The 122376-nt window shown below is 37.9% G+C and overlaps 10 protein-coding genes and 3 pseudogenes across 22 annotated transcripts in view; 4 read left to right on the forward strand and 9 right to left on the reverse strand.

The window, feature by feature from the left end:
* gria4b (glutamate receptor, ionotropic, AMPA 4b) overlaps window positions 1–10127 on the reverse strand; it is an 82552-nt gene extending 72425 nt beyond the window's left edge. The window contains exons 1-2 of one of the 4 annotated variants that reach the window (XM_057359737.1): window positions 9604–10122; window positions 8625–8783 (exon numbers count right to left, since the gene is read on the reverse strand). In XM_057359737.1, the coding sequence (XP_057215720.1) occupies window positions 8625–8783; window positions 9604–9691 (247 nt within the window). In that variant the 5' untranslated portion in view covers window positions 9692–10122. Of the gene's footprint in view, window positions 1–8624; window positions 8784–9603 lie in introns of all 4 variants that reach the window. The other 3 variants (XM_057359736.1, XM_057359739.1, XM_057359738.1) reach the window with 3 other exon arrangements.
* Window positions 10128–47126: 36999 nt separating this feature from the next.
* On the forward strand, window positions 47127–50579 carry wdr73 (WD repeat domain 73). Its single transcript, XM_057360447.1, has 8 exons — window positions 47127–47313; window positions 47460–47527; window positions 47631–47716; window positions 47797–47885; window positions 48057–48124; window positions 48569–48730; window positions 48825–49193; window positions 49270–50579. The coding sequence occupies exons 1-8, from the start codon at window positions 47261–47263 to the stop codon at window positions 49506–49508; spliced, it is 1134 nt and encodes a 377-aa protein (XP_057216430.1). The 5' UTR covers window positions 47127–47260; the 3' UTR covers window positions 49509–50579.
* Window positions 50580–52894: 2315 nt separating this feature from the next.
* neu3.2 (sialidase 3 (membrane sialidase), tandem duplicate 2) lies at window positions 52895–54583 on the reverse strand. Of its 3 annotated transcripts, XM_057360762.1 has the most exons (4): window positions 54531–54579; window positions 54244–54303; window positions 54046–54125; window positions 52895–53965 (listed from the first exon to the last, which is right to left on the reverse strand). In XM_057360762.1, exons 3-4 carry the CDS (start codon window positions 54079–54081, stop codon window positions 53042–53044), a joined length of 960 nt encoding a protein of 319 aa, XP_057216745.1. In that variant the 5' UTR covers window positions 54082–54125; window positions 54244–54303; window positions 54531–54579; the 3' UTR covers window positions 52895–53041. The 3 variants fall into 3 exon arrangements, with proteins under 3 accessions (XP_057216745.1, XP_057216743.1, XP_057216744.1); XM_057360760.1 differs by having other exon boundaries at window positions 54046–54303; window positions 54531–54583; XM_057360761.1 differs by lacking the exon at window positions 54531–54579 and having other exon boundaries at window positions 54190–54297.
* Window positions 54584–56967: 2384 nt separating this feature from the next.
* neu3.1 (sialidase 3 (membrane sialidase), tandem duplicate 1) lies at window positions 56968–60760 on the reverse strand. Of its 4 annotated transcripts, none has more exons than XM_057360163.1 (3): window positions 60656–60760; window positions 59352–59607; window positions 56968–59140 (listed from the first exon to the last, which is right to left on the reverse strand). In XM_057360163.1, exons 2-3 carry the CDS (start codon window positions 59574–59576, stop codon window positions 58166–58168), a joined length of 1200 nt encoding a protein of 399 aa, XP_057216146.1. In that variant the 5' UTR covers window positions 59577–59607; window positions 60656–60760; the 3' UTR covers window positions 56968–58165. The 4 variants fall into 4 exon arrangements, with proteins under 4 accessions (XP_057216146.1, XP_057216145.1, XP_057216147.1 ...); XM_057360162.1 differs by having other exon boundaries at window positions 59352–59853; window positions 60656–60756; XM_057360164.1 differs by having other exon boundaries at window positions 60528–60747.
* Window positions 60761–60806: 46 nt separating this feature from the next.
* xrra1 (X-ray radiation resistance associated 1) lies at window positions 60807–66055 on the forward strand. Of its 5 annotated transcripts, none has more exons than XM_057360584.1 (18): window positions 60807–60819; window positions 61359–61473; window positions 61563–61717; window positions 61840–61911; window positions 61994–62066; window positions 62154–62251; window positions 62329–62477; window positions 62573–62677; window positions 62958–63112; window positions 63217–63266; window positions 63366–63443; window positions 63542–63635; window positions 63747–63865; window positions 63948–64214; window positions 64287–64437; window positions 64521–64636; window positions 64724–64829; window positions 65436–66055. In XM_057360584.1, exons 2-18 carry the CDS (start codon window positions 61380–61382, stop codon window positions 65570–65572), a joined length of 2019 nt encoding a protein of 672 aa, XP_057216567.1. In that variant the 5' UTR covers window positions 60807–60819; window positions 61359–61379; the 3' UTR covers window positions 65573–66055. The 5 variants fall into 5 exon arrangements, 4 of the variants coding, with proteins under 4 accessions (XP_057216567.1, XP_057216566.1, XP_057216568.1 ...); XM_057360583.1 differs by lacking the exon at window positions 60807–60819 and adding an exon at window positions 60987–61085; XM_057360585.1 differs by lacking the exon at window positions 60807–60819 and adding an exon at window positions 60987–61085 and having other exon boundaries at window positions 64065–64214.
* Window positions 66056–66218: 163 nt separating this feature from the next.
* On the forward strand, window positions 66219–71414 carry chrdl2 (chordin-like 2). Its single transcript, XM_057360510.1, has 11 exons — window positions 66219–66381; window positions 66607–66719; window positions 66987–67080; window positions 67226–67371; window positions 67789–67882; window positions 68050–68114; window positions 68271–68442; window positions 68555–68743; window positions 69168–69344; window positions 69898–69990; window positions 70488–71414. Exons 1-11 carry the CDS (start codon window positions 66285–66287, stop codon window positions 70619–70621), a joined length of 1374 nt encoding a protein of 457 aa, XP_057216493.1. The 5' UTR covers window positions 66219–66284; the 3' UTR covers window positions 70622–71414.
* A 5422-nt stretch (window positions 71415–76836) lies between these two features.
* On the reverse strand, window positions 76837–83643 carry pold3 (polymerase (DNA-directed), delta 3, accessory subunit). Its single transcript, XM_057360355.1, has 12 exons — window positions 83472–83643; window positions 83135–83190; window positions 82948–83050; window positions 82695–82734; window positions 82366–82498; window positions 82040–82292; window positions 81887–81959; window positions 81618–81792; window positions 81285–81394; window positions 79307–79392; window positions 79054–79132; window positions 76837–77887 (listed from the first exon to the last, which is right to left on the reverse strand). The coding sequence occupies exons 1-12, from the start codon at window positions 83526–83528 to the stop codon at window positions 77682–77684; spliced, it is 1371 nt and encodes a 456-aa protein (XP_057216338.1). The 5' UTR covers window positions 83529–83643; the 3' UTR covers window positions 76837–77681.
* A 6154-nt stretch (window positions 83644–89797) lies between these two features.
* LOC130569840 (olfactory receptor 2K2-like) lies at window positions 89798–90726 on the reverse strand (annotated as a pseudogene).
* Window positions 90727–91440: 714 nt separating this feature from the next.
* On the forward strand, window positions 91441–93954 carry LOC130569841 (uncharacterized; annotated as a pseudogene).
* A 2656-nt stretch (window positions 93955–96610) lies between these two features.
* Window positions 96611–97567, reverse strand: LOC130569842 (olfactory receptor 49-like). The gene has a single exon (XM_057359741.1). The coding sequence runs from the start codon at window positions 97565–97567 to the stop codon at window positions 96611–96613; it is 957 nt and encodes a 318-aa protein (XP_057215724.1).
* A 1751-nt stretch (window positions 97568–99318) lies between these two features.
* On the reverse strand, window positions 99319–100269 carry LOC130569843 (olfactory receptor 1509-like). The gene has a single exon (XM_057359742.1). It carries the CDS (start codon window positions 100267–100269, stop codon window positions 99319–99321), a length of 951 nt encoding a protein of 316 aa, XP_057215725.1.
* Window positions 100270–110601: 10332 nt separating this feature from the next.
* LOC130569844 (olfactory receptor 52J3-like) lies at window positions 110602–111549 on the reverse strand. Its single transcript, XM_057359743.1, has one exon. The coding sequence runs from the start codon at window positions 111547–111549 to the stop codon at window positions 110602–110604; it is 948 nt and encodes a 315-aa protein (XP_057215726.1).
* A 1102-nt stretch (window positions 111550–112651) lies between these two features.
* LOC130569845 (olfactory receptor 52E8-like) lies at window positions 112652–113156 on the reverse strand (annotated as a pseudogene).
* Window positions 113157–122376: the final 9220 nt, after the last annotated feature.

Genomic DNA, 122376 nt, shown 5'->3' on the forward strand with positions numbered 1-122376 from the left:
TTCAGAAGAAAGTGATTAACACCTGGAGTTCTGTGGATTACTTTTATGATAGATACACTTTTAAAAATTACGATGCCATAGAAGAACCTTTTTCGTCTAAATGGTTCCATAAAGAACCTTTAACATCCGAAGAACTAAAGGCAAAAAAGGGTCTTTTAGATTAAAGAACCATCTCTTTCTTACTTTTTTATAATGAACCTTTGACTGAAAGGTTCTTTGTGGAACCAAAAATGGTTCTTCCATGTTATCGCTGTGAAGAACCTTTTAAGCACCTTTATTTTTAAGAGTCAATGGCGTAGCATCTGGGTGTGCAGGGTATGCAGGTGCATATGGGCCCGGGGGATTGGGGGTCCACATCCAAGTTTTATTCATGGCCGTACAATACTGTAGAAAATAACTAGATTACTGATCTCAGATCTGGTCTACCTATTGACATATGTGAGTGGGTCCTACACTTGTGTTTTATGATGATTCCACTGCGGCTCTCTCAGCCTCTTAACTGTTCAAATCCCAGACCTTGTTTTCGTTTCGTTTTTTTTTGCTCTAGTTTTAGACAGATTTAATTTTAATTATGGATTAAAATTCTCTTTTAGATTAACCAATTCTTTTACCATCAACCGATAGTAAGAATTAATCAATTACTACTAACAGTAAAAAAAGTAATTTAATAAAGTATTTAAAATAAACGCTCTCGTGTCAATACTACTGTTGTTAAAAAAATATGCTGTGTGTCGCTTATAATGTTCCACATCTTTAGCAGGAGAAAAGCAGCACACACGCACACACACAAAGCTTAAATTAAGCACCTTTGGCACTATGTGAAACTGTTAGAGGATAAATTGCAGAGAGATCATAACCATAAATGTCCTTCTAGAGTAAAAATGTCCTCCCCTCTGCTGGCAAATATAGAAATATGGCTCACGGCTTGTCACAAAACTTTAACAAAAAATAATCCAATACATTCAATAAGCAGTATGCCAACATGGGACAGAAAACTGAATCATCAAAAATCATCAAGAAATTTGTTGGCAAAGCAAAAAACTGAAACACCGTAACCAGAAAATTTAATATGCAACTTATTTTACATTTTTATTGTAACAAAAATGACGTGCTGAAAATCACATTTTCTTTCCTGTCCTTCGCATTTTTGACTACTTTGACTAGCATCTGAGAAATTGTAAATTTGTTAGATTAGAAAGCATGTACATCTTATTACCAGAGACAGAAAATATCTGCCTATTAGATTATAACTCCTCTCATTCTCCAGCAAGGTTATGGAAATCCAAATTCACCACCACACCAAAAATACTATGAGACACACATAAAGTAAAGCCAAAAGATAAATGGACACTTGAGTCTGGCTGATTTAAGTGTATAAGACAAAGTTTTACAAGTACGAGAACCACTGATCAACATTTCAATCTCAATACAAAACCCTTGAATATATTAGATTCTTTAAAACGTGCATTGTAGCACCTGCTTGACTGTTTGTCGGCATTACCACAGAGGCAAGTTTAAAGTGAAAATATTAGAATTCCATACAGATAACAGGGATATATAGGAACAATATACGACCAATGCCTGAAACAATAAACCTGCCTAGTCCTGTAGTCTAGGCCATTCCTCACCATCAGGCATTTATTCACATTTTTTCATGTCAGCTCTTTGTTGCATTACCCATCCTTCCAAACAAAAGCTTTCATTCGGCTTTCTACACCCCTCCATCAGTCTTGATCTCGTGCAGAGATAGATGACTGGCTGCTTTCAAGATTGGGGCATACAGTGCTGATACAGTATAAGGTTTGCGCTATGGGCCAAGATAGATCAAGCGACATCAGATTTATTTTTTTATTTAGTGATAAATAAAACAACAACAAAAAAATGTCATGCTGTTACTTTAAATGCACTTGCCGTGCTTGTATCTCATTAGCTTCTTTATCAAGGAAGGTGATTTAAACAATTACAAAGACTCTGCATAAATCTTATTTATCATTTGCTTCTAGAAGCAAGAGCAAATCACGACAATAACTGAGAATATCAACACAAACACTGCAAATATGCCAGAATAGGTCACGCTTTGAAGAGTTTATTTGGGTCAGATTCAGTAAACAGTTTCACCTAAAAAAACAAACATATCAGATCAGATCATGTGTATTTAAAGCGTGGTAATTCTTGTTAGTGCAAACACGGCTTCTTTCTATGTAAATGAGACTCATTATAGATGTGCTCCCTTCTCAAAACTCAAGGCTATTTTCCTGTCGCAATTAACGTTGTGCTAACGTTATGTATTCGTTTGTGTACATTTTCCATTGAGCACGTTGGTAGCAGTTCATCAAATGACAATTAAAAGATGGAGAAGAACGATAAAACCGTGCACCTTCAGCATTTTAAAGTGCCGATTCAGGTGTCTGGTTCAAAGAAATGGAGTGATGCTGTGAAGTCCCAGCAGAGCAGTCTGCTTCATTCACCAAAACTTAACACCCAGAAAAAAACACTTTAGCAATTGAATTTAGAAATTAAGCAGACTTGGTTACCTGATTTCCAAAATTATTTTAGTAAATCACATGCTAAGATGTAAACATCACATGCAAATGCACAATTCATTCTCAGTGTTTTGAATTCTATTTGCTTTTCTTTACTACCTTTGTTGTTGCCTTTAATGCCGTCATTGTCATCCATTGCAAAACATGCTTAATCACTACAACATTCTCGATTGCGTTGTGGACAATCCAGAGACCTCATCCGACATGACTCTACCAATTTAAATGTATCTAATTTAATTCACCTAAGCTTTCTAGCATACAGCAATCTAATTGTAAATGCCTTTCCTCCCATCCAGTTTATCCCCAACACACAACTGCATGCAAGGGGACCTTGTGTCCGCGTTCCCCCTGTAGCGGCAGTCTGATCCGCTGTCATAAATGATGAAAGCAGACTGACAAAGCACTGGACCTGCCAGAGGACAGCTGACGGGCAGCCACCGTCCCCTACATCAACCCCTCCCGCCTGTCTGTTGCCCTTGTGCATGGGTCTAAGGTGATCCATCATTTCAGTCCTGCCATGTTTCTGAAGCACAGCTTGAAGGACGGAGGAAGATGCCATAGGTAAGAATCCCATGGGGAGAGAAAGGGACTTTGAAAAAGGTTCAGAGGGTTTCGAATCTATCGGATCTACCTGGCCCCAGCGGAGACAGCCAACGCTTTGAGGCTAGTACAATGACTCTAATCTGTGGAGATACTTGGGTTGGTACAAACACAGACGCAGTAGAGACCGCTGAAAAGAATTTATGGAAAATATTTGGCCTCGACAAACACACCGGCTAAAAAGATGTCTCAAGAATGCTTTGGGGACACGCAAGCATTTTTTAATCATGGGGGAAAATTGAGTTTTGTTAAAAGCAACTGCTCTGTGAGGACAGACTGCCGGGGAAATGGACCACTGGTATAACATGTGAAGACATCAATTTATGAGTATGAGCGTCTTGGTATTTTTTCATATCTGTACGCAGAAGCATCATGGAGTAAAGTGGATTTTTAATGGATTTTGAAATTGAAAATGTATTTTATATTTTATAATTAGGTTACATGGTTATCGTAAAAATAAAAAAATGTCTAAAATGCCACGGCAGAAATAACCATTTCCATTTGGTCAGACCAATCTGCAGTTCATTTGCTTTGACAACTGAAAATTAATTTACCTAGCCTCATGTCATTCGAAACATTTACACCTACATAACACAAAAACTAGATGAAAATGTCAAAGCTGCTCATTATCATAAAAAGAAAATACATTTAGTTGCAGTTTGCAATTTTGCTTGGTTTATTAAAAATACACTATTACATCTAGGTCTAAATGCAGCTCCCCTGCAAAAACTGTTCCATCTATAACATTTTTTACACAGTGATGTAGTTAAAATGTTTTTTTTTCATCTGTCATATGATATTTTCCCTAACGTACAATCTTGGCCAGGGCTGCCGCTGATGCCCACTCAAAAATGTGAACAAAGCCCCTGTCTGCCTCCTCTGTGGGTTTGAGGCTGCTTTCCACCTTACTCCATGCCCCCAAATTTGGACACTCTTGTGTGTTCTCTGCATTGTCTGGCCATATTAATCTCATGTTAGAAGAAACTTTCCTCTGGTATACACACACACACACACACACACACACACACCATCCTCTCCAACTTTCCCAATAGCCCAGATAGCCTCCTCCCGGCCTTCATCATCCGCAGACCCTCTCCGCAACCCATTTTAATGGATGACAGAGCCCACCAAAGTAAGGGGAATCAAACCAAACCCAAAAATCATCCCAGGATCCTCAGAGAGCCCGCCGCTCGAGATGCTCAATCAGGAGGTGAATCCCGACCACTTAAAGGGAGTTCAGAGCCGTGCCTCCAGGGGAGAGGAGAGGGAAATAGCTCAGCGTAGTGCAAAAAGAGCTAGCAAAACACAAGCACGTTTATTAAGGGTACTTTAAACAGTAGAGATTTTGGTGTACACCCTAATCAACATGACGTCAGGGTTTGGTTAGGCTGGTGTGAATGTGGTTTTGTCAATCCGAGTGCGCATCAGCAAACCACACCCGAGTGTGTTTGAGAAGGTACTGTATGTATTTTTAAAGGGTAGAACGCTCAACTGTGCACAAGACATAACAGTAGGTGAACAAAGTGGTTGCTAGTATTTTAGGTTATATGTTTACCACACAGCCATTTTGCGGTTTGGATCCAAAATTACAATGTGGAAGAAAGACCTAGAGGGGCAGGGGTGGATCTGAACCTGAGTTGAGACCAAGCAATTTACCAAACAGCCAAAAAGAAATGTGTATGTTCACTCGCACACCATCATTTAGATAAAGACAGACAAAGCTCTGAATACACTCCAAAAGATATTTTCAATCAACGCCACAGACAAATATGTGCTAAGTCTACCTCACGACGCAGGTTTCAATTATAGACAAATTGTTGTCAATACAGATATCAGTCTGTCAATAAACAGAGAATTGGAGCTGATATGAAAGCGCAGCTCACCGTCAGCCATTTTCACAGCTCTCCATCAAACAACTTGAGATCACTAGAGGCTTTCACCCCCCTTTCCACTCACACTGCAGATGGCTGCAGGAAACAACTATTGATTCGGGAATTACAGCGAGACTTATGCAAACATGAGACCCACGCATTAATCAGCAAGTTGGAGGAAAGACAGACAGAGTTACCATGTTAAAACTGTTCATGAGAAAGATACAAGATACCGAGAGAAGAGAGACAGAGGATGGATTTTGTCCTCACAGAGGGATGCAATCTGCAAAAACAGTCCCCATAAGCCCCCGGCCATTTACGTAATTTCTTGGCTTCATGCTCCGTTTTCTTTTTTTTAAGGGTAGCCAAACCCCATGCAAGAGAAACCTTTCTCATGATAGAGACACATCAACATCTATGTGGCACGTAATCTTCTCTGTGGCACAACAGACGAAGCACAAAGACTGTCCCAGACTCATATGGGCCTTATTGAAAGGTTCATACATTTTAAAAACAGATGGAGTGGAACAAAGGCGCTGCAGAAGAAATGATTTTACACACTGCTTCCACACAGCTCCTCCCATAATGCTCTCTAACAATCTGCTATACAGCACTCCGTCTGTAATCTTTGTTATATTACAATAAATAAGCGTGTCCAGAGGAATTTAAAAATGACGTGTTCGTCTTCCATTGTTTGGGTCAAACAGTCCTGCAATGTTATTTGGTGCTGAAATGGCACACTTCAATATCAAAAAGCCCAAATGTCACGTCACCCAGATGCAGCACTTGCGATGTTCACTCATGTGGTGCTGCGAGTAAATAGGTTGAGCATAGCTCAGTGGGGAGGGGCATATGCCCATGTGGCGATGGTATCATGCACACTGATATGACAGTAGGAACCGAACTCGTCTCGCCTATGACTGAATTACACAAAAAACAGGCTTGTATCACCGCCACGCCGCTGAGCTGACATACGCACCACTGAGAAGCTGAAATCGTGCCCGACAAGGAGAGAATCCCCTTGCCCCGTTGTCCTAGAGGTCACACAAATCCCTACCACGCAGAATTACCCCCACCCTTCCCAAAACACACGCACGCATTCATCATTCTCCGCTTAGTTTAACCATCGACTGTTAGAAATAACACTGCAGAGCTGGAAGGGAAGAAGGCAGAGGGATCATTGGAAGAGAATATTCTGTCCTCCACTCATCCCCCCGTGGCAAGAAAAGGCTCCCCAGTGAGAAATAAAAAGCCCTCGTGAGCAGCAAACTGCAGTCGGAGCCGCACACAGAGGAAGGAGGGACAGACTGAGCTGATGCTGAGTATGTGGCACACCGCATCAGTCTGACTACTACACAAGCAGTCATCCGGGGGCTGCCGCTCCTCAGCTGTGATTTACGGCGCTCTCAAAATGGCGAGTGACGGACCGGGCGATTAATCTGTTTAACCGAAACCGATTGTTCATACACAGTAATAGCAGAACTTATCAGGCTGGCTCAAATTACCACGATGACACTGCGTGCATCTAATCTGACGAGAAGGTTAAATGGGCTATAAAAATTTCAAACCAATTCATTATTATCGTTCAAGGGGCCGTCTGCGTCTTTGAGTGTTGAGGACACGAGATGTTGTGACACAGGATGAGGACTAAGAACGTGTGAAGGGATACGGTAGTGTGACAAGGCTGGGATGAAGCATGGCGTGTGTGAAAACAGACATGTCATAATAATTAAATATGCAGAATAATGTAACTTTAATAACGTGAGCACTAGGTGTGACTTAAACAAGACATCTTAATGGTTCATATTTGCTTTCTTAACTGGTCTGATTTCTTTATATTACCTTTCACATCCTCTTAAACATTCACATTACTGTTTTGGCAGGCTAATGAAAACTCTTAACCAACAGCCAAATAGCAATTTGTGTTACCTCTTATTTATTTTGGTACGTAAAAATTACACCACATTACCGTAGTGTACAAATGCCTATACAAAGAACACTGCTTGGATTGCTTCTCTTCATCACAAAGCAGATAAGAAGCAAACACAATACAGCAGGAGGGGGAAGCAGAGACATCCAGGCAAAAATGTGGATCAGAGGAGAGTGTGAGTGTGCACCTGACCCTATGGCAAAAAAGCAGAGCATGATGGGAAATTAAACAAAAATGTTGGAAAAGTATGGTGGCCTTAATATGACATCATCACAGCTTCAAGCATATGGACCTGCTTCCTTAAACTGCCTCCACCAAACACTACCCTACCCAGTGCCGTATTCTGGCCCACAACTCTAAACATTGCCCACACCTATAATACCAGAAAATGTATTAAACAAACTTCGACAGACCTAGTCTTTAAAATCCAAATGCAAACACGCAAATACAAATTATGCAATGTCAGCACAATTTGTATGTCAGCACATGAAACATTCACACACAGGGAAAATATCTGGTTGTGGGCACTGGGGGAGGGTAACATACACACAAATAGGATACAATGTCAAAGGGTCCACTATGTGCACCTAGCCTGCCTGTATACCCATCCCTCAAACATTGATGTTGGTTGGATAGGGACCAGGCAGTCCTTGTCACAATGTAGAAGACGCTCTTTATTGCTTCTTGTTCATGTAGCAAGCGCTCATATTAGCTTCAGTTAATAGAAATACACAAAATGATAAAAAAAGAATAGACAAATGAGCTGTAAATCGATCATAAAGGCATATTCATAATGCACCAAATGTAAATTTACTCACCCTCATCATGCCATCCCATGTGTGAAGGCCTATTTGACTCTGTACTATGTTAACAGGACCCGAAATGATCCAAAAAGCAAATGCATCCTTTATAAGAGTAATCCACATATGGCTCTATAAGAAATCAATGAATGTGTGTCTGAAGCGAAACGAAGGGTTTGTGTATGAAACATGTTTAAACTTGACTATAAACATTCGCTTCAGGAGACGTGCATCTTTGGTTTCACAGGGGGCGCACGGGTCGTCGGCATTTAAATGGTCCATTCGTGGCAGAAAACGCTGTGTTGGTATGAGTTTGTGCCTCCCTCAATCTCCTGTGTACTCCAGTTCAAATAGATAAGGGTGGAAAAAACCTCAATCTCCTTTCAATTTAAGAATGGTTTTTGACTGTTCTCGTTTGTAACCGGCGTTTTTGTGTGCATTTCTCTGCGCTTCCGTCAGTTCGATTGCGCTTTACAATATGCTAATATTTACGTCATGCGAGACGCAGCGTGAGTTTGAATTTACGCTTGACCGGAAGCGAATGTAAATAGTTTTTAAAAACTTTGAAATGTGAATATTTTTCTTACACAAACCCAATCGTTTCGACTCAAAATACATTCTTTACCCCATTGGAGATTGCATTCATGGTGGATGTATGTGCTTTATGGGGGTTCAACATTCTGACTGTCATTCCTTAAACTAAAGAAAGCGTGAACATCTGGGATGCGATGAGGTGAGTAGGCCTATTTTATGAATTTTCGTTTTTGGATGAACTACTCGTATTGGCATCTGAAATGGTGCCTCAATAAAAGCTCAATACAGAAACAAACCCCGTCAACAAAAGCTCTATCCCCTACTAATGTCCGGTAGCTCAACTCACAAGCATTGGTCACGGCGAAGCTGTTGGCCGTCTCAATGTTGTCCACATGGGGTACCAGGTTGAAGGGGGCCTCAGATGCATTGGGGCTAGTGTTGTGAAGAAAAATAGCCAAGCGAAAGGCAGTGTACTCCTGATCTGTGTTCCTGATGAACAGCCCGCCTGCAGGAAAGTGAGACAGAGAAGAAGGATAGAAATAACGTTTTGCACCAAAGACGCCTAATAGAAAAACAGCTTGGTTAAGCAGACTGATTTAATACAATTAAATATGTGGGTACAGAATAAATGCATGGAAGATATATTTAAATACAAGATGAGATGAGTAAAGTGAACACTTCTGAAATTTCACAGGAGAATAACTCCATTGCGTACATGTATACAATTTCTCTGAATTGTTGTGATTAAGGCGTTTTATTAAACAACCGTTATACTGTAAACTTAACCTATTTTCGGTCATGGAAGTGGATAAAATGAATCTCACGGCTACTGATAAGCGCTTGATGCAGTATTGGAATAAATTAAGCCACTTTCCTTTTACCCATAAAGCGCAAACGGATGAATTGACATTAAAGTCGCTTTGTGACTATACGACTGCAAGATTTCGATGGTACGAGACATCAATTGGTCAAAAACAAACTTTAATCGCATTTGTGTCCTTTTTTCGAAATAAGACATCTAAGAACAACATTCCGTTCCGTGAAAGGCACTGCAGTGGTGCCGTTACACTACCAGAGCGCGGCACATTGATATGGGTGACTACTAAAAACAACCAAAAAAAGTATCTAACAAACTATTTCACCAAAAAATGTCGTTTGTATGCATTAAATAAAATCTACTTCCAGCCGCATTATTTGCGCACCGATATTTCGTAGTTGACCCCTATGCAGACAGTCACATTTTGTCATTCATTTGACACTGGGGGGAAACCGTTTTAGCTATTTAACGTGAAGCTTGCGTCTTTGTGAAGCATCGCCGTACTTACCGATTTGAACGCTGCTCGGAAAAGCACCCATAGTGAGTCCCCAAACGCAAGAAAATAGCAGTAAAAGCTGATTACAAGAAATCCTCATTTTGTTAGTTAAAAATTGTGAGAGACATTGAGGATGACGCCAGTTGGGTAAAGGGCAGAAAGGAGAAACGATGTTAGAAATCCATTCTTGCCGGGGTTTTTTCCCTGCAGTGGCACGAACCCTGGTGCGACTCCGTCCGGCGGTAGATGGTCCACATGCAAGATGGGGGGAGCGCGACAGCGGTGGGCTGTGTCTACAAATACACACTTATCACACATGCGCCTTTTCTCTACCCTTGCGCGCACTCATCCTGGCTGTATTTCGTATGTGTTCTTTCTCTTTGAATGCCTCATTCCAAGCAAGTGCACCTCATCAGCCGAGTGAAACCAAAAGGAGACCACACTTTCGTTTGGACTATCTCATTTGCAACAAAAGATAAGAACGCTAAGCTTTTGAAATTAGAGACTTGGTGCCTTTTACGCGTGTGGTGCAGGCAGTGGAATAATACGTGGCGTTTTAACGCCAGATGTCCAGTGGTGATATAAGGGGCATTCATGTTTAGGCAATCGGTGTCCTTCATTTTTCTCAAGTTCAAATGAGCGTGCACAAACGACATTAATAATAATGGTTTTATTAATCATAATAATTTATATACGCGACGGCAGACTTTGATCCAGCACGATACCAGAGACGTTTAACATTTTTATATTTTATGAATTACCTGTGACTTTTCATTTTTTGATCTTTAACTCAGATTTATTCAGTCCCATAAATCACAATTCATAAATTACATTGTTCATAAATCACATTTTCTATCTCAACTCTTCCATCTCCCTGAATCGTTAGTGAACATATCTAATCTTTAAGATTTAAGGAAAACCTTCTGTAAAACGTAGTGGGTTAGTGAGATCTCGTTTTGTACACAACACACTGTATCGATCTTACTGTTGTCAATAAGCTGTTAATACAAAAGGCTTTATTTTATGTCTATACTGGCTTCCCTCTCTTAAATAGTCTACCATGGCTTTAAATGAGTAAATACCCACAAAAGTGACTTTTAATGGTCGCTAGCACACTTTTGTTCTCCCTCGGATATTTGAATGACCAAATCATTTAGACAGATTTAACCATGGCATTTTTGCGCGTGAACATACGCTGTGTTTGCGCGTGCTCGCAGTCAACTGCAGTGTCTCTGTCCAAGGTCCTGAATCTGCGCAACCCATTCAAATAGAGTTTGTGAAGGAAACAAGCTCTGTGTTTTTGTAATAAGGGAATATAATACACGTGTATATTTCCGAAAGGATTTTCTTGCTTGGTTTGAAATAAAAAACTATCTCTATATGCTCCGAATGACATTTAAGCGTTTAATGAGCAATTATGATTCCACATTGTTGAAAAGGACTTAACTGGAATGCAGCTAAGCAGGCTGCTTCACTAAAGGGCACACCATACCAAACCTCCTTATTTAACTTATCTACTATTTATATAAACACGAAAACATTAACACATTAACAGCAGACCTTCAACACAATAAGTATTGTGGACTTTAGTGGGGGTTTTTTAGTCAAACGTCCTCATGCTTTGTAATGCATGTTTTCTGTAGCATTGTTTTTAATGTGGGTTTCAAAAACCCTTGTTAATAAATACTTCATGTAAAAGAACAAATTATCAATCCATCTTAAATAAGGGTAAAAACATTAAAACTTTAGTTACTTTTGTTAAACCATAGTTCATTTTCATAAGAAGAAAGGCACGTCTCACCTTTCTAATGAAGGGCTGTTTTAATTGAAAAGATAACAGTTTTTTAAATGTCAAATCAGAGTATGTTTTCACACATTCTTAAGGCAAATTGTCACATGTTTTCTATATGTTGTAGTTAATAATCCTATGAATAGCCTACTGAATGCAGGTTCCATGTGACAGCCTGCCCCTGGGCCATCACAACATTTTTTATAACACCTTGTATTATACTTGTTCTTATTTAAAGATCATGAACGCATTCTTTTTCTACCACACTGGCCGTAAATTAGGTGTCTAAAATCATTAGTCCTTCTGTCATTTACAAATACTCAGATGATGATGTCTCAGTGACTCTCTAGAAGTGTATTGCAATGCTTGTTTGATTGAAGTGCTAAATTAAATTGGTTCGACTGGGTCATGAGATTGGGTCAATGCAACGTCATGGAGGCTGTTGGAGGTTTATATTGTACAGTTTTGTTGACTGACTAGCGTAAAATATCGAATAGGCTTCTTTGCACATGAATTTAATGAATTTTAAATTGATGGGTCTGCTCTAGAATCAGCCTGATATTGTCTTTATAGACAGGCGCTCTGTAACAGCATTGCTTTTGCGTTTGATTAACTTGTTTCTCTGCGCTAATTTATGCACAAAATGTGTGCGACACGGAGACAAGAAACAAAACAATTGATCAATTTTGAATGACTGTTTTTAAGAACACATTTAGAGATTTACACAACATAGAGAAGACCGTAAAAGAGAACCTAACCACCCAGACTCTCTTGCGCATCCACATATTCATAATATAGCCTGCGGACAAATGCAGAACTGAAACTCAATCAGTCAGTTTGCACTGAGAAAGACTGATCGATGATTAATTGAATTGTCCTGCCTGTTTAAGGAGTGTCATGAAAAATTCACGGGTAATTCTATTGACTGCACCCCTTCATGAATGCATGATAGTTTAGGAGCTTGTTATGGTCGTATGCGCAATGTCAAGCATGCTTTGGTCTGGCACAAGGACTTCTGGTGCTGGTGGGAAATTGGAAAAGCTCTCCTTCCGTCTCAGCACCCTGCATACACCGCTCTGCCTGCTCGATCTTAAATAAATCCTATTGCTGCAGAAAGTATTGATGCAGAAACAGTAACAGTACAACAGAAAGCCAAGGGATAATATTTGCAAAGCCCCGAAATGAAAAAAAAAATGTTTTTTTTGTTTTTTTGCTTTCCTATAAATTGATATCCACGGATAGTGATTTAAATTACAAGCACTAAGGTATAGATCAATGATTGATGTGAGCCTCGTGAGGTTTTTCTGTGTGCAGATGACTTGAATGAGAAGTGCTGTTGTAGGCCTATAGTGCAGGCCCTCGGGGCCCAACGGGGGAGCGAGATGATGTTTGATCACCATTCACTTCTCAGAGGTCTTCTCTGGGCACGGGTTGCTCAATCTAGGAAAAAGGGCATAAACTGTAATTTCACACATTGATCCGCTCTGCATCTCTGTCCTCCATCCAGCTGTCCTCCCTCATTGATGATTTACCAAATTACAGTCTCAGATTCGCAAGCAATGTCCACCAGCCAATGAGAAAAAAAAATTGTTGCATGCATTTTCTTAAAAAATATATCTTTTTACTGTATACATAAATTTATTTTTGCTTGTATATTTGCAAAAAAAAGATTGTTTTTAGGCAGTGAGAACAACACCTGATTTCCATTTGTCTAAAATGTGCGTAAAAGCATGTAGGAGCCTAGGTGTGTTCACACATTCTGTTCCACCTGCTTCCTATGCAAATACACTTTGTCTTTTACAAACAATAACATATTCTTTCTGTTTGTAAAGCCAGGCAAGCCCGGCAGCATTCAAAAAACATGACATTTTCCCAGGGAATGTACATTTGTGCCCATGTCTTCACTCTTCCTTTGCCTTGCCTTATTTTGCTGGTTACTCCAATGGGCGAGCTGAGTCAGATGAGGTGAGGGGAGGGTGTGAGGGGGGATGGGGTATTTTCAGATGGCATTTACCATTTACCCACTACCCCCCGCCCTCGGGGATCAGCACCTGGGAAGAAATAACAACAGTAATGTATAGAAAGGAGGAGCGATAATCAGTCAAATAAACAAAGAAAGGTATAATGTGCAGGGACAATAAAGGACTGTAGAATAACACCATGAATAATTGAGTGGTCAGGGAGATGCAGAGGAAAATTAAAGACCTTATTGAACAGTTATAGTGTTCAATAATTTCAGAACGATAATTTATTACATTATCTTGGAAAAAGACATAAGGACATATTGAATCTGCTAAGTTCTAGTGATGTCGTTAAGCCTATACACTTGGGTTTCTAGAAAACATTTACATAAAAAGTTGATTATGTTAATGCTTATAGACGGTTTCATTGGACGGACGCACCTGGCCCGAAGTTAACTTCTGGTCTGTGTTTGGTTATAACCATAGACTGTAAAAAGGTGGACGACGCGACCTCATTCACTTCCATTGTACAAAAATGAAGCCAAAACGTACGAGTTATGGCCGCTGAGTCTGACATATTGCGCTGTTGACGTCATTTGGAGCCAGAGTCTGCGCAGTAGTGAGCGCGATGTGGACCCGCCCATATTCCCCAATGACTCAATCGTAAATGAAGAAATCATGTTACCGCGCCCATTTTTATAACATCTTATAACTAACTAAAACCAAACTTATTAGAAAAATGAACACTTGAATACACACCAGAGTGATAAGAACGAACTAAAATGACAGAAACCATTCATTTACATGGAGAGGGCAGGGTTTATGACCTATACTGCAGCCAGCCACCAGGGGGCGATCAAAGAGCCAGCAGCTTCACTTTTCAGGACGTGTGAGGCACACCAGGTTATAACAATTTATTTTATATTTAATTCATATTAATATTCATTTGTATTAATATTTTATTGTATATTAATTGTATTAAGTTAAATTAAAACTACTCAACAGTTGTAGATTCTTTACGGAGGTCTACCGGAAGTTAAGTTTGGGCCACATAACCTTTGTTTATGTTGTTGCCACTGAAAATGTCAACAGAGAGAGTGTGTATAAATGCATGAATGTGCTCTGACACAACAATCAGAGAAATGTGAAACAAGTTGGTTATATAGTTTTCCATTTTTAATATATTTTAATATAAATATATTTTAATATTATTATTTTTAACTTAATCATTATCATAACACATATATCACAAGTTATTGCACATCGCATATTTTTTCAAAATCATGCAGCCCTTTATTTTGGCATGTCCACCAGAACGTATGTCTCCTCACACATGACATCACAGAGCTAAGCATTTTTTGCCAATATGATGTAAAAACATCTTATTCATCTTCATTGTACTCATGTCTAACCCTTCTCATCTCTGGGTCTCTGAGTGAGTGTATGAGGATAGTTAACACAGCACTTGCCTGGCACACGTAAGGATTTATTGACGGACTGATTGATTGTCTCACTCTCACATACACCCACAGGCTAACACCTGCTACACTGCCAGTGTACTTCTGTCAAGCGGAACATTTTAATTGAAGTGTTAGTGTGTCTCTTAGACCTTCTCACACTTTTCTCTCGCTCTCACTGTTTTACAGGAAGTTACCACTGCTGTCCATCAACTCTGCAGTAAGCAACCGAACTCCTCACGCCTATTTCCATTTCCACACGATTATGTGGCCTTGTTTTTCACAATGAAAGGAAATAAGGCCTTACCTTTGCTGCCTGTCAGGAAGGCTTACTAGCTTTGGCATCTCTGAAGACAGGAGATAATGTATGAGAGAAAATGAGGCAGCCGTGTGTCAGGACGCAGCAGGGGCGCATTAACCTCTGGAAGTCACAGGCTCAGCACAGGCAAGCCTCTCTCTCTCTCTCTCTCTCTCTCTCTCTCTCTCTCTCTCTCTCTCTCTCTCTCTCTCTCTCTCTCTCTCTCTCTCTCTCTGTCCCTGTCCTCTGCACTTTTATTTGCCACATTCTCAGGAAAATACATGGTCTGAAACTCTTAAAAAATTAATTTGTGTTTTAATAAATGGTCAGGGAAAGGAATTGCCTAACCTTTAGAAAAGGTTGATTGTCAACCTCAAGAGGATAACTAAATATTTTATGAGTATTATAGAAAATTTACTATAGTAGGTACTTGAGGAACAAATGTTGGTTTGTATTTAAAGGACCAGGGTGTAATTTTTTGGAGGATCTATTGACAGAAATGCAATATAATATGCATACCGTAACTACAGTGCCCTTCACTTTTATTGGCACCCTTGGTAAATATGAGCAAAGAAGGCTGTAAAAATAAATCTGCATTGTTTCTCGTTTTGATCGTTTATTTAAAAAATCTACAAAATTCCAACATTTCATTGAAGGAAAACAATTTGAAGTAGGGGGAATATCACATTGTAGAAAAAAAAATCTTTGTCTCACAATTATTGGCACCCTTGTATTTAATACACTCCGCAACCTCAATTTATAAGAAAATCAGCTCTGAGTGTTTTCTTTTCAGTCTGATGAGGTTTGAGAATTCATTGAGAGTCATCCGAGTCCATTCCTACATAAAAAAATTCCAGATCCTTCAAATGTTGGTGCTCCCTCTTCTTCAGTTCATCCCACTCATTTTCTATAGGCTTCAGGTCACGGAACTGGGATGGCTATGGCAGGATCTTCATTTTGTGTTCAGTGACCCATTTTTTGTTGACTTGGATGTTTGTTTTGAACCAATTTCCTGAAGGAAGATCTAACCACGACCCATTATAATATTTCTATAAGAGCAACTCAGGTTTTGATTTTATATCTGTTGGTATTTGATATAATACATGATGCCATGTATCTGATCAAGATGTCCAGAACCTCTGGTGTAAAAGTAGGTCCACAACAATGAAGATCTGGTGGTATATTTAACTGTGGACATGGGGCACTTTTTTATCCCTGTGTGCACCAAACCTGTCTTGTGTTATTGCTCCCAAAAAAAACTATTTTTCATTTCATATGGCCATAGACCCCAGTCCTGTTTGAAGTTCCAGTATGGCAGATTAATATTGTGGAGTTTATTTTTGCATGAGAGCAGAAGATTTGTTTCTTGAACAGTGTCTCAAACAACTTGTGGTGATGGAGGTGCAGTTTTCCTTTATTTTTATATAATTTTTTCTGACACTAAAATTCAACTAATTTCTGCAATTCTCCATCTGTGATCTTTGAAAAGTCTTTGGCCACTCAAAATACTCTCTTTGCTGTGCATTAAAGGGATAGTTCACCCAAAAATCAACTTTGTGTGATTTTTTTACTCACCCACATGACGTTAAACATGTTTAGAGAACTTCCGGCGTCTTCAGTGCACAATTAAAGATATTTAGGTGATATCCGAGAGCTTTCCAGGCCTCCTCATTGAAACCATGGTGTCAGTTTTTGCCAAGGTCCAGAAAAGTACTAAAGAGATTGTTAAATTGGTCCATCCGCGCATAGTGGCTCAGTTGAATTTTTTTGAAGCGACAAGAATGCTTTATGTGAGAAAAACAAACCAAAATACCGACTTTAATCGATATATTCTCCTCTGTCTTGTCAGTCTATGGTGCGCGTTGTGAACAAGTTGTTTGAGACACTGTTCAAGAAACAAATCTTCTGCTCTATATATTCCTCCCACTTCAAATTGTTTTACTTGAATGAAATGTTGGAATTTTTTAGATTTTTTAAATAAAAGATCAAAACGAGAAACAATGCAGATTTATTTTTACAGCCTTCGTTGCTCATATTTATCAAGGGTGCCAATAATAGTGGAGGGCACTGTATGTGTTCAGAGGTATATAAAGACCTTAAATAATGAAGCGTTATGTTTTTCTTACCTAAGAATGAGATATTTCAGACAATCAAAGAGGCACGTATTACGCCGCTGCTGAAGAAACCCACTCTAGATAACTACAGACCGGTATCTCTCCTCTCTTAATTGCCAAAACTCTTGAGCGTGTTGTATTTAACCAGCTCTCCTCCTTTCTCATGCAAAAAACCCTCCTGGACAGCAACCAGTCTGGTTTCAAGATCGGTCATTCCACCGAGACTGCACTGCTCTCGGTCATTGAAGCCCTGAGACTGGTAAGAGCGGCCTCTAAATCATCTGTACTCATCCTACTGGATCTATCTCCTGCCTTTGACACAGTTAACCACCACATCCTCCTGTCGACCCTCAAGGCTATGGGTTTCTCTGGAATGGTGCTACAATGGTTCAAGTCTTACCTCTCAGGTAGGTCATTTAGAGTATCCTGGAGAGGTGAAGTCTCTGAGTCCCAACATCTCAATACAGGGCTCAGTGCTTTGACCGTTGCTCTTTTCCATATACATAACATCCCTAGGTTCTGTCATTCGGAAACATGGCTTTTCCTATCACTGCTATGCAGATGATACACAACTCCACCTGTCAGTTCAGCCTGATGATTCGATTGTTTCTACACGCATTTTAGCATGTCTGAGTGACATTTCGCTCTGGATGAAGGACCGTTACCTGCAGCTGAACCTTGCAAAAACAGAACTGCTTGTAATCCCGGCCAACCCAAAGATTCTTCACAACCTCTCCATTCAACTAGGCTCATCAACCATCACACATTCCAGAACGGCCAGAAACCTGGGGGTGGTAATCAGCTAAACTTCACGGATCATGTTGCCGGCACCACCCTGTCCTGTAGATTCATCCTCTACAACATTAGGAAAATTAGACCTTTTCTGTCCGAGCATACTACACAAGTCCTAGTCCAGGCTCTTGTCCTGTCCAGACTGGACTATTGCAATGCGTTACTGGCTGGACTTCCAGCTTGCACAACCAAACCTCTACAGATGATCCAGAATGTAGCGGCAAGAGTGGTCTTCAATGATCCGAAGAGACCACACGTCACTCCTCTCTTCATTAAGTTACATTGGTTCCCTATAGTCGCTCGCATCAAATTCAAAGCTCTGCTCTTGGCCTACAAGACCACCACTGTTCGGCACCCCCATATCTTCACCCGCTAATACAGATTTATGTACATGCCAGATCCCTACGCTCTGCAAACAAACAACTTCTTGCGGTGCTATCCCAAAAAGGGAAAAAATCACTCTCACGTACCTTCTCTGGATCTGTTCCATATTTGTGGAATGATCTGCCCGCTGCTAAGATCAGCCATCTTTAAGAATTGGCTGAAAACACATATCTTCCGTCAGCACCTGACCGATAAGTTCTGACTTCTATTTCTTAAAAAAAAAAAAAAAAACTTGGCTTTGTATACTGTGGTAAACTATATGAGACCAGACTGCACTTACGCTTTTTGTTGTCCTTATGTTGTTCCAATGCTTCTATTGTTTACTTCATTTGTAAGTCACTTTGGATAAATTACTAAATGCAAATGTAATATTTCTGTCTACATACATTGCGGGTCCCCTTACATGAGCTGTGTCCGAATTCAAATGCTGACTTAAAAATGAGGTCTCGGTCTTCAAAGCACGCAGCCCCCGGAGTCCACGAAGCGAACCGAAATGAGACGGTCTAGCCTTATGCAAGATTTCCAAGTTACGTCACCTGCTGCTCCTGTCACGTGGTGACAGTAGCAGAACACAGCAGAGACATTTCTGACTTTTTTAAACAGGCACTGAACCTTAAAATGTTTATTTTATTTTAGAGAATATGCCCGCGGAAACAAGGTCGCATTTTGAGGCTGCCTTTGAAGCAGCCTTCGAAATGGGATTGCCTTACCAGCCTTCAGTCGCGCTGCTGTGACGCAATCGGTCTTGAAATGCAGCCTTCGAAGCACGCTGCCCCCGAATTGGGACACAGCTATGAATGTTGTTGCCATTTCACCATGTTGTTTCTACAGTAGCCCTAAATGGACAAACTGCTCTACAGAACGCGTTTCGTAAATATGTTATCACCTTCGACAAAAAAGCGAAAACGTGACGACATCTTAATCCTCTCTCAGCCTCTGTAGTGCTTTGAAAGGGAGGGGTGGAGTGAGCAGTTGGTTGCAGTTCGCAACCTCACCACTAGACATCGCTAAACTTACACAATGGTCCTTTAAAATGACATTGAAAGTGGGTAACTGGGTAAAATGGTTGAACTTGGCAAATGCGTTCTACATGTTTTTATAAAAACTATCTTCATGACAAACTTAATTGTTTTAAAGGCCCACTGAAGTGCAGCATTATTTGATGTGTTGACATACTTTTAACTAAAACAGAAAATTTCTGGGTATGTAGAATAGCTCCTCCCCTTTTTTAAAATGAACCAGTCGCGTTTTATTTACGTAACAGCCTGGCAAAGCTGCATTTGACAGGTACTGACAGCAACACTTGCATAAAAAATTAAGCCTAATAGAGTCTCAATTTAAATATGAAGCTGTTGCTACAGAAAAACAAAATAAATGTTTCATGGGGAACAAAGCTTATTTCTTCTCAGTGCGAATTTTGTCATTGTTGTAAAGTCTAGTTAAGACTAAAACACTCATGTCATGGGAACTTTAAACTAGCCACTCTTTCATTAACATATAACTAATAATAATATATAGCCACTAAAATATAATACTTACGTGTTAAATATTTTGCACAACAAGCAACATGGATTTTAAAACTGTAATATTTAAAAAAAGTAATGGAGCATAAAATTGTATTCAAACTCTATCTGTGGAAAGTGCTGCTTCCTCTCTGCTCTCTCTCTCTCTCTCTCTCTCTCTCTCTCTCTCTCTCTCTCTACCTCTCTCTCTCTCTACCCCTCTCTCTACCTCTCTCTCTCTCTCTACCTCTCTCTCTCTCTCTCTCTCTCTCTCTCTCTCTCTCTCTCTCTCTCATAACAGACCAACACATCCTGTGAGAATAAAATACAGTCTCTATGCATTGTAGTACTGTATTATTTCAAAATGACCTTTAAGGCATAAGAAAACATTGGCAGCAAAGCACGTTACTCGTCCTTGAAACCTCTTTTCTGTTCTCTTATCAACAGGACTGTCAGACACAAAACAGAATAATCACAACAACATCTGGTACTTAATTTCCACAAATCCACTCTGTGAGGTTTACTTATCGGCCTTTGTGATCTGACTGATCGTCATTCACCCTCACTTAATATTCTGCACTGGAACATGCTTGCAGAGACATTTTCTTTTTTTGATGGAGATGTACAGGTATAGGCTACATTCTATATATACATGGGGTGAAATGCAGTTAAAATGAGGTGGATTTGCTGTGCTCATTTTAAATTCAAAGGAATTTTGCTGATTCAGTCAATCTCTGTAGAGGCGGCAAGCTCGGTTTTAGCCTTCCAAGTCCTCTAGACCTTTAACGGAATAACAAAATGTTAGAGGAAAAACTGACAACGAGCATACAGACAACCTATCCTAAAAAAGATTAGATAGCAGTTTTGGACGGTTTTCAAACTCTACTGAAGAACCATACTGTAGGAACTATCTAAAAAGTGGGGAGAGCACAAACATGCTTATGAATATTAAACAGATGATGTCACATTTGTAATTAGGCACTGACCATATTCAGTGCCACCCAAACCCTGGTGCGCACTAAACAAGCGGCCCGAGACCGCTGAAAAGATGGGAACTCTGGCGCGGTTCGATTGAAATATGAATGCAACAAGGGCCAAAGGCATCGAACTGAAACCAAAAACAGGAAGTGATAACAATATACGACCCGAAAATCAATTGATTTGGTAATATAAAATCAGTGTTTATTAGATCTGTGCTTGCGCACGTAACGGAGGAATTCCTGGCGCCGTTTTGACTGCTTTAAACACTTCATGAGGTCTTTGTAAGTTACCGGCTTGCTAAAAATACCCTCATATGTGCAGGCATACACTGAGTATAACCCAGCACACAGCATTGTTTAAAATATAGTGTAAAATTTAAATCGTAAAAGTTGTCCAATCACATTGCGACTTTACACGTAAGCTGTTATCTATGTCTTAAGGTTCGCTGTTAAAATGCCAGTCTGAATGCTAAGCGAACCAGGACTAAATACTGTATATATATACAGTATATTTTTGGTCCGGACCAAAATAACCAAAAGAACCGAACTACAAATATGAAAGTGCTTTCACACCCGACTCATTTAGTATGGTTGAATCGCACTGGAGTTCGTTTTTCGCTTTCAAACGAACTCTGGAGCATTTCGTTTGTGGTGAGAACATGATCCGACCTCGAACAGACCCAAATGCAAAAAGTACTGCACTTTTTTGGACTAAACCAGCTGCCGTAGTCAGCTGCGCTGTGCATTATGGAATGAGGACAAGTGGAGTCAAGTGCGGAGCGGCACTCACTTAATCCTTGGTGTTTCGAGTCAGATCCGTGGGCGTGGCTTGTTGGTTTTGACTAAATCTTTGGTGTTTCAAGTCTTACGAAACCTTTACCCTAACCCTAACCTTACTCTAACCATCTAAACTACCTATGATTGTTAAAATTGACGAAAAAACACGTTTGGGTGATCACGTCTGACTCGAAACACCAAGGATTTAGTGAGTGCGGAGCCTCATAGAAATTTGGTCTGATGACCATATTGCATCCCAACTTTCAAAAACTCAATAGGGTGTTTAATAGATCTGTTGAACAGTGCCGGGTTAAGGTAAAGAAACTCCGCCTGCAGTACATCCAAGTGCAGGATGTACAAGTTCCCCTGGTACAATGACCTCGAAAATATACTTGGGAGAAAACTGGATGTTGATCCGGTGGATGTTGTTGAGATCGCCATCTCCACTAACAATAATGCGACTGATGGCCGCACAGTTGATTGGGCTAACGTTACCACATCTGACACGCGATGTTGATGGTGAGTTTATTTCGTTAGATAAAGCAGTTTAGGAAATACGTTCCTCCCAACGAGTGATGTGGATGTTGTCACGTGACTGTATTTTGGTTCGTTTCCACTGGTTCGGACCAAAGCAATCAGTGTGGTGTGAAAAAGAACCAACACCGCTGAAAAATGCTACAATGTATAATTTTTTGAAATTGGTCCAGACCATATGAACCAAACTAAAGGTGAGAAAGCGCCCTAAAATTCTGTCCACCGACTGTTCCAGTCCTTCTAAAAAAAGTGCTAAGCCCTGACCTAACAATTGTGAGTGACTATGATATAATTTAACTTGGGCTGGAATACGTTATAAAAAACTGCCTCAGAAGTGTAAATTCAGCCATGTGAGTTGAAACGAGGTCCTCGTCATAGCAAACCAAAAGAAAATATTTTATTCCCCTTACATCCCCTGCACACTCCCTACACAGTGGGTGGTCCTCCTTAAAGGAAATTCAGCCCTGTGGCCACTCTACCTTTTCTGTTTCTCTTTTTTCCAACCAAAGATGGGAAACATGAGCTCCAGATAGGTAAATAAAAGACAAGCTTACTCTGCCGGCTTCTCAACCACCCCTATACATTAATATTCAGACCCATATTTTCCTTCTTGAGTGAATAATTGTGGGTAGTTTCAAAAGAAAACCTAAATGCTTTTCCTTTTCTAACTGTAGGAGACTGCTGGACTGTGTCAGTGCCGGGCTAATCTGGAAAGTCACCTTGAATCAGTCTTTCGGTTTTTGCAGCCTTTCCCGGTAAGAAGCTAATACAATAAAATGCTTTCTTACGACTAGGGTTGGGAATCGTTTGAATTTTATCGATTCCAATTCCAAGTCTGCTTATCGATTTCTATTCTTATCGATTCCCAGTTTCGATTCCACAGTTGAAGTAAAACATTTAGATATCAACCTGTATGGTTATTTAGCCTGCGTTTTGACTTGTTTGCAAACCGTATATATATTTATGAGCACTGTTTTGTGTATATAAAAGAACCATGATTTTTCTGATTTATTACAATCTGTACTACCATAGCTGAACTACATCATGGTTAAACTGTAGTAATGAAACTAGGTTAATTTGGTTCCTGTGCTTTTTAATGCAAATACTAGAGTTAAACTATGCTTACAATAGTAAAAATATTGTTAATTTTCATAAGGGCTTTAATTGAGATATCAGCAGATCACGCAACGCGTGTAGTTTTCTGAAAATATGCACACAGGAATTGATAAGAGGAATTCAAATTTTAACCTCAAGTATCCGATTCCTATTCCTTTTGTTTCCAAACCGATTCCTAGCCTTTCGGTTCCGATTCCAAATTGGAATTGATTTTCGATTCCCAACCCTACTTGCGACATAACTTTATCATAACTTAATCTGATTACAGTCTCTTCATATCTCGTCTTAAGACAAGTTAAAAAATAAGATTCTAATATAGGCTTAATTGGACAATGACTGCTGTATACGATGGGTCAATTTGTGTGTCTACAAATAGACCGCATGCAATATTTTTGCTGTTTATGCCGGTGATTTCCAACCAGGAATACTTAAGCAGGTTCTAGGGGGCACTTTTAAACATCCTTATTTTGGATTGTTAGTCATAACTTCTCATTAAAATGTGCATGCAAAACTCATATCCACTCGTGGGTGATATTTGTTGGGGTTCTATGGTAGTAAAAATGTTGTTCAGCTTTTGTTAAACGTCCCACCTGGAGTTTTATAGATAAACTTGCTGTTTGGTTTTTAGCAGAGAAAGTTTGCTCTGTGAATGGGCCCTTAACTGTCAAAACTACATCCAGGGGCGGATTTAGTGATTTGGGGGCCCTAGGCAAATCCATGTATGGGGGCACCAACTATGCGCCATTTTACTTAACTGCAACCCTTATTTTTCTTCTTTATGCACACAACTTTTCACCCCCAGTCAAAGTGACAGGGGAAAACTAAGCTTAATAAACGCAGACACTCACTAATTAAAAAAATAATAATAATGATTTCTCAAATGAAAAACATGGGGAAAAAATACATCTGCAGGGTTTTTCCTGGCTCAAAATGAGGCGGAGGTGGTGCAACGCTTGTGTAGGCCTACCGTCCCTTTAAGTGTCTTAACAAAACAGTTATATTAAAGTTCTAAAAAAATGTGATGAAATGAAAACTAATAAGTTATATAAAGCATTACATTTATTCAATCAAACAGAAAAGTAGAAATTTTTAATATAAGCCTTTTTTATAAGACTTTTAGCTCATAAGTAACCAGTCTAACTAAATGAGCAATGCTCATTCACACCCTACGTTCTCTTGTAGTTCACTGAGCTTTGAACGATTCATTGATCTCTTACATTCTGTGTAAACGAATTGGTTCAAAGGAGTCATTTGTTTGCGAGTCGTTCTAATCGCAATGTGCGTTCATACTGGCGAACTCGCTGTGTACAGAATAACGCTGATTCAACGAGCCAACGTCACAGCTAAAAACATTATAATGATGAACAGCAAGTTAATTTAGGAAATCTTTTCAAGAAATTCAAGAAAATGTAAACACCTGAACAGCCGTGAAACACAGCTAATACAGCTCCTAATATAGCTCTTTTACTGAACTCTTCAGCGTCTCACTGCTGGTAACGAAACAGCGCCTCCATTGTTTCGTAACTGCAGTTACAAATGACAATCTGTTTAATAATGCACGCAGTGTTTTTTGTGAAGACACTTGACATATTTTTGACGAGAGTCTAAGGCGGCACGAGATTTGACTGAGGCGGCCGCCTCCAATTTCTTTATGCAGGAAAAACCCTGATCTGGGATTACTATATACAAAGTGTGCCCTCTCTCCGTGTTTTTTGTGGTTAACGACCTTTCATGCATGTAAATGTGACCAAATGTCTGTACTAGTGCGTACAGTACGAATTGTTAGCACTGTACTGACGTTATTATATTATGTCTTTATGTGCCCATCGGTCTGCGCAGCGGAGTCAAACAACCTTTCTACCTTTGAACTGGCCCTCTCCTACCAAGCTCACAGCGCTCTTTGTTTGACAGATTTGTTTTGGTCGTCAGTCATTATAACTGTGTTGTCGGTGTTCATGGAGAAATACTCACTGGCACATTATCATTGCTCGTGGCCGGGAGAGTGCTGTGTCTGGCGGGAGAGAGATGCGCTACTGCTGTAGGAAAAGCAGAGACTTTGGCAACAATCTTTTGTAAATCGTCTTTTTCTTCTCTGCTGATGTAGCTGTGTTTCTTTGTTGTTTTATTTCCCTGTGACTTTTACTTCGTTTTGCAGCTAATGTACCACACAATGACACTCTCGCTGTGGGCAGTTCTACTAATTCAGCCGCTGCGTTAACTTTCTCTAGCTGGTATCGAACTCATCTCGCGCATATACGGTGCTAATGGAATGGTCCACTCTAATCTATAATGGGGGGAGTGCCTTCGTACAGATGTAATAACGTAAAACGTTAACAGGGATATGCCGACAATTTTGATGATTACTTGGGGCTCTATGTGGCTGCTGACATGGCTTATTGGTTAAATCCACCCCTTCCTTTTGGGGGCCCCATGGTAGCTCGGGGCCCCAGGCGATTGCCTACCTTTGCCTAATGGTAAGTCCGCCCCTGACTACATCCACACGAATTTACTGGCGAGTCTTTTTCTTTTCCACTGTATCAATTGTTTGAAATACAAATCATTACTTAAATGTCTTGTTTATGATATCTGTAGTTATTTTGATTAATTTACAGTTTAAAGGAGCTGAAATGAACTGTATTCAAGGTTGGTGTCATTGAAGGGCCGATTTGTCATTTGTCTTTGATTTAAGATATTATGTTCTATCCACACTTAATTGAATGATTAAAAGTACATTTTTAGAGAGATTAATTGATGTGGGCCATGTCGGCTCACCTTGGCTACAAAATATGAGAACTGTAAGAAATTGCAGACGTGTATTTGTGTTGAGGATGGTGCTTAGGGGACAAAGTTAAGTCTTGCTGATGTATACAGCCCTATAAGAACAGACATACGTAACCTTCCATTTCAGCTAACTTTTCCTTAGTGCTGCCAAAGAACATCACCTTCAGCTTGTTTTTATGCTTTTTATTATATTTCTCTCCTTTCTGTATTAAAATACCTATTTCGTCTTGATGATAACATTTGCTTTTGAAGATATTCAGACATCCCTAGACATTTGTTAGACACAGTGTTGCTAAGGCACAGTGTCCTTTTGTAATTTTTTGACAAACCCATCTTTAAGAGCTTCAATTTGCATTGAAATAGAATTGTTGACTGTTAATGCATTCTAAGAGCAAGACGATAAATATGTATGACATGGATTGGCAGGATTGACAGTCTTTGTGAGTCCTAACATGGCATTTTTTTCTTTCAGGTATTTAAGTATCATGTTTGTGTAGAAAACAGAAGTACCTGTATTGAATACAGATTTCAAATTCACATATATAAGAGGACTTCAATGATAATGGCGAATCTATTCTAATACTACTTATAAGGCATTTATTCTTTTGTTACATTTATATTCAAAACCTCCAAAATTGTGGATTCCTATTTAAATTAGGATGTGTTATAGTATCCACTGGCCTGTGGTATTCTAACTAATAAACATGCCTCTTGTGCTTTTGTTTTTATGTATCAGTGTTGCCTTGCCCAAAATTCTGTGATAAAATCTTTAACTTTTATGTGAAAGTTTGGTTTGCAAAATTAACTACACTGAGTAAATGATGGATGGAACCTACGAGGCAGACATGGGCCAAAACAAACAACAGAGAGAAAAACCAATAGAGAACTGTCTATGACAGGAATATTACTTCCAAAGCTTCCAAATTTTCTGAAATGAAAGAAGGGCACGGAGCAATTTAGGCTGTATCAAGATCTGTTGGATCGAGGTTGATTTTATAATATATTATAATAATAATAATATACAGTATATATTTACCATGGTTGAAGATACCACACTAAAGGTCATGTTCTTGAACTCTACTTTTATACAACAACAAAAACAACACACACACATTTTTCCTATTTTTGCAGCATTGTTTATCTCATGAGTTTAAATGTGCAACTTTTAGAAAAGAAAATAGTCTTAATTCTTGTCAAAGATGGCTAAGTACACCAATTGGTGCCTTTTACTATTCTTTATAACATGGCTGGTGGCAATTAAGACTGTGTTGTTAAGAACCCTGGGAACTCTCTTAATTAAGTGGACAGATATTATTAAAGTGGGGAATCTACAGTAAATGTGCTTTGTTTAATATTTCATCATCACTTAAATTGCTTTCTACTCGCAACATATTCCCCTCTCGCGGCTAAAATGCAGCACTTTACACCCAATGTATTACATCATTTCTTGCCTTAAAAGAGCCTAAACTTGTGGTAAATGATGGATGGTTAAAACCCCTAAGCCATGCCCTTAGAAAGAATAAAAGCAAAAAGAGACAGAAAACCCATGTTATACTTTAAAATAAGAAGAAAATAGGAAATGTTGGTATAGTTTATCTCCATGAATACACGGTTAAACACTAGCACGCAGCGTTATATTCCCATGCTTTTCAGTGGCTTCAGAAGAGGTGCATCAGTAAATCCACAGCACACTGGGATTCAAGATACCTGTCTGCTTCTTTAAAGCTCAAGGTACAATCATGCAGATGTGCATTATTGCTCAGAATCGATGCGCTATTAGAGCAGGCGATAACGTGATTTATTTTTGTGTTTTTATATCTGCTGTGTTTTTGTAATTGTTCTTGTAGGGAATGGAGATCGGTTTTCTTTCATCCTCTGGGGAAGGTGAAATGATGAGAGCAATGCCTCATTAAATGAAAGAAACTGTTTTCTGTTGCCTCAAACAGCTGTCCCAAAAGACCTTATTGATCGTAATAAATATGATTGTTTATAAAAAGAGCGCAATAGTTTCATAAGGTTAGCTACCCTCTCACAAATTAAAGGAACAGGGTCTCGTTCGCCTTAAGGATAAATGTTTTGCTGGATGTTTGCTTGATGTGAGGACAAATTGCTACATTGCTTCTGAATACTGGTTGTTCATTAAATGATTTCTGCAGTATATTGGCACATGTAAGTTATTATTTATGAAGTCTCCTTCTTCTTGTAAGTGTCAGCCTAAGGGATAATATACAGTATTATTGATCCGATACTTACCTGTATTTCTGTTCGTGTTATAATATGGTTATCTTTATTGCCCAGTATTGGAATTGTGCTTTGGATTTTTGTATTAATGAGGTTGAATATTCTGAGTGTACCTTTTAAGTAACATCCTTATAGATGATTTAGATGGCTATGAAGATCTGTTACTGTAATGTACTGCAAACTCTGTAAAAGCAAGGGTAATATACAATCCATTTGGTCTGACTGTAAACTTCCAACAACTTCCTGCAAAATCAACAATTTATAGAGACTTTTCGATGTGTAACATCAGTTGTGCACTGCATCTGATGACACTCAGTGAAACATTCACAAGTCAACAGAACCAGATTCTGATTTAATGTTGTCGTTGTAAATCTGAATCAGAATCTTTTCTATATTTTCTGGTGAGTGTCTGAGCATGTCGAATAATGCCTGTTTATTGCTTGCATCACATAAATTATGGAAATCATAAACTAGAATTTTTCTCCCCTCAGGATTTGAGCTATTGAGCTAAAGGCAAAACTTTGGCTGACTGGGTTACACCCCTTACAAAAGTCATGGCTTCTCAATGGTGCCATCACCTGCTTGAGGGGAGGTGTTTAAAAATGACACAGTCTAATGCTTTCTTCTCTTACAGTTGGGTTATCTTCTAACAGAGTCAAATAAGCCAATAAACTGAAGGCTTTGGCAATAGCTCTCAGAGCCATTGAGAGAGAGTTGCGTCAACTCCGTTGACTCCAGTGGAATAGTTTTTTCACAGCAATGGCGGTTAATGGAGGCTCTCAATAGTTCCCGGAAGTAAGTAACGCATGGAGCTGCTGCTAAACAGACCGATTGTGATGAACTTTTAACCCATTTAAAGAAATAAGTTATTTAATGAAAAAAAAGAAAGAAATGAAGCATTTAAAGAGAAAACATAACTTCCTGGAATTATCTGAAGGCTCCATGAATCACGTGAAACGTGAAAATTTTAAAATTCCGTAGTCGCGACTCTCTCATGGCTCTGCTAGCTCTGTGGCTAGTGTGGGTTTCACCAACCCATTCTGAGCCATTTCAGCTCCCAGGTCTCATGGAAACATCATGTAAATATGTTTAAGAGATATGTTTCATCTGGTACATTGGTACATATGGTACATTCAATCTCAACTAAGTGGTGCTATTAGCAGTATGACCTTTTCATCACTATTGAGGTAAGTAAAGATTGCAGAAAAAGGTTATTTGTAAATAATGCCTTAAAGTGGGTCTGTTCCTCACATAAAAAAACTGAAAAATATTAAATGAGCAGCCCGAGGGTGCGTAGGAAGCATTAAGTTGTATTTTAAGGTTTTCCTGTGGCGCTGTTGGAGGACAATGACATCACCAATGCCAAGGTCGTGCTGTGAATTATTTTGGGATATAAAATGTAAGTCAACATCCTGGTGAGATTAAGCCCTGGGTTAATAGAATGCAGTTTGATTGTTTGTGTTGGTTCATTTAACAGTCAACAGGACAATTTTCGCAGATAGGCCTAAGCAATGTGTTTTCAAAGAAGAAAATCAAAAAATTCTGTCATTATTTACACGCCCTCTTGCCATTTCAAACCTGTATGACTTTCTATCTTCTGCAGAACACAAAAGAATATATTTTTTTAAATGTTGGTAAAACTGTTGGTCCCCATTGACCATTGACTGGTTTTGTCTCCATACAGTCAATGGGGACCAACGGTTTTTGGTTATCAACAGTTTTTAAAATATCTATTGTGTTTTGCAGAAGAAAATCACACAGGTTTAAAATGACAACAGGGTGAGTAAGTAAAGAAGGTGAACTATTCCTTTAATGCCATGCATGCATTTCACCTTGTTCCTATGGGAACGTGTTTTTGGTGTTCCGAAATTGTATGCATAATCAAGTTTTTGTTGTCAAAGGATTTCAGTGCCTAGCATTCGCCCTCTCGTTCATCCTTTAACTCTTGCATGTTGTGCCAGAACAACAACAGGATTTAAACATGCAGCTACTTTTCTGTTTAGTTCCTATAAAGCCCTGAAAGACACATAGACACAACGTTCCACATAAGAGTTTGTTTTTTAGCACTGTACAAGAGCCCTCCTTTAGTCTTCATTTATACAGCACATCCTCTCATGGGTCTATTGTTATCATCCCCTGAGACAGAAGCCATTTAAGCCATTCATTTCACAGTTCAAGCCGCCAGACAGATTCTTCCCACGGATCTTAAGAGCTGCATCGCCATCGGTTTCTGAGCTTAGAAAGATTGATTATCACTTCCACTGGATATGTTGCCACTGTTCAATGCTACTGTAACATTCAGGAATACTGTGCAGTAGTAAAAGGAATGGTGGAATTCAACTCTTTCAAGATTATGTCAACATGTAGATTGATGAGCTTTAGGTGCAGCAGATAAGAAGATGGAAAGGTGTGGAGGTGTGATAAAAGATGTGGGTATTGGTGATTCTCATTCAATCAATATGCACATCCTCACCTTGTATTGCAAAAACACACTCTGCCGTGAGTCTCTCTGCCTGCCACTAGCCTTTTTTCACATGTGCACTGCATACAATAAAACCTACTGTTCACTGTCATGAGGGTTAAAGTGATTGTTCGCCCTAAAATTAAAATTCTGTCAACATTTACTCACCCTGTTATCATTTTAATCCTGTGTGATTTTCTTTCTTCTGCAAAACACAGAAGATGATATTTTAAAGAATGTTGGTCCCCGAAAACTATTGGTCCCCATTGACGTCTGACACAAAACCAATGCAAGTAAATGGGGACCAATAGTTTTTGGTTACCAACAGTTTTCAGAATATCTTCTTTTGTATTCTGCAGAAGAAAGAAAGTCATACAGGTTTGAAATTACAAGAGGGCGTGCAAATAATGACAGAATTTTCATTTTGAAGGTGAACTATGTTGGTAACCGAACAGCGGCGGTACCCATTGACTATTGTATAAACACAAAACCAATGCAAGTGAAAGGGGACCGCAAGTGAATGTTGTTCATCAACATTCTTCAAACCATCTTCTTTTGTGTTCTGCAGAACAAAGAAAATCATACAGGTTTAGAATGGCATAAGGGTGAGTAAATGATGAAAGAATTAACATTTTTGTGTAAACTATCCCAAAATGTATTAATGATTATTAATGATTGTTAATTCTTTGTTTCTCTGAGAAAGACATGGAAGACATGGGCAATAGCATATTTAAATAATATGTTCCACTTTTATGGATTCGGGCTCCTATTTACAGTTTTAGACACTTTTTAATGTCTATTTACATTCTAAAAAGTGTGCTTCCAACATTACGATAACAAAACGTCCTTTTGTCCTACGCAGAAAACAGCAGAACATAAGGCTATGTAAATTATTACAAAATGTATATTTTAATACATTACTTAAGGTGTCTCTTCAGGTCTGTAGCCCTTGGCTTATAGCAGAATTTTCCATTATATTGTAGCTCATTTTTGTTACTGAGAGGTTGTGTGCCATCTTTTGAGCTCCCTTTATTAAAATTGTACATTCACATGATGAGTCATATAACACTAACCATGTCACGCAGTAATTTCTTGTGAGAGCATCATTTTTTTCAAGAGCATAAATCAATAGTCGCTGCCAGGGCACTGTGCCGTCTCTTTAAATAGAGCTGCGGTGGATTGGTTCAGGGTAATCATAGCTGAGAGAGCCGTTCAAACCAGACAGAAATCGGTTAACATGGGTGCTGGATTCATGCTACTGTAAACTATGTGATTTCATAGCACTGGGTTCAAGACTCATATTTGATTAATTTGAGCTTTGCTGAAAGGTTATTTAACTTTCATCTTCCAATAAATCTGTCTTAAGAAATATTACATCCAGTTACTGTGTGATTACATAGAGATTAACTTAAATCACTTAACAAAAATCACTCCTGCTTATGCAGCTATAGAGAATTCATCCTAAAATAAGAAATGCATTAGTTTAAGAACAGCAGGCTGACTGAAGTTATACAACCTACACGATTTGTGGTAATGAAACACTTTGTAAAACTGCTGCATAAAAATCTAAATCAAACAAAAATGAAGTTCTATTTCTTGTCTGCATGCTAATCACACTTCATTCATTCCTTGTGTGACTGGAACAACAGCGAGCAGATGTAGCAGTGTGTTGAACATGCACACAGAGGTCTGTGGAGGGGACTGAGACCTGTGTCTGCTACCGTGATGCTCTCGTAGGCTCTCGTCTATGGAACAAGATGCACCCGAACAGATGGATGTTTCATAGAGGCAACAGTGATGAGGGAGGCAAACAGTGTAGATCTGAAACTTCATTGTTACGTTAAATGATGACAGTAACAGTCAGCTGTCAAACTAGTGTCATGTCGCTTTCAGAAGTCACAGTGCTTGTGGAGAAAACGTGTGACGTTGACAGCAAAGATCTTGACAGTGTGACTGATAGCATTTATGAGGGTGCAAGAACACAGACCTAGGAAATGGAACATTTATATTATTTAAATCTTGAAGTTTAAATTAAAGGGATAGTTCACCCCAAAAAAAGTAAATTTTGTTATCATTTACTCGCCCTTGTGTCATTTCAAACCTTTATGACGATTTTCCTCTGCAGAACACAAAATAACATATTTTGATGAATGTTGGTAACCGAACAACGGCGGTACCCATTGTTTTGCATTGGTTTTGTGTCCATACAATGGAAGTGAATGGGTACTGCCGTTGTTTTATATTGTTTTATGGCGATATACTGTAGATGCAGTTACGGATGCATTTTTAATATCATTTATTGGTTTCATTTTTAAAATAGAAACAATAATGGATGTGATTGTCTGGATAGTGAAAGAAAAGCGGCCATCAAGTGAATATATGGTACCTAATTTAAATACTTTTTCAAAATCATATAAATAATATGATATATTTAGTCTTATAATATATTTAGTCTTCATTTACTAAATTTCTTTGTTCTGATATATATTTGGAACAATGCTTATTACCAAACAGTTCTTGGACCCCATTGACTACCATAGTAGGAAAAATTACTTTATGTTTTTTGTTCTGTTGAACACAAAAGAAGATATTTTGAAGATTGAAGGACAGCAAACAGTTCCTCAGGCACTACCTTTGTCATTTGTCCTACTATGGTAGTGAATCGGGTCCAAGACCTGTTTGGTTAACAACTAGAGAGTGAGACGGAATGTTATTTTTTGGGTGAACTATTCCTTTTAACTCTCTTAACTTTTCCAAATACTTTCAGACAAACAGGCCCATCTGAGCGGTAGGGAAAAACTAACTTACAGCCTCCTACCAGGTGATGCAATACCTCAAATGCACAGAGCAGATGGACCAATTACACACCAGCGGCGCTCACAAAGGGGGAAGCGACAGATCAGGTAAGCCATCAACTTTAAGCTTCGAATTAAATCTCTACAGGGAGGTGTGAACTGTCCCACTGCAAGATCAGTAACCGTTAAAAATGTCTCTCTCTCTGTCTCGGGGGGCGTCAGACCCACCGTGTAAGGCAGACCTCGATTACTGTGAGCTTAGCTGCACTCGCTGCTTTGCTCATGTTGCTGAGATAAAACAGCTGTGCCTTGGAGTCTCCAGAGACAACAAAACTGTTGGAAAGGTTTACACTGCCTCAAGGGGGTGTACACTTTTGAGAAAATGACAATCCCAGCCTCGTTAAAACCTTGGCAGTATGGGTAATGATTGAGTAACTGTAGCCTAGAGAAAGAAACACTTGCAGTCTGCAGTCACACACACAGGTTCAGCTGAACTCACTGCATGCACAGATGTGATCGGAGTTCATTGAAAAACGTTTTGAAGTTTGATTTGTTTGGGTAATGCCAAAAACCACACTTTACTCTACTTTACTGATGTTTGAACCATTGTAAGCAATGCATTTAGAATAAGTGCCAAAGTCAAGTTGGTGTTAACAAATTCTACCAAACATGGTTTATTAAGACGGGTGACATAGTTCTTCAAAGTTTAGTTGCATTTAGTAAATAGTCTAATGCCATGAGGTCCTACCAACCAACCCTTATCATTATTTTGTTAAGCCATTTGCATTTGACATACAAAAACCAACACTTATGCATCTTATGCCAGTTTGTAACTCTTTTGCGAGGTGCTAATTTATATGAATTTGCGAGATCTCATTTGTACGTTTTGCAATTGGCTTTCTCCCAAAAGACAGTTGGGTTTAGGGGTGGAGCTTCATTTTTTCTCATAATCGTACATTTGTGACCTATAGGAAAAAGTCATTTTTTGTGATTTTCTGTTTTCTACAAAAATCATTCTACTGTATATAATGTAACCTTTAATATTGACTAAGTCCATGTCAAAGATCATAGTGAAATTAATGGTTGAAATCAAACTTTGATGGTTGTTATCTCATAATTAGATTTTGAGACTTTAGCCTGGTTTTCACAGACTGGGTCACATGAGTCATGCAAAATTATGTTTTCTAGTGAGATCAGGTTGTAAAAACAAAAGTTGGTGTATGTAAACCCCTAAAAAGCCAGCATTTTACAATCCATGGCGTATAAAAGATACACATTCTCAACTCAACTTTATTTATATAGAGCTTTTTACAATTTTCATTGTTACAATGCGGCTGTACATGAGACATATTGACTATAAGCAAAATAATTAAAGTTATACCTGTAAAAACAAGAAAAAGATGAAAACACAGAAGACAGACATACCCACATGCAAAACACCCCACACACACAATATGCACATGTACTAACACACATAGACATAGGCACACACACGGACACACACACAGACACACACACACAGACAAGAACACACACACACACGCACGCACGCACAGACAAGCACGCATGCACAGTGAAAGCACACATTTAAGATAAAGGAGAGAGAAACACAGGTCAAATATTAAACAGACTATAAATTCCCATATGCAATATTAATTAAGTAAAACTTGAAAATTCTAAAGCAGCCCCCCCGGCCAGGCAAATAGTGCTAAACAGTATGCAAATGGTGGCGAGAACCTGACGTCAGGAGAACCCAGGCCCAACCAGGGGATTCCAGTTCCCCTCTGCTAAAAGCTGCTGCCTCTGCACAAGCTCGACAGTGCTTGCACAACAAGGCTAAATAAAAATAAATAAACATACTAATAAGGTAAATGATAGATTTAAGATTATCATTACTAATCTAATAGCATTTTAAATTTTGGAGTGAAGACGTGTCAAGTCGCCACGTCCTTCTTTATCCAGCTCTATCATCTCAGCTCTTGTCAGGTCGCCGCTTCCCATTTCACTATACCTTCAGGTCTGAGCATGAACTGCAAGTACATCAGTTGTGTTCCTGGTTCCGGTTGATCTAACCAATGCAGCCTAAACCCTCAGAGGATTTATATTATGGAAGTGTAGTGTATGCAAGATTAAAAAGATGCATCTTTAGTCTAGATTTAAACTGACAGATTGTGTCTGCCTCCCGGACAGTGCAGGGAAGACTATTCCAAAGTTTAGGCGCTAGATAGGAAAAGGATCTACCCCCTGCACTTGATTTTGAAATTCTAGGTATTACCAACTGACAGGACGCCTGAGAGCGTAATGCCCGTGAAGGACTGTAATACAAAAGGAGTTCATTCAAGTACTGAGGAGCTAAACCATGTAGGGCTTTATAGGTAATAAGCAAGATTTTAAAGTTAATGCGATGCTTTATAGGTAACCAGTGCAAGGTTGACAGAACCGGGCTAATAAGTTCATTCTTTTTTGTTTTTAAGAACTCGAGCTGCCACGTTTTGGACCAGTTGGAGTTTTTGTAATAAGCCTGAAGGGCAACCACCTAACAGTGCATTACAGTAATCTAGTCATGATGTCATGAATGCATGAATTAACTTCTCTGCATCTGACATTGACAGCATATGACGTAGTTTAGATATATTCTTAAAATGGAAAACGCAATTTTACAGGTGTTGGCGACATGGCTCTCAAATGACAGATTACTATTGAATAGAACGCCAAGATTCTTAGCTGACGACGAGGGTTTTATGGAACATCCGTCATAAGTTAAGCAGTATTCTTGGTTGTTACGTATGGCGGTTTTCGGTCCAATAAGTAACACTTCTGTTTTGTCCGAGTTCAGTAATAAAAAGTTGTTACTCATCCAGTTTTTTATATCGACTATGCATTCCATTATTCGATGGCTTCGAGGAAATATAAAGTTGAGTATCATCAGCATAACAGTGAAAGCTAACTCCGTGTGACTTTATTATATCTCCTAGAGGAAGCATGTATAATGCGAAGAGCAGAGGCCCTAAGACTGAGCCCTGTGGTACACCGTACTGGACTTGCGATTTGCGTGACACCTCATTGTTTATTGCTACAAATCGAAAACGGTCGGATAAATAAGATTTAAACCATTTCAAAACTATTCCTTTTGTTACGTTCCTGCCAGTCCAGGGTTGGCAAGGCTGTAACAAAGTTTAGATTTAAGAATAAAAAATAAAAAAATAGTGAGTGACCGTACCCCTTCTCTCCTGTCCCAGCTCAAATAACACAGCAGGCACGAATGCAAACAATTATAAAGGTTTATTATTTTTACAAAAATGATATGAATCAGTGAAGCACAAATCTTTGGAAGGGGACTTCAGCCAAAATAACAAACAAAAAGGAATCTGAGTTTTAGGGAGAGTTAAATGCCCTGACAAAAAAAAGAATGTGAAAAGAAAATATAGGCGTCTTTCCTACCTCCCTGACTAAACAACCCAGGAGAAACAGAGGTTACAAATAAAAAGGCAATCCCCAACCTACGGCCTCAAAACAAAGGCAAGCTTTAACAAAGAGCATTCTTCGTTTAAGGTACACACATGGGTAACAACAGTGTTTAAACCGGAGACTTTAGGACTCTGAAGCACAAGACAACAAAGGACAGTTTAACTTACTCACACTCACAAATGACAACTCCACATTTTCAATGTACGTGGTCGATAATTTACAACATTAGGTGATGAATAGAAACAATTGTCTGGGACAGGGGACAGGGGTCGAACAAGCACCCCAACCGCGGCGGAGCTTCACGACGCACACTTTACAGAAGCTCTCTTTGCACTGCTTGGCCATCCAATTTTCAAACGTTCCTGCTGGTCACGTCACCCTCCGCAGCTGATCCCAATCAGACGCTATGAGAGAGAGAGGGAGAGAAACTGTGCACAATACAACACAGGCACAATCAACACATAAACTTACGTCCAAGGGACATAACACCCCCACCACTAGTTACAAAACTTGATTTGTAATAAACAATGCTTTACTTCTAATTCACGTTATAATTTGATAAGAAGACACGATTACTTGTCGTCAATAAAATTTCTTGACAACGCATCGGCTACGACGTTTCCCACCCCTTTTTTGTAGCGTATGTCCAAATCATATTCCTGTAGGATCAGTGCCCACCTCATTAAACGTTGGTTGGAGTTCAACATACGAGATGGGAATACTAGAGGGTTATGATCTGTATGGACGACAATTCGATTTCCAGAACTTAGGTAAACCTCAAAGTGTTGGAGGGCTAGAAGCAACACCATTTCTTCTTTTTTGATGGTGCTGTAGTTCTGTTGACATTTGGTAAACTTTTTTGAAAAGTAACTAATAGGATGTTCAATGTCAGCGTCATCAGCTTGCATTAGCACCGCACCCGCACCACGAGCCGACGTAATTTTCGAGTCTATGTAGGAGTGTGCTGTGGTCAATGGTGTCGAATGCAGCACTAGGTCTAGCAGCACCAATAACGAGATACAACCTCGGTCAGACGCCAATAGCAGATCATTTGTAACTCTGATCAAAGCAGTCTCTGTACTGTGACATGCTCTAAATCTAGACTGGAATTCTTCATTGATGTAATTCAGTTGAAACTACATTCCTAGATATTAAATGTTTCAAGTATTGTATGCTGCATATTTATTAAAACTGTATGGAGTCTGTGCAGCATCATCTAAATGTCTGCAATGCTTCCAAATGGAAGTGGGGGGTGTACTGTTGGCACCAGTTACTGTATCCAGCTCAAATGGACTGATTTCTGGTGTATTGGCCAGATGTTATAATGCCAAGTCAGATCCCCCAATAAGCCAGTGGTTGGAGGGATTATCTCATTATAATAAGAGAGCATGGAAATAATTTGGAAGGAACATATTGTATAATTTGTCTAAATCAGCTATTATGACAGCATCTGCATGATTTCAATCCAAATAATTTAATGAGTATTATGCAGTTTTTAAGTGTGACCGAAGCATTAAATGAGTCATTGGACTAGCAAGGTTTATAACAAATATTAAATGTAACCTTTGGATACGTTTAAAATTGTAAAATTTTATTCAAGCCAACAACACTGATTACCCAATAATTTGCTTGCTATTATCAGTTTTCTTTTTTGTGTGTGTGTGGTCTTATCAGTTTTCCAAACCAGGTTCAGCAGTGTCACTATCCACTGTGGCTGGCAGAACGCTTACTCCTGCTCGATTTATCCTGGTTTCAAAGCTTGTTCGCCACCGCAACCGAAGAGATTTCATGGTAGCACACGTTTTAAATTAAACATGGCTACTTCTAATTTGCTGCAGGCTTGCCGCTTTATCTCTTCCTTTTCTCCCAACTCTCTTAGTACATTTATGGATTCACTTAAACATTCATCATGACTGAACTGAGGGGATTCTGCCTGTCACTTAATTTGCATGAGATAAGATCCATTTTTCAGGAGCTGATTCAATAATCATTTTACGGAAAGGAGGGAAACCAGAACTCGTGGAAACTGCAGTCAGGCAGTGAAGGTTTTTGTCAGATTTTTATCTCACATCACTCGACAGCAGTCTTTCATTGTTTTCCTTTTCTTTGCTGTCTGTTGGTAAGGAACGAATAGTAGGGGAGGCTGGGGCTAGTTGTCACACTTTGTACTCAAGTGAATATTTCTCAGATGTGACTAAATTTGCCGGTTGACAGTTATGAGAAAAAATACACTTGTCCTTAAATCACCTTTCTTACAGAATGTTGTAAGTGTTTGAAACCAGCATGAAAACCCCCTTTGTTGGATTATTAGGCTACACTTGAATCTATTGCACCTATGGTAGCTTCTCTAGCCCCAGTATGATCTTGCTGGAATTCGTAACTATTTTTAAGGTGGCTATTTTATATAAATTCGTATGAAGTGAATCATACAAAAACGTTATTAAAACGTTATTACAAAAAAATCTATAATGAAGCCCCGCCTGAATCTTAACTGTAACTGGCGCTAAAGCAGATACCAATATCAATGAAATCGTACAAATTTATCCACCTTGTAATATACATTTCTGGATAAGATTATTAAAGCCAAAGTTGTAAAAACACTTAAAAAATATCTTGCACTACACAATGTGTAATAACATTTTCTGCATTGTTTTATGTATCCGAGAATATTAAAAAATGATATTACGGTGCAGAGCTGGCAGCAGGACAGTAAAATGGTCTATGAGGGCAAACACATAACAGCGTCTCTCCTATGTTTCTATGCTCTCCTCTCATAATGATCTCCCATGAGGCAAAGAATAAAAAACAAAAGTTGAAGGAAGGGCGAATCAGTATGCAGACTAATCTGCTATTCTTGTGTGTCTGTGATTCAGCAAAGAGCTTGTCAACAAAAGCTGGCTTGCACCACTGAAGAGAAATCAGAATTGTGATGAGGTGAAAACGTGCCAAAATAACAGATATTACCATAAAGGAAATATTTCATGTTTCATTCGAGGTATAACAAAGTGCTATATTAAATTGTGCATAATGTTGTAAAATCACTTCTGTTTTTGTGCTCTTACATCATAGTTTTTACAGATGATATGATGTTATTATGTGCTATAGGAAACGCAAGACTCACCATGACTCATCAAGACTCATCATCTGGCAATGTCAACAGAAGTTGTTCACCGCCTAGAGTATAGGTGAACCTCAGAAAGTTTTCTTCTCCATGGTACAATTAAATAATCCCTGCATTCTTTAAGGAGGTTGACCATTGAAATTCAAATGAGAAACAAAGAGGCTGTTAAATTTGATGAGCTATCAAACATCATCAGTTTCTTCCGGAAGTGGCACACAAGGCTTTGAAGACGAAAGCGTCAGTGGTGTTTTCACAGCACGGCCGGTGGAAATGCACAGTTTGCCCTTTTGAAGATGCTGACATAGTCCCTGAGAGGTCTGGGGTTGTTTCCACCAACCTGTCATGCTTCTTCTGGATGATCTCCTGATTAAAGGAGGGAAGTAAATAAAAAAGACAGCACGTCAGCACATACAGTCATAAGCTGTTTCGCCTAGATGGATCCCTTAAGTCTCACATATACAGTTTCTCATGAAATTACACGTTGTAAATAATTGATGGTCAGAATGATGCTACTGTATAGGAAAGAAAACTAGTTAGTGACTTTATGTACTTTATGCGAGGCTAAAACTGAATGTTCGGAAATAAGGTTTAAAATGTTTATAGCTTAAAAACAAAGTTTAAAAGGTTTACAGAAATGTTTTGCAATACAATGGATGAGATTTTTTTGAGATTCTGTGTTAGGTGACTAACCAAATAAACAAAATTGTGGCATTGACCTCTGTAAAAAGGTAAAGAAATTGGATAAAAAATGGACGAATCCAACCCAATTAATTGTAAATTAATCTGTGCCGGGTTGTTTTAACCAATTGTTGAGTCAAATATAAACATTTCCTGGGTTAATTTAACCCAGAGGTTGGGTTTGTCCCTTTTTGACCCAATGCTGGGTTGAAAATAACCCAGCATTTTTATAGAGCTAACAAAAAATGCTTTAAAAATCTTAACATTGAACTTCATGGTAAAGTAATAAATGACTATACTAATAAATTGTAATATATTTTTTCCATTAAACTTCACTAAAACTTTAATGCGAATAATACCATTTGTAATGGTAAAAGATGTCGCAGTAACTTAGAAAGGAACGCAAAATGTTGTACTGTACTGTATGTGCTGCAGCCTCTGTGTTAAATAACAAGCTTCTGATTTTAAACGCTCCCCGAGAACCGAAACTGCGTCCTTTGAAACATAATCTTTTGCCTTTATTTTGCTGAGACATCCAGAGGACAGATGAGGTTTAGCGCGTCACTGAAAGACTCAGATCCTGCTGAGAGTTCACCATTAAAGCACATCAGTATAAACTCGCATGCAGCTGAACTGATGAATGGGGAATGCCCAGTGACTGGCAGCCCCCATGGAGGTTTGTAAAATAGGAGAGAATTACATGAATAAAAAAAGATTGTGGGGGGCATGAGGGGGAGTAGCACGTAAGCAAGTGTGTATGTGAGAGAGAAAGAGTAGTAATAATCATGCAGCAAGCATGCTGGGCCCAAAGGATACAATTAGCAATCAGGACATGGTACCATAGTCCTGATTTCAAATGCAAACCATGTCTCTGTACAAATCCAGGAGTTATCAAACACCAGGCTGCTACTGGTGCAGCCGGAGATGAGCTATGCCCTTTGCATTGCACACGCTACACACCACATTCAATTTGACAAAAAGGACAAACAAAGATGTGGTTTGTCAAATCTAGAGACGCTATGTTGGCATTTTTGGTTAAGGAAGGTTAAGCATGTAATGCACACTGCTATTGTTGAAATATTTGAATGCACCTTGAAATTTTCCTCCAGTCTATTGAATATAAATACTGCCCCTGGTTGACACCATTGATGCTATAATTTAAAAATCATATAATAGCATACCCAGTGCTCTACTCTGATGTCCAATATATCACATTTCTCTACTAACTGTAATTGCAACTTTCCATAAGTACCTTATGGCTGAGTTTCTGAGCCCAGCTTAATTCTTTTAGTGGTTCACATTTGAAGAACCTCTCGCTCTCTCTCTGTCTCTTAAAGAACCAGCATTCCTCTAATGCCCCTTGACACCTTGAACTCCATATTATGCGTTACAAATTCCCTCCTCAATTTGTGAGAGAGGAAAGAGAAAGATGGCTCACTAAGAGACATCAAAGCTCTCCTCTGGCCTCTGAGAACCAGAAACTCATTTTTCCATACTTAAACTGCTTAAAGCCTAAATAGTCTGAACGCTTATATCAAATTAGCTGTAAATTGAAGTTTGTCGAGCATTCCTGGGACTCGACGGGAGTGGTTTAGACAGAGCAGTAGATTACAAAGGTGAAAGTTGTTTCATTTGGACTGGCCGTCAATTGCAGTTGCCCTGCCGCATGGGCATAGTGCTGATTAAAGGTGTCTTAATAGCTCGAATGCAATGCATACATAACATTGGAAGGATGTTTGGCTTTTAGAGAAAAAGAAAAAAGGCACCAGCTCTGTTAGGAAGACCGTAATAGGGGACACAGATGCATAGGATATACATTCTTATATTGATTAAAATAAGTATTTCAAAGTATTGCATTATTCTACTTCATACTCATCGTGACAAAAATCAATGTTTAGTTCAATATTTCATAAATATTTCTGGTAGATTTTTGGAAGAAGGGCATTAACAGTAAATCTGTAGAAATGAAAAATGCTTTAGGTCAGACACACTCAATTTTTCCTCAAAGACCAGAACGAGTTAAGAATTTAATTCCACAATACACTGGAGTCTAATGCATATTTACAATTACACATTTGGCAGACGCAAAGTGACTTTACAAAGTATACATTTTACAAGTGTGTGTGTCCCTGGGGATCGAACAAATGACTCTTGTGCTGTTACATGTAATGTTGTACCGATTGAGCAACAATAAGATCTGTTGGGCAACAAGTCAGCAGTATAAATTTGACGTGTGATCTTTTTCTTATTGAGCACAGGGGGAACAGTATCTGACAGTAACAATCTGAGGTGTTGAAAGTGTTTCCCCTGTTTTGATTGAAAAAATTGTGTTAGGAAGTTTAAATTCACAGAAAAGAAAAATCTAATGGCTGGATGGATGGATGGATGGATGGATATATAGACAGATAGACGACTATGATAATGATAAATATCATGATGGTATATGATAGGAAATTTAAAAAGTCCTGCTAATAGACATCTCTATGATGGGATGCAGTTGTCAGATTATGTAAATCATGCACAAAAGCTCTTGGCTCCCTTGAATACTTCAAAGTCGCAGGGTTAGAGAGGGAATTAGTTTGCTGGCTAATCTCAGCGGATGAAGGAATGTTACTTTCACTTTGTTAATATACCCGCATTCCTAATAGGAGTGAGTGAGAGAGAGAGAGAGGGAGAGAGAGAGAGAGAGAGACATCAAAGTGGGGTAATATTAATTTCCTTCATAGACCCTCCCTTTGATTTGCACATGGACAATTCCGTTTTAGCGGCACACTTTAGCTGTTATTTATTCCGCTACTCATAAATCTAGGAGAATTTACATCTTTAATGATTTTTATTCACAGATTTTGTTAATAATTTCACAAATTAATTTAGCAAAGAACTGGGGAGTAGCCAACTAATTTTGCAACAGTGCTCTAAATTTTCCTACTACAAAAGCATTTAGTGTGGATCCTAGCATGGGCCGAGCAAGAAGGAGGCCACAAATTGGGTTAAGTAATGCCTGTTGGGTGATAATCCTTCCTGGTTCCTTTATTTGACAGTCGTGGCGGTTTTGTTGGGTTGTAATTTTAACTGTTACAAATTTCCCATCACACTATAGCCTATTTTCCAGAGCAAGCATTGGACTCATGATAACTGGCTTTCAGGCATAACCTTTTGCTTCATTGTTATCTGCATATGCAGTCAGTATGTTTTGCATAGACAAATGACTATAATGAAGATTGAAGAATGAAGATTTTTGGAAAAAATCCAATTACAACTGTTCACAAATAAAATTGTTTACCAAAAATGTGTTAAGAATGCTGATGTTTCAATAGCAGTCTTCAGTTGTCAACTTCATCTTCATCATTAAATCCTTAATGCAGTATTTATTCACTATTAAAATGTATTCAGTCCGAAATTAATCAGTGCCTCACCTCAGACAGAGATCTTATGTCTTACCTGTTTTTTTTACTTCTTTCAAACAAAAATGATCCTGTTTCTGTTTTCGGTCCCTTTGGACAGTGCTGGGAAAATCTTGTGCTTGTTGGGCAAATATCAGCTTCAAAGCCTAATTTGACATTATTTTGCTCTGAGATAAAAGGTATTCCTGATTTACTGTGTAAATTACAAAGAAACTAACAAAAAAATATGTCCATTATGAATAGAGGGACTGTCATGTTTTAGGGTTTTGTCTCTTTGTCTCTTGCATTCATGTTATCTCTCATACTTATTATATTGCAAATTGTGGTATATATTCATTTCTATACAACATTTGGTGTATGTACAGTGTACCGTTATATTGTGTAAAAGCAATGGAAAATAATAGAAAAATACAAGCCTTTTATAAAGTGTTAGATTTTTCCTGTATAATGCTGTGAGTGTGCATATCTTTGTCCCATGGAGACACTTGATGAACACTTGACATTTTATTCTATGAAGATCATTTTCAGTATTCAGATAATCATGTGACCAGATTTAATAGGTTTGACCCTCAAGTTCTAGTTCCTCTAAATTAGATTTACGGTAAGGACAGGGTACAGCTGTGCCTCGGTTATGAAACATGAAAAGTGTCCAGCCTGAATAATGTTTCAAAAATGATCTTGAAACTACATTTTAGAAAGATTGCGTCAGCAACCATTCAACATGCAAATTTCAGCACTGCATAATCAAATTGAAGAAATAAGTCCCAGTCAAGAAGAGTCTATTGAAGGTTATGGTGTCTTCTCTGACTTTCTAAACTAATAAAATATTTACATATATATTTTTAAATAACATATCGCATGCAGTAAGTTGGAGAGTGTTTCTTTCTGCAGTTTTTTCTTCATCAAGAAATTCCTAAAATACATTTAAGCCACTCCTGTTTTTTAATTCCCACACCTCTTTCCTTAAACATTTGTACAAACTGCAAATACAGCAGTTATATAAAGTCTTTATCCCATATCTGGCTTTGTTATCACTTCATCTGAACGCACCAAATTCCTTAATGCCGGATGTATATATGTGGGTACATTCCTGTGCCATATAAATTTTGGAACAATATATTTTACTTAGTCTTGGAGGTTCTATTTAAGGTTTTTTCCTTAAATATAGTGAAATGTGTCAAATTTAACACTTTTCTCAAAGGGAGTAGAATTAGGGGATAGAAAATACCTCAACTCATGTAAATTGGAAGTGTGTGTCTCCACAAATCCAGCCACGATGTTAAACACGCACATACTGTAACAATTTTACTAAACAGGATCCTTCTGACATTCAGACAAAAGCACTCTATCATCTCTGCATTTGGGTTTTTATGAATCACTGTCATTTTAAATGTCCTCATTTGCTTGAGACAGTCTACCCACGGATTTAAGGGGAACTTGAAAGAAAGGCCAGATCAGGTGCTCTTGTCCTCACAAGACACTCCAACCTTCACCGTGGTATATCAGAGAGTCATCATTCCATTTTTGTTTCTTTTATGTTGGACGCTATATAGATTCAGTCACCATGGTTTCTGCCTTCTGAAATCAAGGTAATATAAAACAGGGAAATGTGGCCATTCATACATAGACAGCTTAAAAGCCCGTCACATAATTGTCTAGATTATGTGTAATTTTCCACAGCAGTATGACAAAGTCAAAAACCAAGTGTGCAACTCAGAAGTTTTGCAATGTGATTCTGGGTTTCAGTCCTTGACCCAAACACCGCAGACACAGTGAGATTCATTTCAGATCTGGCTAATGTTCTTCTTTGTGTCCACAGGGGGAATGTTTTGTATTTGGCCCTTTATAATGGCCTCGTGATGCATCGGATGACGCACATTAGGAAAAAGGCTAATAAAGCCGTGACCCATTTTCACACGTTTTACCAATTCAACTCCCTTTGTAAAATTCCCCTTAAACAGCACTGCGCTTTTACCATAATCATTGATCAGTGTGTGAACCATGAATAATTTGCTTTAATAACAGATGAAGTTGCTTGATTGCTGTCATGAACACTAATTAAAATGGGAAAATATATATATATTTCAAAAATTAATAAGGGAAGCATGCCAAGTTCATGTCTGATTCAAAAATGCACATGTAGCTTTATTGAAAAACAGTATTTAATTCCATAATAACATGTAGTCCTTTGAATGAAAGATTTGGGTATGTTAGCTTTTAATGCTGCAGTGACATCTACTGGTCACACCTAAATCAGATTTTTGTGACCTAAAAAGAGTTAACTGGTGCATTTCACATTTTAAATCTGACCTTCTTGGTACAGTATGTCGAGGTTGCTGGCGACAAAGGCTGTTCATACATTATTACTCAAAAAGTATAACTATGTGTTTTTATTGTTGCTATATGAAGCATATCGGTTTTTAAGATTCATCATCCAAAGACATAAACTAGTGCAGCTGAGCCGCAGAGCAAGGATATGATCTCTAAAAATGTTACACCTGAACATTTAGAAAAGACTATAATGTTGTGATTCCATTTTGGCAGAATGATATACAATCTTATACGAACTGATGGACAAAATCAGAATGACTGCAACTTTAAAAATACTAAATAATAAGCTTCTTTTTGTTTAACCATATACCTTTCAGTTTTTTAAACCAGAATGATAAGCAAATGAAATAATGTTCGGGAAAAGACAAAAAAGAAAGTTGTAAAAGAATAATATTTAGTGTAGCCTACTACTTGAGCCACCATAAAATAGACAGAATTGTGGCGACTTTAACTTTAAGAGAGACAGAAAATAAAAGTATAAAGTTATTTTAGTCTACCTGCTTTTACAAAGGTGACGCCGATAGGTGGCGATATGCAACCGTCGGCTTTCAACAACTCGTGCTGAAGAATATGTCCCGGAAGTATAATACGTTTTTAAATATCTGCAGTGAAATAAATCATTTCTATTCTATGTAAGAATAAAAAATAAGTTCTTAAACACATTTTGAATGAACCATTATTCAGCATGGATACATCCTCTGATGAAGCCGATGACTGGTTTATTGATTCTCTAAACACGTGAGTTTACAGTAACGTTAGTAGTTTATAAAAATACAACAACTTTGTATAGCGACAGTGTCTCAAAGCCTAATGTGTGCTCCCTACCTAGACATCAGTTTTTCTACACTATAGGAGCGTCTAAATATCAGATGTTTTGATTTCAGGTACAAAGACCTGCATGTTTTTCAACTCGAGCATCCCACAAAAGTGATAGAGTGGACTGGTGACAAACGTAAGATGACTCTTGAGTCCTTGAAACATTATTAATAATAGAAATATTAATTAAATAAGTAAAATTAACGGTGCGTTATAACAAAGATTGCTTTCTCTTCCAGGTATTTGTGTGGCAGGATACACTGGAGCAAGAAGTGAAATCTTGGAGTTACTTCTGCCTCTGAAATTATATGCAGGAGACAACCAGGTGAATATAGAGGAATGTTATACAAGATACATGCCTGAACACAAACTGGTTTTAATTGTCTATTGTTCACCATTCCTAAGGGTCTTTGTGCAGAACGAGACTTCAAAGTACAGCATGGAGGATTTTCAGAAGAACCTGTTGAGTGTTTGATACATATCCCTGAAACAAGGTAACAACTAGATGTGTACATGTTCATTATTTACTCTCATAGTGAAATGACTGTGATCAGAAAATTGTGTTAGCCCAGTATCATCGAGTAAGTGTGAAGTATTTTATTGGTTATATTGTAGAGGAAAACAGAATACATCATTTTTGCTCATGTAACATCAGCTTTTTACAGGTTTGTGGTGACAAGTGGAGGTTCAAGTCCAGCATTGCAGATTTGGGATATTGGAGGAGATGATAGTGGTAAGATATTTTGTCTGTGTGGGTAAATGCAAACGCAGTTAAAGGTATAGGTCTCCCAAAAATGAAAATTCTGTCATCATTTACTCACCCTCAAGTTGTTCCAAATCTGTATACATTTTCCTTGTTCTGTTGGACACAAAATAATTTTGAGATATTTTGAAGAAACCAAACAGTTCTGGAGCACAATTGACCATCAGTTTTTCGCTAGTCAGTGGTGCTAAATGCATAAATCTAATCCTGTGATGTTGCGATCAGAATTACACATTTTTAATAATTTTTCTAATAAAATACATGCGAGTAATACAACAAATACAATGCAAGTTTTGAAGTGTGCAAAGAAATGCATGTTGTCCTGCACCCGTTTCGAATATTGTTTTCTTAAAGCAAAATTCTTAAAGCATTTTGCAAATGTCATTTGTTTTCTAACCTGTTATTTCAACACAGATGTTATAAAAAGGACTGGAGTCATAAACCCCAAAAGCACATCAGCAAAATGCGGTAAAATAGCATCTGGTTTGACTGAGAATCCCACAGTCCTTCATGGTTCTTATACTAGTGACGTTCAACTGACAGAGTTAGCAACAGGAAGAGTTTTGTATACAGTAGGTAATGTCAAAACCCAACATTGTTAGTTTGTGTTTGAAGTACTGTCAAATAAACCAGAACAGCTAATTTTATCTTGTTGATTTTTCTTTGACAGGAAACGAGTCCTCGGATTTAGTGAGCGGCTTGCAGTTTGTTAACGCTTGTGTGTTTCTCATTTGTACAAGCAATGGTGCCCTGCTTATGGGAGACATAAGAGACCCTCTGACCTGTCATTATCCTCTAAAGGAAAGTATGAGCGGACTACACTGGTGTTTTGGATTGAGAACGAGCAGTTCTCAATCAGATCCGTCCCTCTGTACTATAGCAAGACTTTCTTCATCTGGTCACATGGTTCTGTCTGATCTGAGAGATTTACAGAATCCGTTTTGTCAAACTCAACTAAATGTCCAACACAGCTCAGCGAAGAATGAATTTCTGATCGTGTCTTGGGCTTCTGTTCTTGACAGCTGTCTTTCTGTGTCTGGTAAGTAGAGATCCTTTCTTTTATAATGTTAACAATATAAGTACACCCCAATAACCTGACAATCTTTATTTTGAAGGGTTTGATGGAACAGTACAGGTCTATAACACACGGAATTGGAGTACAGAGGCACAGACCCCTCAGCCTGTTTTTTCACACCGAGGTCATGATATGTCATATGAAGCTAAATGCAGTGGTTCCAGACCTGTGGTTACTACCCACGCTTGGCATCCATCGCGACCAAACACTCTTCTCTCGGCAGCTACTGATGGATCTGTACATGTATGGGACTGGGTGGACAAAACCACTGACACATGAGAATCTGTTGGGGTTCATTAGATTAAAACTATTGTGTGTGTAGTGGTAAGCACACATCCCCTTGATTCTGTTTTAAAAGTCAGATATGTTAAAATGTTAAACAGATTTCCATAACATCACGTTTCCACTGAGAGTTTGCAATTCTGTTGTAAGTTCTTGTAATAGTGTAGTGCTTTGAATGTAATAGTAAACAATTGAAAGTCTTGGAGGTTTTCTCTGATACTTCCAAAACAGACACCAAGAATCAGTTATTAGAGCTCTGTTTCAAACAACGTAAGCTTAGTAGGGCCTGTGAATCTCTTGGGCCCTGTCCACACTAACATGGCTATTTTCAAATCCACAGCTTTTTTATGCAGTTTGGCCGTGTGTACTGTGGGAAATATTATTCAGAATATGAGTATGAAGTAATTACTATATAATCAATAAGTGAATTTCATTAATAATCATTGCATTGTGTTTGTTTAAATGTGTTTGCTGTGTTGCTCAGTGAAAATTTCTGTCGATTAGACTGTTTGTAACAGAAAAACAGGAAACTAGCTTAACCGCAGAAGAGGAACTAACTGTGTGTACGTGCAGAATCATCACAGCTCGTTTTGACGAGTCTAACCAACTAACACACACAGAGTTATGAATTAATCCATTGCATATGTTTTAAGTATAATCATGAGTTTTGATGTGTTTTATTGAACCATAGGATTAAGAAGCAACGCTGCATAATCAAAGTATTAGATGATTGAGTGTTTTTTACTGAAAGTATTTTGACATGTTGTCTTGCGATATGAAACTGTCTCGAGGGGGCACTTCCTCAAATTAGCGAAGAGAAGTGTTGCAAAAACATGTTTTGCAGAAACTGGCGAAGGAGGAATGGAGTCAGATACACGTGGTACACGGTGGTCGGTGGAAAGAGAGCAACACCCCTTAAAAGGCAAAACGGGTCAGAAGATAGAACGACGTCACATACTGTATAAATATGCATGTCAGGAAATGATCTGGGTTGTTGGCTTTTTGGAGAGAGAGTGGTGATTTACTGGCAACCCAAAGCTTTGTTACTCCTTTTTACATCTGATAATAAACTTCTAATTGATTTTGAAGAACGTCTCTGTACAAATTTTTGAACATGCAGGACTGCCTCAAAAGTCCAACAGTACACACGCAAACGAAGTTTTTGTGTAACCAAACCAAACAAACCAAACATTTTTGAAAACTCCTGCCAAGGTGAAGATTTTCAGAAACTCTGGTTGTAGCGTGATCGTTTTTAGCCTACCGGAATCGGTTGTCACCTTTTTTCAGGCTTCTGTTTGGTAAACATGGCTTTACAGTTTAAGTTATAGCGGCACCTGCTGGTTTGGCGGGTTCTTGACAACACTTTATTGTTTGTTTTTGCGTTTTCATGTGGACAGATTTTTTTGAAAACGAAGGAAGAAAAACGTTTATAAAAATACCCGTGTGTGTGTGGACTAGGCCTTGAGTGCAATGAAAAATACAACAAAGTAGTTTAAGGGGTGGAGTCACAAAAGCGGACTCTTCCTGGCTTCTCCAAACTTGTAGACGGGCTTGTTAGATGACTTATTGTGCAATAGATTGTCGTCTTTGAATCCATAGAAAGTATAGAAAAAAATCACTATTCATCTCTATTTCATATTCAATGTTGCCTAAGCATTTATTTAGATCTTTGTAAATGATTAGAGATGTTTATACAGAAAGCTTTCAAGTAAACTGCACATTTCTGCAAATATCTCCCAGGTATTTTGTGCATACAAAAAAGAGCTAGAAACCATAGCAGACCCAAGAGAACTAAATTATACATTGAACATTCAACTAGCCCAAAACAGCCAATGGAGATTTTATAAGTAGGCCTACAAAGTGCAGTGGGCTGCTGCATTATTGGGCTCCACCCAGGCAATTCATTACAGACTGATTATAGAATAATGACTTGCACTGGGACCATTTTAAGTGTTTGCAGAGGCGTTGGGGAGGAGTCATAAAATATTTTGGTAAGTGGACTGTTGCTGACACAAGCAACATCTCCCTTCCTAAAAAATAAGTGCAGCAACAAAGTGCTCATAAGATGACTCATTTTATATTTCAATGGACAGAAATATTTTTGGTTGGTCCAGTTCATACCGAGACCTCAAAAAAACATTTCAGAAAATGTACGTATAAAGGAACAATACGGTCCTAACGCGTCTCTGCTGGAAAGTCTTTATAATATCAACACAGGTCCTGCCTGACTTTTATCCTTCTTTTTAAACTTAAAATCCACAAACCTTTATTTTATGTAATACATAAGACATAGCTCTTTCTACAGTCTTTCTAATGCCCGCAAAATCTCTTCCCTGCGTCAACATGAGAACGACATCTTTTTGTACTGTGGTGGCCACTGTCGTGTTTGGACTGAGCGATTCGTGGCAAATCTATAATACAATGCTAGTGGCCGCTGTTAATCAAAAACTGCACCTTTAAGGTTGTTTTTGTAAACATTAGTTAATGCGTTAGCCAACATGAACAAAACTGCATTTTTTATCTTTGTTTATTTCAGCATTTACTAACATATATAAAAAACAAAAGCTGTGTTTTACATTACTTTAAGCACAGTAACTTGAACAGTCCTACTGGCATTAAAGGGGCCATATGGCGCGAACACATGTTTTTCTGTGTCTTTGGTGTGTTATAAGTTGCCCATGCATGTATTAGACACATAAAATTGCACAAATTAAAGTGTCGGAACAAAAGATGCATTCTATCAAAAAGCAAATGCTCAACCAGACCTGCCTGAAACGCCTCGTGTAACCACACCCCCACAAATCTACGTCAGTTCGTGGTATGATTTGAGTAAGACCGCCCAAATGTACGCAAGTAAGGTGGTTTATGTACAATTGCCTTGTACATAAGGCATGTGCCTTGTACTTTGCCTTGTGCAAAGTACCTGTCAGTACAATTGCTTTGGAACCTGATGTTCCAAATATGGTGAGAGGCGTTACATTTCCGTCACACGCTTGCAGTATACGACCAATCACTACGCACTGGTGAACTGGCCAATCATAGCACACCTCGCTTTTCAGAGCGATGTGCTTTGTAAGAAATCTGCGTGTTTCAGAGAGGCGGTTCAAACAGGAGATACAAACATGCACGGTATGTGGAAAATACAGCGTTTGTGAACCTTAAATCGTGTATACACATTGCATTACATCTAAAACAAACTAAAATATTTGTTTTAGCCGTGTCATATGACCCCTTTAACCAAGACGAATAAAGTCTGGAAACTATAGGCCTATTGTTTGTTGTTAGCTAAAATTAGCTAATTCTTTTACAAATGTTAAAAAATACAAGCTTATTATAAAGTGTAAGTCTTTAATTAATTTAAGATCCCTTGAAAGTCTTCAAGGTCAACCAACCAAATCAAATAAATGCTGACTCTGAGATTTCCCCTGGCGTTTTATTAAATGAATAGCAAGTATCGATAATAATAAAAGGCACTAGTCATTTCATCTTTAATTACCTAAAATAACATTTTTAGAATGCTTTTTTCAACATTATTCAGCATTCTTGGCCTGAATGACATCAGACAGTTTAAAAATGACCAAGCCCACTTCTTCATCCTCCCTGCTCTCTCCACACTCCATGAGACAAGCAAAATATCCTCCATCTCCACACTGAGCCAGATCCGAGTATCCACTGGGACCATGATGGAGTATAATTTTAAGTTCCTCCCACCCTGAAGCATCCCATGGTGTTTTATTCAAATAGATACCAAGGGACCTTCTCTGGTGTGGATTGGTTGGATGACAGTACATCAGCCAGGTGTTTTCAGATCTTTTATCAGGGGCAAAACTTAACACGCTACCTTGGCAACCGTATCCGGTCTCGGACAGCTTACGTGCAGATGAAGGGTTGTCAAAGACTTCTCCAGTGCTCTTGCTCAGAGCCTCAACTCTGTGACCGGATCGACTACGAGCATTGCAGTATAGATGGTGTTTACCCACATGGTCTATGATCTCGGCCATCTCACACTCGCAAGACTCATCAGACATATGTTCTCCAACATGCCAAGAGCTTCCATGGTCATCACTGTAAAGTGCAAATGAATATGGTGTGGGCTTATGAGTGGGATGGCAATGATATGCATAGGCCGGGATAATCAATCTCCCACTCTGCGTTTGGATACCATGCCCTGGCCCGACAGCAAAGGTGGCCCAGTGTTTTATCTGGTCGCGGATCACATCTGTCGTCAAATCCATGATATGGCTCCAGGTGTTGCCAGTGTCCTTGCTGGTTACATAACAAAGTCGAGCCTGATTTTTATTTTCCTTTATTTGGGCTTGTTCAGAAACTCCAACTGGAACCGTGATGAAAAACAAAAACAGGATCTTGTTTTTTTTCTCGTAGACCGGACATGGGTTCATGCTGCGGTGGTTTGGTAGACAAGCCGAAAAAAGCACTTTGTGATTATTATCCCACTGAAATTAAAGATGCAGATGCCATGAAGACCTATAGATATATTGGCTAAATAAATAAATAAACAAGTAGCAAGCTTTACCTCAACCTGTCCATCATTCCACATTCCTCTTCTCATCACTAGGACATCTGCATCAGTGTCATCCGGTGTTTTCCGTTTCTCTGCAAAGGCAATGTATGTTTGATTTTCATTGATATATATGAGAGCTGGAATTCTATAAGTCACCTGGTTTGGTCCACATTCTGGACACTTCTCTTCTTGTTTGAATATTGTAGTTACCAGTAACTGTTTTGATGTGATTCCTGAATGTGTTTCACTGTACATTGTTAAATGTTTGTCCTAGAAATAAAACAAGTGCATTTATATTAATTCAAGTTTATACCACAAGCTGCATAAATATTTGTGGTTAAATACCTCTTGAAGATATATAAAAAACAACTTGGACAACCTTATGTGCTGTGCAAAAGCTTGAAGTAAATTCTTATATTCCGCACACTTTAATAATAAGAGAAAAATCTGTTTACCAGCAGGAAACTATAATCCCAAGTAAAAAATCAGAAATGTACCTTACTGCAACAAAACCAATATGAATCTGTGCCTCCAAGCTGCCGCACCACGACCTGACTGATAAAAATCTAACCCACGTAGACTGTATGCTTTTTTATTTATAGTATGTAACTGGATATTAAGCTCAGCAACAGGGCGGGTGGGGTATCGGCTGGGTAAGCCCCTTGTCTTGTCAAAAGTTCACCTTAAGAAGTTACTATAGACACGTTCAGTCAGGCAGTGATCAATCTTTCCTGTAATTTTAATATCACCAGTGTAGAGCAAGCAGTGAAAAAATAAAAACAACAATTGTCCAGATTTCCTGAGGACTATGTTTGGCTTGAAAAATTACAACCATGTCAAAACAAAGTATTTACCATAGACTGTATAAAACATTGACGTAGTGTCTGTGACGTCACCCGTAGGTTTCTGAGGAGCTTTTTTGAAGCCTAAAGTGGGCAGAGCCGCCAAGTGGCACGTCAATCCTGGATCATCGAAATTGGGCAAAGAGGCAGGATGTGGTTGGAGCTGAGGTGCCTTGTTGCTGAAACCACCTGTCACTAAAGTGGCCACACCCTTAATTATGCAGAATTGTAAGCCTTATAATTTAAATGGATTAGTTTCAGCAAGGGGCTCAATGAGATGAATTAAAGTTTAAGTCACTTCCATGTTGGTTTCGAGAGAGAGAACAGAAGGTTGCCTCTTGGTATTTACAATAACATACTGTAAACAGGGCTGGTGATATAACAACTGTTGGGTAGTCATTAGTGAAGCCAGCCCTGGATTGTAAATATCTTCATACAAAATAATGTTCCCAATAAACAGGATGTGCAGTGAAACACTGGAAATTAAGTCTATTGTTGCATTTGGACCAATGCAATGATTGACCTTCCACATACTATATAAAATGACCTTAAGACCACTTTACTTAGTGATTGCTATCAAGAGACTTTCAACCAGCATAATAAAAATGTTTCTGGACAGGACTGCCCACCCTGACTTTAATATATACAGCCGTGGAAAACTTAAGAGAGAATTTCAAAGCCCATTTTCAGTTTTTCTGGACTATTTATAGGTATGTTTTTAGGTAAAATGATCAAAAAAATTATTATGTGAACTACTAACAATATTTCTCCCAATTTTAAAATAAAAATATTGTTTCAATTTTCATTTATTTGCAGAAAATGAAAACTGGAGAAACAGGTCAAAACAACATAAAAGATGCTCTGTAATTTTTCAGACCTCAAATATTGCAAAGAAAACAAGTTAATATCGGCCTTGATAGATTTGATAGATTCTACTTTCTTGTTATTGATCCAAAATGATACCGTAGTGTTGTTCCATCTTGTTCATATGCCAAAACTGATAGATCTAACTATCCTGCAGACTTGGATGTCAGAGGGGAGGAACAGCAGGCAGGAGACGAAGTGATGTTATAATAAAATAAAACATTAGATTGAAAGTCGTGCTGGGTGACACGAAAAAAAGTTGTGCTGACTGACACGAAAAAAGGGGGAAATTCGTGGCAGTAAACACAAATTAATAGATTACAATTCGTGACAATGACACAAATTCCTTTGAGACGGTGTTGAGATTGCTTACACAGACATACTTTTTCAGTATATCTGTGTGCGCATTGTAAGAATATTACTTGTTAATGTATACAATTACAGAACTCAGAAAAAATAACTAAGTGACAAGAGCCACTACTAATATTTTAAGAATATTAGTAAATAATTGTTATTAAATAATCCAAATATTTCACAGTATATGTTTTTCAAAGCAGAATGTATCGAGGCTTGCAGAATATCATCCGTCAACTCACACTTCTCTGAAATCCCAGTAATTTGTTAAACTGAATAAAAGCATTTTATTGAAACATTTTTCTTTTTTATTTGGGCTTGTTCAGAAACTCCTAATGGAATGTGATGAAAACAAGATCTAGGATCTTCTCTCATAAACCGGACACAGGTTCATGATGAAGTTGTTTGGTAGACAAGCTGATATGAGCACTTATTATCTTACTGAAAAAAAAATCAATGTCAGTAGTTGAATTCTGTGTACAACATTGTTCTCAAAATGTAAAGTTTTTCTTAAGCATCGGTGTGGCCAAGATGAATTTTCAAGTCATTATTCAGTTTTAAACTTGTGCATATGTTACATTAAAACCTGCTTTGCAACAGCCTCAAGTAAATGTTTATGTACCACACACCTTAATAATCAGAGTAAAATTACCCAGGAAACTATATAATCCACAGGTCAGAAATGCTGCAGCGTCAGTCTTTACCAGATAATACATCTCACCAATGTACAATTATCTGGTCCATAGTCCATGGGTTATTTTAGCAATTCTCATTAGTTTTTAATGAACAAAGAAAATGTTTAATTCAATGGAATTTTTGACCTTGTATAGACACCTGTAAAGTACAATTGATTATAGACACAACCAGGCACTGATTAATCTTTACTGAAATTTTATTGTCACCAATTTAGACAAAATGTATGGCATTCTTTTGCTGGATAACACATACTAAATCAGTCCACATTCCCCAATAGCTAAACCAGTTTTTTTTAAACTATGCACATTTGGCACATGCCTTTATCCACAGCTATATAGTGCATTCAACTTATACATTTTTGCAGACACAATCATTGAGAGAGTTGCGCCAACGGAAGTTCAACATTTTCGCGTGTCTTGTGATTCATGGAGCCTTCAGATTGTTCCAGGAAGTTATGTTTTCTCTTTAAATGCTTTATTTCTTTCATTTTTTGATTTATTAAATGACTTACATCTATAAATGGGTTAAACGTTTACCTCAGTTGGTCTGTTTAGCCGCAGCTCCATGCATTACTAGTAACTTCTGGGAACTATTCAGAGCCTCCATGAACTGCCATTGCTGTGAAAAAAAAACGGTTCTATTGGAGTCAACGGAGTTGACGCAACTCTCTCTCTCTCAATGGCTCTGCATGTTTGGTAAGTGTGATCAAACCCATAAATGGTTCTTAAAGGGATAGTTCACCCAAAAATGAAATACATTCTCTAGTTGTTACAACCTTGTATAAATGTATTTGATTGGTTAAACACAGAGAAAGATATTTGGACGAATGCTTGGAACCAAAAAGTTGAATGAATGAAGCATTTATATAGCGCTTAATTGTGTATTGCTGTACACCCAAAGCGCTTTACAATCATATGAGGGGGGTCTCTCCTCAACTACCAGTTGGACCCCGTTGACTACCATAGTAGGAAAAATTACAAAGGTAGTCAAAAGTGCCCCAGAACTGTTTGCTTTCATACAATCTTTAAAATATCTTCTTTTGTGTTCAACAGAACAAAAAATGTATAAAGTATTTTTTTTCTGTAATGGTAGTTAATGGGGTCCAAGAACTGTTCGGTTATATGCATTCTTCCAAATATCTTTCTCTGTGTTCTTCAGAACAAAGAAATGTATACAGATTTGGAACTCGAAGGTGAGTAAATGATGACAGAATTTTTAATTTTGGGTGAACTGTCCCTTTAATAATTGTTTTCCTTCAATAAATAACTACAGGTTACAGCTTAGGCTCTATCAGTATCAACATAGGTGAGACTTTTCACTTGTTTGACATTAAAAAACATGCCCAAAACAACTCTAAATAAAACTAGTTTGCTTCATCACACATCACAAGCGTGCATGACATCACCGAGTTTAAATTCAACAAAGGCTATCTCCTCAAGCTCACTCTTCTCTCCACACTCCATGAGGCAAGCAAAGTTCTGCTCGTACTGAGTCAAGTCTGAGTATCCGCTGGGACCCCTGTTGATGATCCAGGGCCGACTCCATCCAGAAGCATTTAAAGGTGATTTATTCAAATAAACTCCAAGATCCTTCCTCTTCTTTTTATTAGTTGGATGGGAATAGAGTAACCATGTCTTTGGGTCTAATTGTGCTGAGGGATCGTTTTGTTTCTCGTCCTCGTCGTCTGATGGCTTTGGCACAGGGAAGCTCAACACGCTACCTTGGCAACCGTGTCCGGGCTCCACAAGTTTCTGTGCAAAATGCGGTTTGTCGAAAGCTGCCCCATCGCTCTTGCTTAAAGCCTCTACTCTGTGGCCCTGTGTACTACGGGCATTACAGTACAAATGTCTCTTTTCATCATGGTCTATGATCTCCGCCATCTCACACTCACAAGACTTCATCAGGATTTCCCCCCCTATATTCCAGGTGGTACCACAGTCATCACTGTAGAATGATAAAGCATGAGGCCTTACAGAAAGTGGAAAACGGAATGGGAAACATCTGCGATGAAAATAATAAACATAAGCAGGGATGATTAATTTTCCAGTTTTCATCTGAATGCCATGTCCTGGTCCAACTGCAAAAGTAGCCCAATGGCTGATCTTATCTCCGATCACACTGTCTGTTAAATCTTTCGTCTCGCTCCAGTTCTGGCCATAGTCCATACTAGTGACATAACACAGACGGGCTCGATTCTTACCTGTAGCAATCTGGCTGTGCTCGGTAGTATGACCCAATATGCAGATAAAGAAGAGAAAAATTGTTTTGGATTTTTTCTCATAGACTGGGCAAGGATTCATAGTGCGATGGTCCGGTAAACAGGCCGAAGACAGTGTTTGAGCAGGAGACCACTGAAAAGCATAACAATTCATTAAATTGTGTGGCAGTAGAAGAGTTTGAATGGCTAACATTCTGCAAGAAATAAAGTGATACAGATTTGGAAACAGATGAGGCTAAGTAAATCCCAGTTTTGGGATTGTTTAAATAATAAATGGAAAATGTATATAACTAAATAAAGAATTTGAAAATCTATCTGTATCATCTGGTAAAGAAATGCATTACCTGGATGGATCCATTATGAAGTGATCCCCTCCTCATGACCAACAATTTTGCATCACTGTCACGTGGTGTGCTGCGCTCTTCAGCAAAGGCGAGAAACGTGTGAGCATCACTTATGTAGATGAGAGCTGGAATTCTGAATGTGGTACCATCCTTCTGTTGTTTAAATAATGATGTTTTAGTAGGTTGGGATTCTGGGGAGTTTTGAGACGCCATGCTGTCAATCATTCCTGGAAACTGTTGGACTTTAGAGGCTGTCCTGCATGTTCAAAATTCGAAGAGAAACTTTTAAGTTCAAAACTGAAGTTTATTAATCAGATTTCAAAGAGTAACAAAGCTTTGGGTTGTCAGTTGCTCTCCACACTCTCTCCAACAGCCAACAACAACCCAAAATATTCAAAACACCCATATTTATAAAGTATGTGACGTCGCTCGTATCTTCTGACTCCTCCTCTGCTTTTTGCTCCCTTTCCACCAATCACCGTGAAGTCCTTTTTCTTAGTTCCTGTAAAATAACATTTCAAAACGTATATCCTGTGGTCAATCGCCAGTCCTGAGGAATGTTCTCCAGGACAGTTTCTTTTTGGGGAGCGGTCTCCTAAAAACAGTTCCCTGTGGCCGGACAACATACCAACATTCTTAACATTCTTTTAGTAAAAAGAAAACACTCAATCATCTAATGTTTTTAATTATATAGCGTTGTTTCTTAATCCTATGATTCATTAAAACACATCACAACTCATGATTATACTTAGAACATATGCAGTGGATTGATTCATAACATTTATTTTTCTTTGTGACTCTTTATATGTGTGTGTGTTAATCTAGATAATTTATGACTCCAACCCCCAACTTTCTCTGTTTTCTTTGTTTGCCACAGTAACTTTCCACTGAGTGAAATAGAAAGCACATGACAAAAACACACAGCTTAATGAAACAAATGAAAGAAAACACTTATTGATTATATTGATATTTAAATCATACTTTTATCTAAAAAATATTCCCACAAAACACACGTGTTGTATGACAAGCTGTAATAATGCAGTGACCTTTGAACGTGAATCGACTGAAAAATCAGCCGTGAAGTCATGAAAATACCAAATATTTTAATAAATGATTGTAAACCACAAATCTAAAGGACACATTCTGTCATAGGAACACTGCAGTAATTTTACTCACAGGGCGGTGCTGAAGAAAGTGACTACTGAAATGTGTCGATAAACGACTGTATTAATATGTTACAGTAACGTTAGACAAAAAAATCGAAATTATATTCATGCTTATCTCTCACATGCCTCTGAACTTACGTTATCGCGTTTAGGAGATTAATTTAAAGACCCGTTTGCTCAAAACATAGCCCTTAACAGCAGCTGCAGACAGAACAGCAGACTGCTGTTCAAGCTGGAAGCGGAAAAACATTCGCGAGCGGTGCATTGTGGGACTAGTAGTTCCGAGACAACAATACTGCAAGGTCCGTTTTTGCTAGGAGCTTGTTTCATAAATGCAGTTTTTTATATTCTTTATCTTTATATATTTTTATATTCATATTTTTGTATAGCTTTATCGTTAAGTCTTTAATGTCAACAGACCAGTAAAGTAGCTTAATTAACGTTGTGAAAATACTACATTTCCCAAAGTCCGTCCTATAGTTGCTAGGATACCATGCGTCTTTGCTTCTGGTTTAGTTTGTGAACATTTTCCAAACATAAGTCGAGAAGGGTTTCATTTGGGTCAATTGTAAGTTATTTTTGTACAGTCACGAAAGTACTTTATTTGAACAATTTAATAATAATAATAATTTTAGATACGTTATGTGATGACGTAGCTAGTGTAAATAAACCTGGCTGTTGTATTTGTCTGATCAGGCCTGGAACTCTGATAACGATTAACATCTAAGTTAGGCCTTTAATAAGTCTACAAATTTTCAATAATGCTAGGGTTTTCATTGGCTTAATAGTTTTTGTATTTTGTTATGGTGGCTTTATTGGACATGTTTTGTTTTATGTTTAGGTAAACTGCTTCTTGACAGAGATGACAGGACTGGGTGTTTACAAACTGGACAATGGGGAAAGTTACCCTTCAAATTGCTTCCCAATAAGATCATTTTATCATCCAAGTAAAGAAGGTTGTGGCACACATGCATCAGATTTCTTAAAATGTAAAATAAGAAAGTTGTTTTTTAACTTTGGCTTTTAATTTGAATTATTTTCAAAGGAGCAGGACACTGGCTTGTAGCACACAGAAATGCATCGGAAGAGAGAATATTCAAAAAGAAAAGAGTCACAAGATCACATATTAAAGTTCATTCTGGGAAACGTGAACAGGGAATACTCGAGAGTGCTAGCACAGTTTTAGATGCACAGCTTCTGGTGAGAATGCTTTAACATAAAATAGAGTGATTTCTGTGTAATGAGACATTCAATTTATGCATTTGTTTCACATGTTTCAAATCAGTATCTCTCATTAAACAAACACTTTGACTCTATTTCAGGTTAAATTGCATTGTGTGGATAAGCCCTCTGACCTCTGTTGTGTTAACATGAGTGATCAGGGTTTGCAGACAGTAAGTTTGATCAATTCCGATCTATTTTATCCATTTATTTTTGTTATTACAGTTATTACATGACTGACATTTTCATTTGTAGGTCAGACTTGAGGGGTTGGAAGAATTTAATAATGTTGCTTACATAAATGCTTCTGAAAACCATTTAACTTTGGGTAATTAAGTATTTTAGTTCTAAAACATTTGTGATAATTCTACTGTAATGTTAACACATAATTATAAGGATCAACATTTGTTTCTAGAACCTTTCAGCAGGTTTCCTGCATTAAGGGAATTAGAGCTGGCACTGAACGGTCTTCATACCTTGAAGTTTTGTGCTGAGGACTTTCAGAGATTAAAGGTAGGTTGACTTGTGTGTTTGGGTATTCTCTTGGATATGTGATGTAAATGTCACTGAACATGTTTCATTTGTTTCAGGTGTTGGATTTATCCTTTAATAGCATTACAGGTGAAAGTATATTGAATCTAGGCCTGTTACCCCATCTAAAGATGCTACATCTAACTGGAAACCAATTGCAGATGCTTCCACCTAATATGGCTGGGCCTTGTACCTGTCATAAAGAAACGTAAATGTTTACTAGTTATCTAAGTGCACATTATTAAAAAAGCAAAACTACAGAGTGAATATTTAAAGTTACAGTAACACAATCTTTGTTAACAGCACACACCAGTGTGACTTCTTGTTTCAAATGCTGGAGGTATTGATGCTCGATGACAACAGATTAACTTCTCTTGGGGTGTTTGAAAGCCTTGCCAACTTGAAGAGGTTAGTAAACAGTCTTGTGTTAGAGGCGTTTGTATTTCTGTCTTCCTTGTGTAGACTGCCCCCATGAGGCTAAATCACGAAATTCTCTTCAGGATCAATGTTATAGCCCTAGGAAAATACCAGTGTTGTAAACATTAGTGTCTGTGTGCCAGAGCCCTGGCTTGTTTGCAAATGTTTTAACTTGAATAAGTTTGGAAAATGCAACAAGGCTCACATTTGACATTCATTGTTTAGGACGTGTGTAAGCGATCCTCTCATTTTTAATTTGACTCTGGTTTAGGCTTCAACATCTAAACCTACAAGGGAATTTCATCTCAGGAGTCCCATTTTTAGAACAGATGGCACCATTACAAGATGCTCAGACAAGCTTTATACCAAACAGCCTGAAGCAGGGATCTGGAAGAACTGTCTCTTTCCTGGATGTCACAATGATTGGCAAGAGGATAAAGTTTTGGAATGTTTCATTAAAATTAAAAAAGTATATTGTTTGGAAAGCAAATTATTTTAATGTTTGTTTATTTATGTTCTGTGTCAAACAGATGCCTCTGAGACACAGAACCAGCAAAAGTCTACCACAGCAACATCCAAAGTGGGATCTAAATCATTTATATAGACTATATGTAATTCTGTCATTATTGTCATGTTTGTTATGCACAATTTTGCAATCTCTCTATCGTTCAATGATCAGAGAAAGGATCCTAGATGCCCTGAAAATTTTGTCCTACCTTTTCCAGAACTTTGTCATCTGAATTTGGCCAACAATAAGGTCTGTGTGTTGTCAGTTTTAAAAAAAACATTTGGTATGCTACAAACATGGCAGAAAGAAGTCATTGACATCAGAGCTGTTTGCCACATTTTCCCTAGATAGCAGAGGAAGAGGCATTGTTGCCCGTGGCATTATTTCCAAAACTCAAAGAGCTTGTTATTCACTCGAACCCCTTGACAACACAGAGATGTGGTAAGATCACGGTCTCTCTGACACAGGCAGCATTTTAAACATATTTCTGCATTAAATGTAACTTTGGTTTTAAGTAAATCTGAAAAAGAAAAGTGTTGTTTATCAATATAGGTGATCCACCAATGTTGACCAGTTTTCTCCAGGACAGGCTGGGTATTAACATAAAACGCAAAAAGACACCGGATCGTGTTAAGCAACACATTAGACCCGCTATTAATCCTAAACGCAAGGTGACACAAATGTAAAACTTTGAATAATGCAAAAAATCTTTAAAATAAGCCCTTTAAGAAAAATTTCCTTCTGAATTTTCAGGTAAAAACTAAATTTCCAAGAGTACCAAAAATTCCTTTCATCACAGCAAACCAACATACATCAGAAGAGCTCTGTACAGGAAAAGTTAATGGAGATAATAGTCTTCTATCCCCACAGTCTGGGTCAAACCCTGTATTTGGCACCTCATCTAAAACAAGCATTGAAGAAGAGCAAGACATCACCAAAGACCATGAGTATTTCGACATGATGAGTGCAGTCTTATCCTGTGAGACACATCAAAATGCAGAGCCATTCTTTGTGACAGAGGTAAAGAATCTACATTCAATATGTCTATGCATTATGTGAGATGCATGCTAACAAACATATGAATGTTTTTAGGTTGATGGCCTACATGAAGCAGACTATCAAGAACAGCAAGAGGATGCAAAGAAAATGATGACAAAAGACAGACAGGCATTTCCCGAAAAACTTATTGGTTATGAAATCTTACTTGACGAAACATGTGACCCAGAAATGCCTGAGATTTCTGGTAAGATTTTTCTCAGTTATTTGCTTCATCTGAATTGATGCTGTTTGTTTGCTTTTTGTAATGCAAGATTTCTCCTGACGTAGGAATTCAACATGCCGTTAGGGCTTTGGAGCACACGCTCGAAAATCTTCTTGTATATAGAGATTCTAAAGCAAATCTTGACCGTCCCCAGAAGCCATATACTGAAAGGGAGAAAAAAGTTAGTTTAACACACCTAAAATCAATAGGATATGAAAGATGCTCATCGTCTGTTGTCACTAAAACTGCTGAAACATTCTCTTCACAGATAAAAAATTTGCCACCATTAGTACCAAAGAGGTCAAAGGGGGAAAAGGTTGAGGAAATCCTCACTCAAATAAAGGAGATGAAAACAATAAGCAAAGTTCCCTTAGGTAACAGTTACAGCCTCTCTCTCTCTCTCTCTCTCTCTCTCTCTCTCTCTCTCTCTCTCTCTCTCTGTCTCTGTCTCTGTCTCTGTCTCTGTCTCTGTCTCGCTCTCATTTTAAGACATAAAGCCTTGCTTTGAAATGCCCTTTTATTAAAATGACAAAATCGAGGTGGAATCCAGTCCAATTAACTAAGTCGAGCCTAGCGATGCTATTTCAGTGTTAATGACAGCGGGAAACTTTTTCCAACTGCTCAATAAATCAATTTTACCACGAATTAGCGCTTACTAGCTTGTTCTTGAAGATTTACAGGTCAAATAACATGCATTCTGCAGAGTTGGAATGGTGGTTGTACAGTGCCGTGTTTACTTGGAAAGGCTCTGTTTGGCTCTGCAGCTGTTCCTCTTATTATTTCAACACTTAACAGATTGCCTGTGTGTTTGACTGCGCTGCATGCATGAACATTAATGGAACTACACGGCATCTCCAAGCTTACTCTTAATCTATAGATTGATATTATATGCATGTCTTTCAGTATTCTGACCTTTTCCTTCATGGTGTTTTAATCATATGTGCTCACGGTTGTCATTTCTATGTCTATTCTTCATCCAGATAATGTCCTCAGTAGAGGGAACGATGCATGTAAGAAAGAATATAAGGAAGCATTGACCTTGCTGAAGGACATGCAGAGGAGATACAAAATGACCCATCAGAAAACATTGGTACAAGCAGCACAGCTTGACACTTGAGAATTCTGTTTAACTTAGTTTACCTATGCAGTGTGTTTTTATGAATTGCAATGTTTACATAACTTATTTTAAGACACTGAAAAGATGGCAACAGAATCTTTGCATCAATTGTGTCAGTATATCAATAGTAATTATACAATACATCAATATCTGATGTATTGGGATTGGGACATATTTACTTTTAATCATGTTGCTGAAAACATTTTTAGGGACATTTCTATTATTAAACTTGTAATGGACTGACCTCGTGTCCAGAATTGTTTTCCTGTCTTTAAATAGACTAGCAATATGTTGGGATAGGCTATCACTCTCTGTGACCCTGCATAGGATAAGTGCTATAATGGGTGGATGGATTTTCCATTTTAGATCTATACTTGTATGCTTTTCTGACAACTGTTTTGCTAAACAGTATTTATATAACAGTCTTTAATAGCCTGCTGGACACTGTTTGTCATGTCAGCCATCAACCACAATAAACTGTCGTTTCTTGTAAACGTTTGTACAGTTTTTAAATTAAAACAACTCTATTGTGTACTGAACTATACGAATAATAATGAATAACAATAATATTTGGAAAGGCAACCTATAAGTTGGTTTTCCTGTAGGAGGCGCTTTTGATAAAATCTCGAAGCGCAGCAGAGGCTCGCGCTGTGAGAGTCGGCGTTCAAGTGCAGAGAAGTTTTGGAAGACAATCCTGCCAGGTTTCTTGAATATGAAGAAAAGGATGATTTACTTGGAACATCTTTTCGTTTTGGTCATAATGCGATGGTTTGTTCAGGGTGAAACGGAGGCCATGCGACCTGGAAAAAGTAAGTCACTGTCCTTACATCACAGAGTATTTTATTGATATTGGGTATTACACTTACATGCATAATTCCGCAAGAACTTTAGTTACATAAAACAGAAGCATGAAACGTATGTTGTTAAGTTGTTTTTATCGTAATTGGCTACCCGTGTTTAATGCAATTTAAACAGCACATCATTCCAGTTAATGTAAATCATGTCATACACGACTGTCTCTGTGTTGCATGTAGTGTCGGGCGTGTTTTGCACGTTTAAAGAGAAGATGTACAGGCCAGGAGATAGCTGGCATCCCTATCTGGAGCCCTTTGGATTCATCTTCTGCATGCGTTGTACTTGCACAGAAGTACGTACCTACATTACGAGCCCAAATTACTGTTTGCATTGTGTTGTAGGGTTTTTTTTGCTGGGGGTATACGGTCGCACACGATGTGCCTTTAACATAAAATGCTGTATTTTACATATAAAGTCTCTATAAGCAAAACTGTGCGCCTTCTTCAGTTGCGCGTCTATGTGCATGCGCACGCGCGCGTCAGCCCCACCTACTACAGTATATGTAGGCCTAATGTCTTTCCCTTCTGGCTGGTCCTATATACTTTGTAACTGTTTGTAGTCTGGCCATGTGAAATGCAACACCATCAAGTGCCCTGTTCTGCGATGTGAAAATCCGGTGACTAATTCACAGCAATGTTGCCCTCGTTGTGCAGGTAAAATATTACACCTTACAGCTTTAGTAGTCAATAGATATTATGTTGCATGATGCCTTTACTTTACATTCTGCTTGTACTTACTGTCTTCTGATGTACTGTTTAACAATTTGCATATTCTGACCGATTTTTTACATAATCCCAGATGAGCACCGGACTCCTGCTGGTCTCCGGGCACCAGTTAAAACCTGTAGGTATAATGGAACTATATACCAGACAGGGGAAACATTTACAAATCATGAGCTCTTCCCATCCCGCCAGTCCAACCAATGTGTCATGTGCACTTGCTCTGTAAGTTTGTATTAATTTCTGTTGCATATCCCTCAGTAATGAAAAAAAAACATTTGAGTCTGAACTCAGTTTAAGAAATCCTGACCATTTTTATTTCTCCCTGTTGGTTCTTTTGAAGGTGTGTCTGCAATGAAAAACAATATGAGAAAGCAGATGTAAATGTAGGCCTAAATCTTCAGTAACAGTAGAAACAGATTTTAAAAAGAAAAACTTCTGATGTGCAGAAGTTCTAATGTGCAAAAGGGACTGATATTTACATTGTGCTTGTACTTACTGTCTTCTGATGTACTGTTTAACAATTTACATATTTGAATTTTCTGACCGATTTTTTTCTGACCGATTACATTGCTGCTTTCAAACAAAACATGATGATTTCTGAATTTTCTTACTCTCTCTTCCCTTTTGTTTTCATGAAAGAATGGAAATATATTCTGTGGATTGAAAACCTGTCAGCCTATTACATGCTTGTCTCCAGTTTCTGTACCAGATACCTGCTGCTTGGTGTGCAAAGGTAACATTAGAAATGCAATTTCTTTTTCGCTTTGTAGTGATATTATATAGGTTGCAAATATTACTGAGATGCATTTTAGTCTGACATTTGAACAGTTATAAAGTAAACATTATGATTTCAAATCTTATTAGGTGAATCAAATAACATTGTTTCCCTTGAATGAACAGAGGGTGCAATTCATTTAAATTCTGCGTCATCTGGGGATGGAGGACAGCAGCTGAACAGAGGAGTCGTATGTATTTCAAGAATTCTTCTAACTTCTAAAGAACTTCTAAAACCATTAGTTTCATGTTTTCATTCATAATAAGCTGTATAAATGAGCTTTATAACAGTATGATGTTCAAGTCCATTATTACAATGTTGCCGTTTGTGTATCACGAAACCCAAGAGGCATTCTGTGGATCAGTGTGCTGCGGGACAGGTCAGGGGCCGTTCAGTTAGGGCCACACCATCAACACTGCGAAGCCTCAACTCCAGGAGTCTCAATCTACAGATGTTACACATCAAAGGAGCTTCTGAAACGACTGTTAAGATTCTTTTACAGCGCAAACATCAGAGAGGTGCACTTTAATGGGGTGGTTTGGGCCTGACTTTGTATTTGTAGAAATTGATTGTCAAAAACTCATTAAGTCAAAAAATGTTAGTAATGTAGAGTTTCTGACTTTCTCTAAGCTTGTGTGTACAGTGGCAAGACATACTCTCATGGTGACGTGTGGCACCCGGTGCTGGGGAGGGTTTTGGAGTGCATTCTGTGCACCTGCAGGGACAGCTTTCAAGAGTGCAGACGCATCACATGTCCCACCCAGTTTCCATGCCAACATCCCATAAAGATAGAAGGGAAATGCTGTAAGATCTGTCCAGGTAGGGTTATTAATGGTTGCGTATTAAAATGTTAGCAACTACTTATCAAGTTTTATTTTTAAGAATCTGGGCTCTATAGTCAATCTAAAAAAGTGATAGTTAACTTTAGCTTTAAAGTGATAGTTGACACAAAAATAAAAATTCTGTCATCATTTATTCACCCTCTTGGAAAACACAAAAGAAGATATTTTGAGAAATATCTCAGTGGTTTTTCTGTCTATACAGTGAAAGTCAATGGGGAACAATGCCGTTAGTTAATAATGTTTTTAAAAATATCTTCCTTTGGGTACTGCAAAAGAAAGAAAGTTTGGAATGACATGAGGGTGAGTAAATGGGAAAAGAAATTTCATTTTTGTTGAACTATCCCTTTAAGAGGTCACAGAGTTTTATCATTGCGTTATTTTTATTTAACTTGAACTTACAGAGCTCAAAGCAGAAGGCAACAGAACTGACTGCTTCCTCGGTCAAGACAATAACAGTCTGCTGGTGTATAAAGTTGAGTCCTCATCTGCTTCTCAGTCAGAAGACAAAGTGCGGAGGATTGCTATCGAGAGGCAAGGAGCCACAGAAGTAGAGGTGCAAGTCTGGAAAACCGTTGAAGGTAACGCTGCATGTATGCTTTTATCCAGTTTTAATATAGAGTGTCATTTAGAGTGTGTGTAGAGTATGTTTAGATATGGCATTCACACCTCAACTAGAGAATGATGCCTCTATACAGTTTGTATTCACTGTAAGACACTTAAAAGTCCAGTGTATGATATTTAGCGGCATCTAGTGGTGAGGTTGCAAACTGCAACCAATGGCTCTACCCCTCCCTTTCGAAGCACTATGGTGGCTGACACAGAACTCAGATGTCGTCACGTTTCCGCTTCTTTGCCGCAGGAGATATCGTAGTTAAGAAAACACGCTCTGTACAGCAGTTTTTCCGTTTAGGGCTACTGTAGAAATAAGATGGCAAATTCCATGTAAGGGGACTTGCAATGTATGTAGATAGAAATAACCCATTCTAAGGTAATAAAAGCATAATGCTTCGATATGTAAGGTCTTTATACACCTCTGAAGACATTTAGTTATGTCTATTATATCGCATTTCTGTCAATAGACCCTCCAAAAATTACACACAGCACCTTTAAACTGTCCACTAATCTTTGCAGGTGTTTTGCATCTAATGGAGACCGGTGATGTTCAGAAAAAAGACCTCATAGAGCATCCAGAAAATTACATCTTACTAACTACATTGGATGAAGGTTTGTTTAGTTATATTTCAAATCGATTTTCCATTCGGATACGTTTTCGGTATGAAAGAAGGAAAGTCATACGATACATGGTACAACTCCACAGTGTATTTTGAAACAGCTGAAATTGAGTTTAAATTGAATCCTTGGATAACTCAATTAAACAGATTTGTTTTAAAACCGCTCAAAGTCTTACAGGGAGTAAAGGGTATTGCTTATTCCTCAATGTCAACCTATACAGTATGTTTTAAACAGATTTGAAAACTGAGTGGCTACTTGGGCCAATTTAAACTACAGTACTTGAGCTCAGAGAACATTCAGCTGCTAGGGAATATGAGAATGTAGAGACCAAAGGAACTCTCTTGAAGATCTGACATAAAAATAATAAAAAGGTTTGTTGCATTTTTGGGGTGGACTGTTCCTTGACAGCAGTTGAGGTGCCAGACAAAGGTATTTTACCTAACTTAACTATTCTCGGTTTATTTAAAGCATCTACTGCTTTTACACAGACACCTGGAGAAAGTTCAAAGAGGAGGAGGACAAGCAGAAGGATTTCAGTAAGATTCGGAGCTGTGAAGATGGGATCAAGGAAGTGGTGAAATACTTAAACCCTGAACAGCTGGACCGTCTTTGTGCTTCTTAGTCTCCATCTGACTCTCTTGCACTGTGCCATCCTGCATCCTGACACCCATTTTATTACCAGAAGAGCACATACCCACACCCTCACACAATGTGCATGTAGCACAAAACCAGATGCTGGCAGCAGGTAGTCTAAAGATCTCCTTTATTACTATGAGTCAGTTCAGCACAAGCCTTTATGAGTTTGACATCCCAGAATTCTTTGTAAGACCTTGCTTTTTACTGAAGGGGGCTGAGGTCAGTCATTACTTTTTTGTGTTGCTGAAAAATGCACGTTTGACAGGAAAAGTGTGGGAATGCATGTTTCTGTCTTTATTATTTGGGGCGGAGTGAAGGGTTGATTTAAAGCAATCCTTGGCGTTACAAGGAATGGTCCATGTTATTTTAGCTGGTATCCACTGTATGTACATAAATGGGAAAACAGAGGGTGATTATGACAGCTTATTGGCCTGAATGCTTTTATAAAGTTGACGTAGGCCACATTTTCCCACTGTATTTAGTTATACAACAGTCATAAGTATCATGGATAAACTAAAAAATACACTATTTATTTAAATTCAAAGCAGCCAACATTTTTTCTTTAATTGAATGTTATTGCCTTTCTTCTATGCAGACATTTTTCATTGACATGTATGAAGTGTGTATATTGATCTGGTTATGTATAACACCCATGCATTTAAAATGTTTAAAATATATTTGGGGTAACCTAGTGTTAAGACTAACCAATATGAAATATTGTATCTTCGCTTTCAGGCAGAAACATTCTATCAATTTTTTTCCGTAAATCATTGGTCACACTTTTTGTAGTGCGTGTTTTGTATACTATTTCTAGTGCTGTTTTATTTTATAAAAAGTGCTGGTTTTAGAAATACAAGGTGTCTGCCCGAAGGTGACAATATGATGAATATTATTTGAAGCATTTAATGCAGACAAACTTGAACGCTGCCATAGAAAGCTCTGTTGCACAAGTTATATTTCTATTGTATGCTTTTTTCTTCTAGTTTGTCTTCTATTGTTGTTATAAAAGCCAAATACGATAAAGTACGAAATGAATCATAGTTTGTAAGCCATAATTGTAGCATATTAGAACCCAGGTAAAAAACGGAGCAGTAAAATACACTTTATTTAAATACACTTACTTCACTTCCATAAATGTACTTAAAGCGCTCTATTTTTACACATTAAGTTTGTACTTAATATACTAAAAATATAGTCTTTACTACTACTCTTCATGGTGTTTCAAAATTGCACCGTTGAGTAGACTTAGATCTTAAGTTTATCTTAAAAAGTGCTAAAGACAATATTTTGTATATTAAGTACGAAATAAGTTATGAAAATAGAGCACTTTAAATACATTTAAGTTTATTTTAGTGCACTTTGTTCACCTGGGAAGCTATGAGGTATGGTATAAGATGACATTTTATAATAGGATGGGTAAATCAATATTTTGAAGTGTTACACCATTTTCCACACAATAGTGTAATAATCAATATTTTAGTAAAATTTGTATGTGATTTTTGCCAAAAAGTCTATGAGAAGGCAAACATACTGTAGCAGCTTATTAAACATTAATGTAACTAAATCCTGTGAGAAGTTTTAGGGGATGTTTACTTTAAACTGAAATTAACACTCCATTGTGGCATAAAAGAAACCTGTTACGGCACATCACATTTCCTAAAGCATCATGACAGACCTGCCGTTACTGCTAGGACATGTAGACATCCTTTATTCCACAGTAACGCTCATCACAAAGAGCCGAGACCAGCTGCCGAACCCAGATTGGGGCAGTTCAGGGAGTTGGGACTAATATCCTCTCTCTCTCCAGATCCCAAAAGCCCACTTTCCTCTTCTTTCACAATGGGACATTGTACTGGCCGCACACAAAGTGCCAGACGGTGCTGCTCATCTCGCACTGAAGGCCTGACAAAATATTTTGAAACAGAAGCCCCTCACTTGCAGACCTTAATAGTCACACAATGAAGCTGTGAATTATTTCTGCTGGCTGTTGGGTCTAACAGTTTCTGGCCATTTGTTCTCTTTGAGCGGCTTGGAGGGAAACAAAGGGGATTTTGCTATGTGCTCCTTTATCATTTTCTGTCTTTGTGTACGTTAGTTTAAGAGGAGGGTTGGACAGACCCACACCGGTGTTCTAAAAGAGAGTCTTTTGTAATGTGAAGAACATTACATACATTTATGGCTCAACTTTTAATTTTGTCTGTGTTGATTTAAAAGAGTTGCCTGGGGTTTAACACTTGCCATAACAAAAAAAAGAACATAGCCAAAACAAAACTTAAAAATACAAAAAATGTAGCTACGATCATCTGGTGAATTGGTTGAGAAATGTTCAAGTTCATATTGAAATCTCTTGACTTTCTATCACAGAAGTCTTTGGTTTCTTCAGCACAGCTTGAGACATTGTTAAGAACCTTTTTTTGACACAGCTAGCTGTCTAGGACTAACAACTGCGCTGTTAAACTAATTTCTCTTTACTGTGGGTTGGCACCTACATGTTCTCTTAGTTTTTGGCTAAAGGTTTTGAAGTCCCACTAAATGACATTCAGCGATGCATGCTCAGTCTTGGCTTTGGCAGTCTGGGGGCAGTTCTCTGTGTGAATGGGTCAGTTCTCTGTGTGAGTCTTCCTGCTCGGCCTTCTTTCCCATTGTTGCACGTTGAAGTGTTAATGGATTTTAATATTTATTCGTGGTTAATTTTGTTTTTGTGTAGTTACTGCGTTTCAATGTGCATGTTTTATTTTTAAAAGAATAGTTAACCCAAAAACAAAATTCTTTAACTTATTCATGGGATGGCATGGGCACATTTCCTTTCTTAAAATGATAGTTCACCCAAAAATGAAAATTCTGTCATCATTAACTCACACTCTTGTCATTTCGAACCTGTATGACTTTCTTTCTTCCGCACAACACAAAAGAAGATATTTTGAAGAATGTTGTTAACTGGCCCCCATTTGCTTGCATTGGTTCTGTGTCCATACAATAGAAGTGAATAGGGGCCAGTGCTGTTTTTTCAAAATATCTTATTTTTGATCTGTGGAAGAAAGTCATAAAGGTTTGAAATGACAAGAGGGTGAGTAAATGGTGAACTATCACTTTAAGGCCCGGTTTCACAGACACGGCTTAGCTTAAGCCAGGACTATGCCTTAGTTGAATTAAGATATTTATGTCGCTTTATAAAAATGCATTAGAAGAATACATTACGGGTGTGCATCTCGAGACAAAACAATGGCACTGATATATTTTAAGATATTTCTGGGAAAGTCATATTCAGGTCACACATTCATTTTAGTCTGGGACTAGCCTTAAGCCTTGTCTGTGAAACTGGGCATTTGTTGAACAACAAGGTGATGTCAATAAAGGTATCTGTCACTTATACAAATATAGATCCCTAAATTTATTAAAAAAATTATCCATTATAAAAATATCCTAAAAGAAGTTAATGCTTTAAGAAGTGAAACAATAGGCATGTATGAGACAATGATTTATATAGTGAAAACAACTTTAAGTTTAAAATATAGCGACACATTGAAATAGATATCATAAGTCCATGTGAGATTTGATGTTATCGATGTGTCACCATATTTGAATGTAGTGCTCAGAAATGCTTGTTTTGTTTTCAATTTTGCTAAATGCTCAAATATTATATTTTTTACACACCTATCGTTTGGCTTCATAAGTGATGGACATTTTTATTAAAAAAAACATTGTGTTTAACATTTGGTATAGCATGAGGATGAGTAAAATACAGTTAGAATATTCATATTTGGGTGAACTATTACCTTTAAGAAAAGAAAATACCAATGTGTAATTTTGGGTTTGAAAATAGCAGATGGATGACACTTCAAAGCAGAAAAAATATGCATTTTAATAATTCATCAATACAACAAATTTCCACACTTTAAGGACGTAATCTTGTGTAAAGATGTGGACCTGGTGTTCATATGTACATTTCTGTACAGATAATATTTTACTTTACAATACATAGAACGCAAATGACTCATGTTAAATCCCACACTGTGTTCAATTTATAAATTAATAGAATATCCATAAAAAATGTCTTTCTCCATTTACTGAGAAAAGTGTGGGATTAGAGACTCTTGTAAGCATGCTTGTAACAGATACAGTAACAGACTGCGTTTTCATTTTCAGTCAGCCTTGAATATCAGCTTTCAGAGAATCAAAGTGAATAAAATGCAACATTTAAAAGCTCATGTCGAATTGACATTTCTGCCAGCAACGGCTGCTCAGCACGGAGCTTTCCAGGTTCACAGTCTCCAAGCAACAGCTTAACTGTGTTAAAGTAATATAATTCACTCTGATGGATGTGTTTGCTTTCATAGCTGATTAAGATGTTCATGTAAGCTGTGAATAAATGTGCCATCACAACACATGAGAAGTCTTCAGAGTGCTGTTTTTCCCCTTTCCCTCATCATTTTAGCCATTCATCTATCATCTGAGACTGAGCAGTCAATTGTGAAAAATCCGGACATGCATCATCTTGTCCTGATCCCTTCTGTTTGAGGAAAAACAATTGTAAAGTGGTAATACAAATGCAGCTGACTGATGTTAATTTAGGAAGGTTTATGTTGCACCCATATGATGATCACTAAACTCCGTAAGCAGTGTAAATGCAAAATATAGTAAATATGAATTAAGAGACATTTTCCCAAAAGGCACTAAATAAGTGAGAACAGACTTGTCTGTCTCTCTCATTAATTATGTGTACGCCACATCAACACACGACGGATGGTTGTCATATGGCTAATGTGACATGATGATGAATGATGAAGTGAAGTGTTTTAGATGTAATCAGGCTTTGTATTCATAAGAACACCAGTTCCATTTGGTAATCGGAAACAGACACGTTTTGACGCATGATAGCATGAAGACAGGTCCAGATGTGAGGTACCACACGCCCTAGAAATAGTCTGTAAGAAATCAAACCCTTAAGAGGTGATGCATTCTCTGCCTTTTCCAATCACGTCTTGCATATTTTCCTGTTTTGACAAAGAGCAGTGGTGTTTCGGACAAACGGTTATATCTCCCAGTCAGATGACCATGTAAGAATCTGCTTTCAATTAATACACAATGATTTATTCTTTAAGAGCTATGCATGAGAAGCAGGAGGGGATTCGGAGAAATAAATCACTGCTGAATGTTTGAGTTATTGGCATTTGATGTGCTGTTGGCATTCATCTACAAAGCAAAACTCCATGCCCATGAGGAGAATTCTCTCATTTGACTTCACTTAAAAGGCACCTTTAGAGAGTCACTTTTTCTGTATTAATTGTTTTATACTTAATAAAGTTTTATGGAGGTCTGTAAAACTTTTTTAAAGAAACTCTAAACATGATAAACATATTGACTTAATGAACGACACGTTGCAAGTTAACGTTAGAAAAGTTGTGATGGAGCTTTTTTTCCTAGTTGAGCTTTAATTATTTGCAACTATACTCAAAAAGTATTACATCAGGATAATGTGAAAAGCAAAGGCAAGGGGTCAAATATGTAACTAATCAAATGTGAAATTGTGTAAGAGCCAAAGGAACAATACAGAAACAAATGATTTTTAAACCCATTGTAATATCTTTCTCCAATGAATACGTTTTAGCTTTACAAGATCCTGTTTTGTATGCAGAACGTCCAAAAGCCCCAAAGAAAGCTTTCGTTAGATGTGTGTTTTAAGTCTACTTGAAGGGAAAGCTGACAATGCAGCACAATATATAAAAGCACTGGAGCATTGTCATATTTAATGGCTTTGCAGAGTGCTCAAGGGCAGTTTGAATTCAATAATGTGGCTTTACTTGATATATACTTGTACTTTATATTTTGAAAATTCCTATTGATTTATTCCACCTGGGCTGAAAAGGCATACCACATCTGAGTAGCTATGAAAGCAGAATAAAACTGAAATCGTGCAATAGCCAAAACCATTAAATCAAGTGGATGGAGATAATAATAGGGAAAACTTAAGAGCTAATGGGGGAAGAAGGAAGGTTATGTACTGTATTTAACTCATGTTTTTATGACTGTTTTGAAACGACAAACTTAAGAAGCATGTTTAAACGTTTATTTGAATTTGAACAAATTTACGATTTTTTGTCTTTGCTGTATTATTTAAAAACATTGTGTAATAACCAAATTCAAAATGTTACATTTCATACCTTTTGTCTAGGTTATGATTTTTAATCCAATAATTCTAGGAGTTATAATTATTGTATGTCAGTATTTATTTGGAAACAGAAAGAATTACCATGAAAAAATGTTCACTATCCTCAATTCAAGTGTTTTAAAACAATGAAAATAAGAACACATTGTTCTTATCACATTCGGCTGCACACAGCTCGGACTCTAAATATAGCCACAGACCAAAGTTTAGACACTTTTCATAAAATAAAAAGAGAGTTTGTTGGGGAATGATGGTTTGGCACAAAATGCTCAATTTGCTCAAGTCTATGGCAGTGGATCAGAGGAGCTTGTACTGATTTTAAAATGCATGCCATTCCAACACAGTAAGTTTTGTTTTGATAAGTCAAAATATCCAGGATCAACTAGAATACGATTCCAAAAACTAATGTCACGCTGAAATATGATGCTCAAGACCTATAGGAACCAATCAAGAATAAAAATTAATTTTACAATGTTCCATATCAACCAATCTGTTGTGATATTTATGAACAATGAATACTTATTTTATAAAGACAATACCACATGTGGAAAATTATTATAAATTTTGATTTATTATCCAGCAACATTCAAAAATTTGTCACAGAAAATGGCTAAATAGGCCTGACAATCTTCTGATCGTAATGTAACAAATTGTCAAATAAGGGTGGTTTCCTGTAAACACGTTCGGCATCATCAGAGAAACACAGTCAAGTGTTGGTAGGTATGACTTAGGTTAAAAACATCTGTCAGCTCAGCATGTAAATGTAGAAGTGTTGATGTCTCTTTGAAGCCTTTTAATATAACTCACGTGGTTCATGTGAAACAATGCAGGTACATCACTGTAGACCACCAAGTGCTTTGAAGTTCATGAAAGGAAAAAATCATTTCTTCTGGAAAAATCCCATGATGGACGGTTGCTTCCTTGCTTTGTTAGATGATGCTGCAGGTTTCTTTTGGCTCTTTTCTTTTTTCTCATCCTCCTTTTTTACAAATGACTGCTTGAGTGAGACAGAGTCTTTGACTTTACTGTTGGGTTCAGTTTCTTCACTCTCAGAGTAAGACTCGCTTACATAACTTTTCTCAGTCACTAGAAAACAGAGACATTAGTTACTCATTCTGTGGTGATTTTCGCCCAATGTCATTGATTTTTCTTAAAGTCATTACTTTGGGAGACTCTAGGGGGCGGTATCCTGAGAAAGAGCATCGCCCTAAAGAGCATTGCTTTGCTATATGGAACCGAGTTTGTCTTTACATAATGTATGTCTGTGTCCTGTGCATATTTATTTTTTATATAAAACATACACATACATGCATATATTTAAAATATAAAATATAAAATTAATAAACATGTAAATAATTTAAACTATTGGTAAATATAAAAAAATACATGTACATATTTGATATTTCCTAAATATATATGTATATATATATAAAACATGTATGTGTATGTTTTTGTGCTTATAAATACTAAATTATTATGCAGAGTACACAGACATAAATTATGTAAACAAACTTTTATTATAGATGCAATTAATCGTTTGACACCCCTAGTATAAATCAGATTTTTTTCAGGCTACTGGTATGACTAGATTTAGTCAATCTCTTTTGCAATTATTCATTGATAGTGGCTAGTTGATCAAGCATGCAAATACAAACAAAAAACAATATTAAACTGTAAAATGTACCCCATACAATTAAAATCCACATTAAAGAGTTACTGTGGTAATTTTGCAGAACAAAATTCTGAGGAATGCGTAAAATTACAAGTATTTAAGCCAAGTAGAAACATTAACAGTAATCAAGTCAAACATTCATGCACATGAAAATAGAGTAAAAGAAAATAATCTTCTATTTGTAAAATAGTTAACTCACTTAGGTTTCACAAAAGCACATGCGTTTATATCATATACATAACCTATGAAAATAATATTTCTGTCAGCAAGTATAAATATGCTTTAAACTGCCTGCAAAAAAACAGTAAACTATAGTCCGGGAAAGTTATTTTAAACGTAACTTCTGCACAGTCTATCATGTTCCAATGCAAAAATAAACACATAAATCAACCCGCCTCACATTTCTCACTCTACAACAGTCTCTGTTGTATGCAAGAGCATTTATTAACTAACATAAACACTTCATTTATAGTCATAATAATTTCTTTCAAACGTGATGAATTAGTCATGCCAAAGTGTTTGCAGACTCATTATAAAATTATCCTCATGGGCTTTTTATTACAATAAAAATGATGCTTACCAAAGTTTTCTTCTTCATCAACAAATGTGGTGGACTTTAAAACACGCCTCCTTTTCCTCCTCTTCACTTCTGAGCTCTCCTGAAAAAGGCAGAATCACAATCAATGACAATTCTGAACAATTTACACCAACGGTTCGACTTCAGGACATCTGCTTGATCGTGCCATTTCATTCGTTGTGGCTAATGGTACATAAATTGTACGCTGTATCGCGGGCATGTTTGACTGAGGAGTGTTTATTAAAAAGATTCTTACTTCTTTGTGTGAAACAGCCTCTCTTTTCACTTGTTTTTTGGGGCTGGGTGTCTGTACATTAGGCACAGGTGGAGAATCTGGCACAACTGGAAAAGGAGAATGAGCAGAGACATATTACACACATATACAAAGAAGTGAGTACACCCCTCACATTTTTGTATGCATTTTATTATATATTTTCATGTGACAACACTGAAGAAATGAAACTTTGCTACAATGTAAAGTAGCGAGTGTACAGCTTGTATAACAGTGTAAATTTGCTGTCCTCTCAAAATAACTCAACACACAGCCATTAATGTCTAAACCGCTGGCAACAAAAGTGAGTACACCCCAAAGTGAAAATGTCCAATTTGGGCCCAATTAGCCCTTTTCCCTCCCCGATGTCATGTGATTCGTTAGTGTTACAATGTCTCAGGTGTGAATGGGGAGCAGGTGTGTTAAATTTGGTGTTTGGTTAACATGGCACCTCATGGCAAACTACTCTTTGAGGGTCTGAAACAAAGAATTGTTGCTCTACATAAAGATGGCCTAGGCTATAAGAAGATTGCCAAGACCCTGAAACTGAGCTGCAGCACTGTGGCCAAGACCATACAGCGGTTTAACAGGACAGGTTCCACTCAGAACAGGCCTCGCCATGGTCGACCAAAGAAGTTGAGTGCACATGCTCAGCGTCATATCCAGAGGTTGTCTTTGGGAAATAGACGTATGAGTGCTGCCAGCATTGCTGTAGAGATTGAAGGGGTGGGGGGTCAGCCTGTCAGTGCTCAGACCATACGCCGCATACTGCATCAAATTGGTCTGCATGGATATCGTCCCAGAAGGAAACCTCTTCTAAAGATGATGCACAAGAAAGCCCTCAAACAGTTTGCTGAAGACAAGCAGACTAAGGACATGGATTACTGGAACCATGTCCTGTGGTCTGATGAGACCAAGATAAACTTATTTTGTTCAGATGGTGTCAAGCGTGTGTGGCGGCAACCAGGTGAGGAGTACAAAGACAAGTGTGTCTTGCCTACAGTCAAGCATGGTGGTGGGAGTGTCATGGTCTGGGGCTGCATGAGTGCTGCTGGCACTGGGGAGCTACAGTTCATTGAGGGAACCATGAATGCCAACATGTACTGTGACATACTGAAGCAGAGCATGATCCCCTCCCTTCGGAGACTGGGACGCAGGGCAGTATTCCATCATAATAACGACCCCAAACACACCTCCAAGATGACCACTGCCTTGCTTAAGAAGCTGAGGGTAAAGGTGATGGACTGGCCAAGCATGTCTCCAGACCTAAACCCTATTGAGCATCTGTGGGGCATCCTCAAACGGAAGATGGAGGAGCGCAAGGTCTCTAACATCCACCAGCTCCGTGATGTCGTCATGGAGGAGTGGAAGAGGACTCCAGTGGCAACTTGTGAAGCTCTGGTGAACTCCATGCCCAAGAGGGTTAAGGCAGTGCTGGAAAATACTGGTGGCCACACAAAATATTGACACACTGGGCCCAATTTGGACATTTTCACTTAGGAGTGTACTCACTTTTGTTGCCAGCGGTTTAGACATTAATGGCTGTGTGTGGAGTTATTTTGAGGGGACAGCAAATTTCACTGTTATACAAGCTGTACACTCACTACTTTACATTGTAGCAAAGTTTCATTTCTTAAGTCTTCTCACATGAAAAGATATAAAAATATTTACAAAAATGTGAGGGGTGTACTCACTTCTGTGAGATACTGTATACAGTACACACATGTACAGTACATAAACAAAAGAAGAGATTAAAAGAACAGATAAAAAGGATAAACAATGAATGTTGTCAATCAGCTTTTGTCTGTCAGAGAACAATTTTAATATTCAGTTCTCTGCCCAAAGGGGAAACCGATTTCTTTGTTTTTCTTCATTTTTGGATACAGAGAGCCTCATCTGGATTGCTTCAAGTCTGCAAAGCAAGACTTTAGCCTGTTGCATTGTTTCCTTGACTCCTCCCTACCCTCATCATCACTGCTGTCTGGCTGGGGCTTCTTTATCCTCCGTCTCTTTTTCTGCTGACTCTCTATGTTCTCATCATCGCTGTCCAGAACCTCTGGCCGCTTCGTTTTACTTAAAGGAAACACTCATTTACATCAGTTTGTAATAAGTAAGACAATCATCTAGAATATTGTCATGAAAACGTCAAATGCATATTTAAAGGCCACATACAAAGCATAGTACTAACAACTAATACACCTTAGGCGTACTGTTTTCTGACTAATAATGACACTTGTCAAAACGTTTGAAACATATAAAAGCTTTTTAAAATTAACCAAGCAGTTGTAAATCTTACTTGCAAGTGTCTTTGGATTCATTCTTCAAAGACTTTGACTCCTTGGTTTGTTCTTCCTTAATGCCACATTCAGACTTGGGAGAATTCTGAGACTTCTTGCTCACGGTAGCAGATGCTGTCGTGCCTCCGTCTTTTTCTTCTTTGATGCTTTTGTTGGGCTTTTCATCCGCCTTTTCTAAACATCAAACCGAAAAATGTGTTTCAATTTTGTATACTTCAGTTTGATTCTGTGACTGGCAGTTTGGTTAAAAAAGTGAAACAGCACTCACTCTGGGCAGACTTCCCAAAAAAGTTACTCATGGGGTTTGTTTTGGAGGTTGGTTTGGTTTTTGATGTTTCAACCTAAAACACATGCAACTATTAAATTATTCACACACAATCTCGTGTGCCATCTACGTTAAACAATGGAGATGCATACTTACTACAGAAGAATCATCTTTCTGCTCTGTTTTTACTTCCTTGCTGGAATCTTGGCTCTTAGGAGCGCTTTTGCTCGCGAACATTCCCATGATGCCTGCGGGCTGTTTAGCGCTGGGTTTGGAGTTAGCTGAAGTGTTTTCATTCAGGTCAGGTTTACTGACTTCCTTCTGAGCTGGAGGGACTGAAGCCAACTCCCTCTGCTGAAGCTCTGCAGAAGACATGGGGACCGCCGCAGCACATCGTATAGCACTGTACCTGAAGGGGGATAAAAGAAGAATAAGCAGTTTGCATATTTTGTTGCATTATAGGTTATATCATGACCACATACTTGTTGCAGTTCTTCATATTCTCCTTAAGAGCATCATAGTCTGTACTGTAAAGTGGAGCACTATCTTTAAGCTCTGCTCTCTGAAGACTGTACACATGCACGCTGATGGTAATGTCCATTGTTGCTTTGACAGCTGGGCAAAGAAGAAAAACCAAAGCATAATTGCACGTTTTGTCCTGCATTGGAACCAAGTATCAGTTGCAACAGATATTTTTAATTAATCTGAAGTTATCTATTGGAATATATGATGGCAAAAAAACATTGTCTCATTTTAAGGGATTTAATACAAGAGGAAAATGTGAGATGAGATACAAAAACGTCAATCTTACCCTCAAGCTTGTCCTCACGTACTACTGAGACTTTATGACACTAAAATACAAGAGAAACTTTCTATCAGAAGTGTTCCTGTAGCTCAATTGTTTTAACAGTGCAAAGTTTATGGGTTCGATTTCCAGGGAACACATGAATCAAATTATATTAAAAATGTCTTGAATGCACTGACTGTAAGTCACTTAAGACAAAAGCAAATATAATGCAAGGGAACATTTGTGTACAATATGTGCATTCAGTAATGATACTTACCATGCTTCCATTTTCAACACATTTGCCAGTTATGAGATAAGTGGCACGAAGAGGACACCCTGAACTTTCCTTGCGTTTCTTCTCCAAGTAATGATACAGCATTCTGCGACAATATCACATGTTTACAGACCATCTCTACCAGCTAGGTTACCTGAGTAACTTACATTAAAGCTAGGACAGGACTTACTGTTTGGCCGTGTTCACGTGAACCCCAAGAGTTAAACTGAGCCATTTGTAGGTAACCTGAAGTATAAACGCAGACAGATTCATATGTTTAATGAATCAGTTTACAAACAGAGCTACCTCATCTACAAAACACAGAATATGATGTCTTTTTCCGCTTGATTTTCTAAAATAAGCGGCAAATGTTTATGTTTTATAAGTCTACATTCGCATTATGAGTAACGTTATAACTTTAGGCAATGAATCAGCGCTAACAAGCACTCAAGCCCATGCAAGATATTTAAACAAGCATCTCACTTTTGCAAATGATAAGAACAGTGGCATCATAAAGAGTAACTTACGATCTTATTTTGATCATTAATGAATTCGTCAATATTGTCCAAATACAGATCATCCATATCGGGAATGCCTGCAGCTTCTTCTTGTTTCTACTTATGCCTGCAGCTTCTACTACACGCTTGTTTATTGAATTTCACCAAACGCGGGAACCGCTGCGGAACTCTATTTACTTCCGGTCACATGGGATAGAGAGTCAGCAGTGGGAGTGCGCTTCACAAGACGACGTCTACTTGACATTTCATACCTGTGAATTTTGTGGGAAGGAAAAAAGAAACTATTTTTTAAACTACTTTTTTAAAAAACATTTTATCTATTCAAGAACATTTTGAAAAGACTCAGAAAATTATATTAGTAGAAAATTAGACAGTATGGTAGAAATTGGTGTATTTGAAGTATTTTTTTAAAAACAATAATTTAGGAAGTAAAGAACAGTACATTATACAGTTTTATTACATTTACATTACATTTATTGTATTGGGTATATGGCATATACATATACATACATATACAAAGGTTTCACATTCAATAATGATTTTAAAATAGCCTATATTATAACATTGGAATGGAAAACAAAAAAGCTCTGAAAACATGTAATGGTTTAAAAGCACTTGACTTTATGTGAAGTTATGTTTTTTTCTTCTTCAATGTGATGTAATACCTGTTGTATTTGTGGCAATTAAAATATATGTCTGTATTAGCCTACCGTATGCTTTAGGATGTTTAGATTAGCACTTATGGTAAGTGACCTTAAATGTATAGATCATCTTTATCATTTATCTGTTTTCGTGCTGTCCCGTTACGAATATTTTATTTGATATTTAATATTATATATTAAAGACATACTCTGTTTAGAGACTATGACAATAAAACAGTTGGCCAACAAACAAAAATAAATACAAAAAGTACATTTTATTTTCATCATAAAATTATTATTCTCTGTGACTGTGTAACTAAATAGTTAACCAGTTCATTCAACGACTGGTTTAAACTGGTTTGAATTCCTACAAAAATAGGATCTTTTTATAATTTGCTTAGTTATTTACTTAATTCATTCTTATTTTAACTGCACATTTAGTTATCTTCATGTTAGTTTACAAAGCCAACCAAATGCAACATCAACAAAAAAACTCACAGAATGCAGTTCACATGACAAACACATGAGGGTTTTATTGAGAAGTCTTCAACAATTATGGTTTAAGAGCTTGGTTTTTACACATTCACAAAAACTAAACAACAGCCCCGAGTTTATTATTCCATCAGTGCTTTTAAATGTACACACAAAAATAGTTTAGTTTACAGACTGTTGATTATAGAGCCAGGAGACAATTGTTCCAGGTCATGAACAACATGGCTCCCTGAAACACGATGATCTAATCAAAATTCTTTTGTAGATCACGCGACCGGTGCTGTTATATGACAATCAGTGATACACAAGCATTTCAAATCTGTGAACCTTAGGGCAAGGTCCGTTCTCAGGCATCTAACACATCTCTCCATGCATTATCCAAAATCAAATATGTGTTGAATAAAAGAACAGACAGAAACCAATCACAGAAAAGATTGAATTCACATGGTTGAATCTGCTGTCACTGCCTTATTTCACTGTCAGTTCTCATAGAAAATGTGACACGCAGCATCTGGAAAGAAACAAATAAGCAGCAAAAACAATTATATTTTAAAACAGGTTATTTGATGTGTCGGAAATGTGACAGAATATGCGTGTGTGTGTTTATAATATTGGAACGTACTGGAACCCTGTGCCACAGCCGAATGGTCCAAAGTAGAGTTCTGAAGGCAGACATTTTCCTTGTCTGCAGACTCCGCTGAGGCTAGCACAGCCCCAGGGAAACGACACAGCCTCATTCACTTTACCTTTGATGAAAATGAAATGTTTTAGCTCCATACAGATCAAAACTGACAGATGAAAAGAATCTGCAAAATCAGCTAAACTTAATTTGGGAAACACCTAGAATTTGCTGTTTTGTCCTGCCATCACAAAATATTACTGTCACTTCGACTAAACATCACTATATCATTGCTCATTTTTGGCCTGGGAATGTGATTGGAAATTTCAGGTTTACACAAGCACACAAATTCCTAAAAGTTTCAAAAAGCTTTTATTTAAATGCAAGCGAACTTACTGTGCACTGCAAAGATGACCAGGAGAACCAGCATAAGTATACACTGAGGTTTCATGGTGGTTTCCTGGGATAATGGTATTCCAAAGTTGTCACAGCATTCTGGTCAGACTGGGTCTTATTTTGCAAGTGACTCTGGAAGGAGGAGTGACTCAATTAAAGTCACTCCAATCAGAATTCAATTCAAAATTAAATTATGCATAAGAATGAATGAACACATTGTTCTTAATTGTATTAGTGTAGTCAGAAAGTATGTAAGTATGAGAGGAGGCAGAGCACCATCACGCTGATGTAAATTATCAACGTAAATGAAAAGATCACCTGATTTATAACACATGCTTATCCTCATGGCCTGGCAATATTTAAGTGTCTCAGCAATCTTCACTGAAAGATTCCTCTATTTGTTTTGTAAAATAAATTAATTTTCTATTCTTTGGTTATATTACAAAATAAGGTATTCAGAGTGCAAGTATATGGAGAAATTGTGTGCTAATAAGTGTTAAGACATTTTCTAACAGCAATAAGCCAAACTACACCTTTAAGGGGTGGTTTCCCAGACAAGGCTTAAGTGCAGACTAACTTAAATGTTAGTGGTGTCTTGATCAAAAACAACTCACGCTGAAATATCTTACAAAATATATGTTCAATTGTTTTGTATCAAGATGCACACAGTAATGTTTTTTTGCAAAGTATGTTTTTTTAAATGACTTAAATATTCTAATTTAACTAGAGCCTAGTCCTGGTTTAAGATCATCTCTGTCCGCCACTACAGTATGTGTTTTGTTTAATGCACATAAACTGATCCAAAAAAGAAAAAAGTATTTGTATTTGTTTGGTTATCATGTGTCATGTTTGTGTTGCTTGCACTGCATTTGGGAGATCAAACCCTGTTCTGAAATGTGTTTTAGGAGGTGTTGCAAGAGCATCTTGCAAATTACATTTTCACCTTCAGTTTCTCACTGATGTGAAAACTAGCACATTTTTAACAAATTAACTTTAATTGGTATGTAAAACTTTGGATCTGCTACATTTCTTTATTTGTTTAATCTGAACAGATCAGCAAAGTCTGTTTACTGCATGAAAGATTACTGCATAATGTTCATCCTTTGACATGAATTGGAATGTCTCTTGGAGAACGGAAAATGTTAAAACACAAGCAAAGAAGAATCATTTACAGTTGTTTGAAATCGTTAATCAATTATTTTAGGCTTGCCAATTAAAAAGGAATGGATATACGTGTTCACCAGAAGATGGCACCAAATTATTACATTGACATCACCTGAGTTACAGCGCGATATTCTGACTAGATGTCTGAGAATTCACCGCTGCATCAATGAATGTAAAACAGGCCTGTATTGTGCTTTGTTATAATTGCATTAAATATATATCATATAGTTCTCCCTAACAGCAGACACATGTATCATAAACACTTGTTATGCATATTTTATTCACACAAATAAACAGTAAATACACATTAAAATTACTGCTTAAAAATGACATGAAACAATTTATAAATAACATTCTTTATATAACCATTAGCTGCAGAAACATAGGGATATACCAGAACTGGCAAAATGAGAAACAAAAAATTGTAATATATAAATTCAACCCTGTGCAATGACAGGGCCAAATTCTATACAAATAAATAAATAAATAAATAAAATAACATTGTCATGTTCATTGCAGGTCAGACATAAATACAGACATGAAGATTTCTGAAATAAACACAAACATAGCCTACCCATCATTTATTTAAAAGGTGCAAGGGAGAGAGTGATCTTTTTTTACAGCTGAATTAAATAAAGTACATGGAAGCAAAGTGTAATGAATTAAGAAAAAAACTGACATACCATACAGTAATGATTCAAACATTTTTTACAGTGTTTTACAGTGTACAGTTTAACCACAATCTCATAATTTGTATTTTGATATTTATTATAACAGTCATTAATCACCAGCAAGCTGGCAGCCCATACTTAATTATTTTATGACGTATAATTATTTAATGAGCACAAGTCAATTTCTTGTTACAAATGCCTCATCTAATCTTTAATCTTTGGAATGCATACTTTGCTTTCATTCTAATAGGAGTTAATACCAGAGGTGGGACCAAGTCATTGTATTGCAAGTCACAAGTAAGTCTCAAGTCTTTGCCCTCAAGTCCCGAGTCAAGTCCCAAGTCAAGACAGACAAGTCTCAAGTCAAGTCCCAAGTCCTACAGTTTGAGTTTCGAGTCCTTTCGAGTCCCTTTAAAGCGAACCCGGTGTATAGAGAGATGTATGGCTTAATGCGTTGTAATAGCCTTACACTATTAGCATTTGTCTTTAGAAACACATCAAATATTTTCAGTTCTTAAAAAAACCCTAAATGTAATACTCATTTTAACCTAAGGAGGCCGCCATGTTCTTTTTCGATGACGTAAACTGGTTGCAAGCACAGCTAGGCAGCCAAACTAAACACCGACACACTAATCAGTTCTTCAGTAAATATAAGGTTCTGTAGGATTATATATATATATATATATATGTGTGTGTGTGTGTGTGTGTAACAATGTTCACAGCAAGGAAGAAGGAGGAGGGAACCGGCGAACGTTGAACAACAAAACTTTAATAAAATAAACAAACAACAAAACGAAAGTAAAATGCCGGCAGCTCCCTCACGGTCGACTGCCGGTCACACATAATAAAACATAACGTAAAGTCCAAGCCTGGTTCTCTCTCGTCCTTTACTGTTGTCGCTCCTCCTTTTACATAATGCTAAAAAAAGAAAGAAAGAAAATAAAGACGCTATTTGGTGTATTTTCCTACATTTTAATATTGTTTGTCAGAAACAACACAAACATGCATATTAATAACCAAAACCATTTATACTTTATCATATACACGATGTTTTAGCCATTATACAATGCATTTTATCCAGATTTGGACTTTTTGATGTTGATTTATCAACATCAGTAGCTTAACGTTATTGTCTCCCTCAGTCATTAGCTGACGGGGGCTAATATTCACGTGTGCTCGAATACAGAATAAATAACAAAAACGCAAGCATTATTATTGTGTTTATCAGTATATTCTCATAATGTATAAAGTATACGATTATGGTGGATGCTGATGTCTTAAATGTCTCAAAGGCGGTAGTTTAAAGCTATGATTTACCGCACGCTCACCTTGAACAGACGTCTAATACTGAACGCGTTCTTCTTTTATGGCTGGCAGGCTGGCTTGTGTCAAGAGGACATACCGCCACCTACTGTCCCTGTGTGTTTGTATATCTGATCTTATGTTTTACGTGTCATATTTTACTGTTATATATGGAAAACGTGTGTGCTTCGCTGTTGCGAAAGAGAACAGGTTTAGGTCGTAACCATTTGACATCACGGATTCTGACGCAAAAAATGGCGGCCTCCAAGTAAAAATATTTTTTCAAAGTTTATGAATACTGTGACAGTTACACTGCTTTTTTATTTCACAATTATAAAGTCAATGCCATTGTTCATATATTAAGCCATACATCGCTCTATACCCAGGCATCCTTTTAACGTGTTTGCAATGTAACGTTAACAGTGAGTTTACAGTCTCATTGATTTAACTATGCAGCTAGCAAAGTCACTTAGCCGATAAGCTAACGTTAGCGTCATTCAAAACTTACCGTTCTTTGTGCAACTTCAAATGTCGAACGAAGTTAGAAGTTGTTGCGTCTCCATCTGTAATCTTCGACCCGCATGTTTTGCATATTGCAGTTCGTTTTTTGTTGACCACCTCGTAGTTTTTATATCCTAACGAAACTATATTTGGTATCATTTTTGTCAACTGGCGCGTTGTTTGACAGTTCTTCTTCATTGGTTGTCCTGCAATTTGATTGGATGGATACTGTCGGATCAAAACAACGTGGATCTAAATTGATTGGATGTTGTGCCGACAGCACACACACACACGCACGCACGCACGCACGCACACACACACACACACACGCACGCACACACACACACACACAGATGCACATAAACACAGAGAGAGATAGAGCGGTCCACGTCAACATACTTTTTAATCTTTGGGTTTTGGGTAAAGTAGCAAGTCTTTTCAAGTCAAAAGGCTCAAGTCCAAGTGAAGTCACGAGTTACTGATGTTAAAGTCCAAGTCGAGTTACAAATCTCTTTACATTTTGCCAAATCGAGTCAAAAGTCATCAAATTCATGACTCGAGTCCGACTCGAGTCCAAGTCATGTGACTCGAGTCCACACCTCTGGTTAATACTACTCCATAGATTATAGGATTGACCAAAGGAGGAACGACCAAATAGAAAATTGACAGGAAGTTTTTAAAAGCCTGAGGCATGTTGTTAATTCCAAACCGAGTATATAGAGAATCAATAATTGACCACAACACATAATTCGAAAAAGCTACCAAATGTGGAAGACAGGTGGTCATGAACTTCTTGTGATTTTGCACAGAGTGCTTACAAGCAATGATTATTTTTACATAAGAACAAAACACAAACCATACCAGAACATTAATAGCAAATGTAAATATTCCACTAATGACAAACTGAGCAGTATCGACTTGACAAGCAAGCCTTTCTAAAATCCAGGTCTCGCAGTACAGTTTGTCTATCTGGTTCATGCATAGTGGATACCTGAGAGCCATCGTTATTATTAATATTGCAGTGAAGCAAGGAAACATCCAAATGAAAGTCAGCAGTCTCCAAACAGTGACAGATGTCATAACAGTGTGGTAGTACAGCGGTCTACATATAGCTAAATACCTATCAAACGCCATTACACTCAGATTAGTAAACTCACCTAGTGCATACGTGAAAATGCTAAAACTTTGGATAACACATACTTCCAGAGAGATAACATGTGTTTTGATAAGTAAATAATATAAAAAGGTGGATAAAATCCTGCGGCACCATATAATCCATTTATACATAAATTACACACAAATATGTACATGGGCTGGTGGAGAACTTTATCCAGAAGAATGATCAAAATTAAGAGTGAATTGACAAAAATAGTCAAGAAACAGCCTGGAAGTGCAAAAGAGAATATAGTAATCCTGGACGTGCTGGAGTCATTAAAAGCTGTGAGGGAGAACGAGGAAAATGTGGAGATGTTGTCCATTCTACTTGAAACTAATACAAATCAGAAACACAAGGTAAAAGAAGATAAATAAAATACATAAGAAAAATACAAGCAAGCAAGAAATTCTTTGATGACAAACCTAATAATTACTAAATGATAATAGTTTACCTAAAGGATTTTAAAAACACTAATAAATGTTGAAGTGCTCTGGAAAGGCCCCTCCTATCCCACTGTGTGCTGAATGACTTGTACAGTTTTTATACCGCATAACAGAGGGTGGCATATTTTTGATCGGCCCTTTGATAATTGGGGCCTAATGTATAATGTATGTTTTTTAGACAGCAAATGTCATGTCTTGCCATTTTTTACTTGAGTAATGTCTTATGTATTTAATTGTGTCTTTTGTTTAAATAATAAAATGAATAATGTGACCGTATATGAAGAGTTTGCTTCCAAAAGCTATAAATCCATTTTGATTAATTAGAGTAAAAATGTGTTTTCTTTACAAAGAAAGTGGCAAGATGAAAACCACTATTTTCTGTTTCAAAGTTTCACATAGCATCTTTAGGTTCTTGTAACATAAAAAATTCAAATCCAGATTTTGATTTTAAAAGATTTATTATAAAAACTGATCATTTCCCCCCCAAAATGCAATAAATCCATAATTTTTTTCTTCCCGACAGTGAGAAGAGGCGCGTTGCGGGCGCTCCGGTCGAGCCTGGCCAGGCTCTCTTCGGTCCCGCTGTGGCTTTGATGCAGCAACGGTGCGACTACAAAAAGAAAGAGGACGAGGCTTTCAAGTTGTGCCTCTCTAAGAAAGCAGCTCCGCGTCAGTTGCCCACTGCGCGTTTGCCTAACCCCCCGTCATGGTGCGAAACCCGCATCATAGCAGGGAGAAACCGCGCAACAAACCCCCTCCACGGCAGAGTAACCCACCCTCTGCTAAACCCTGGGGAAGAACGTCTCCCGCCGCGGCTGGGAAAGACCCCAACCCAACCCCGACTGACTCTAAATGCAAGCGGCCGGCCTGATGTCCGAGCATCGTTCACGAGCACAAGCTCATCGGACTCTCATTCTGTCCCAGAGCCCCTGTCCAAAAGACGGAGGTTTTCTCGCGTAGGGGCCGGCCAGGGTTCCCAGCCCGTGCGTTCAGTGGATGCTGTGTTTCCTCCCCCCACGTTCAGGGGGTCGGTTGTGAGGGAATGTGCTCAAACAGTGTCACCACACAGCACACACTTTGTTCCCCTCACCCAACTAATAAAGGCTTTGGCCACGGTGTTCCCCAACACAAAACACACAAAAAACACAATGAAACAAACAAATCTATTGAATTCGTTTGAGGAAGAGTACATCTCTCTGCAGAGAGAGAACATCTTTCTAAATCCACGCATGTCGCCCCTAGTGTGTCCGCTAGATGGCGCCATTGCATCGCAAAGGAGCCAACAGAGCGTATGCGAGGATTTCGGTGCTTCACCGGCCCCGGTGGGGACACTCGCGAATTACAAGTCCACCTGGCAGACTGTTGCGCCTCCAGAGTGGGTGATGCGAACAATTATGCAGGGTTACAGACTGCAGTTTATAACGAAACCCCCGCTTTTCAACGGCGTTCTCTCTTCTCACGCGGAGGAGAGCTCCGCTCACATTCTGAAAGAAGAAATCTCTTCTCTCTTAATGAAGGGAGCGATTCAGGTGGTACCTCCCAGCCTGATAAATCAAGGGTTTTATTCCCGTTATTTCCTGTTCCCAAAGAAGGACGGCTCTCTCCGCCCCATCTTGGACCTCCGAGTGTTGAACAATCATTTGAGGAAATACAATTTCACAATGTTAAACAATGGCACTCTGTCCCGCGCCATAAAACAGAACGACTGGTTCACTTCGGTCGATCTCAAGGATGCTTTTTTCCACATAAGCATTTATCTGCCACACAGGAAGTTTCTTCGTTTCGCCTATCTAGGCATATGTTACGAATTCACTGTTCTTCCTTTCGGGCTCTCACTCAGCCCTCAGACTTTTTGTCTGTGTACGGAGGCGAGCTTGGCTCCCCTGAGAATGTCAGGTCTGCGGATTTTGACATACATAGACGATTGGCTCATCGTGGCCGAATCGGAAGAGAAAGTGCTGCGGGACACGTGCAGCATGCTTACACACATCACATCTCTCGGGTTTAGGGTGAATGTGACCAAAAGCAATTTTACACCCAGCCAGAGTGTGATTTTCCTGGGCTTGGAGTTGAGCTCGGTCTCCATGCGAGCGCGTCTCTCCCAGGAGCGCGTCCTCTCTCTAATGAGCTGCGTGTCGCAGTTCAGAGAGGGGGCGATAGTGCAGTATCGCACATGCCTCAGATTGCAGGGTCTTATGGCTTCAGCTATCCAAGTTTTGCCTCTGGGACTTCTGCGAATGAGAGCATTCATGAAATGGGTTTTGTCACTACATTTCAGCCCGGTACGCGATCTCTGCCGCTCTGTGACAGTGACGCGTGCCTGCACGGCAGCTCTTCCCCACTGGAGAGACGCGGACTTTTATGCACAGGGGACCCGTTTGGGAACGGTAGTGATGCGGAAAGTTGTGACGACAGATGCGTCCCTAACAGGCTGGTGTGCCACATATGGAAAGCTCTGAATTATTTTCTGCCTCGCCTGCTAGGACATCATGTGCTGCGACAATACCACAGCAGTCGCGTATATCAATTGCCAGGGCGGTTTACGCTCACCTTCACGTTCTAGCTCACAAGCTGTTGGTGTGGAGCGGGCAGTTTTTCCTGTCGTTACGCGTGACTCATGTTCCAGGCATTCTGAACAGAGGTGCGGACCTTCTATCGAGGGGGAACCCACTCTACGGAGATTGGCGCCTCCACCCTCAGATAGTGGGCATGATATGGAGGAGATTCGGACAGGCAACCGTAGATCTATTCGCCTCGCGCGAAAAAAACCATTGTCCTATGTTCTTCTCACTAAAGGACTCGGACGCACCCCTTGGGGTGGACGCACTGGCCCACCCATGGCCCAAGCTGCTGCTGTATGCTTTTCCTCCTCTATGCCTGCAATTCCCACACTGGCCAGAGTGAGAGAGAAGGGCCTGTCTCTCCTTCTAATAGCTCCCAGGTGGTCCAAAGCACCATGGCTGGCAGAGATAATCCCTCTGTTATACGCCCAGCTGTTGCGCCTCCCCCTCCGCACAGACCTATTGTCTCAGGCGAACGGGGAAATTTATCACCCACACCCGGACAGGGTGGCTCTCTGGGTCTGGCCCGTGAGAAGTCAAACTTAAACGCGCTGGGGCTTCACCCGCGTGTGGTTGCCACTATACAAAATGCCAGGGCCGTTTCTACACGGTCCTTGTATGGTTGTAAGTGGCAAGTGTTTGAAGCGTGGTGTGATGGGCGCAGTCTCACATCATATCAGTGCTCATTTCCTGATATTTTGTGTTCCTTACAGGACGTTATGGATAAAGGCAGGTCTTTTTCCACAATTAAGGTCTACCTGGCTGCTATTTCTGCCTGTCATGTGGGCTTTGAGGGCTCAACAGTCGGGCAGAATCCTTTAATCCGCAGATTTATGAAGGGTGCCCGTCGCTCCTTGCCAGTCAGGAGAACCATCTCTGAATGGGACCTCTCCTTGGTGCTGGAGGCCCTGTCTCAGTCTCCCTTTGAGCCCCTGGGAGGTATTTCCTTGAAGCTGTTGTCTTTCAAGACGGCTTTGCTCTTGGCCTTGGTATCAGCCAAACGTGTCAGTGAGCTACATGCACTCTCAATACATCCATCGTGCACTAAATTCTCTTTGAGTGGAGATAAGGTTTTTCTTAAGCCTAACCCGGCTTTTATGCCTAAATGTTTCCCTGCGTTCACTTCGAAGGTGTTGGAGCTGTCCGCTTTTCACCCTCTGCCTTTTTCCTCTGCGGAGGATCAGAGGCTGAATGCTCTGTGTCCTGTTCGTGCATTACAGGCATATATGTCCAAGACCAGTGCTTTCCGGAAGAGCAACCAGCTCTTTATTTCGTGGGCACCCCCTCATAAGGGGAGTCCCGTATCTAAACAGCGCCTCTCTCACATTGGCTTGTGAACGCTATAGCAGTTGCATATGAATCAAGGGGAGTGCAGCCCCCAGGTACCATCAGAGCTCATTCCACGAGGGGCTTAGCTGCCTCTTGGGCTTTGTTCAGGGGAGTATCACTGCAGGACATCTGCTCTGCAGCCAGCTGGGCTTCTTCCCATACGTTTGTGCGTTACTACCGATTGGATGTCACCAAAACCTCGGTAGCACATTCTGTTTTAGGAGTGGGGTCTTCATAGCCCCTCCTTGTTATATTCCTTCACCTCCTGTTTACACATTGTTATGGTAACGAGGGTTGAACGGGCCGGTGGGCCGTGCGCATTCATGTCACCAAGCATGCATTCACATTCTGGCCTGGGTGGTATATATGTGTTGCTGGGTTAATTACATGTGTGTGCTTCATACATGTTCCTGTCCTGTATGTGCGCAGCAGCTATGTGTGCGCATCAGGGCTGCCAGGGACATAATTATGGGACGTGTCATGCACCGCCCCTTTGGGGGTGACCGTCTTTTTCTGGCTTTCAGAACCTCACTGTGAGTGTATTGGGCAATCGGGGAGCTGTCCATGTCTCTCCCATAGGTGGATCTCGAACACGAGATGATGAAAGAGAACAATAGGTTACTGTCGTAACCCCGGTTCTCTGAAACATTGAGTGGAGAGATCCACCATCTTTTCCCCGCTTGCTGCACGAGAAGCGAATACTTACTGAGGAACAGCAGCGCAAGCAGACCTTATATGCGCTCAGGTAAGGGGGTGGGGCCTTACCTGGCATTGGCTGCGCGCTTCTGTCTGTCTAGCCAGACTTGGTGCAATTAGATGCTTCTGCAGAGGTCAGGTACGGATGCCCTTCCCATAGGTGGATCTCTCCACTCGATGTTTCAGAGAACCAGGGTTACGACAGTAACCTATTGTTTACAATGCGTGGAATGGTGTGCTGTGATTGGTTGAGCAGATATGTCGCATTCTGCAGAGAAGTGAGACTGGCGTATATTGCGGTTTGGAAAAAAAGGAGAAAACTTGACAAAATAACACGGCGGATATCGCATTTTGCGTAGAATTAAAAAGTGACTTTTCAATACCGACCTGATACAATACTGATTTTGGCGGAAACTCATTTTTTTTAAATGGCGTTTATCGCGTTTTGGAACCAAACTCTGAGAGCATGGCCACACTAGATTATGTGAAAATGTATTCTACATTCACAAGACCTCTCACAAGCAACTGATCTGCAGCAGTTAATGATCAAATAGAACACCCCATTCCCATATTTTTGATATAATAATTAATAATGTTTATTAATTAAGCAAAATAATTCATTTTATTTCAAAATGAAAATCAAAATAATCATGATATTTCTACCCACTGATGCACATTTTTATAAATTTACGAATAAAGAATAACTTATATATTCTTTTTTTGCAGACTGGGTCGCAATTCATAAACATTTTCAGGCACAAGGGCTTGTACTGATTATTAAAAGTTAATTGCACTTGAAATATATGTTAGGTTTACTTAATTTTAACAGATTTTTCTATTCACTTTATAGGTCTACATACTTTTGAGTAAACCTTGTAATTTATAATATGCAAAATTTATAATAATTTTATGTCATTTATAATATGCATAATATTTTCTTACACTGTACAAGTCTTAACAGTTTTCAGATAAACTAAAATAAACACAAGAAATCTTATGATTGGGTCTTAGTGGAATGAATGCTGTCATCATAGAAAATATATTTTTGGCCTGCTATGTCAAACAAAGAACAAATGTATTTTTGACAGTTACACACCAGGAATATGTGAAAAAGGGCTTCAATTTTGTCACATTGTTTATACAGTATTAATAATTTACATGTTTTTTTTCCTGTACATTATGTTTTACACATTTTTTGAGCTTCTGAAACATGTATTTTTGAAACAGGACAAGAGGGAAAAGCTCTTTTGCGCACCGCCTTAATATTTAATCCATAGATTAGAGGATTGACAACAGGAGGAACTATAATCAGTTCTAAAGCCAAAAAATTACGCACACTCTCTGGAATATCATTTGCACCATATCTGCTATACATGACATCAAAAAGTACAGAAAAAACAAAATTCATAAGTAACAGTAAATGTGGCAAACATGTTTGCCAAAAATTTTTTCTGTTTTCTAAAGATGCTTTACATGCAGCGATGAGCTTAATGTACGACACTATGATAACAACCACAAAAGATAAACATGTGACAATAATAAAATATCCAAAAATATTATTAACAAAACTTGAAGCACAAGACAGATTTACAATTGACCAGTTGTCACAATACAATTTGTCAATGTGATATTTACAAAGTATCCTCAAGCTTGATAACAGGGCTGCTGGAACTGTGTAGCAGTTAGGTATAATCCAGGACAACAGAATTAATTTCAAACATTTGTTTTTAGTTAATTTGGAATGATAATCCAAAGGTCTGCATATGGCTACATATCTGTCATATGCCATGACTGTTAATATTGTAATCTCAGTAATTAAAGAGCTGTAAATAACAAAGGATTGCAAAGCACACAAGTGAGAGGAGATCACATATGAATCCAAGAGCAAATTAAACAAAAATATAGGGTAGAATCCTGATGCTCCATATATCACATTTACACACAGATTACACAAAAACATGAACATGGGTTCATGAAGAGATTTCTCCATGATAATGACAGAAATAAGACGGATATTAATTGACAATATGAGCAAATAGAGGAAAAGAAAACAAGTAAAATATATATGCCTGTATGATTTTGATTCTCTGGGCACCATAAGAGTCAACATCACAGGATAAGAAGAGTTCTCCATCATTGTATGGTCTCTAATATCACATAAAAATATTATGCAGTACAAAAGCACAAAAGACAACATTAAACAAAGTTCACACGCAACATGTAAACAAAGCAGAAGCTTCCTAAAGTTTCAGTTGCTGTTGTTAATTGTCTCAGTCTGAGATGAAACGGTTACTGTTCTTCACAGTCAGAAAAAAGGCAAGTAAACGAATCCACAGTTCTGGAGGTGGGTGTGCAACTAAGAAAGGCAAGGCTCTGGTTGGTTTTATATAGTGTTTATTCATTTGGGAAATGTCTCTAGAATATATTGGCATTAATTATTCACCTTTATTTGTGAGAATACAACTATTGGGCCATTCCATGCAAATGCCAACCTTACCATGAAAAAATAGAGTTTTTACCAAAGGTTTCACTATACTAACAGCACAGATTTCAAAATTTGGTGGTTTAAATAGCCATGTAAGGTCTCTCTTAAAGTTTTTGAAGAATTATTTTCATTTTTAGTGTACGATTTTCCAAAGTCCGGAAGTGTTTTCAGGACAGTCACATCCATAACAGTACATGAAAAACTAACTAGTAACTATTTATGTTCTGTGAAGAGACATCCCTTCTTCATTTGTCAGGTATTTTTGCTTCAGGTTTGTACATTTTAATTCACAGAAATCCTACAAAGTATGTAGTCTCTCAAAAACTGTCCTTTTTTGTCTCATCCATAACGCAGGCTTAACAGAAAAAATGACTGATATTTTTCTGATGTTCAGAATCAACAATGGTTTAGTAAAATGTATTGGACAATTGGACTATTGCTTTAACCATTATGAGCTATGCACTGTAGAGTACTTTATCCCAGTGTCCATACACACACATACAATCAATGGCCAACTTGCAATTTCAGAAACGTGTTTTTCCACACATCACTTTTGAATAGCTCTGGTCAGACAAAACTATTAACTTCTATGACAGTTAGTCATTGCCGAAGGTCAATGCTCATTGATTTGTTGACATGTAGCTGATTTCATGTGTAAAGAAAGCTGTTCACAAATTACTGTTTGTGTCAGAAAATGACAATATATTTGATGCTAAACTTACTCGACTAAATCAAATGAAAAGAGTACAGTGTATATAAAAGAAAACTTAATTTTCATGTTTTCCCAAGCATTGACATAGACAATGTTATGTTGAAGGTACGCATTTAAAGATGCCATGAATTAAAACCACAAATTTAACCCAAGCTTTTGTNTACTGTATACTGTACAGCAGTAGTTCTCAAACTTTTTTGTTGTAAGACCCCCTAGAGTGTCCACAAATAAAGACTAATAATCTTAAATTAAATAATCTTTAATTAACCTAAAAACATATTCAACTATACAATGCTGGAAATTAATATTTGAGTTGGTGGTCTTATTTGTCTGATGTTTGATTGCATAAAATCTATGATAAATTTCTATATTTCATAAAAGCCACAAAATCTGGCCCCCAGTTTGAGAACCACTGCTCTACAGTATATGTCACAGGTGCACACTGTAACAAGTTTACAAATAAAGTAAATATAAACAATAGTTAGTAGAAAACTGATATAATTAGAAACATATTTAGACTGTATTATGACCTACTGTCAAACAAAGAACAACTATGTAATGTAATTTGTAATTTATTTAAAAGTGTTTGCTTGTTTTTGACAGTTTGCATTTATCAGACCAGAAATATGTTTCACACTCTTGCTCTTTCGCATTGTACATGTATTTTTATGTTTCAGTATATATATGTTCAACATTTTTTTTGAACCTCTGAAAAATGTATTCTTGATGCAATGCGGGACTTGAAAACCTTTTTGCGCACCGCCTTGATTTTTAATACATAGATTAGAGGATTAACAACAGGAGGAACTATAATCAGTTCTAAAGACAAAAAATTACGCAGACTCTCTGGAATGTCATTTGCACCGTATCTGTTATACATGGCACCAAAAAGCCAAGCAAAAATTAAATTCATAAGTGACAGAAAGTGTGGAAAACAGGTTTGCCAGAACTTTCTTCTGTTTTCTAGAGATGATTTACAGGCAGCAATGAGTTTAATGTATGATGCTATGATGACACCTACAAAAGAAAAAAGTGTGACAATAATAATATATCCTAAAAGATTATTAAAAGAACTTGAAGCACAAGACAGCTTTACAATTGACCAGTTGTCACAATACAATTTATCAATGTGATATTTACAAAATGTCCTCAAATTTGATAACAGGGCTGCTGGAACTGTGTAGCAGTTAGGTATAATCCAGGACAACAGAATTAATTTCAAACATGTGTTTTTAGTTAATTTGGAATGATAATCCAAAGGTCTGCATATGGCTACATATCTGTCATATGACATGACTGTTAATATTGTAATCTCAGTAATTAAAGAGCTGTAGATAACAAAGGTTTGCAGAGCACACATGTGAAAGGAGATCACATATGAATCCAAGAGCAAATTAAACAAAAATATAGGGTAGAATCCTGATGCTCCATATATCACATTTACACACAGATTACACAAAAACATGAACATGGGTTCATGAAGAGATTTCTCCATGATAATGACAGAAATAAGGCGGATATTAATTGACAATATGAGCAAATAGAGGAAAAGAAAACAAGTAAAATATATATGCCTGTATGATTTTGATTCTCTGGGCACCATAAGAGTCAACATCACAGGATAAGAAGAGTTCTCCATCATTGTATGGTCTCTAATATCACATAAAAATATTATGCAGTACAAAAGCACAAAAGACAACATTAAACAAAGTTCACACGCAACATGTAAACAAAGCAGAAGCTTCCTAAAGTTTCAGTTGCTGTTGTTAATTGTCTCAGTCTGAGATGAAACGGTTACTGTTCTTCACAGTCAGAAAAAAGGCAAGTAAACGAATCCACAGTTCTGGAGGTGGGTGTGCAACTAAGAAAGGCAAGGCTCTGGTTGGTTTTATATAGTGTTTATTCATTTGGGAAATGTCTCTAGAATATATTGGCATTAATTATTCACCTTTTTTTGTGAGAATACAACTATTGGGCCATTCCATGCAAATGCCAACCTTACCATGAAAAAATAGAGTTTTTACCAAAGGTTTCACTATACTAACAGCACAGATTTCAAAATTTGGTGGTTTAAATAGCCATGTAAGGTCTCTCTTAAAGTTTTTGAAGAATTATTTTCATTTTTAGTGTACGATTTTCCAAAGTCCGGAAGTGTTTTCAGGACAGTCACATCCATAACAGTACATGAAAAACTAACTAGTAACTATTTATGTTCTGTGAAGAGACATCCCTTCTTCATTTGTCAGGTATTTTTGCTTCAGGTTTGTACATTTTAATTCACAGAAATCCTACAAAGTATGTAGTCTCTCAAAAACTGTCCTTTTTTGTCTCATCCATAACGCAGGCTTAACAGAAAAAATGACTGATATTTTTCTGATGTTCAGAATCAACAATGGTTTAGTAAAATGTATTGGACAATTGGACTATTGCTTTAACCATTATGAGCTATGCACTGTAGAGTACTTTATCCCAGTGTCCATACACACACATACAATCAATGGCCAACTTGCAATTTCAGAAACGTGTTTTTCCACACATCACTTTTGAATAGCTCTGGTCAGACAAAACTATTAACTTCTATGACAGTTAGTCATTGCCGAAGGTCAATGCTCATTGATTTGTTGACATGTAGCTGATTTCATGTGTAAAGAAAGCTGTTCACAAATTACTGTTTGTGTCAGAAAATGACAATATATTTGATGCTAAACTTACTCGACTAAATCAAATGAAAAGAGTACAGTGTATATAAAAGAAAACTTAATTTTCATGTTTTCCCAAGCATTGACATAGACAATGTTATGTTGAAGGTACGCATTTAAAGATGCCATGAATTAAAACCACAAATTTAACCCAAGCTTTTGTTATATAAGAGAGAATCATATTCACCCGAACATCATGTCAGTGTAAGAACTGAAAACGCCCTTGTTACTGAGATTACAACTGTTATTGACACCAGGCCCAGCGAACATCAGGTTCTGGAATGCACCTATCTATGATGACATTGATAGGCTGAATACCGCCTCCACAGAAAGAATATCAACGACTACTTCTCTAGCCCCGCCCACTGGTTTGCGCATGACAATTCTGAAGTAACACAAGTGGCGCGGAACCAGATAGAGCAAGCAAGCAATAAACAAACATGCCGTTAAAGATAGCTAAATATTGTGCCACCCCTGTTTGTTGAAGAATGCAGTCACTGCATAACCTTCCTTCGGATTCTGATATTAGGAATGCGTGGTTAAAGTTTATTTTTAAAGACGTTCCAGCTCATGTGGGAAAAATATGGAGCGTTTTTCGTTTCATTTCTCCGAGGATTCCTTCGTGAACAAGGCACAGGTCAACGCTGGATTTGTATGTGCAAACATCATTGGCAAAAAAGCTCTTTCTGATTCTGATGTAGGTTACCTAGAATTAGAGATAAAAATTCTTGATCAGATTCTTTCAAAACAGGGGGTGTTAGTAGTAAAAGATTCACCTGATTCAGAAACAAGGGAGAGAAAGAAACTGGTAATTGGAATGAATGTTATTCAAAATTGCCATGAACTCCTGAAGCAACAATTTGGGTCTCAATATGGGAAATGTTCTATGATACAGCAATGTGATGTGTCTTTGAAGCAAGCATTAGAAATATGTCAGTTGTATGACACACAACATCAGTCTTTTGTGAATCTTTTGGCCCAAAGTCCAGTAAAGATTGCAGCGGGTACTCTGCAACTAATGTGTGCAATCAAGTGGTTACACTAGGCTCACGCCAAATGAGTCTTTGCTCTTAGAACCCTTGATGGAGAGTGAGGGTAGTCTGCCAGCAGATCTTTTGGTGGTAGGGTCGATAGTTTCACCACAAAAAGGACAATTATTGGTCCTAATAATGAATGTAGGAACTTGGGATGTTATTTTGAACCCACACATTAGTCTTGCTTCTGTTCAGAGGCCTGAAGTGATAGTTAAAGAATGGGACCCGGAAATTAAATTCACTCAATGCCAGAAGGACAGAGTTGTATTGCTTTTATTGAACAAAGCAATGTGGCACAATTGGGGGTAACTGCAGCCCAGCAGATCAGGACCCTTAAGTTACCTCGGTTAAATGTGGAACAGGAAGGGAAGGTCAGGAGCTTATTGAATCAATATGCTTATGTTTTTGTTGAAGGAAATGGGGATTTGGGGTATACTGATTTAATTGAACATCAGATTCCAGTGTTAGATGATGCCCCAGTTTGTCAAAGGTACAGGAGGCTTCCCCCCAGTCAATACGACGAAGTGAAAGCTCATATTAAACAACTATTGGAGCAGAATAATGTGATTAGGGAGAGCTGCAGCCCATATTCGTCACTGATCGTGATTGTAAAGAAGGATGAAGACAAAAGACTGCGTTTTGCACCCCATTCGGCCTGTTTGAATATAATCGTTTACCCTTTGGGCTGTCAAATGGACCAAGTACTTTTCAACGCCTGATCGTACGCATATTCAGTGAAGAAAGTTTTCAGTCTGTGCTTTTATATTTGGCTGATGTAATTGTGTTTTAGTCAACAGTGGAGCAACACCTGGAGAGACTGGACGAAGTCTTGCCATTGTTTCCGCATCATGGTATCATAGTTAAGCTTAGTAAGTGCTGTTTTTTTCAATAAGAAGTACGTTATTTGGGTCATGTCATTTCTAGCGAGGGGGTGTTGACAGACCCGGAGAAGGTTCAAGCAGTGGAAAAATTGCCAAAACCACAAACCGCAAAAGAGCTTACATCTTTTTTGGGATTTGCAAGCTATCACAGACGTTTTGTGCAGGAATTTGCCAAGGTTGCAGCACCGATATATCAGTACCGATATATCAGTTAACTGCTGCTGGGGAAGCACCAAAGGGTAAGAATAAGAGACGAGTGTAAATGACCAGTGAGCAATTTAAACAGAAATGGGATGACAAGTGTGAAGAGGCGTTTCAAGTATTGAAGAGAAGGTTAACATCTGCTCCTGTGTTAGCTTATGCTGACTTTACTAAGCCTTTCTGTCTTGATATAGATGCTAGTCATACAGGACTTGGGGCAGTGCTTTCCTAGGAGGTGGGGGTAAGCACAGGCCAGTAGCTTATGCCAGTAGAGGACTGAGGGAATCGGAGCCTAATATGGATAATTACAGAACCATGAAATTGGAATTTCTTGCCCTTAAATGGGCAGTAACAGATAAATATCAAGATGACTTAATTGGGAATAAATTCACTGTCTTCACTGATAATAACCCACTGAGCCATTTAAAGACTGCTAAAATGGGAGCCGTGGAGCAGCGGTGGGCTTCACAACTAGTCATGTTTGATTTTGAAGTTGTCTATCATCCCGGCAAAAATAATGGAAATGCAGATGCCCTGTCCCGACAAAGCTCTGTAAGAGAAGAGCAGCTTGCAGTGTCGGAGGAAGTAACCCCCACAACTAAAGCTTCAATGAATGCTGTTTCTGTTTTTCCTGAGCTTCAGATACAAGACCTGCAAAGCCTTCAAGGACAGGATCTGATTATTTCCCGCTTTAAGTCTTACTGGAGTAAAGGAGAAGGACCGAGTAAGAAGGAGAGAAAAGAGGAGTCAAAAGACATGCTCGAGTTGTTAAGGCAGTGGGATAAAATCGTGGCCCAGCAAGAAGTTTTTTATAGAGTCATTGCTGATGCAAGAGGGGGCTGGGTAAAACAGCTTCTGTTACCTCAAGTGCTAAAGCAGGAGGTTCTGAGTCAGTTGCATGACCTTCAAGGCCATCAGGGGATTGACCGAACATTTAAATTAGTACGCCAATGCTTTTATTGGCCAGGAATGTATCAGGATGTGCAGCAGTTCTGTAAGGATTGCCTTTGCTGTATTGTGGCCAATGATGTTCAGTCTAAAGTAAGAACAGTGATGAATAGTATTCAAGCATCCAAACCCTTGGAAGTTGTGGCATTGGACTTTACAGTGTTGGAACGCTCTTTGAGACGTATTTTCAAATTTCACAGTGGCGGTACCTACATCGGACCAGAGGGCCATAACCGTAGCCAAGGTGCTGGTTAAAGAATGGATTCATCGCTATGGCATTCCAGCTCGAATTCATTCTGATCAAGGACGATGTTTTGAAGCTGAGCTAGTACAGTAGCTGTGTAAAGCTTATGGGATACAGAAGAGCAGAACCACAGCATTTCATCCCCAAGGTAACGGGCAGTGTGAGCATTTTAATAGGACATTACATGACCTTTTTAGGGCTCTTCCTCCTGAAAAGAAGATGAGTATTTGCATGAAATGTTGTTTGTATATAATACAACTGAAAATGGCACTACTGGATTTTCTCCCTTCTTTTTGATGTTCGGCAGGAGCTCAGACCTCCCAATTGACTATTTGTTAAGTACTAGCAAGAAGGAGGAAGAAAGGACTGTGGGAACTTGGGTGACGGAAGCAGTGCAGACTCCAAAAGGATTATAGCCTGACACAAAAGAGGTTGCAGAGTATGGCCAAGCAGAGACAAAGACAGCAATGGGCAGTGAAAGATGTCAGCCTAAATCTAGGCGATTTGGTGTATGTACGAAACCGAAGAGTGAGAGGAAGAAACAAAATCCAGGATGTGTGGGAAGATTTGCCCCACTGCGTACTGGAAAGAATGAATTCGGACAAGGCCGTGTATGAAGTAGATCCGGTGCATCGATCACGTGCGCCAAAGAGTGATAGGGAAATAGTCAATGATTTTATATTTGTTAGGATTGGTAGATATGGAATCATTGGGACGAAGATTTCGTAAATAGGGGTGGATGTGGTATGGAGCTCTGGTTAAGCGGGGTGGGGGAGGAACCAGGTAGAGATTTTTAAGGTACCTACATGGAAGGATTTAAGTGATGCACCGAACTCATGCGGTAGAGACGGCATTAAGATGCACGGATAGATAATGTTTGAAGGCTCCCGGTAACCCGAATAGTTGAGTGGGAAATTGGGTGTTTAATAGACAGAGGCCACAGGAGCACGGTGCTGATGATAATGTGAGTAGTGTATTGGGTTTTTATGTGACGCATGGAATATTGGATACGTGTCTTAAATCTCTGTGGTTCTAGGAGGAACAGTTTTGAGAACCCTGGTAACCAGAGCAACCGTTTTGTAAAGCAGATGTTTTAAGAGGTATGAAATGTGTTTGAAGTTATTTTTTAATTACGTTTCTGGGAGGTTAATTTCTGTATTTTGATATTATTTAGCTAATTTTGTTTTCTTTTGTTGCATTGTAACAGATGGCTTCGGTTTTAATTTAATTTGACTCTTTATTGTTATATTCCGTGTGGGTTGAGTCGATTTGGTTAAGTTGACTTTCCCATTTTTTATTATTTTTGTTTTGGTTTATGTTACCCTCTTGTGAGAGGGCTGGTGGAGAAAGAACTTTTAATGATTTGTACTAATAAAGCAAACTGTTTTAAATTTGAATGACTTTACCACACAACATTTACAAAGAGGAAAAATGTCCACATCCACAATACAAAATGTTATGTTTTTAAGTTATTACGAGTAAGGGCCTATGCAAAACAGATTGTTGTCATTTACTTAATATACTGATTTATTAATTTACTAATCTACCCATGCATTCATTCATTATTGATTCTAAAATGAATGCGTTGGGCCATTGTGAAATGATTTGCAAAACAGCGCTTTCCCATACTTTCACCAGCAGAGGTCATAGTCGAGCTCTGATTAAAAAAGCATAGAGTAATGAACCTTTTCCGATACAATTTTGTTGAAAGCTTCAGTGGTTCAGAAAGCTTCACTTGCCCATCTCTACAACACGCAGGGAGAGGACTCGACCCGTCGTGGACTTGTACTGAGAGGTGAACCCACTGGGGGAGAGGTGCCTGGGTGTCGACAGGTGGGAGATCCGGAACGCCAACAAGAATTACTGGGCACAGAAGAGAGTTCACAGAGACAGGCAAGCACTGGAGTCCAGAGCAAGAGAATGATCCTATGACTATGGCTATGGCCAGTGTTGTGCAAGTTACTTCCAAACTGGAATACATTACAGATTACTTGTTACTGTTATTTAAAAGTAATCCCTTACCTTACAATATTACTGTCTCAGAATATGTTACATAACTACTGTATTACTTTTGAGTTACTTTCACCAAAATAACTACAGAAGTAGAACTTAACATTCTAAAATAAGTCTTTGTATTTTTGTATTTTCAAAATACAAAATACTTTTTGCCAATCAACCTCTTTAGACTGCTGATTTCTTGAATTAACTAGGCTATACACAAATAAATACAAAAAATACTAGATTAAATGCATTTAAATTCAAAATACTATTACAAAATAATAGTATTTTGTATTTCAAATGGATGTATTTGAATACACTGCCCATGCAGTCTTATAAGGAGGTTGATTGTAAAAAGTATTTCAGTTTGAAAATACAAAAATACTAAACACATTGAAATTTTTTTATTGTATTTTGTATTTAAAAGATATTTAAATACAAAATAGTCCCATCTCATCACTGAACTAGATTATATAGAATTCTAGCTAGTCATCATGAAAACGTTAGCTTACCTTGTCATTACTGCTGGTCACAGGGATCTTGCTAACTAGCTCCCTGAAAGCAGCCCAATGACCCCTCAAAACCCGCCCAAAAGGAATGAAAACTAGCCCAATAAGCCCTTTTCACAATGACATCATTTAACTTCCGCCTTTTCTTAAAGCAGTGTATCATAACATCCGTCTTGCAACAAACAACAACAAGAAGAAGAAGAACTTACGTTTTGCCGTCGTGCTGGAATTTAACAATAGTGAGAAAAAAACTGACAGAACACGTATTCAAGTACTTATCCTAGCACCTTCGCTAACACAAAAATAAAAGAAAACACCTTCATAATCAAACAGGTACTGTTCAACGAAGAATTTGTATCCTTTCTCTAGCTTTGATCTTGTCGAGCATCTCTCTCGTCCCACTCTGCTTGTCACAACGTTGTACATCATCTAGCCGTATTTGTGGCAGATGTGCAAGCAAGGGACTTCGTAAACTCCATTCTGAGGCGCTAGCGGAAGTAACTTCTTCTTCTTGAGTTTTACTGGCTGTTGGCAAACCAGCTTATAGGTGCATTATCGCCACCTTATGAACTGGAGTGCTAGCGGAAGTAATGATACACTGCTTCGCGGCAGAACGGAAGATGCGTGACGTCATGTGAAAAGGGCGTATTATTTTCCGGTGTCAAATCAAAGTTAGCAACTGCCAAAAGACGTTTATATTGCTATATTTACTTATCTGAATGGTTTCCTAGGTATTGTACATATTTTTTGTTCTGATGAACTCAAAATATGTTTTGGGAGATTCAGGCAAGCAAACAATTCTGGGTCACCTTTGACTACCATTATATTTTTTTCTGCTATGATAGTCAATGAAATTTTCAGTTGCTAACATTCTACCAAATATCTTTGTGTTCAACTGAACAAAGAAATTTATACAGGGTTGGAACAACTAGAGGGTGAGTAATCCATAACAGAATTTTCGTTTTTGGGTGGAGTGTCCCTTTAAAAAAGATCCCATGTGTGCTCGAGGCCAAGCACGGAAATGGACGAAAAACGTGTTTTCTCTTCGTAAGACATGCAAAAACTTGCTTAAGAAATAAGCATGGTTAAATTTATTGCATATGTATAATGTGTACAAGCACGTCAATGTTTTAGTTGTTCTAGACTGCGTATAGCTGCTCAAACGTGATATTTGGCAGCCAGACTGTTGTACACTCACGAGCAGTGTTGGGTAAGTTAAAAAAAAAAACGAGAGAACATAAAACGAGAGAACGAGGGGGATTAAACAGGAAACCTAAAATACGGGAAGCGGCTACAGGTGTGAGAGTAATGAGGTAATGAGGGCCCTAAGATACGGGGAACGACTACAGGTGTGAGAGTGATGAGATAATGAGGGATCAGTGTGAAGGGAAAGCCTGAATGGGAGACACGGGGGCGGGGCGAGTGACGCAGACACCGAGCACATGCGAGCGGTCAAAAGTGCTCGACAGAACAAAACACACACCCACACCAGACACAAAGCCCCGACATGATCGAGATCAGACACAGTAGGTAATTTGGCCAGGGCTTTTTTCACGTGCGGTGGGAAGAAACACCAACATCTAACAACAATATCACGTCCCACGGCTTTATTATTATTATTATTGATAGTATGTTTTTATTTATTAAATATTTTCACTTGTGCACATCCGTGTATGAAGCTTCAGGAGCTGAAACCAGTTTATGGTCATGGCATGGGCATATGATTTCCGCCAGATGCTCAATAATTGACCAATCAGAGTAGACCGGGCATATAAGGAGGGGGGATTTAAAGAGACAGGAGCTTTAACCGACTGTTCTATCAGAGAGTAGAAGTAGGCGCTGCAAAAATGTACATTAGTGTATTGAGTTTTTTAAACTTTAAATTGCACAAATGCATTCGAGCACACCCCAGTGATAAAATTACAAACGTTTTTCTAAGGAAACGAGGTGCTCTTTAATCTTTTCAACCTCTCATTGTGCTTGTCAATGTTACAACAACAACAAAACAGAAAAATGGCAGAGAAAATGTAATAGCTGTAATTCATCAGACGTAAAGTTTTATTCTCATTGATTTGTTGACATGTGGCTGATTTCATGTGCAAGGAAAACTGTCCAGAAATTGCTGTTTGTGCCAGAAAATTACATCATATTTATGCTAAAATTACTCGACTAAATCAAATGAAAATATTCATTAATCTGTATTTTCATGTTTTCCCAAGCATTGACAAAGTATGTTAAAGGTACGCATTACTTGGCAACATGCTTGAGAATAGTAAAAGTATTGTGAAAATTTGGATTTGAATTTTTTTCATTTATATTCCCCATTGTTGTTTTAGGTATGCTCATGCATGCATACTGAACACTTAATAGGNAAAGTAAAATGAAATGCCTAAAAGTCCATAAATCTTATTGACGACGGTTGATTCACATGAGAGCTTTACCATTGACCAGTTGTCACAATACAGTTTATCAATGTGATATCTACACAAAGCCAACCTATTCGATAACAACAGAGCAATAAGCGTAGTAACAAATGGTACAGTCCAACAGAAGACAAGTAACACGACACATGTAAATCTGTTCAGCTTCGAGTGATAGTTTATAGTGATAGGTTTGCATATTGCCACATTTCTGTCATAAGCCATTACTGCTAATGTACAATATTCACATTTCACTGCACTGTAGATCACAAAAGATTGTAAGGCACACATGTAGGAAGGGATCACATAAGATTCCAGTATTAAATCATGCACAAATTTAGGGTAGAATCATGCAGAGGTGGACGAAGTATACAACTTCCTTACTTGAGTGAAAGTACAGATGCTACTGGTCAAATATTACTCCAGTAAAAGTTGTAAAGACAGATTCTTACTTAAGTAAAAGTACAGAAGTACGTGCTTTTAAAAGTACTCGAGTATTAAAAGTAAATTTACTTTATGTCGGTTGTGCATTGTTTTATTGTCGTATAACTTATGCCTCTGAAGCAACCTACTGAATAGACTGAGTAGCTCACAGTATCAGTTGTTCCCTTATTTAATGCCCTTGTGTCTGACCTGTGCTCGTTCGTTTTGTACCATTTGCTTGTTTCGTTCATTTGCTGATTGCTGCATATGAACAATAATGTACAACATAGCCTATGCATTATAACTCCTTGACACACATATTTCAAACGCATTTTAACATGTACACTGTAACAAGTTTATAATGTAAATCTAAACAAGAAATGTCATCAGTTAGTAAAAAACTGTAATCGTTAGAAAAAATATTTTAGATAGTGTGACCTGCTGTCAAACAAAGAAATGTAACCAGTTTTATGTAATTTTAAATTTTTGACAGTTTGAATATATCAGACCAGAAATATATTTGTGAGAAACACACTCTTTCATGCATATTTTATTGCATATTTATAAAGTCAAATTGACGTACTGTCGATTTCTCAATACATACATATCATGTTTTACAGCTTTTTTGAACTATAAACATTTACTTTTGACATAGGACGTGAGGGAAAAGCTCGTTTGCGCACTGCCTTAATATTTAATCCATAGATTAGAGGATTAACAACAGGAGGAACTATAATCAGTTCTAAAGCCAAAAAATTACGCAGACTCTCTGGAATGTCATTTGCACCATATCTGCTATACATGACATCAAAAAGTAAAGCAAAACTAAAATTTATCAGTGACAGTAAGTGTGGCAAACATGTTTGCCAGAATTTTTTTTTATTTTCTAAAGATGCTTTACAGGCAGTGATGAGTTTAATGTACGACACTATGATAACAACCAAATGAGATACAAATGTGACAATAAGAAAATATCCATAAAGAGTATTGACAAAATTTGAAGCGCACGAAAGTTTTACAACTGACCAGTTGTCACAATACAATTTATCAATGTGATATTTACAAAATGTCCTCAAATTTGATAACAGGGCTGCTGGAACTGTGTAGCAGTTAGGTATAATCCAGGACAACAGAATTAATTTCAAACATGTGTTTTTAGTTAATTTGGAATGATAATCCAAAGGTCTGCATATGGCTACATATCTGTCATATGACATGACTGTTAATATTGTAATCTCAGTAATTAAAGAGCTGTATATAACAAAGGTTTGCATAGCACACATGTGTGAGGAGATCACATATGAATCCAAGAGCAAATTATACAAAAATATAGGGTAGAATCCTGATGCTCCATATATCACATTTACACACAGATTACACAAAAACATGAACATGGGTTCATGAAGAGATTTCTCCATGATAATGACAGAAATAAGTCGGATATTAATTGACAATATGAGCAAATAGAGGAAAAGAAAACAAGTAAAATATATATGCCTGTATGATTTTGATTCTCTGGGCACCATAAGAGTCAACATTACAGGATAAGAAGAGTTCTCCATCATTCAAAGTTCAATTGCTCCTGTAAAGAAAGCAGACATTTCATGAAGCTTCAGTTGTCATTGCTTCTAATGGAAAATAAAGTTGTCACAGTCGGAGTTGTAAGAGTTACTGTTCGTCACAGTCAGAAAAAGGCAAAAAAATCTAGTCCACAGATCTGGAGCCAGGTGTGTTTGCAGTTAAATGGACAAGGGTTTGGTTGCTCTTATATGAAGGGTTTTTCATTTGGGAAATTTCCAAGGGATGGCTTATAATATCTTGGGGTTAATTATCCATTTACAAACCAACTCTACCGGAAAAGGCTTTTTATTGACAAATAATAATCCAATATGCTGTAGGCTACTGGACACATTGCTTGGAATACACTCTTAAAAATAAAGGTGCTTCCCAATGCCATAGAAGATTTTTTTTCTGAATGGTTCCATAAAGAACCTTTAACATCTGAATAACCTTTCTATCTCACAAAAGGTTCTTTTGTGGCGAAATTTTTTTTCTGTAGATTATAAAAAAGGTAAGAAAAAGATGGTTCTTTAAAGAACCTTTGACTGAATGGATCTTTGTGGAACCAAAAATGGTTAAAAAGGGCTACAGAAAGGACCCAAAAAATTATTTTAATCCATTCTAGGTGCATATGACTTTCTTTCTTCAGCCGGACACAATTTGGGTAATTCTGAACTACTGTATTCTTTAAACTATCCACCCATAGAAATGCACAAGATAAGTCAGTGCGTTTCTTGTGGGAGGAATACTTGCCTGAGCATTAAACATGTTAAATGGAACAATTGTTGAAGTACATATAAGTATATAGGACAGTGCAATTATCTTAATTCTTTTTTATTCCAATTTTTTCCACATGCATTGGAAACTGTTGCTGTATCACATGGGCCTCAAACAAACAGAGTGATGTTTTGATAGCACTGTCCTACCTTTTGATGAAACAAATAATACACTCATGAATAGACAAAGTGTAAACATCATAACACATATTTTTACTAGTATTCAACATTTGTTTTACCACTGGTCTACAATCTACAATTTACATCTACAATAATTAGTAAACTTAGTGTTACTAAGAATACAATAAATAACAAACAAACCCATTATTCATCCTGACATTTTAATAACATTATTAAAAGGTCTCAAGAGCCTCTTACGAATCTCTTTGAGTTTTAAACCATAAATGAGAGGATTGAAAATAGGTGGCACTATAATTACTTCCAAAGCCAAAAAATTACGCAGACCCTCTGGGATATTATGACAACATATGAGGCACACACGTCTGCCAAAACTTCTTTCTGCACTCCAATGAGGCTTTACATGCAATTGCAAGTTTTATATATGAAACCATAATTACAGCAAAAATGCAAAAGTAAAATGAAATGCCTAAAAGTCCATAAATCTTATTGACGACGGTTGATTCACATGAGAGCTTTACCATTGACCAGTTGTCACAATACAGTTTATCAATGTGATATCTACACAAAGCCAACCTATTCGATAACAACAGAGCAATAAGCGTAGTAACAAATGGTACAGTCCAACAGAAGACAAGTAACACGACACATGTAAATCTGTTCAGCTTCGAGTGATAGTTTATAGTGATAGGTTTGCATANAACTCCTTTTGTATTACAGTCCTTCACGTGCATTACGCTCTCAGGCGTCCTGTCAGTTGGTAATACCTAGAATTTCAAAATCAAGTGCAGGTGGTAGATCCTTTTCCTATCTAGCGCCTAAACTTTGGAATAGTCTTCCCTGCACTGTCCGGGAGGCAGACACACTCTGTCAGTTTAAATCTAGACTAAAGACGCATCTTTTTAATCTTGCATACACTACTCTTCCATAATATAAATCTTCTGAGGGTTTAGGCTGCATTAGTTAGATCAACCGGAACCAAAAACACAACTGATGTACTTGTTGCATCAAAGAGTACAGAACAGTACTCTACTCTCAGCCAGTCTTGTCTCATTGTTCCAAGGTTACCACAGCGAGCAGGATGCAGTTCATGGCCTGACCTGATGGTAGAGGGAGAATGGGAAGTGGGGACCTGACAAGAGCTGAGATGATAGAGCTGGATAAAGAAGGACGCGGTCTCTTGACATGTCTTCACCACAAAATTCAAATGCTATTAGATTATTAATGATAATCTTAAACTAAATTTATTTTATTATTAAGTTTATTTATTTTATTTAGCCTTGTTGTGCAAGTTCTCTGGAGCTTGTGCAGAGGCAGCAGCTTTTGCCAGAGGGGAACTGGAATCCCCTGGTTGGGCCTGGGTTCTCCTGAGGTTTTTTTTCTCGATTAGAGTTTTGGGTTCCTCGCCACCGTTTGCATACTGTTTTTGCACTATCTGCCTGACCGGGGGGGCTGCTTTAGAATCTTAAAGTTTTACTTAATTAATATTGCATATAGGAATTTATATCTGTATATTTGACCTGTGCTTCTCTCTCCTTTATCCTAAATGTGTGCTCTCACTGAGCGTGTGTGTGTGTGCGTACTTGTCTGTGTACGTACGTGTGTGTGTGTGTGTGTGTCTCTGTGTGTTGGTGTGTGTGCGTGTTGTGTGTGTGGAGTGTTTTGTGTGTGGGTGTGTCTGTCTTCTGTGTTTTCAACCTTTTCTTGTTTTTGCAGGTACAACTTTGATTGTTTTGCTTGTAGTCAATGTGTCTCATGTACAGCTGCTTTGTAACAATGAAAATTGTAAAAGCGCTATATAAATAAAGGAGAGAGTTAAAGGAGTAGCTCACTTCAAAATTTGCCCCCATTGACTTTCCATAGTAATTTTTATTCCTACTATGGAAAGTCAATGGGGGCAAATTTTGCAGTGAGCAACTCCTTTAAGAGCTTTATATGTTTAGCACACATATGTTTAGTTTAGATATAATCCTGTATGATCATTTAGCCTAATTATCCTCATTAGGCCCCCCTAGGCCTATATGTATTTATGAGCAGTGTTCTTTTATTTTGTATATTCCCTTTACCAGTTTTAGCAGCAATTTACCAGTAAGTAGTAAGGTTCTTGTAAATAGTAAAGTGTAGAAGCCATGTGTTTGTTGGATTTATTACCATTTGTATTACCATAATTTAACTACAAACATAAACTATAGCTAGTATAATGAAACTGTGGTAATTTTAGTTGCTGTGGTTTTACTAAAGATTATTAATTGGAGTATGGTTCCTATATTTAGAAAATTGTAAATTTGTGGATACTGTGGTTTTACTGCAAACAAATTGCATTTTTGAATTAGAATGAGATTTTAAAATTAAATTTCTCTTTGTAGTGTGTTTTGGGTTTAATTCCAATAGGATTTACCATCCCACCAATAGAATCCATCACATACAAGTAGACAATAAGTATCCATAGTACAATTCCCATTATAACCATTAAATCCATTACATTTTATGTTGTATTTTGGGCAGGGTTCTATTGTTTTTATTTCAACAGGAATACTTCAACTATAGTTACTTCAGTAAAAACATCATTCATTTTCCAAATCGCTTTAAATGAAATAGCAGCAGATCAGAAGTTAACACGCACACGTAGCTCAAGGTGTATGTGATGCTTGTTTACCGTTTAGCCGTTATGCCGATCAATTTTCATGACAATGTTTCTACGATCTTTGACTGATCGTAACCCACAGATGATTTCACCACACTTTAACATGTGCCTTTTTCGTCTTTTAATGTTCTATTTGTCTTTTTAGAGTGCTATCAATGGTGTAGCAGCGCCTACGTTTACATTAGTTTAGCGGGGAAGATCCCAAAGTTGCCAGATTTGCGTAAAAAAAATCTGCCAAATGGCCATTCAAAGCTTGCCGCTAAACCGCGAGCTTAGAAAAACTGAAATACTTGGCAACAGTAAAAGGTCCTGGCAGATCGCAAGCCAGATAAATTGAGACATGTCCAGCTGCGGAACTGCAGCAACATTTTCAGAACCGCAGTTTCAGAACCACGGCGTGTATTGTTAGAACAATGTCTTTTGAATTTTGTATTAAATAACGATCGTATATGACGTTATTTGTTAAATATTGAATTTGTTGCCAAGTTTTATTGTACAGAACATTTTTTTCTGTAGACGGTTCGATTACTTTTCGGCATTAACTTTATTTTAAGAAATATAAGGGTAGTTGGCGGATTAATCGTAACTGTGTCCTATGGTGTGAAAAAGCCAAATTTAGAAAACAAGATGTTAACATTGCATTGTTTTAATAATGGCTTTATTTATTGTATATAATAGCATATGGCAGATTTATCTTTATAGTTACTCATAGTTATTTTAAAAATTAGCATTTTAGTCTATCAACTACCCATAAATAGTTTATTCCACTTCCCTTTGTTATATGCATTGTTTGTGAGTTGATTTTACTTATCGTCGAGGTTTTTAATCTGATTTGACACTGCTGATATAATTGTGTTTTGCATTTATCTCTTGTAGAGACATCCAACGATTCAGCAAGGTAATTCTTTACCTGAGTTGCAGCAATGTACCAACTGTTGCAGGAATTACCACTGTCCTTTTTGCTCGGCCAGTGTGTTTAAGCCAGCCAAACATGGTCAAATTAAAAAAATATATTTTTATAATTTGTTTTACAGTATGTATGTTTGATTTAAATGATGTTTCGTTTAAAATAATGCAGCAGTTTTTTTAACTATAAAACAATAAAACTAATACAATCATACAAAATGCCCTCAAGTTTGAAACATTATTTCTAACACCATCAACTGGAACACAATAAACTAATACAATGAAACACATTCATTATACAATAATTCTACACAAGATTGATGTTTTAAATGGCTTTTTGTAACATACCTTAATGTATTATTATAACTCACACATGTAAGACCTGAAAAGCAGCCTTATTTAAGAATATGACGTTTTCGCGTGTAACAATAGCAAATCACACTCCAAGACTCTAGGTGGGGCGACTTCGTCTAAGAACTAAAGCTCCGCCCCCTCATTCTGTTCAGACACTGCAGCTGCGGTTCCGCAGCTGGACACTATTGGATAAATTGCGCACACAGGAAACCCGCTGCATAGAAACCATTTTCTACTTTTGGACCTTTTTATAAATGTAGTGGAGTAAAAACTATGATATTTGTCTTTCAAATGTAGTGAAGTTAAAGTACAAGTACTCAGAAAAAATAATACTCAAGTAAAGTACAGATACTCAAAAAGTGTACTTAAGTACAGTACTCAGGTAAATTTACTTCGTTACTGTCCACCTCTGGAGATGAGACAGAGACTTCTCACCAATGCTTTGAAGCATAGGGGTCGTAAATATCCAACAGAGAGACTAAACGTTATCAAAACTCTAAAACCAGACCCCTGGAGCCAGGTTTTTGCTATGGTCTTTTGATGATGATAGCAAAAGAAACCAGGACAAAAGGGGGTGGGGGTTGATGGCTCTTCTTTCAATGACTCCGACCATTTGGCTTATGCTAGATTCTCTACAGCATTCAGACAAAATAACTATCATATATAGAATCCACGTCTGGACGTCGCTGGTCTGGGGTTTGTGGTTGGAAAGTTTAGATCTAATGACTTTGTGTATTTCAGAAGGATGCTGACGCGCCAACGGCCAGCAGAGCAAAATAAAGACACATGTCTGAATGTGAATGGTCTGAATGAAGAGCTCTGAACTGAAGCGAATCTTTCCCCGGTGGAGAAATAAAGCAAATGAAAAGCCTTTTGTGTCACATTGGAAAACATCACCGAGGTAATCGAAACATTTCAGAGCTGGTGAAAATGACCTGGCATGAAAATATCTCATACAGCAAGACAAATCTGTCTGCAAAGCTCATTTCTACCAACACACACCATCATGTCGGCTTTCTTCTGTGAAACACAAAACACGCTTACCGTAGAACACTCATCTATAAAAATGTTGAAATTTTAAACTCAACTCAACTTTATTTATAAAGCGCTTTTACAATTTTCATTGTTACAAAGCAGCTGTACATGAGACATATTGACTATAAGCAAAATAATTAAAGTTGTACCTGCAAAAACAAGAAAAGGTTGAAAACACAGAAGACAGACATACCCACATACAAAACACTCCACACACACAATATGCACACGTACTAACACACATAGACATAGAGACACACACACACACACGGATGCGCACGCACACACACACANGCCTGAGAGCGTAATGCACGTGAAGGACTGTAATACAAAAGGAGTTCATTCAAGTACTGAGGAGCTAAACCATGTAAGGCTTTATAGGTAATAAGCAAGATTTTAAAGTTAACGCGATGCTTTATAGGTAACCAGTGCAAGGTTGACAGAACCGGGCTAATATGTTCATACTTTTTTGTACGTGTAAGAACTCGAGCTGCCGCGTTTTGGACCAATTGGAGTTTTTGTAATAAGCCTGCAGGGCAACCACCTAACAGTGCATTACAGTAATCTAGTCTTGATGTCATGAATGCATGAATTAACTTCTCTGCATCTGACATTGACAGCATATGACGTAGTTTAGATATATTCTTAAGATGGAAAAACGCAATTTTACAGGTGTTGGCGACGTGGCTCTCAAATGACAGATTACTATCGAATAGAACGCCAAGATTCTTTGCTGACGACGAGGGTTTTATGGAACATCCGTCAATAGTTAAACAGTATTCTTGGTTGTTACTTATAGCAGTTTTCGGTCCAATAAGTAACACTTCCATTTTGTCCGAGTTCAGTAATAAAAAGTTGTTACTAAGTTGAACTGCTGTGTTTCATGAGGCTTCGAGGAAATATAAAGTTGAGTATCATCAGCATAACAGTGAAAGCTAACTCCGTGTCGCTCCGTGTCCAAATTTGACTAAACCAAGTCAAATTTGGAAAAGAAAACAACGACAGTATTTTCATTTTAGGGTGAACTGTTTCCCGAAATCTTGTCTACTAAAGGGAACATTCAGATATGGAGAAAAGCTATAGTTTATTTCACACAAAAGACAGATATTTTGTGACTACACTATGTGACATCAACACCATTTTATTCTCATAAAGCTTTTTCTCACTGTGCACATGTGGGGCACGTTGTCACAGTACCATTAACCACTGTCTGATCATGTTTTCAGTAAAAAAATATTACATTAAACTTTTCATGAAAATCAAAAAGTAAGATTCAACATTTCAGTAAGCATTTTAATATTTTGTGAACAAATAAAAAAGGATTCACCGGTTTACAGAAAAAAGAAATCAACCACATATGCTAGGACTTGATCTGTTGCTAGTGCTTTTAACTGTCGTTTATTGTTCAAACATTGAGCCATTTAGCCTCATTGTGCAAATCCTACAACACAGTAGCTATAATAAAGTGAGCAATCAGTTAGTCATGTGAATGAATGTGAATTATTTGTCTTGTTTAAAACTCATTTTCTTGGTGTTGGCTGTCAGCGCTGTTTGCCAATATCAATGACTTTTAAATTGCATGTGAAGTTTTCAGAGAGAACAGATATCAGACTCACGCATAACCACATTTCCACAATCGGACTGATGGGTTAATATGCTGTATAAAATAACGTTTGTGCTGTATTTGTATATAAAGCTAATTATTAAATAAAATAAATATTCAGACTTATTTGCATTCTTAACATTTCCAAACAGCTATTTCAGTGAAAGAGGAGCCCAGACGTTTCTAAGTGGTTATTTGGATTTTAAGCAGAATAGCACTACAGAGAGAGAGAGAGAGAGAGAGAGATCAGGGCAGCTCATGATCAGAATACTAAACACTTCATCACTTCAGAATCTCTTTGAGCATGTGAGGGGTTTTTCTCTTTCTCAGGCGGGTGGATAACTGGACTTATCTTTCCCCAATACACACACAAGCTGAAGTGCTGCGAGTGGTTGCCAGGATGTTGCCAAGTCGTTGTTATGTGTGTTCTGGGTCAGCAAGTGCAACAAGGGAACATAAAAACTCTCTTCTTTCATTTGGCACCCTGATGCTATTGAGCGTTTTTTCAGCTTTTTGTCTTTTGAAACAGCCTAAGCGATTCGATTTGGGCCAAATTAAAATCTCATTACCATTTGGCATTTGTTTTTGGGGCCAGATCCTGATTAAAATGCAGTTTTGCAGATTTCCGTAGCGGGCACAGTCAGATGCATTTAACATTACGCGACATTTTCTGAATCACAAATTGCCAAGATGCTGAAAATGGTTTGAAATACCACACGAGAAATACCGTAGTACACTTTAGTATTTACTAGAGTATACTGTAGTGTATTGTTAGAATAATGAATGCACTTGGTTCATGTATTGCATCCGATAGTATTCTGGACGGCAACTACCTTTAATAAATACTGTAGTATATATTAATATTTACTATAGCAAGGTTGAAAAATTCTTACTGCGGTTTACCATAGTAAATACTATAATAGTATACTACAGTATGAGAAATGACACCCTAAAAAACATCTGAACTATAACATTTTCTGATTATTTGATATAATTGATGCTTAAGTGTCTTATATTTGTATTTTAGGTTTGCATCTGTACAAAGGTTTATACTTAAAAGCTGTCATGTGTGTGTTATTTTGTTCTTAAACTCTTATTTGCCAGCCATGGTGTACATTCATAAAGGTCTCATTTGCATTTGAAAAACATTCATATTGAATCCTTTTCAGATATTAACAAACACGTTTGATTCAGCGCAGCCTCTCAGTCTCTCACACGACAGCAAACAGTCACGGAAACAATAGAGTCAGATTAAAGCTCAGATTCTGAGTGTGTTCAGCACGGACTGAACAAACACTTCACGCATATGAAGAGAAAAAACACGGCTGAAGTAAAGGGTGGTCACGTCTACACACAGCAACAGCACGTCGCCAGAACTCAACTCATGTAGAAAAGATATTACATGTCATATTCATCATCCAGAGAGCTTTACAAAAAATAAATCATGGATATTGAAATTAATATTTTGCAAAAACTCATAGCCCTGATGACAGACTGCTGCCAGTGATGTTTAGTGTGTTGCTATGGTGTTCTGAGTGGTTGCTAGGGCATTATTCTGATCTCTAGATATGACGTGACTTTCTCCATCAGAGTCTATATAATCTGCACATTTTATTATCCAACAAATGAAAATTATATGTCTGATTAACTATAAAAACAGCAAAAGTTTATGAATGTTTCACAAAACACCTGTAAATACTGCTAATAGACCAGAAAACCATTATTCTGACCTCAAAAATCTGTAATCCTACAGATCACATAAATAGACCTGAAAAAAAAACTCAACAGACACACCATCACACAACCAAGATACAAACCAGTGGCCTTTATCACAAAGCGAGGTGAACAAACAATGAGTTGCAGAGTATGTTTTGAGTTGACAAATCCAGACAAACCCAACCTGGATTAGATCAGGTTCAGCTGTAGCACAACGCTTGGTTTTGGTATAAACTTTCTCTGTCAACTTCAGTTTGATCCAGTGTTTGTGAGGCGCATACACCTAAAAGTGTAACACGTGCGGCAAACAGCCAATCACGGGAACTTGGAAAGCATCATCAGTTTGATTGACTTCTCGTGAGTATCAGTGCAATTCACTTTTCTGTTGAAGATTAAGAGATCATTAAGAAAAAATGTCATGAATTGAAAGACTTTTACAAGGCAGGAATAAACACTGCTGCAGTGAAGAGAAGGCAGCTACTGACTATATCAATACAGAATCAACTGAATTTAAATTATTTATATAGGTTTACAATAAGATCAAAGGATAATATGTATGCTTCATTACTTTAAAATACTTCATATATTGAAGTTTGTTTTTATACGAATATAGTTATATTAATTTAAATGCTATGGTTAATATTAATTAATTAATATTAATTATTCACTCATATAATAATTATATGAATGTGTTTTGAATTATAATCAATAAATGTAAATATACAATACAAATAAACACTTAGCAGCAAAAGATTTTGCCTCTAACATCTTATCACTTAAAAAAAAAATTGGAGCGAGAGATACATGGGGAGTGGCATCACTGCTTCTCAACTCAACTCAACTTTATTTATATAGCGCTTTTACAATTTTCATTGCTACAAAGTAGCTGTACATAAGACATATTGACTATAAGCAAAACAATTAAAGTTGTACCTGCAAAAACAAGAAAAAGTTGAAAACACAGAAGACAGACATACCCACATACAAAACACTCCACACACACAATATGCACACGTACTAATAGACATAAAGCGGGTTTCCATCACTCTGGTTTTATTCGCATTTTGAAGTTTCGCATCAGAAACGAGTGATGGAAACGCCAAATTTCGAATTAAAAACCCTTAATTCGCAAAATGTTTTTACGCTCGCTTGAGGTGGTTTTTCAGTTTTGCGAAAAAGGGTTAATGCGAATAATGGGAGATGGAAACGCATTTGCCGAATAAATTCCTCTAAAAAGCCACGTAACTGCACTATGAGACGGCGTAACCTGACTAACCAGAGAACTGATCTTGTTACACAGCATGAGAAATGTTGTTACGGTCATTCTTAAATGCCTGAGCAAAGTCGTCAAAGTAGGCCTATTCTGTAATTGCCTCTTAGAACTGTCACGACTGTGTTTCCCAAACAGCAGTCATCCACAAAAGCACCGCATTTATTGTGTTTCGTAATCGTCTGCTTGCGCAAGTATTATTCTATATGAAAATCATTATATTCAGTGGCTTCTCTTACTTTTCTTACTGATATTTAGTGGCAGTTTATTAGGAAGTGACGGTTGACTATTTGGATGGAAACGGTGCTTATTCGAAAATGTTTTATGCGATGTTCCAATTTTGCGCATAAGCTAAATTCGCAACTTTGGATGGAAACCCGGCTATTG

The sequence above is a fragment of the Triplophysa rosa genome, linkage group LG19 (assembly GCF_024868665.1).
Source record: "Triplophysa rosa linkage group LG19, Trosa_1v2, whole genome shotgun sequence".
Classification (NCBI taxonomy): domain Eukaryota; kingdom Metazoa; phylum Chordata; class Actinopteri; order Cypriniformes; family Nemacheilidae; genus Triplophysa; species Triplophysa rosa.

Coding starts and splice junctions, on each gene's coding strand:
- wdr73 (XM_057360447.1), top strand. CDS start 47,261: ATGGATACATCCTCTGATGAAGCCGATGACTGGTTTATTGATTCTCTA. Junction 47,314..47,459: donor TTTATTGATTCTCTAAACAC/GTGAGTTTACAG, acceptor TTTTGATTTCAG/GTACAAAGACCTGCATGTTT. Junction 49,194..49,269: donor CAGCTGTCTTTCTGTGTCTG/GTAAGTAGAGAT, acceptor TTTATTTTGAAG/GGTTTGATGGAACAGTACAG.
- neu3.2 (XM_057360760.1), bottom strand. CDS start 54,288: ATGTACAGTGAAACACATTCAGGAATCACATCAAAACAGTTACTGGTA. Junction 53,966..54,045: donor GGAATGATGGACAGGTTGAG/GTAAAGCTTGCT, acceptor CTTTAATTTCAG/TGGGATAATAATCACAAAGT.
- neu3.1 (XM_057360163.1), bottom strand. CDS start 59,576: ATGATTGACAGCATGGCGTCTCAAAACTCCCCAGAATCCCAACCTACT. Junction 59,141..59,351: donor TTCATAATGGATCCATCCAG/GTAATGCATTTC, acceptor TATGCTTTTCAG/TGGTCTCCTGCTCAAACACT.
- xrra1 (XM_057360584.1), top strand. CDS start 61,380: ATGACAGGACTGGGTGTTTACAAACTGGACAATGGGGAAAGTTACCCT. Junction 62,067..62,153: donor TGAAAACCATTTAACTTTGG/GTAATTAAGTAT, acceptor ATTTGTTTCTAG/AACCTTTCAGCAGGTTTCCT. Junction 63,444..63,541: donor TGAATTTGGCCAACAATAAG/GTCTGTGTGTTG, acceptor CATTTTCCCTAG/ATAGCAGAGGAAGAGGCATT.
- chrdl2 (XM_057360510.1), top strand. CDS start 66,285: ATGAAGAAAAGGATGATTTACTTGGAACATCTTTTCGTTTTGGTCATA. Junction 67,081..67,225: donor ATGTTGCCCTCGTTGTGCAG/GTAAAATATTAC, acceptor ACATAATCCCAG/ATGAGCACCGGACTCCTGCT. Junction 68,443..68,554: donor ACAGCGCAAACATCAGAGAG/GTGCACTTTAAT, acceptor ACTTTCTCTAAG/CTTGTGTGTACAGTGGCAAG.
- pold3 (XM_057360355.1), bottom strand. CDS start 83,528: ATGGATGATCTGTATTTGGACAATATTGACGAATTCATTAATGATCAA. Junction 82,499..82,694: donor ACGTGAGGACAAGCTTGAGG/GTAAGATTGACG, acceptor TTCTTTGCCCAG/CTGTCAAAGCAACAATGGAC. Junction 81,395..81,617: donor GAATCCAAAGACACTTGCAA/GTAAGATTTACA, acceptor GTTTCCTTTAAG/TAAAACGAAGCGGCCAGAGG.
- LOC130569842 (XM_057359741.1), bottom strand. CDS start 97,567: ATGGAGAACTCTTCTTATCCTGTGATGTTGACTCTTATGGTGCCCAGA.
- LOC130569843 (XM_057359742.1), bottom strand. CDS start 100,269: ATGGAGAACTCTTCTTATCCTGTGATGTTGACTCTTATGGTGCCCAGA.
- LOC130569844 (XM_057359743.1), bottom strand. CDS start 111,549: ATGGAGAACTCTTCTTATCCTGTAATGTTGACTCTTATGGTGCCCAGA.